We start from the raw sequence: 140,195 nt of genomic DNA, 5'->3' as shown, positions 1-140,195 counted from the left end.
GGGCCTGCCCTGTAGACACAACCTCATCCTCATCCACAAATACACTGTCTATTTATTTCTATAACTAGTACTCAAAAGATAGGAAAGCTTAGCAAGGGAAAAGAGGAATAAGAAAGGGGGAGAAGGAGTACCTGAAACTTACCAGGTACACAATGAAACTCATCTTCCCTTCACAACATCATCCTAGTCAATCAGGCTCAAAATCTCAAGTCATCTCTCACTCTTCCCTCTTCTTTATCCCTATATCCAATTAGTAGTTGTCAACAAACCTCCACCATTCCTCTCACTTCTGTCCCCTACTTTCAATTCCCATGGTCTCCACCCAGTTCATCCTTGATCTGCCTTCAGTTTCCCCACTCTAGCTTATCCTTTATACCAGTACCGAATCTTTCTAATGTACCACTCTGAACATTTTATACCACAATTCAAAAATCTCCCATGTTTTTCTATTGTCCACAAAATAAAATGAAGACTCCTAGGCCTGGCATTCAAAGCCTTCCATAATTTGTCACTAACTTCTCTCTCCAATCTTATTTCACTTTATGCTTTCCTTTACGTACTCCACCTTCCAGCCAAACTGGATTATTCTCCCATCTTGTGTTGTCATCTTGCCCTCTCCATTCTCCATGCCTTTGCTTGCATCATCTCCCAAGCCCTCTCTTCCTTTACATGACTCCTCCTTCATAAAGCCTTCCCAGTCTTCCAGATCCACTATGGTAAAGATGATATCTCCCTCCTCAAACGTCTCACAGCACGTTGTTTGAATTTCTCTTTGGGACTTGCCACATTCTGTCATTATAGGGATTTGTGCACATGTCTTTCAACCCCATTAGATTGTAAGCTCCTATAGAGGTGGGTCTGTCATAGGTATCTTTATATCTTCAGTGCCTGGCACAATGACTCATTCATAACACATACTTAACAATGATTTGATAAATTTAATTGCAGAAGAAGGAAGGAGAAAGGAAAAAAGGAAATTAAAGAAAGGAGTAGGTAGGGGAAGAGAAAGAAGGAAAGATGGGTAAAGGAGATGAAGGAAAATGAATGGGGAAAAGGGAGGAGGAAAAGAAAAAGGAGGAAGAAGAAGTAGAAGAGGAAATAAAAGTAATGTAGGAAGGAGAAGAGGAAAGGGAAGGCAAAGAAAGAAAAGAAAAGAGAAGATGGGAAAGAAGAGAGAGGAAGAAAGGAAAGAGCAAAGAGGATGGGAAGAGAAAGGAAAGGGAAGGGGAGGAAAAAGAAGTTAGATGAAATAAGGAAGAAGTTAGGTGAAAGGGAAAGAGGAAGAGAGAAAAGAAGGAAAGGGGAAGGAGAAAAGAAGGAAACCTGAAATTAAGTTGGAAGATGCAACCTTGAGCCACCAAATTCCCAGTTATACTATTGGAGCCTGTGGGAGAACAAATTTATAATTTTGGTTCATTGTCCATCATGCTGAACTCAGGCCTGAAGTTGACTTTTTAATGAATGTGGTTTGCAAATATGAAAAAACCTCAGCAGCTCCTGTCTGGAGAGCGGGCTTAGAATAAGTAAATTTAGCTAATTCAGTGCCCTGGCCATCCCCCTAAGGAACCTGTATCTAATGGGGCTTGATTGGCCTGGGGTTAAAGAGAGATGGAGCTATTATCTGAGAACAAAGTGGAGTAATTCTATCCAGATGTTACTGAGGCTAGCCCTTAGCAGGTGTGCTCTAAGGGGGATCATCACGGTCCCATCAGAGGAATTCTTTAATCTCATTAGGCTGTTTTCCGCACATCAGGAAAATAAGGTGTGTGTGTTGTACATGTGGTTTTTTTTAAGTCTATTTTCACACTCTCAAGTCCATGATCGCTTAAAAGAGATTGGCTTAACCATCCAAACAGAAAAAAAAAGACACCAGAGGTGTCCAGCAGGCCTGTTGCCCAGACGGTGACACAGAGCTAGATGGGCAGTCCATGGAGTTAGTCCATCACACACCTATTGCGGGCAGACTTTGCAAGCAGATGGATAAGCTGCATCCAGAACTGAGTGGGAATAAGGGAACTGGCCAGATCCCACCTGGGAAAATATAGAGCAGTTTCAACAGGCCCAAACTACTCCCTGACTCCAAAACCTACTAATGTTGCCCCAGTCACTCTGTGTAGTTACAAGTACTAGAACACCACCACAATCTCCAAAGAATCAAAATTGAAGTGACCCAAAAGACAATAGGGAGACACAGAGTGAGCATATAAGAAGGCGGCTGCAGATTTTCAACAAAGGCCTCCACGATGAGGAATTGCATAAGGGGAATCATCCAGGAAATGTATGATTGGAGAAGGAGGTGGGTCAGTCCAATGGCAGGAGCAGTGGATGATAGATGACCAGCTCTTGTGCTGCACTGGTATCCATTAAATATAAAAAGACTTGGAGGCAAACCCCTAGGTCTTTTGTGTTGGACTTATGGGAAGACGGCCCAGAATCATACAGAATAAGAATAAGAATAGCTAGCATTTACGTAGTACTTTGAGGTTTGCAAAATGCCTCACATATGTTTTCTTATTTGATCCTCACAATACTCCAGGGATGTAAGGTGCTATTATTATTCCCATTTTACAGAAGAGGAAACTGAACCTGAGAGAGGTTGATTGACTTGTTCATACTCACAGAGCAATTAAGTTATTTGAAGCAGGATTTGAACTCATGTCTTTCTGACTCCAAGTCCAGCTCTCTCCTCACTGAACCCCCTGTACAAATAGATTATAATATGTACCATCGGAGGGAGTATGTACATGACTGTAATCACAGATCTAGTGAAATATGAAAGTATAACACCCCTTAGTTGCTCCCAGGTTCATTATGGCTCTTTTGGGGTCATAACTGTTCAACTCATACCTGGAGTCTCCATCTAATATGCTGCTCTATTTCTAGACTGACTACTATGTCAACAAATTTACTGAACTGTGCATATTCTTTTACCCAGAGATACCTCTACTAGGACTATATATATCTAGCCTTAACCACTGAATGGGTGTTGCCTCGGTCATACTGAGACCTATTACAGACCTTAGCTTAAAAAGACCAAGGTCTCCCACCGCATCCAGGGCCATCTCCAGTCATCTAGATCTATGTCTTGCCACTGGACCCAGTTGGCTCTGATAGACAAAGTGAGGCCAGTGACTTTGCACAGCCCTCCTCACTTAAATCCAGTTCATTTGCATGTCACAGCATCGCCTCCCTGATGTCATGGTCCTCTTTGAGAACAAAGGACAGACAACAACAACAACAAGAAATCCAGTAACAAAAGCATTTAATTAAGACATGAAACAAAATAAACAATAGGCAAGGGATCAGGTAGTAAAACATCCTCTGCGCCCACACACAAAAGGGTGCAATCTGCTGCACCTCCAGGGGAGTTATCATGCCCTCTAAAACCCTCTGACCCAGCTTTTAGCACAGTGCCCAGAACACAGCAGGTGCTTGATAAATGTTTGTTGACTTGAATCCCCTGCATGTTTGGGGAGGCACAGGCACTTCAGAACAGCCCCAGTAGTGACTGCTTAAACTGTGGTGCCATCTTCACGGCATACTCTCTTTCCTAGGACTCCCTCAGGGATGCTTGAAAGTTGCTACCTACGATCCAAGGTCATTATCATCAGTTGGTTCAGAGTTCAGAGATACCGTGGCTATGCTGCTCCACATGGTCATCTTCTCTCTCCCCTCTTGTCCCACAGCTCTGTGCCTTGAGCCCTCTCCTCTCTGTGCTTCCACTCTGGTCCATGTTGTTAAACCTCCCACCTTATAGACTCCCTGCCACCCCCAACCAGAGTCCTTGCCTGCACTATGGAAGACAAATCCAAAGAATTTCTCCTAATAAATGATGCTCTCTAGGCCCCAACCACTGCGGGAAGTGAAGTGTAGTGGAACTGCTTGCCTTATAGAGAAATATGATTTTGTATTATTTCAGCCAAAATGGAACTGTAGACCTTTGTTGTATTTTTCCAAGTCAGGAATTGTGGTTTAGAGGTCCCTAAATGATAGAAAGCTCCCTCCAGTATGAAAGCTAGGGGAGAAGAGCTCTTCCAGAAGGATTTCACTGGATAACATATCAAAAGAGACAGGAAAAACAGAAACTGATCTCTCTAAGTAAAAGGTTTCTGGATTTGAGTTCAGAATGGTCTTAATTCATTCTCTCACAGAGGAGAAGGCATCCCAGCAGCCAATTGGGTATTCTCTAGGCACACCTCCCACAGAGCCTGCTAAGTATGAAAGAAGGAAGATATGGGGATATGTCTCTGGTAGTCTTACGCTACCTGAAATCCCACCATTATAGATTTGTGGTTTTAAAGCACCAGGGTTTAACTTTTTTGCGTGTCCTGGACCCCTTTAGCAGTCTGGTGAAGCCTATGATCCCCTTTTCAGAATAACATTTTAAGTGCATAAGATAAAATGCATTAGATTACAAGGGGAATAAATTCTATTGAAATAATTATCCATTTAAAAAAAAAACTCCAACCAGAACATTGTACACAGCAACAGCCACATTGTGTGATGACTAACCTTGATAGACTTGGTCCTTCTCAGCAATGCAAGGATCAAAGACATCTCTATAAGTCTCATGATGGAAAATGCTATCCATATCCAGAGAAAGAACTATGGAGTTTGCATGCAGATTGAAGCATATTATTTCTTTTTTTTTCCTGTTTTATTTTGTTTCCTCTTTCTTGTGTTTCCTTATATTGGTTCTAATTCTTCCTTACAACATGACAAATGTGAAAACATGTTTAATAGTAATATATATGTAGAGCCTGTATCAGATTGCGGGCCATCTTGGGGAGGAAGGTGGGGAGAGAGGGGGAGAAAAATTTAAGACTCAAAAGCTTATGGAAGTGATTGTTGATAAATCAAAATAAACTAACAAAAATTTAAAAAAATAAAATATGGTGCTCAGGAAAAAAATAAATAAAAATTAAAAACTACAAATTTATGAGCCCCAATTTAAGAACTCTTGCTTTAAAGGCTTTTTGGTTTTCCAAAATCTCTGGTGAGATTATGGATATGTTAAGACAAGTGATATCTTAAATTATTTACAAGGTCATTTATTCAATCAACAAACTGAAGAACTAAGTATCAGTTTTGCCAAAGGCCTTATGCTGGATGCTATGGGGAAATAAGAACTGCTACTTCTTACCCTCAAAGAATTTACAGTGTTGCAGGAGGTTAAAAGAGATCTGTAAAGGCAAAATAATAATAATAATATATATATATACATACATACATATAGATATAGATATAGATACATATAAACTTAATGAGTGTGTAAGAGATTGATAAGGTACTAAAGGGGTTGTGGCAGTCCAGAAAAATGAATGGTTTCAAGAGTCTGATCTTGCTGACAAACTGTGCCCTGACTCATAATTCCTTCCCCCTTTTCTGACATCTGCTTTCCATATCACTTTGATGATTGGCATCTCTGCCACAGTGACATCAAAGGCAGGAAGCTAATCAATGCATTTGAGTGAGACCCCATCTCTACCTAACAAAAGAGCTGGTCTTGGTCAGGAGCCTTGAGTTGCCCTTACGCATGGAATGATGATGGGAGTGGATAGAACTCAGTGTAATGTGGGCCGAGTCCAAGGGGCAGCCTCTCAAAGGACCACCCTGGACTTCCATCTTTTTCTGTCATACCCTACTTTCAATTAACATTTGATAACAATAGCTACTGTTAAATAGCACTTAAAGGTTTGCAAGGCACTTTAAAAATATCATCTCATGCAATCCTCACAAAAATCCTGGGAGGTAGGTGCTATCTTGTTGTGGTGGTAGTGGTTCAGTGTCTGACTTTTTGTGACTCTGTTTGGGGTTTTCTTAGTAAAGATACTGGAGTAGTATGCCATTTCCTTCTCTAGTTCATTTTACAGATGAAGAAATTGAGACAAACAGGGTTAAGTGACTTGCCCAGGGTCACACAGCTAGTGAGTGTCTGAGGCCACATTTGAACTCAGGTCTTCCTAACTCCAGGCCCAGTGTTCTAGCCACTGGGCCATCTAGCTACCTCAAAGGTGCTGTTATTATCTTCATTTTTATAGAAGAGGAAATTGAGACAAATAGAAGCTAAGAGACTTGCCCAGAATCACACAATAAGTAAGGCGGGATTTTAATTCAGGTCTTCCCAACTCTAAGGCCAGTACTCCACCCATCGTGGAGTAGCTGCCTGCTTGGTACAAGACACTCTACTAGGCTCCCAGCCCTTCCTTGTCAAAATGTCAGCTGCTGCCCCAGTTTAGGGAAGTGGGTACTGGGTTCTTTCCACTGCTTCACACGCCTTCCCTCTTGAGCCAGGCCAAAGAATTTCCCATCATCTCTTGGGGATACTTCATATCTAAATCTCCATATTCCTCTCCACCAATTCATACCCTTCCTGTTCCGGATAATTTGACTCTCCATCTCCTCCCAAGAAGTCTTCCTAAGCTAACCCCACTGAAGAAGATGTTATTATTACAGAAAGGAACCTTGCCCTCCCTAACACTCCCGTGCTCCCTCAGTTCTAGGTTCCCTGAAGACAGAATCTGCTACTCTCAGTAGAGGGCACACTCCTTTCCCCTACCTCCGGTACCCTGGAGAAAGAGTACACTGACCGATCTTAGCTGCCAAGCACAGGGCCTGAGCGTCTTCCTCCAGTCTCCTATTGACTAGCTTAGCAGAATGGGGACTGTCAGTAAATAAATTGATTGATAGACGTCTACATCACTCCTAGACACAAAATAAAGGCCTCTCCACAATCTCTGGACATTGGCCTGGGAAGAGGACTCAGGGAAGACTGAAAAAGGGCCATATCCTGAGGCTACAACCATGGGACCCAGTATATCCCCAACTGACCCCCTCTGTGAGCAGGGCCAGGGCAGGGTCAAAGCCAGGCTGACTTGATAATTCTTCTTCTTTCCCGAGGGGGTGGTGTGCCTGCTGTTGGTAATCCTCTAACCACTGAAATAACAACAATCCCCAGGGGGAGGACACCTATAACTTCTTTTTCACAGCTCCCCTCCTGGGCTGTTACAATTCCTGCCTTGCCCTACCCTGCCCTGCCCTACCCTACCCTGGTCAGAGTTTGCCCTCAGAAAGTAGACAGGAGACATTTTAGAAAGCACGCAACGGTCGTGTCTTTGTCATCCTCCAGGAAAGAGGAAGGTGAGGGCAGATCAGGGTAACTAGGCAGCCAGCCCCTACCCCCACCTTTCTCTTCCCTTTCCCCTTCTTGTCTTCAGCCTCTGAGCCCCCATCCCCAAACTGGGCCCCAAACCCAGCTTTCCAGCCTGCCTGCCCCCCCCAACCCCCATAGCCTGACACTAATTGGATGCAACACTCTCCCTGACAACTTACAGATGGTAATGAATGGAGCTCTCTGTTTTTCAAGGGGAAGGTTAACAGGCTCAGGAAACTGCAGACACTCCCCCAGCTGTAAGATCAAGATGGTCAGAATTCCCCACTCTGGATGGGCAGGAGGCCTCTGGGACCCGACCTTAAGCAAGGGGCCATAGTACTTAAGAGGGACTACTAGTGTGGGAGGTGAGTTAAGAACCCACTAACTGGATTTCACTGAAGGCTCATCACTGACAACAGGGCTTGGGGATGGAGGAAAAAATGGCCATAGACACCAGGTCCCTTGTGCTAGGGAAAGAGGACAGACTGTGCCATATTACTCCTCCCCCATTATCTGGATCACACAATTCCTTCCTAAACAGAAAACACAGCTGAACAGCTACCTCTGTTAATAGCATCCTGGGTACACACCCATCTTGTGTTCCCTCAGGTCTCCCTGGGTTCAAATAATTTATTGGGATTAAAGACAAACATACAAGTATACCCAGATGCATTTATTTACTGTGTACATATGTGTCCAGGCATGTGTATATAAAAGGCAAGATTATTGAGGATAAAAAATGAAGTTGCTCTTCTCATTTTGATGAGGCAGTGTGGGGTAGTAGAATTCATGCATGCATGTAGTCATTCATTCATTCAATCAACAAACATTTTTTAAGGGTCTACTGGGAAAGCTAGTTTGTAGCAGTGGAAAGAACCCTGCCTTAGGAGTCAGGAGGCCATAGATGCTAATCACGCCCCTGTCACTTACTACCTGTGGGACCTTGAGCAAGTCACTTAACCTCTATGGGCCTCAGTTTCCTCAACTGTAAAATTAAATCATTGGATGAGATGACTTATGATATCCCTAACCCTAGATCTATGACAGTAAGTACAGAGAACTATTCTAGACACTGGGAACAGGGCCTGGAGTCAGGGGCCACGGGTTTCTATCTGGACTTTGCCACTGACTCACCATGAGACCCTGGAAAGTCCTCCCTTCTCTCTGGACTTTATTCTCCTTCAACTAAAAAGAAATGATGAGAAAGTTTATACAATCCTTCCTACTCTGAAAGCCTTTATTTCTGAGACCATGGCTTGGTCCCCTCCTCATCTAGCTAAAGCTGCTGGGTGTTTTTAAATAGTCTACCCACCATAGGGCTGGGGACACACTTAGCAAATACTTTCTAGGGGTAAACAAACCCTCAAAGAACAGCCCCCCCGATTTTCTCTCATCTTAGAGCCCAGAGACTTAGCTCAGGTCTCCCTTGTCTTTCCTGTATCTTGGTGAACAGAAGCTAAGCGGTGTGCTAATGAAGATGTGGGCAGGCTCCCTCCTAGCTCTATGAACCCCAACCCAGAATAGATACTCCAGTGATGCCTCCAATAGGAAGGTCCAAAGCCCTAAGGGCATCTAGGCAAGGACAGGAGGCACTCAGAGTTCGGAAAACCTGTGTCCAAATCCCACCTTTGACCTTTAATAGATGTGTGATGACAGACAAGCCTCAGAACTTTAAAGTTGGAAAGGCCATCAGATGCCAATTAGTCCCACACCTCCCTGCACCATCTTCACCATCATTAGACTGCATTGAGTCTCAGTTTCCTCATCTATAAAATGGGAATAACACTTGAATTGTGGTTGCCCTTCTTAGTGAGATAATGTATGTAAAGCCCTTTTCAAATTTGGAAAGCACTGTGTGTCAGCTGTTATTACCCCATGCCCTGGGGGATCAAAACCAGGAAACCTATTCACTTCCCCAGACTTTGCTGAGCTCCTGGGTAACTGGAGTTCCCATTGTCCTTTTTCTGTTTTGTGTGAGACTGTTTCTCCAGCTAGACGCCCAGCTCCCCTAAGAAGGCCCCCATGCTCTTTTTAAATTAAAAAAAAATTATCCTAAACTCAACAAAAACCAAATAGAATAAGCATTTGCATATACACAGTGGAACTGAAAATGAGGATTGTACATGAAACTACATTGCATTTCCATTTTCTTTTAAAGATGCCTCAGAGACCCTCTTTTCTTTTTTTTTTCTATCCTATCCCTATCATTCCTCTCATCACTACTCCTCCACTGGAGAAAAAGAAAAAGAAAAAGCCCTTGTAATAAATATACCTAGTCAAGCAAAATTAATTCCCATGTTCATCGACCATGTCCAAAAACGAAATCTCATTCGGCACCGTGAGCCCATCACCACTCGATCAAGGGGTACCCTTATGCCAGCAGCAGAATTGCTATTTTCTGGGAGCTGTTTCTATGCTCCCTAACCTCCTGCCTGGGGCAAGACAGCTACACCCCAGGTAGAGTGAACACCCCACTACTTGACCTCACCCATCAGCTTTCAGAACTCCCAGGCCATTGGGCATAGCAGGCCCAGGCAAGAAAATGTGAATTGCTCATAGAAGTCCTGAGCCCAGACCCTAATGAGGGGAGGAGGGATAGAAGCAAGATCAGAGGCCCTTCCCCACCCTCAGCTGATTGCCCTGATTCATGTATCTATTAGCTCAGAACTTTGCTTCGCCCCTACCAAAAAGCAAAGGGCTCATGAGGCAAGTTCTCCCCACTCCACAAAGCAACGGATGCCAGGCACCTTTCTGCCTAGGACGGGGCCCTTGGTGGGCTAAGGCATGGAGCTGGGAAAGCAGAACCTCTAGCTGAAACACAATGTGAAACAAGCCTATATCTTTGGTCTCCTTCCCATCTTCCTATCCTCCTTCCACACTCCTCTCCTCCAAACTCACACCTGTCCCAGCCCCAGGAGGCATCCCTGATGTCCATGCAGACTGAGGGCCCAGGGCTGTGCGGGCTGCTGCCAGCTTCCCAGAGTAAGGGAGGCTGTGCCTCTATGGGGCAGCAGGTGTATTCTCTATGCCCCATTAGCACCAGAGAAATTCTAGCCCTTGAGCCAGAATGACATAGACAATCCCCTCTTTTCCTGCTTCACTTTTCTCCATGGAAAGTATACAAGAGCAAATCAGTAAAAAGCAAGGTTTTCAAATGACTGTCTGATGTTAAGGGGATGGTAATGTGTCTGAAATATGTCTTATGTATGCATATGTTGTTTGTATATGCCTGTATCTGAATACTCAAACCATCTGTGCTAAGTCCTGGGGGGCTAGCTGAAGCATGCAAGGGTTAAGTGACTTGCATGGGGTCCACAGCTAGTAAATGTCAGAGGCAGGATTTGAACCCATTTTCTGGTGTTAACTCTGCCTGGATCCAGGACTCTGCTTCACTTCCAGGCCATTTCCAAACCATACTGTTGAGCAGAATTCTCCCTCTTTTCCCTTCCCCTTCTCCAGCTTCCCTTCACCAGGTTGTCTCCCTCCATTAGAATGTAAGCTCCTGAGGGTAGGGAGATCCGGCAACTTAGATTTATACCCCTGCCCCTCCCTTTGCACAGTGCCTTGCACTCAGTAAGCACTTAATAAATGTTCTATTATTCATATTTGTATGCAAATATGCATCCATGTGTCTATAGAAATGTGTCTGTATGTCTGTGCATGTTTGAAGAAGGGTGTAAATGTGTTGAAATCCTGAGGCTTGCAGAAAAGTGGTCCTACACACCCAATGTACTACTGGACATTGGATTTTGCAATGAATACTCTGACAGAGCCTAGAGGTAAAAACTTTTGGGGAAGGAAATTAAATTTAGGTTTTCCCCTCCAATGGCCACATGCCTGCTGCTCTCAGAATCAGTCTTGTGGAAGTCAGCGGCCCTCGATCACCTAATCCCATGGCCAACAGGTCATTCCAGGGTCACCAGAAAGGAAACAGATGAGTTTCTAAACAATAAGGGAAATTTACCTCAGCAGTCAGCCCCTATAATCCAATTTCTGTTCTAAAAGATTTTGATTGTGTTTTTCTCTCGGAGCTGATGGGCAGCCCCTTCTGCTTAGCCAAGCAAAATGTTCTCCATTGGAAACTGTATACCCATGCCCTTAAGAGTGGAAAGGACCTTTCCAGGGGTCTCTGGGTGCCACCTCCAGTCTGAATCATACTGGGTAGGGCACTCCAGCAAGGGGAAACTGTCGCCCCGCAGAAATGTAAGGCTTTCGATCAAGATTTTCTATAGCCCAACAAAAAGGACTTAGGCATCTTGGTGGCTGGTTCCACACCCCCACATGGTAAGTCCTGATTGGTGAATATGGGAATGGCACTGCCCCCCCTCCAGTGTCACTCACCCTACAGCCTGAATACTTTCCCCAAGAAAACTGGAAGAGGAGGGGGTCCTGCAGAAATGATGGTCCCCAGTGTAAGAGTTGGAGAAATGAAGACTTCCTTCAGTCAATAAGCAGCTAGGTGGCCCAGTGGATAGAGTGCTGGGCCTGAAGTCAGGAAGACTGACCCTGGGCAACACTGTTTGCCTCAGTTTTCTCATCTGTAGAATGAGCTGGAAAAGGAAATGGCATTATCTCTGCCAAGAAAACCCTAAATAGGATCATGAAGAGTCAGACATGACTGAAAACAACTGAATAACAGTCTCTCCCCACGAGGAACTCACATTCTGGGGGAGTGGGAGGGGAGAAGCAGTTTGTAAATATACAGATTAAAACTATACTATGATTTTTGGGACACTGCATCTACAAAAGAAATGCAAAGTAATGTGTGAGTAGATGAGGCGATCAGGGAAAGCCTCGAGTAGAAGAAGGTAGCACTTGGGCTGAATTCTGAAGGAAAATAGAAATTTTAAGAGGCAAAAGGTGAGGAGGGAGTACTTTCCAGGCAAGGCAGCCCCAGGGGGTGCAAAGACACAGAGGCTGGAGATTGAGTGGCTTGTATGAGGAACAACAGGAAGATGAGTGTGGCTGGGCTATAGATCGGTGAAAGAGGGCAATGTATAATAAGGCTGGAAGGGTGGCCTGAGGCCAGATTGGGAAGAGTTTTAAATATCAGACAGAGGAGTTTATAGCTGATCCTGGAAACTTAACCCTTTGATCTGTATGCTCACAGACATTCAGTATGGTATAGTGGGGAAAAAACACTAGTCAGGAGACCTAGGTTCAAATCACTAATCGTAGAATCAAAGATTTAGACCTGGAAGTAGGGGTGTACAAAGTAAATATTTAACAACCGGCTCTCCAAAAACCATATGTAGGACATTTTTAGGTTTAATCTGCATTATTAGCATTTTCCAATCACTTTCTTAAGTCTAGATAATCAATGAAATGATAAATCAAGCCCTAATATGTAGCATTTGTCCATTTCTGAAGTATAAATGTTCACACTGAAAATTTAACTATTGGCTCTTGAGATCCAGTTTGAGCTGGCTCCAGCACACCTCTGACTAGGACCTTAAAGGAAATTGACTCCAAACACCTCATTTTATAAATGAGGAAAATGAAACTCAGAGAGGTTAAGTCACTTATCCTGGGTTACACAGTAAGTAACCAAGTCAAGAGTAAGGTCTTCCTGACTCCAAGTCCAGTAAGTGTCCTTTTTACCATATCAGGTTGCTTCTATACTCAGTGACTTGCCTCATGAACTTGAGCAAATAATTTTCCTTCACTGGGCCTCAGTCTCCCCATCTATAAGTACAGAGTTGGGTTAGATGGTCTTGAAGATTCCCCACAGCTGGATGATTTGCAAACCCATGCAGGCTGCCAAGCTGACAAGGAGCCCAAAAGAACAGGTGCCCGCTCTTTTCCCAGGCATTTTCAGCCCCACCCACACTCCTAGAGCCTCTCCTTTCCTGGCAGAAAGCTCTCAGCCCTGTGACTCCATCTCTGGTGCGGGTGGGGCTGGGAGTGCACATCTGGGCTGCCAACACCCACCAACCAGGCCCTTCACCTGATAGGTGGGACTCAGCCTTTTTCACCAGATGATGGCAGAACAAACACCCAATGCCCCATTTCAATCACACTTGTGCTCGGAGAATGGGGCCACACGTGTTCCTCAGCATTCGATGCCTGGGCCAAGCCTGCCTGCCTGGCCCGCCACATGATTAGAATGGGCAGGGCAGGAACTGCCTGGGCTCATTACTCAGCTTCAGCACCTGGTCCTGCCTCCAGCTTGCTCTTATTTGCACAAGGCTTTGTGGGCTCTAAGTGGCTGATCCATCATCAGATATGAAGCTTCTAGGTAGAATGATCACACACATTATTTAATAATGGGCTGATCCCACCCCCTCAAGAGGTCATGGCTCTGAGGGGTGTCCCATAGTAGTGGAGATGGGCTGTACTGAATTCTCCTTACACCCTAACCAGGTCCCCCCTTCAACCAATAACACACATTTGTGGCATGTTTTACCAAAGTGAGAAGTACAGTCTGTAGTCACAGACTAGAGTTGTTCTCTGAGCCGTACGGGGACCAAACCTGTAGTGCACTGCATTCTGACCACTAAGCTATCCGTCCCGATTCTGTTATACATTGCACTGCTATACTGTATTAACTAGGAGATGGCTTTGGGGACCTGCACTGCTGCTGCTGCCGCTGCTGCTGCGCCGGGGCAAAGTCAAGTTGCCAAAAGCAATATAAGAACAATAGTCCCACCCCCAGGTACACATGCAGAGATTGGCCTGGGGAGCCAGTACTTCCTTCCCTTTCCTTGAATGCCTCTTCACACCTCAGTCCATGGGGCCAACAGATCCTGCCCCTCCTCCCCAAAAGATTTCACCTCCCCCCATCCTCGAGAGACCCCTGCTGTCAACTCCACACCCAACACCCCTCTCCTCCAAATCCTGAGTCCATTCCCACTGCCTGTGTGATCTGGCCTTCCCCGCACACCTGCCTGGCATCTGCATCCTTGGCTCGATACCTGCATTCTTGTCAGCACCTTACATAAGTTTTTATTTAAAGAGTTCAGCGTGTGACTCTGTAATATGTCTTATGTTTCTTCTGAGAGGAGGGGCAGACAGAACCCCTGTCGAACCTCTCCATTTGTAAATTGCACTCAGCACCTCATCCAAATGGCACTTACTCCTCCCTTCAAAGCCCAACCCAAGGCTCACCTCCTCCGCGAAGCCTGCTTTGTGAACACCAACTTTTAGTGATCTCTCCTGTCTCTGAACTCCAACAGCACTTAGAGGTAGAATTGCAGTCCCGTGCTTAATTATATGCTAGCTTGTGCTGATCTGTAATTGCTTTGTGTGTACATCTTGTTTCACTAGCTAATGTGGGAGCTTCCCCCAGGGGCAGGGACTGGGCTTCTTAATCCTTTTTTTTTTTTTAAGTTTCCACACCACCTCACAAAAGGCTGGACACCCAGTCAATTCCTCTCCCCCCCCCAAAAATCTTTTTTGAATGAGTAAAGATGGTGCATGTGGTGCCTCCTCATCCTATCAAAATAACCTGCACCTTTCGTTCTGATTTCCCAGAAACTCTAAGATAATGGGTTAACTCTAAGATAATGGGTTACACCTTGGACCCACAGAACTGATGAGAGCAATGTTTTTTCTGCCTCAAGTTTGCAGTAACTGGTTGTCATAGAAGCACTCTGGAAAGCAAAGAGTCCTGGGGTCCTTTTCATAAATTCTTGTTCTCACTTCTATTCCCAAGCAGGTACTTATGCCTGCCTCAAACTTCCAGCCTGCCAAGCAGTCTTTCCATCATTTAAATGTGTTTCTGACAGTTGCCAAGCCCATCAATCCTACCTCCAGAATCTCTCTTGAATCAATCCTCCACCTCTCCATTCATGCTGTCACCACCCTTTGTTACCTCTTGCCTAGATTTTTGTAATAGGCTCTCCTAACTAGGTTCCTTGCTTCCAATCTCCCCCCACATGACTACATCTTCTCACTATTTCCAAATAATCTTCTTAATGTACAGATGTGAGCATATCACATGCCCCTGGCTCCAAAATTTTCAATGGCTCACTACTACCTAGAGAATAAAATACAAACTCCTTAGTGGGTTTTATTCTTGACATGAGAACCTATAGGACTCTTAAGGTGGAAACAAAATGACACAAAACTTCCCATCCCATGGGATGGGAATGCCCATCCTTTGAGGCATGCTGGGTATGTGCCTGTCCCTGGCCCCTTTTGGTGGACCACCTGTGCTCCGACTGCTTGTAAGGACAACTTAGTTGGTTCCTTTGTCCCCACAGGGGAGGAGGAGAAACAGGAAGGGGGCAGGAGTCTGAGTTGAAGACCACTGGTAACTGAAAGACTGAAGCCTAGAAGGATCATCTCCTCAGTAGGTTAGTTAAGAGAGCAAGGAGAAAGATTCTTCCTGCTGTCAAACCTCTTTAGTAAGATGGCCAACACCAGCTGTCCCTTAGAGTTCCCAGCTGGAGAGGACAGGATTTCTCTCCCCAGCAGCAGGTATGGTGGCTATAAGAACATGACAATGAAAATGTGTGTCTGCTCAAGTGAACCTGAGCCAGGATATCCAGTCCCCTGGCATACCTCTTCTACTTGGTGTTTCTTCCCTTGAGCACAAGGGATAGAAAGGTGATTCTAAAGGACCCACATGCCCATTCTCAGCAGACACCTCACAGGCTCAAGAAGTTCTGAGCTGCTGAATCATGTGCCACTGCCCAGCTGGAAGGCTCCCCTGCAATTATGCCTTTCTCAGAAGAGAAGATAATCACTCCAGGAAGATGAGATATGCTTACCTGGCTGATTATAAGACGGGAACCTTGAGTAAGCTGTTGCTTTGGACAGTTTAGATCACAAATGAATATGAAATAAAATATCTGTTCAGCAATCCCACAAAGTGCTCCAAAGTCTTCACCCATCTCTAACATAACAGAAGCAATGGATTCAAGTTTACCTTTAATATGTATGTGTTAATGTGTGCTTGTGAGTTAGATTTTAAACATTTTTTTTTGGTGGAGGAAATAAACAGCTGTCCTATTCCTGGTATCTACTACTTTGTACTTTGAGACTTTTTTAATCCCTTTTGGGAAGACCATAAACATGAGCTACACCTAAATGTTATTTAATTAAGACATACTCCCTGAGGCTCTGAAATGGGACCATAATGATCCCGAGAATAAAAATAGACTGATTCCTTCTCTAGGGTCAAGCTACCCCAGAACTGAATCTCATGCTTGAGCCTAGAGTCAAGTCCTCCTTGGCTGCAGGTGACACAATGTCATCGCCTTCATAATTGTTTCCATGAGAAGCTGTGCTTTTATTCTGAGGCCACTTTCCTTATGAGTGACACTACTGTTAGAACTCTTCAGACCTTTAGAGCTTTAAGCACATCCTGAAATGAATGTCCTCTATCCTTCATCCTTTCAGGATATATTTGATTTCTGGAAATGACCTCAAGTTATTTTGAGGCAAATTTTGTGAATTATGTGGGTGAACACTCTGGGTAAGACGGTTTGGAAGATGAAAACAAGGCGTGACTATATGTAATGAAAGCGGCTTCCTTGTGTATCTTATAAAATTGCCTTTGAAGAGAATTCTCCAAGAGGAGTCCAGACATGATCTGAGCAACAGCAGCCTTGCTGGAATAAATGTGTAGCCTCCCGAGGGAAACATTCTCATTTACATGTACAAATTCTGGTGTTTGTTTTAAAAAAACAAACACTCGACTCATTAATTTATAGTCACAACATGGGCTTAATAGCTGAGAGATCTCAACAAGACCAGTTTCCTAAACTGGGCAAAGCTGAATCTTGCATCTTCCCAGGGTACCTGTCATTAAGAAGCAGCCTGGGGCATTGGAAAAAACAAGGGCTGAGAGTCAGAAAGCCTGTCCTCCAAACAGGTAGGCTAACTTACCACATGACCTTAAATCACTTAACTTCTCTGGGCTTTCCCTAAATGCCAATTATTATCATTAATATTAAATGTCTGATAGGAATACTATTATCTGTCCCACCTGACCCACTATTATCTGTCTCAGAGCTATTATGAGAGAGACATAATTTCATATTTTTGAGAATCTGCTTTGAAAATATACATAGTTTGTACCCTCATTTTTTTAGCTCTAGTAGTAATCAGTTGACAAGCATTTATTAAGTGCCTACTACTATGTGCTACTATACAACAAATGGAGAAGTTGTGAATACTATGGATAAATTCACTTACCTTAGCAGTATACTTTCCAGAGATGTACATGTAGTTGACGAGCTTGACACATGCATTGCCAGAGCTGGCTCAGTATTTGGGAGGCTCCAAAGGAAAGTGTGGGAGAGAAGAGGTCTTAGGCTGCCTACCAAACTGAAGGTCTACAGAGCTGTTGTGCTGACCTCATTGTTGTATGCCTGTGAAAACTGAACAGTATACTAGCACCATGCCAGGAAACAGAATCACTTCCATTTGAATTGTCTTAGGAAGATTCTGAAGATCACCTGGCAAGATAAGGCACTGGACACTGAGGTCCTTTCTCAAACTGAACTACCGAGTATTCAAACCTGATTGAAGAGAGCATCACACCAATGGACTGGCCACATTCAAATGCTAAAACTACATTTGCCTAAAGGACTGTTTTACAGAGAACTCACACAAGGCAAGTACTCACACAGAGGTCAGAAGAAACAATACAAGGACACTCTCAAGGTCCCTCAAGAGCTTTGGAATCAACTATGGGACAAGGGAGACAACTGGACAGGACTGCCCAGCATGGTGTGCCCTTATCAAAGAAGATGCTGTGCTCTATAAGCAAAGCAGAATTGCAGTAGCTCAAAAGAAACATGAGATGTACAAATGCTCCACTCCAAATGTTCACGTGGATTGTTTTTGCCTGACCTGTGGTAGAGCCTTCCAAGCTCACATTGGTCTGACACACTATACCTTGACTGATGTCATCTGGGTCCTTTTGGAGCATGAAGGACAAGAATCAACCAACCATATGCTGGACACTGTGCTAAGCCCGGGTTATAGGATGAAAGGCAAAAACAAGGAGCTCACATCCTGACAGGGCAGACAACATGCCAAAAAAATTGTACCTACCACATTTATAGCTAAGTCTAAGGTAAGCTCAGCATGAGTAGAAGGTAAGCTCAGAGGGAAAGCACTTGTGGGGGGGCAGGACTGAGAAAGGTCTCCTACAAAAGGTGAGATTGGAGCTGAGTCTTGAAGGAAACCAGGGAAGCCAGGAGGGGGAGGGGAGTTGGCACCTTTCAGCCAAAGCCAACAGAAAGGCAGAGAGTAAAACTGTTCTCTTGTTTTCAGGAAGACTGACTCAGAATGTATTGCTATCAGAAACTTACTTCGAGGGAGACAATGGATGATGGTAATAATAGCTAACACACAGAGAGGTGTGAGGTTTGCACCTTACATACCTTACTGCATTTGATCCTCACAAAAACTCTTTGAGACAGGTGCTATGATTACCCCCATTTTACAGCTGAGGAAACTGAGACTCAGAAAGGTTAAGTGATTTGCTCAGGGTCACACAGCTATGGCACTTGAACCCAGGTTCTCTTGACTCCAGATCTAAGGTGCCTAGGTTCTAAGGCCAAAGTTCTGAGGCCAAAGCTCCAAGGAAAATCCCAAACTCCCTTACAAGGAGGCAAGGAAGTCAGGGCTAGGGGGAAATGTTATTGGGCCTCAATAAAAATCTAATCAAGTTTCCTTTCAGGTTTTTGGGGCCAGAGGAAGGACACCTGAGCCAGGCAGCTATGGTGAATGCCTGAGGGTGACCCTGTGTGAATATTTCCCTTGAGAGAAGCTCATTAAGGGTTTAGGTCAGAAGGGAGTCTCCTGGGCCCAGAAGGCAGGGGAGAAACTAGAGTCTTTTTGAAAGGCCTGTTCTTCTGCAGCTGAGGAAACAGCCTCCCACCATACAGATGTTACCATGTGGGAGAGCAATTCCTTGGCCCCCCCGAAAAAAATCAGGACCAAAGGGCGGCAGAGGAATGTTTAAAATGCTGCTAAAGGCTCACTGGAGGAGGTACACAGCCTCTCTATTTAATACATAAAAAGGAAAAATCCCCAGCTTTGTATAAACAATGTTAAACAAGTTAATAACCTCCAACTGTTAGACTCCCAACACCATATCATCTCCGACTTGGTGCCAACAACAGTAATGAGTTACAGATGAAGCGTAACTGGTAGCAACAACATCCACAGAGAACTTTCATACTATATAAAACTGTTAGAATATCTAAACATGGCAAGCTCTCCACAATCGGCCAGCCAGGAACGCAGCACAGTGCAAACCACGGAAATTAGAATCCCGAACAGCGAAGTCCACTCTCAATTTTCTTCTGAAATGTGCTGCTTGCTTCAGTGAACCACACTCCTGTCCTGAAGAAAATAATCCATTCATTCCACTCGGATTGTTCCTGTGCTTAGGTTTAACTGTGTCCATTTGCCATCTTGCCTCTCCCAACTGAGGTCATTTTGTGCTGGAAGTCTAGGACCATTAACAAATTCTTCTAACGGTAGAAAGAGCGAGGTATAGCGCTGGCTTCGGCCAACTCGTTGGAAATAGCAACTCTGCCCCTTAGTGTCAGCTTTAAGAACTGTAAGCCACGTTCAACATAGGCCTCAGATAACAACGTTCACATAGTTCTTTGTCTCAAAGTTCCATGTCTTCACTGTTGCAGCCTCATTCATCGCCATATGGGGGGGGGGAGATGGCAGGAGGAATACTATTATTAGCCCCATTTGACCTATCAAAGAGAGAAACGCATCAGCCAACTGAAAACACTCCCCCTTCTGTGGAGAAGATGGGAAGGTAGGTCTAGCTTGTAGCATCAAGACCCCAAACTGATTTCTGAGTTGAAACCAACATGAGACAAAGCCATCGATCTTACTGGTGGAAGCTATTATGTGATTCCAGGGATGAGATCTCAAAAATTCCTCTCCTTATGGCTTACTCTAGGTAACAACAGCCAATCTGAATGGGGAAATGCTAAGTAGACAGGCCATTTAAATGGCAGTCTCCTTGTCCAATGATGTGGAGACTGGTTTAAGGATGGGAGAAGGGAAGTGAGAGAGAGAGAGAAGAAAAAACACTCTCCCCATCTAGAAAAACTGAAATGAAAATTCCACCTGTGTAATCCTGTGGTTTAAGAATATTTTTACAGCCCATTTGATTCCAACCCAGCAGGGCCCTGGCAACAAGCCCAGGAGCACCCCTGGGATAGAATATGTCTCTGAATCCCTGGCCAAAGGCCCCAGACTTACTAAACTTGCCTTGAACATGTGTCTCCACTTCTATTATGGTGTAAGACAGCCAGGAAAATACAGTAGGGGGGCAGGGAGGAGGATGACCCTCCTCCCCAGAATACCCTGGGGCCAGGTTTATAGGTCTTCCACTCAAAGACCTTCCTTGGCCTGAGTTCCCACAGCAGGCCTAAGGCCTTGACTCCATCACAGCTCCCTCTGGATCTAAGGGGTTCAGTTCAATTCAACTTGGATTGATTTAAACTCTTCAAAGTCACAAACTGTTTCATTTTTGTCTTTGTGTCTCCAGTACACAGTAGCTTCTTGAGTGCTTCTTGATTTACTAAGTTCCTACAATATACTGAGCCCTGCCTGTACTAATTGCTGGGGTCCACAGAGGGAGGGAGACAGGAGGAGACACCGTGGTTTCTGCCTTCAGTGCAGTTTGGTGGGGGGAAATAACAAAAAAATTATGTAGAATTGAATACTAAACAGAATATATTATGCAAACATTTATGGTAACAGTCAGTCAGTAAATACTCCTAGAGAACTGGGGTTGTTTTTTGCCTTTCTTTGAATCCCCAGTGCCTGGTATGGTGCCTGGCATGGTGCCTGGCACTTGGTAGGCACTTAGTAGATGCTCATTAATTGATCAAAGGCTTCACAGAAGTAGAACAATCTTAAACCCAGAGGACTGCGGGAACAAGAATCTAGGGATGGAAGGGGAAGAGGGAAGAGGAAGAGAACAAGCATATAAGTGCCTACTATGTACCATGGGGGCAGCTAGGTACTGAATTTGATAGTGCAATGGCCCTGGAGTCAGGAGGACTTGAGTTCAAATCTGTCCTCTGGACTTAATTAGCTGTATGACCCTGGGCAGGTCTTATAACCCTGTTTGCCTCAGTTTCTCGGCTGGAGAAGGAAATGGCACATCACTTCAGTATCTCTACTAAGAACACCCCAAATGGGGTCACAGAGGGTCAGACCCGCCTGAAACAATATGTACCAGGCATTGTGCCAAGTGTTTGACAAATTTTCTCTCATTTGGTCTTCACTTGAGGAAAGGACCTCAGGGCATCTAGTTCAATCCCCTAATTTTGCAGATGAGGAAACTGAGGCCTGGAAAAGCTGTGACTTGCCTAAGGACACAGAGGTAGAAAGGCAAAGCTGGGATCTGAACCAGTCTTTTGACTCCAGGCTCCATATTCTTTCCATTTGTGCCACTATAGGCACCAAGCAAGAGAGGCTGTTTCTAGATGCCAGGGGACCTGGGCAAAGCTTTGCTCCTGAAGATGTAATGAGAAGTAGCCTGAGGCAACTGCACTCTGTCCACCCAATAGCTACCTAGCAATTAGAGAACTTGGAAGGGTCCTATTTCCCGTACTGGTACCCAGGTGGCAGCTTGCATCAAGTTCCCAGGGCCCCGAGTGAACTGGACTGACCTGGCAATGAGCTCTGGCCTCTCTTACACAATACCTTCTATTACCTAAGATTAGGAAGTTGCTGTGAGTTGCACAAATATTTCTGAAATCCAACTCATAAACACAAATGTGTTTCCTCACCAGTGGAGGTAGGGCTTTATATGGTGCTGACAGTCCCAGACAAAGTAAAGACAATTCTGGGTATGTATAGTTAGAAGGATGGAGATACTAAATTGAATTTTGAGATTGAAGTCTGGCTGTTAGTACAAACTCTTTGTTCCAAAGCAGCCTAGATAGATAGCTCCTGTCTGTTGCTGCCACAAAATTTAAGGTTTCGTCTGCAATTCTATTATAAGCCTTGTGTTGGAGAGGTTTGTGGACAGGCCAATAAAAGTCTAGTCTAGGCTGGAGACCCAAGATATAGAATCTCACGCTCAACAGGATTTTGAATATGTTTATTTAAAATATGTACATATGTGGAAATGATGAAACAAGCCTTGGAAGGGAGCAGGATTGTCAGCTGCAAGAAGGTTCAGGAGAAGGCTCAGTGGGCTCATTGAGGGGGATGGGAGTAGGAAGGCTGTGTTCTCAAAGAGCTCTTTGTTTGCTAGAGAGGAAAATGATGTAGTGGCAATGTGATTCTGATATAACCCAACAAGGACATAGGGTTTAATTTATGATTTCATCTGAAATGTTCCTACTGGAAACACGACTCCACATGCCTCCCCCTTGCCTGGAATTGCGACTGCAAAAAAAAAAAATGGACCAAGACAGAAACAAACTGATAGCCTGGCTAGAAATCAACAGGGTCCTCAATCCTTAGATTTCCAGGTGCAAAATGTTTATGAGCCCAGCAGGAAGAAACTTCACCCCTTTATCTGGAGATGACTTCTCCCAATCCTCCCTGCTCTACCACCACCAAGTTTCCTCTGCAGCTGCTACCAAACACTGTTTTCAGAAGTGGGGTACAGGGAGCACAGTTACTACATTTGCCTTTCCCTGTCTGAGATGGAGTTGGCAGGAGATCCTGAGATTCACAACCTATTAAAAAAAAAAAGGCTCGCCAACCAACATGACCTTTCCAGACGATGAATTCACTGGGTGAAGAGAGTTTCAGAAAGGATCTTCTAGACTTGCATAAGCCGATACACGCATAAGTAATACTAATACTGGCATTCCAAGGGCCTGAACACCTGGTGAATTCTCCATGCTACCAATTGGGCCGTATTAAGTATCACCTTCCCTGTTCCACAAGGTTATGTTTCAGATAGGAACCACAAAGTTACTAACATTTCATTTCCAATTAGGACAAGTTCCAGGTTATTCCCCCATCCCCACTCCCCCAGGGTCCTAGTTGACACCTGACTGATAAACCTTGGCTCAGGCTACACCACTTCCTTTTAAGCTCCCAATCAGATATCTCTAGACTCTTCTTGGAATTTCCTTTACCCACATTAAGAGAACACTTGCCATGGGGAAGGGAAAGCCTGGAGGCATTTCCCAATGGAAAAGTCTGAAGATCTTTGCTAATTAGGTAAATTTATTGGATGAAGACTTCATCCCTATACTCTGTTAATCCAAGATTTGTGGCACTCAGGGACCCTCTAGCAGGAGGAAGAGCTCAGGCCACCACCCTGAGCAAATGAGAAAAGAAAAGGCTTACATCTGAGCAGTCAGGATAAGGAGTTAATTGGGCTAACCAAGCCTTTATGACCGGCCGGCTCATCCCTTAAATTCAACCCACCCCCCCTTCACAACAGAGTTATAAAATAAACAGACAAAGGATCATGTTCCCAGACACGTCATGGACTTTAAAAACAAGCAATAATGCTTAGAGAGCATTGTCCCCCTAGGGCTTCAAGGTATCTCACAGCAAATAACTGATATCCACACAACTACCCCCCACACCATTGTTTTCAAGCTGATGGTGAAAAATGGACACAAATGGAGAGTAGGAGTAGATATCTTAAATCCCTCCAGATGTAAAAATTCTTCGATTTTGATTCTGTAGAACAAGAGAAAGTTGGGGGAGCTAGATGGCGCAGTGGATAGAGCACCAGCCCTGGAGTCAAGTCCGATCTCGGACCAGATACTTGACACTGACTAGCTGTGTGACCCTGGGCAAGTCACTTAACCCCAATTGCCTCACCAAAAAAAAAAAAAAAAAGAAAGAAAGAAAGAAAAAAGAAAGAAAGTTGGCTGGGTAGAGTCTCACCTAGCTAGGTTGGGAGAAATGGGTTTGAAACCAAATCTCAGGAGTGAAGCTACAGCTTGGTCAACTAAGGTCAGTCTGCCCTGATCGAGGTGTTTCACCCAGTAGTCCTTTGCTTAAGAAGGGGGAATGGGGAGATATTACTATTTTGTTCATATTCTCTCTTGCCTGCCCCCACCCCAGCCCGATATTTTAACAACTGCCACAGTGACCTTACCAGTCAAGTTATTAAGTCATCAAATAGACCCGACTTCATGGGGTCCTGCCATTACATAGGCAGATGAAGGAGAAATTCTTAAAGTAAAGGAGATAGTCTTAAAAGAAACCACACCAAAGGCAGAGCTGGGATCAGAGGCTTTATCTGCACTTTGAAGCTGGTGAAAAAATCTGATTAAGGAACAAAAAGTAACCAAATCAGCCCTGGAGCTAAGCTTTATTTCCAATCTGGGAAGAAGTACCATAGTATAGCTGTGGGAAGTCCATGAAGGAGGAAGTCGGAGAAGAAAGGGAAGAACATGATTAAAAGGGGAGAGGGGGGAAGGGAGAAGAAAGAAGTACTTGGTGCACATATTTTCTGTAGGTTTTTTGAAAACGCAAAAGGCACATCTCACCAAAGCAGTGGCAGAAGCCTCTAACACCTGAATTTCAACCCCTGATCTGAACAGCAGGAATAGGTGAGGATGAAAATTGGCAACAATATATCCAAGCTTATTTCACAGCTCTAAGGCTTATAATTCAGTGAACTCCCAAAGTCTGTCCAGATTCCTTCCACTTGTATAGGTCTCCATCCCTCCACACTTCAGTAGATAGCTCTTTACCACTTTAGAGGCAACTGGTGACATAGTCGATAGAGGTCAGGGTCTAGAGTCAGGAATATCTAAGTTCAAATCTAAACTCAGTAACTTACTAGCTGTGTGAAACTGGGAGAGTCGCTTAACCTCGGCTTGTCTCAGTTTCCTCAACTGTAAAATAGGGATTAAAAAAAAAAAAAGCACGGACCTCCGAAGTTGCTGTGAAGATAAAATGAGACTTTCTAAAAACCTGGCACATAGTAAGTGTTCTATAAATGCCTAGCCCCTTCTCCTCCCTGCTACTAGCTGTGCCAGTTGAATTCACCACTTAGTGGCCAACTTTCTTTGAAGAAGAGGCTGGGACTCAGATAACAGACACTCACAGGCTTTGAAGCTCAGTCAGCACAGCCTTGAGAAGCCAGGGTCACTCCACAGCATAGAAGAATTAAAAAACTTTCATAGAGGACTTTTGGAGAAGCTTGATAATTTTCAGCTGATAGATTTAGGATATCTCCACTAAAGACTCCACTAGCTGGCCCTCGAATCTCCAAGGCTATGCCAGTGAAATGCAAGCACAGGTCCCGGCCACGATAGAAAGGCTTGGAAAGAAGGCCCCTTCAGTGGATAATGATATATTATGTTATGGTTTGTAAAAAGCATGTTATAGTTTGCACAGTACCCACACCAGTGAAATCTCAGATGCTGGAGGTATCCTAAGGAAGTCCTAAGATAACTGAATTAGGAACAGGCTACAGAAATTCCCTTTATATATTTTTGCTTTCCTAATATTGCTTTAAATGTATATTAACTTTCCCTTTCCTTGGGCATCCACCATTCCCCAATCCCCTGCTACCATCACTACTGCCAACACAATCCCCATTACATAACCAAGAAACCAATAACAACCCAGGTTAAAGTTCAAACACTTTTTGTTATGGAAACACAGGAGTTCTTCAGGACAAAGCCATTACTGATTCAGCAATAACAGCCTGGCTCCATCTCCAGCTAATGCATAGAATCAGCAGCTAAATTGTACTCCCCTCCTTTTCCTTCCCTATCTCTCTGCTCTTTACAAACAGCTAATTACACCACATAGTGAGATGGGTCAGACTCCACAGATGGAGAAACAGAGATGCAGAAAGGTTAAGTGTCTTCTTGCTCAAGGTTGCACAGTGAGTCAATGAAACAGCCAAGAACTGACTCCTGATGTCTTAAGACTCTAACAGCTGCTCTAACTATGCATAAAATCAGTGCTTGAGCATAAAAAAGAGGTTATAAAAAGGAACAGGTATATGACAATTCTTCCAACATTAAATAAAGGACAAAGTAGGTTCAAAATGATGCATACTTTTATTCTACGTGATGGTTTTTTCAAACAATGACATGAATTTTTTTCGTCCAATCATTGCCACATAGACAAAGAAAAACAGAGATACTTCAAGGAGCTGTGATTTTATGGGTATGGAACTCTCACAGCAGCTGTGCTTAACTTAGCAAGATGAGGCTTAGAGAGTTGCCTGAACCTCAGAGAGGTTAAGTGAATTGCCTATAGGCACACAGCTAGTAAATGTCAGAGATGAATTTGGAACCAATCTTTCTGTGTCCAAATCAGAGACTCTTCTTTCAGGCTGCTTCTTTTTACCAGGATAACAAAATGATAAAATATCTTTGAAAGATAACACATATAGCTCAGTGTCATCTCTTTATTGCAAAAAAGTGACAAGTATACAGGAGAATCTATGAAGTACATGGGAGCCATAATGATGGATATCTTCCTTGCTGAAAATGAACCAGTCTCTAACATTTATGACAGTTCATTTCTAAGAACTTTACATTGTTTGTGTCAACAGGACTATAACATGCCATTCTTATCAGCAACGGAGGGACTTGGCATTCTTGGGTCACTAACACTGACAAGAAACACAGTATGTCTTGGGAACTATAAATTGTGAAGGGCCTTCTCTTCAATTCATCTATGGAAATTGACAAGACAAAAAAAAAATCCATGAGGCTTTTACCCTCTCTGCCAGAGAAAGGAAAATTGATCATTAAAATGAGGGTGGTACCAAGCCAAAAAAAGGACAAAATGCTTAAATGTAGTAAAGGAAGTAGCCCTTTCCACATTCAGAGGTAACTGACCAACTATGTTTCATAAGCCCAAGAAACACAAGTTGCAGTGAAATATTTAAAAATCTATCTTTAAAATCTATTGCGTGCAAATCAAGATTAAAAAAAATCTGTCCTGTTTTCTGGCCTGGTCACTAACTTTCATCACCACGGCCATCCTGGAGGGGTTTAACCACGGTAATTCATACTGTGACCCCAAACCAAAATAACAGGATAAAATTTTCAGGATTTGCATTCCTTACTAAAGCTTTGTGGAAATCTGGTTTATGCTACTTAAAGTCAATCAAATTCTCTTTCAAAACTAGACCACATGGAGTTCAGAAGATCATCATTTGGAACCTCAGGAGGGGAGAGGGCATGCTGATTAAAAATATGATGAGATTAAACAAGAAATGAATGGCTGGCTCACACTAAGAATTCTATCTCCTTATGGCCAAAAGTTTAAGAAAATCTAAGTTTTATGTATTTGGAATTTACACTCTCACTAAAGAAACAAAACAAACAACCAAATTCTAATTCAATTCTACAAACTTGATGCAATAGGTGGTTTGTTCATCACTGAGTTTTTATTTACTCTGCCCATTCTCTAAATATTGGCCCTTTTCTAGACAGAACCTACCTAAAGGAAACGAGGAAAAGCGGCCCAGAACCTTGGGAAACAGGCTGCACTTGAACTCAGAGGATCTGGGTTTAAATCCCCTCTCTATCATCACTTGTCCGGTCTTCTTCAGTTCAGTTGACTTCTCTGGCCTTCCCTTAACTCATCGGTAAGGAAGGAGTTGGACAAGATGGCACCAAAGATCCCCTCCAGCTCTCCATCTAGGATCTTCTGATCTCAAAGCCGTTGTAATTTCATCAGTGGCCTTTTGGTCCACTGGTCTGAACTTTTATGAACTCCACTTCCAATCGATGACTACAAAGTAAATTGGTGGTTGAAATGTGTCCATAACCAGTATTGGGCAGTATCTACTGCCCAATTACTTTCCCTTTGGAGCTGAAGTTTCATTGTCTGAGAAAAAGAAAAAAAGAAAAGTAACAGCTTAAATTTTGTCCATACTGAACTATGAACACATTCTGAGAAGGCCTTCCCACTAAAATGAGGTTGTTTCTATTCATCTGATATCATCTGGATTAGAAAACTCCCAGGAGTCCCCATATACACTCGAGACTCATTTACATTGACTGAGTTCTGGCTGTGACATAGACATAGATCTCACAGAGTGGGAAGCTCCCAGTCCTGTGATTAGTCAGTCAGCAGGCTCTTTTCACAAGCAGGAACCCAAGATCCCTCTAAGTCTTCATGTTTCACCTACAGAACAAAACAGGCTACAGACCTAATCAGCTCTTGGCTTTATGTGAGTAAGACCTTGTCACTCCCAACACTTAGATTGTGGTGACCCAGACTGCTGGAGTTTCTGGCTGGTTCTGATATAGACAGAGAGAGCTTGAAGGAACCTTTGAGGCCACCTGGGTCAGTCAACCTCTTCCTCATTTTACAAGAGGAAACCAGGGCCAGGAGAAGGAAAGTGACTTATCCAAATCACATATACGAAACGTCTTTCCTTTATTTAAGGATTATCAAGTCAGTAGGAACCCACCCTTGACGTCTGGATTTCTAAACCAAATAGCTCAAATATTTTGGACCATGAGCATTTAAAAGTTTTGGCAAGGTAACAGTCTCTATGATTTAAAATTTTTTACATTTGTCCAGTGATCCTCAGAAAATGAACAAGGTTTCAAATTTATACAGAGCTTTCAAATTTGCAAAGCACTTTACATATATTATATCATTCAATACTCATAACAATTCTCTAGGTAGAGGAAATTGAGGACCTGAGATGTTATGAAATATCAAGTCCTTAAAAAGATAAGTGTCTAAGACTGGAACCCAGGTCTCCTGATTCTACATGATCTACCCTAACATGATCTGTTTCAAACAGACAAAACAAATTTCTACATTCAATGCCACCTTTGGATGGGGGCATAAAAATTCACATACATACATATATACATACATTTACTTATATGTATGTATATAATTGGGGAAGGTGGTCTAGCCACCATAGAGCACAGTGAGAGAAGTAAGCAAAAAGAAAAATATACATAATACATATATACACAATGAGACACACACAACTATGTAAGATTAAAATCATTTTTGTGAAGGCAGACAGGTGTGGAGAAAGATAGCATGGTATAACAGACAGAGAGCGAACCCCGAAATCAGAGAGAAAATATATAGGAGATAATGTTTACGAATCATTTAACACAGTGGCTGGCACACAGTAGAAGCTTAAAAAATATTCATCCCAGGGTAGCTAGGAGGCAAAGTGGATAGAGCTCTGCCCTTGGAGTCAGGAGGACCTGAGTTCAAATCCAGCCTCAGACACTTGACACTTACTAGCTGTGTGACCCTGGGCAATTCACTTAACCCCAATTGCCTCACCTTTCCCTACCTCTGATCCATACTGGTTGTGTGATCCTGGACAAGTCACTTAACCTCTAAGCTCCCTGAGCAACTTTCTAAGAACATAAATTACAGAAGAGCTATTGATCTGTAATGGTAGGAATTTCCTAATTGGTAGGAAGTGCCTAAATCAATTAAATCACAGGTACAGATTAAAAAAAAGTGTATGCCTCTGATCCAGTCTCCTTAATGTGCAGCAGGGGTAAGATACTAAAGTCTGTCTTCTTTGGAACAACAGGAGAAAAAGACAAATGAGTGGCACTCAAGGCCTGGAGTGGGGTGAAAAAAGGGGACATTCAATAAAACCAAGGAGAGGCCTCTTCCCCAGGTGTTAGCACTATCTCCTTCTTGAAATGACTTTGTAAATACTTCTCTGGATACACGCTGGTTCCTGTCCAGGAGAATCCAAGCTCCTTAAAAGCAAAGATGGCTGCATTTTTGTTTATATAATCTGTGCCTTGCATATAGTACGTGCTTGATAAAGACTTGAAGTTCCAGTTATTGACACCTTCTGAAATGTTTGGTGAGACTTTAGACCTTTGGCCAAGGCAACAACAAACCACAATTCCAGAGGCCTGAAGATGACGCTTGCCACCCTCTCCTGATGGAAAGAGGTGACGGGACCTAAAATGCAGAATGAGATAGATTTACACTGGACAGGGCCAATGTGGGAAAGAATGTCTCGACTGACAAAACATCTTTGTTACAAGAGTTTTCTTTTTCCTTTCTTTTTACTAGTGGAAGGCAAAGGAAATAAATGCTTGCTAATTAGAAAAAATAAAAGAAATGGACAGTCAGAGACACCTCCTCCATCCTGCAATCATGCTTATGGCAAGTGATGTGTTTCCTAAAAGGAACCAAGGGAGGGTAAGAGAACAAATGAGGCCACAGGGCATATTTGGCAACATAATATATCCTTATGGTCAACATCTATGTCGATGGTGCCGGGCAAAGCAAGTAACAAATGTCAAGAGGGCACCACACATAAATTCTGTAAAATACACAGTAACAAAACTGCTGCCGTAGAGAGGCGAATGCCCTTTCTTGAAGGCTCACAAGCACCCTGGAGAAACAGTTTTCCCTCACAGGCACTTCTTCGGGGCGCTGGCCATTGCTCAGTCGGAAGGAACGATTCTCAATGAGAACTGGACGAAGTTAGAAGACCAGGCTCTGCAGCCAGCTCCACATACTGTGTGAGTCTTAGAGTCCCTTGCCTCACTAGGTCTTAGTTTCCCCATCTATAAAATGAAGTGGTTTGACTGGATGGTCTCTAAGGTCCTCTCCAGCTCTAATAACCTACGATTTTAATTAAATTTAGCAACGTAACATGTGATCACTCCTGAAAACCAAAAGTAAATTCACTTAGAAATTACTTTGTTAGAAAGCACCATCACACCTGAGAGAGCTCACCTTTTGGAATGAACTTCAGTGAACTACTGAATATTCAGAAGCGGGACTGGCCCTTTTTTGGTCCATCATCAATAAACTCATGACCCAGGCCATTGCCACACTTGCCACAGGATACCTGTAAGTTAAACAAAGGAAGGAACATGAGATTTCAAAAGGACATCCTAGAGCTAAAGTTGATTAAGAAAATACATGCACACATACACACACATACACACCCCCACACACACACACTCACTCCTGCTTTAATTCCCAGCCAACAAATCATGGATTATTTGTTTTTACTTCTTTTCCCAAAGCTAACTGTTCTACCTTGATTTCTGGTTGTTCTAAAGAAAAGAGTCCATAATTTACAATGACTACAAGAATCAAAATGGAAAGGACAATACAATGAAGCTATTTTGATCTCAGAGAAGAGCTGACAAAGTATACCTCACTCCCTTTACTGAACAAGTGGGGACTATGGGTATAGAATATTGCATAACTGTCAGATTACACGGATTTTGCTGATCTTTTTCTCCTTCCTTTTCCTTGGCACAAAAAAAATGGCTTAGTAGGGAAGGAGGTATTCAGAAATGAATATGATATAAAAACAAAAGGTATCTATTTCATAAAAGTTCTTTTTAGGGTTGCTTCAAATGGTAAAAAAAAAATCATTTCACATCTGAATTTTATAAGATTTACATTTCATACCAGTCTCAAACTAATCTTACATAATATCAATTCTCGGGCAAACAACTCCTAATGCCTAAGAAAGCACAATTACTGAATTTGTTAATTATCCTAATATGCTTTCCCCTTACCTTTAAGGCTTGTGGCCTGCCAAACTCTGGACGCTTCGACACACTGTCAGCATGTATTGTCTCAGTGAAGGCTGGCCACGGAGAAGAATGCTGATACTTTGATCGACTAGAAAAGAGCTCATAGCCACACTTGGCACAGATGTAGATACCTAATTGAATAAAACATAGAAACTATCAGTTTCCTAACTTTATACTTAGTAAGTTCCCTTTCACATTGGTTATAAAAGTAATCTGTGTTCAAATCCTCTAACTAGGGACTACTCTGAAGAAAGAGGGGGGAATGATTTCACTTTAACACTGATATCCAAAATGGTGTCTCAACAATAAGACAGCCAGTTTGCATTGGTTCTCAGGTCATAGGCTCATAAATTTAGAACTGGAAGGAACCTTAAAGACCATGGAGTCCAATCCCTTCACTTTACAGATGAGGAAATGGATACACAGACAGGTTAAGTGACTTGTCCAGGATAACATGGCTAGTAACTACCAGAGGTGAAATTAGAACCCAAGTCTTCCTGACTCTTATGTTGAGCACTCTGTCCACTGGGAATGAAACAACAGATAGATAATAGGAATGATTAAAGCTAAAAATGTATTGAAGAGCATTAGGGATACAGCAACTGACCCCAAAGGCCCTTCAACATCTCCTTTAAAAAAACAAAAAAGAAAGAAAGAAAGAAAGAAAGAAAGAAAAAGAAAGAAAGAAAGAAAGAAAGAAAGAAAAGAAAAGAAGGGGAAGCAGCCAGAGATGGTGGAAGAGGCACACACCGGTTCCTGTCAAACTGATCCTGTGCTATCAAGGTCAAGGGTTAGGCACCTAGTAATTTCCAGTTTTTCATTAAGAAAGTTTAAAATGCAGGAACACTAGATAGAATGGAAGGCTTTATGCAGCCCTATATGACTTTGCTACTATTAGTGTTACTATGCTTATGCACTATGAAATGCAGCATCAGGAGAGAATTGTTCGTGTTCCGTTTCACAGAGACAGTCTAATTCGGAATTCCTAATCTGTGGTTTGTTGTGCCATCCACTGGAGAAGGAAAATAGTTCAACTTGGCTACAAAGGCTTCTAATGAGAGAACTCAAACCATCCAGGTTTCACCTACTGATTTTGTTATGACTATGTTCCAGATTTTATCTTTCACTTTCTAAAGTACTTTTTATAATAGCTTTCAATTTCCTGTACCCTCTACCCTTTCCAGGAGGTACTGGCACTGATGACTGAACTCCACAAACATCTGGCCATGCTTCTAATCTCCAATAACAGCAGCTCACTGAATTAACTAGACAGTATTTTATGATCTGATTTGTTCCTCACAACTTTTCAAAGGAGGCAGAACAGTACTTCTTATCCCAGTTTGACACGTGATGATACTGAGGCCTAGAGAGATTAAGTGGTTGTGCCTGAAGTCACACAGTTAGGGTCTGAGCAAAGACTCTAAGTCAAGGCTTCCTCACTATGCCAGGCTGATTCCCTCTAAAGCAGGGAAATTTGCTATTGTCCCAACCTTTGCTCACTAGACACAAGAGAAATTAAAGGATAGCAGGGAAGGTAAACAGAAAGGAAAGGAAGATGATTTTAAGTTGATTGTCAAATGAAAAGGACAAAAGTAAACCATCAAAAAGTCTACACTCCACATATAAAAATAAGCAATATAAAATATAAACTTAATGTGAAACTTTGTCTTTTTTATTACCAAATTAAAGGCTAGACAATCTAAGTATACTTAAAATTCCAGCTAGAAAGAGATCACCGTATCTGCCTTTTGTTGGACACCTGGTAGTCCAAATCCAACCCAGCTGGATGGAAGGTATGCTAGGTGGATCCCCCAAAGGAGGGAAGGGGCACACTTATCAGGGTTACATGCCAGGATCACTCATCCTAATTCATTCCACTCAGCTCCCTTAGCTGTTGGGTTTCAGCTCCAGATTTCAATAACACCATCACACCAGCTCATTTAAGCATTAAACATCTGTCTCTCTGACCCTCCGAGTAAAGTGCTACTTTAGTATAAACGTCATACATTCCCAACTGGAAAGGACCTCAGAGCCTATCTAGTCCATACCCCTCATTTCACAAATAAAACTGTGACCTAACGAGAGTGCCTTGCCCAAGGTTATACGGGTACTAAGCAATAAGTGAAAAGGGTAGGATTTAAATTCTGGTGCTCTGACTCCAAAGAAAAAAGTCCTTTCACTATACTACACTGGAATCTGAAATTTAAAAGGTATTTACTAAGAATGAATGAACGAGCATTTGTTAAGTGCTTACTATATTCCAAGCACTGTGCTAATGATTGGAGACACAAAAGAAAGACAAAGATAGTCTCCTATTTTCAAGGAACTTACATTATAAGACATAGAGAGGAACAGTGGTGAAGGAGGACACTGAACCAGAAAGTTACTGGGATGGTGAGTGGGACTGTAGGGAAGTAGCTTTGCATCCCAACTGTCTTTTAGACATTTCCAATTAGATGTCCTTTGTAAATATTAAAACTCAATATGTCCAGAACTGAACTCATTATCTTTTCCCCAAAACCCTCCCTTCTATATACGTAACAAGGTGTTAAGGGATGAGGGGTCCACCAGGAGGTACAACTGAAATCCCAAAGGTTCATCTCCTTGTAATGTCATCAAGTTAATTATGAAATGCCCCAGTCAACCAAATACATGTGACCCTACTCTCACCTGCCCATGAATTACACCACAGCCCAAACCAAGGCTAAGTGCCCTCTCCCTTGAACAACTGACCCCTGGCATTTCCATCTTTGTGTCTTTCCTCAAACCCAGACTCCCATCTTTTGCTTTCTGAACTCCTACCCATCCTTCAAGACCCAGCTCAAACATTAAGCCCTCCACAAACTCTTTCTTGATCCCCCTTGGTCAGAAGCGAGATATCTTCCCTTTGACCTCTCAGAGCATTTTGTAATACTCACCTCCCAGGACTGCTGCTGTGTAAGCATATTAGTGCTGGACAAATGTCAATTATTACATATCTATGTCCTCCCCATAGAAATTACCTTCATTTACTTATATGCTTACATGTGTTGTTTCCTGACAATAAAATGTAAACTCCCCAGCCCCAGAAAAGAGACAAGAAAATGCACCTCCTTCCCTTTACAGAGGTGAAGGACCTACACAGATGTGAGATGTTCCAGCACCATCACACTCGATGACATGCTGGTGAGTTTTGCTGAAGTGCTTTTAAATTCTTTGTTATAAGACATGGCTGGCTGGAGAGAGGACGAAGAAGAAGTGAAGGAATATAACTGCAAATTAAAGGGATGTAAAAACAAAAGAGAGTCACTTTTAAAAAAAAATAGGAGCTCCTTGAGGTCAAGGACTTCAGTTTTGTCTTTGTATCCCCAGTATCAAGCACAGAGTAGGTACTTAATGCTTATCCAGGTCCAGCTCCTATACTAAATAATTGTATGAGCCTGGGAAATCCTTAATCTCTCTGATGTGAGATTCCATTATCTGCAAAAAGGAGGCTTATATTACCTATCTCACAGGGTTATTAAGGAAGTGTTTTTAAACCTGAAAGCACTACATAAATGCGTTATTATTGTATATGCATATTGTATAGTACTAAATATGTGTGTTATAACACAAGGTTATAAAGTTACTAAGTCTATGTAGTTTATCCTACACGAGTTATTTTAGAGTACTGAATATTTGTGTTATAAGGTTATACAGGTACTAAGTCTATGTAGTCTATCCTAAACTAGAGTTATTGTATAGTACTGAATATCTGTGTTATAACACAAATATCTGTTGCAATAGAAATATTTAGTACTATACAATAACTGTAGTGTAGGATAAACCATAATAATAAGCATATCTTTTTCGGGGGGAAGGGGAGAAGGCAATCTCATCTAACACTTGCTTTGAATATTCTAGGTGCTTAACAATGGCTGTTCAATGATCTAATCCTTTCCAATGTCCTCATAAAATCACAGATCCAGACCAAAAAAATAAAATCCTGTGAGGTAGATACTAAAGATATTATCATCTCCATTTTACAAAGATGGAAAGAGATTCAGAGGGTCAAATGACTTGACTATAAGTTATCAGTGGCTAATTTCAACATAGGTCTTTCTGACCTTAAATCTAGCCTTCTGATAACCACAGATGAAGAAACCAAGGCCCCAAAAACTAAACCCCACATGTTCAGGTGTTCCCAGAAGCGTCTGTCCAAAATGAACTTATTACAGTTTAATAATACTGGGTCTTTAAACATACAAGGAAACCACAGCCTTGGCTAACTAATTTCCCTTCTCTGAGCTTTAATTTCCTCATCTATAAAACAAAGAAAGAAGTTGGACTAAATAACTACTAAGCCCAGGACATTTTGAGAGTCTGTGATTATACGATTTAGTCCCACAAAGGGGAGGAGAGGCAAGAATATTCAGCCATAATTGCCTTCTTCTGAACCTTGAATGAAACCTCTAGTCTTGGACATGGCACGCTTGCTGAATTCAAGTGAACAGGGTGAGCTTCCCACCTGCCTAAAAATGTACTGGGGAGTGAAAACAAAGAAACCCTAACCCCACCAAAAAGGATAACAACTTAGTGCCCAGGAAGAGTTCACAAAGCTCTCCAGAAATCCATCATACAAGAGGAATAATTCAACAACAGATAATATAAAACTGACTTTATGATATAATAGGCTTCATAGGATCTCTTTATAAGACTCTTGCTAAATATTGACACTTCATGAATAAGAAAACAAGATATATTCCAATGTAAAATAAAAATGAAAGTGAACCTGGGTTTTAATACTAGATCTGCTACTTACTATCAGTGTGATCTTGGCCACATCCCCTAACCTCTCAGAGCCACAATTTCCCTATCTGTAAAAAGATACTGGGGGCAGCTAAGTGGAGCAGTGGATAGAGCACCAGCCCTGGAGTCAGGAGGACTCAAGTTCAAATCCTGCCTCAAACATTTATTAGCTGTGTATGTATGTGTATGTAACTGTGGGCAAGTCACTTAATCTCCATGGGGGAGGGGACAGAAAGCCATCGGACTTGATGGTCTTTAAGATTCTTTCCCATTCTAAGTTTATGATTGTTATGGCCTGAGATCCTTTTCAAGTCTAAATTTATAAAACTAGAGAGGGAGAAGAGGGAGGGGGGAGGGAAGTGGGGAGGGAGGGAGAGAGAGGGAAAGGGAGAAGGAGGAGGGAGAGACAGGGAGGGAGGGGGGGGGAGGGAGGGAGGGAGAGGGAGAGAGAGAGAGAGAGAGAGAGAGAGAGAGAGAGAGAGAGAGAGAGAGGAGAGAGAGAGATCGAGCCCTATGGTGCTAGCACAGAGATCGAACATTCAAGAGCATGCAAGGCTTCATTCAGGCCTTCTTTCTGTGATTATTTCCAATTTGCCCCCTATAATATATCTTGTTTGTACACTGTTATTTGCATGTCTCCCCTACTAGACTGAGCTCCTTGAGAGCAGGGGCTGGTTTTTTGCCTTTCTTTGTATCCCCAAAGTTTAACACCCTGCCTGGAACCATAAAAGTCATTTAATAAATCCTCATTGACTTGATTTGAGACCGGCCAAAATCTGGCAAGGGGCAAAGAAGCATTCAGGCTGCCCTTTTGCTATTGTTTGGTGGTTTCAAGTCACGTCCAACTCTCTGTGACCCCTTTTGGGGTTTTCTTGGCAAAGATAATGGAGTGGTTTGCCATTTCCTTCTCTGGCTCATTTTACAGATGAAGAAATTGAGGCAAACAGAGTCAAATGACTTGCCCAGAATCACACAACTGGGAAGTGTCTGGCCAGATTTGAAGGCAGGAAGGACTCCAGGCCCAGCACTCTATCCACTGCGACACCTAGCTGCCATGAATGAACATTTTCTTCAATATTTCAAGATAGCAGTGCTTAGGATGATATCAGGAAAACAAACCCAAAAGTTCTTCGGGGCAAGGAGTAAAACACTGCATAGACTCCTTGTTAATACAGACTCAAATTCATTCTACAGAGTGTCAGCCTTTCTCAATAACATATACCCTGGAGCCCTCTAACACTTCCTACAACGTTAGAAATGAAGCCTCAGGGACAGCTAGGTAGCACAGTAAATAGAGCTCTGGCCTTGGAGTCAGGAGGACCTGAGTTCAAATCTGGCCTCAGACACTTGACACTTACTAGCTGTGTGGTCTGGGCAAGTTCACTTAGATCCCAACTGCCTCACACACACATACAAAAAAAAAGAAGAAGAAAAAAAAGAAATGAAGCCTCAGTACCCCTCCATCAATAGGGAAAGCCTTTAGCGGACACATACCTTGCTTCTTTCTCATTGACAGGGATCTAGGAATTCTAGTTAAAAGCCAGTGGAAAAGCTTAAGGAGCAAAAGGATCACTATATCCTAAGCCACAGATATACCATAGGTAAAATTGCTTTAAAATGAGTAACGTTAAGTGCACTTTTCTTTCTTTCTCTTTCTTCCTTCCTTTCTTTCGCTGGACTTTGAGTCAGGAAGACCTGGGTTCAAATCTCATTTCTGAAAATTTACTAGCTCTGTAACCATGGACATACCACTTGACATCATTAGTAAAATAAGGGGGTTGAACCTCAAAAGTTTCTATGATCCTTTTTCAATTAATTAAAACAACTTCAAACAAAAAGTTAAGTTAAAAAATTTTGTTCCCAGTAAAAGAAAAGTCTTTTTTTTTAAAGAAGCTAGTATTGCTAAATAGTTCTTTTTACCTACAATGTTTTAAAACTGATTCCTGGCTGCAAACATTAAGTTTTTAAAACTTTTATTTAGAAATACTTTTAAGGTAATTGTTTCCTCTGAGTATGAAAGGGGTTTTTTTGTTTGCATTTTATGTTTCAATAAAAGCCCTTTCCAGTAGGAAAAAAAAAACCCTTGATGAGATTTCCCGTCTTTCCACACATCCTCACGTAGTAATTCCATAACAGGACTTCTATGGTTTGCAAAGAGCTTCCTCTCAACTGTCCTGAAAGTATTATTAGCTCTATTTTACAGAGGAGGAAAGTGAGGCGACCTGACCGGAGCCGCAGGGCCCGGGTCTGGGTAGGACTCCAAAGCCTATTTCCAGACTTTCAAGCTCAAAGCAAGCTGACCCTCACACACGCCCCCCCCCAGACTGATTAGACGCTCCGTCTCGCCCACCTCCCTCCCGGGGGAGGGGCTTCTCCTCGTTCCCAGCAGGCCTGGGGCCCCGAAGCCAGTTACCTGGCTCAAAGTGGTTCTGGAAAACCTCTCCGCCAAAAGAGCAGAAAGACATGGCGGCAACCCCAACAGCGCCTCGGGATCCCCAAGCGTACTCGCCGCTCGCCGCTCGCCGCTCGCCTCTCCGCTCGTCCGGGTCTCACCGCAAGCCCCGCCCCCTGCCGCGAGGAGGCCGGGAGAGAGGCGACTCAGTAAGCCCCGCCCCAGGCTGCGCTCGCGCCGTATCCCCAGAAGCTTCAGCTAGCCCTGCCCCCAAAATGCCGTCTGGCTCGCTCTGCGGGGGAGCAGCGCTCTTTAGCTTGCCACGCCTACAGCCGGCCTTCCCTCGGCTCCAGTCAGCTTCCTACCCGACCCGACACTTATTACTGGCCTTGCGTACTCCAGTGACCCTCCCCTCCCCGCTACCTCCACCCCAGCACCCACTCAAGTGTTCCTCAGTCCCGATCCCTGGGATCTGGGGGAAGGGGAGACTTCCTCCCTCGTTCTTTCCCTCCCCCCCATCCTTTAGCGAGTCAATGATAATCAGTCAGTCAGTCAGTCAGTCAGTCAATAAACGTGTATTATATTAAGCGCCTGCTGTGTGCTGGGCACTAAGCTAACTAAACGCTGAGCATATGAAAAAAGGTAAAAGACAGTCCTTGCTCTCAAAGAGTTCACAGCCTAATGGGGGAGACAAGTAGCAAGCAACTGTGGACAAACAAGATAGATACTTGGTTTGGAAATAATAGAGGGAAGGCACTAGATTTGAGAGGTCTCTGGAAAGGAATTTTGGATCAGACTTGAGGGAAGCCTGGAGGCACAGATGAGGAGGGAAAGGATCCCGGGCTCAGGGAGCAGCCGGTGAAAATGCAAGGAGTGGGGACAGTGCAGACAATGGTTTGTCCACGGGACTTCAGAAGTCAGTGTCACTGGATCAAAGGGTCCATAGGGGTGTCTAAGGTGTCAGAAGACTGGGAAGGGGCAGGTTAGCAAGGATTTTGAATGCCAGAGGATATTATCTTTGATCCTGGAGGTGACATTGCGTTGGGCTGATATGGTCAGACCTGTACTTTAGGAAGATCATTTTGACAGCTGAGTGGTGGATGGACTGGAGTGAGGAGAGATTCGAAGCAGGCAGAGCCACCAGCAGGCTATTGCAATAGTCCAGGTGTGAGGTGAGGAGGGCCTGCACCAAGATGGTGGCAGTGTCAAAGGAGAGAAAGGGGCATATCTGTGAGAAATGTTAGGGAAGTAAAATCAGTAGGAAGCGTTCAGATGAAGACAGAGTGGCTTCCAGGGCTCATGGACCTGACCAGGAATAGCTAGTGTCCCTGGATTGTAGTTTACTCCAACAGGAGTTCTGATGGACTAGGTGGGACCCTAGGTGGAAAATAGGATGGGAGGAAAGGGTCTTGAAGGCACACACTGGTAGACTTTGTCTTATTTCATCGACTGCTGAATTAGAAGAGACCTCAGAGATTATTCTGTCCAACCCTTACCCTCTCCATCAACATGAGAGATAAAGTTATTTGTCCAAGGTATCTATCTGGTAGAGTCAGAAGTAGAATCCCAACCCAGGGCTACAGCTACCCCTTCACTGCTCATCCCAAAAATCACCCCCCAGAGTGATTGTTCCTTAAATCACTAAGCATTCTTCCTCTCAATAACAAGGCCCAAGAGCTAGGAGCTTCTGGCCCTTAGGAAACATTAACTTTAGCTAATTCAGACTAAACTCCCTGGCAGATGGCCCTCTGGAAGGGAGAACTTTAGATGTAGGACACACACATGAATGAATTCATCAATGAATGAATGAAAAAGTATTTATTAATCACTTACTATGTGCTAAGAGCTCTGCTCAGAGTTGAGGATGTAAATATAAAGGCAAAGACAGTCACCACCCTCAGAAAGCTTACATTTTAATGCAGAAACAAGCACAGTGGTGACCAAGGAGGAGCGCTTTAGTCAGGAAAATTATGTGGAAGTTATATTTTAATTTCTCTAGAAATATTAAGAAATAAAATTTTCCTCTGCAGCCTTTCCAGATGCCTGGAGAAAGTCCCTTGGAAAGATAGGTGATAGGCTGAGGACAAAAAGACTGTTCATTAGGTGAATAGATTGAAATTCAACTCTGGAAATCACCACTGGATTTCTCACACTCCTCCTCCCACAGGCTTTTTCCTCTTTTTAGCTGGGTCCAGAACCTCCCTTTTAAAGACACCCAGGCCAACCATGTCTTCATTTCTCCCTTGCCTGCACTCCTGACTTTCCTGACTTTCTAAACCTTGCCCCTGAGGGATACCCTTCCTCCCCACCTATTTGCTTTTATGTATTAGGATGTAAGTCTTATATATTAGAACTCCCATTAGAATATAAGCTCCCCAAGGTCAAGGACTGTCTTTTTGTTTCCCAGGATTTAGTGGAGTAAGTATGTAAAAGCTTGTTGACTGAATCTAATAGACCCTATTGGTCTAATTATAGTCATTGCCTCCCCACCCAGGAGAAGTGATGGCTACCCCAACCTACCTCAAAGTAATGTCCTTTTTTTGCATTCAAGGTAAGATAATGATTTTAGGGAAGAAACCCTTTTCAGTATCTGAGGGAATAGTCCTGAGAGGAACATAGTGACTATTCTGGAAATGTTAACCCCAAATTGTATTTAACATATTATGATCTTTTCCTTGCTCAAGATTCCCATAAACGTTACCTAAAATTGTCTTAGGGGCAAAGAGACAAGTCAGAAGGCATAGCGTCATTCACTCCATTCTCAAAATTCCCTAAATAGGGAAACTCTTCCATTTTGGACAGTTCTGTAAATTAGAAATGATTTGGAATTAAACTGATCTTAAATAAAATTGTTTCCAGCAACCTGGTGCCAAACACAGTAGAGAGTTGATTTTTTTTTTCTTAGACAACCTCTAGGGAAGTAAATGGGGAGACATAGGGGAAAAAATTGAAACACCCCATCCAGGAACAATGGCAGAGTTGATTTATCAAGATTTATGGTTCCAAAAGGGGAAGGAGCAGAAAGATGAGAAAGAGTTCTGAAATGAGGAGATTGAAGAGATAGTAAGAGAGAAAAGGAGACAGAATATCCCTAGTGCTTTTTCCTCACCTCATCCTACTTGCCTCCTCTACAGTTTTTGACCCTGGATATTCTTTCTGGATACCTTCTCCTCTCTTGACTTCTTTTATTGTTTTGTTTTTTAGTTTTTATTGATGCTTTTTTTTTGTTCTCACATCATACTTATGTCACTTAACCCTGATCTGTAAAATGGGCTTGTTAGAAGGAAATGGCAAACCACTCCAGTATCTTTACCAAGAAAACCCCAAATAGGGTCATGAAGAGTTGGACATGACAGAAAAACAACCGAACAACTAAAAAGCCTAAATCAGTTGAGTCCGAAACTGGGCTTTATCTATTATCAAAAGAAAATTTGCAAGCTGACAGGCTATCTTCAAAGGGACTCTGGCAGGTAATTTAGGGTTGGGTGCCATCTGGTGGTAGATGCTGAGATTGCACCCTGAGTAGCATCTTGAAATAGGCCGTGTATGTACCTTTACTCTATTTAAACCCACCTGCTACGCAGCTTGTGTAGTTTGTCACCAGGATGATGGCAGTGCCAAAGAAGAGGAGGAAATATACAAGGGATGTTATGAAGATAAAATCGATAGGCCTTGGCTACAGATTGGATGTTGGGGGGGAGGGGTAGTGAGAGAGTGTAAGAGGTTCTGGTTATCTGGTTTGTCCTTCTCGAAGGAGACCCTGACATCAGGAAGAAGATGCCATGACATGCAGGCAAATTGGATTTGAGGGAGGGAGTGCTGTGCAAAGTCACCAGCCTCATTTTCTCTTCCAGAGCCATCTGGGTCCAGTGACCAGATATAGATCAGGACAGTTGGAGATGGCCCAGGATGCAGTGGGAGACCTTGGCCTTTGAAGCTAAGGTCTTTCCCAGTTCCCACTTTGACCGAAGCAAAACCCATTCAGTGATTAGGACTGTGTAAGAAGTGAGCCAAGGGATAGCCTCTTTAATAAAAAAAATCAAAGGGGAAGACCCTCAGGGTGAGAAAGAGAGGAGCTGAGAATAATTACCTAGCTTCTAAGCCTGGGTGGTTAGGCAAATGAGTGATGGTTCTCTGGATAGTAATAGGAAAGATAACAAGGGGGTAGTTTTCAGGGGGAAATATAATGAGTTCATTCTGGACATGGTGAGTTTAAGATTTCTGTAGGACATCAAATTTGAAATGCAATTGTGCCTCTGTAGACAAAACTTCCTGGGCCCCAGCATCTTTTCAGCTCTTCCTTTTTTGATTCTACCCCATTTGGTCTAAGGAGTTATTTAATTCCTAACAATAATTCATGATTTGTCCAATAGTTTTAGCCCTATTACCATAAGTGGTTAATCTTTTCCCCAATCCCACGAGTTATTCAGTCACTTGTAGATAAATGGAATCTTGACTACAATATAAAATGTAAAAGAAAATATAATTTTAGAACTTCAGTGCCTTTGTAGCTGGTCTGACAAGATCTGATATCCCAGCTACCCTCACCTAATCTTCTGTGCTTTGTTTTCAACAAGAACGACCAAAGGCCTTCATAGAAAGTTGCTCCACGTTTCCCCCACTATCAATATTGCAGGGGAAGTTAACTACCTTTAGCTATTAAAGCAGTTAGCTCTCATCTCCTAGCCATCTGCTAGCCACCAGTATCACCCGCAGGGAATGTAGTCTTTCTTCATGTCACTACTTGAGAATCCCTCAGCAAGTAAAAGTGCTCAAAGGTTATCCATTCCTTCATGTCTTCTCTCACTGGTCTCTAGTATTTCTGTCATCTTTTTTGTGAAGAATGGTGACTCTCTGTCTATCTCTGTCTATGTGTCTCTGTCTTTCTGTGTGTCTATCTCTTGGTCTCTTTGTCTCTGGCCACAAAACATTAGAATAACCTCAAGCACCTCCCGTTTATGTTACATACCCAGAGGCCATCCCAGTGTTGTATTTCCTGTTGTGTTTTTTTCTTATGTCTAAAATATCTGGCTCCATAAGTTCACAATATAAGGGAACAGACTGATGAGACACTGGGAGTGGTGAGACCTAGGTGTAGGCATGCAGGTTCCTAGAATTCCCCATTTCCTTTTCCATTGACTTTAGAGGTTACGTCCTATTGGCCATTTTGGGTACATGAAGCAGCTAAACTGGGACTCCCTGCCTGCCACTAGTAGACTTTGGGATTGGCCTCCCTCTGTTGCCAGCAGCTGCAATCCACATTGCTATGTGCTATGACTGAGACCACATTGTGGGTGACGGCAGCAATGGATTGTGGTTGCTGCTGCGGTCTGAGACAAGAACATTTCAGCCCTTGAGAAAGACTTCCTGCCAGCTATGTATGTGGGGAGCAGGGAATCACTGATGATTCCCTGGTGGATGCACAGAGGTAAAACAGACTGTGGAGGAGAAGGAAAGAACCGGTGTCTTTCCTAAGACAACGAGGTCATTGTGATACTCCATCATTCCTGAGTAGTTCATGTTTCCAACCTCTTTCTCCATAAGCCATTAAAATGTGGCAAATACATCAGAGATCCTTTGGAGCATGCACTCAAATGGGTAAAACTCCAGCTGAGACAATGAAAACTGTCTTCTCTCCGTCTTCCTCTGTTAAAGCAATCTGATAGTATCCACTGTGTACTCCAAAACTGAGAGCCATGGGCTGCCAAACAAACAATCCAGCACATCTTGAACTCTTGCATTTGTCCACCTTAGTTCTCTAGCTCAAAATCTACACATACTCATGTTTCCAAATTCTTCAGTACCACCACTCTAAGTAATACACATGGATTGCGGGACTCTCGGATGATGCCAATAACCAACAGTTCCTCACACAAGATACTCCATCTCCTGAATATGGGCGTTTTTGTGGGCTATCCCCATCCCTCCTCATCTCCACCTCTTGGCTTTCCTGGCTTCCTTCAAGTCCCAGCTAAAAGCCTGTCTTCCCCAAGAAGCTCTTCCTGATCCCCCTTAGTGCTGGTGCTTTCCCTCTGTTGATTTACTCCAATTTATCCTGTATAAATCTTGTCCATATTCGTTTGCATGTAGTCTCCCCCATTAGACTGTGAGCTGCTTAAAGGCAGGGACTGTCTTTTGCCTTTCTTTATATCCCTTACACTTAGCACAGTGTCTGGAACATAGTAAGTGCTTAATAAATGCTTATTGACTGACTGAGTTCTTCCAAGTCTTTTCTGAGGTCTTCCATTACAGGCATATATATTATATATACTTATATGTGTACATACATATGTATACACATATACAAGTCTTCCATGTGGGCAAATCCTGTATCTCACTCATGACCACCATTTTATAGATGAGAAAATTGACACAAACAGGGTTATGTGACTTGCCCAGGGTCACGTAGCTAGTAAGTGCCTGAGGCCAGATTTGCACTCAGGAAAATGAGTCTTCCTGACTCTAGGCCCAGCACTCTATCCACTTCACTACTTAGCTGTCCTTTGGCCTAGGCTACTTTGTTCAAATCTTCATCACGTAGTTGTTCCCACTCATAGTCATCCAAGAACAAATGGGGTATGGAAGATTGGTCCAATGCTACAAAGTTTATATCTATTTATAAGACCTGTTTCAGCAAGCTGGGAGAGTTTTCACCTTTCAATAATATTAAGGCATCATAGGAATGGAAGTGGGGAATAGAATAACTTGGCTATCATAAGGACCAGGTTGGATGGACCAACCTGCTATGATACTAAATTTGAATATCTTTTTGAGCCAGCATCTATCTTTTAGATGGCTAGTAAAAGAAATACACTGGTGAGGGCTTGTGAACTACATTTTTGAGTGGATGCTAATCCATGTTCACAATTTACTTTGAACCTAGAGTAGTGTTCAGCAGGCACACATGTAAAGAGTAGAACATGCATGCCATACAAAAAAATACTTATTGAATTTTTCCCAACAGCCTCTTTTATTGAGGAGAAGATTTCTCTGCTAGGGGAGGGACCATTAGGCCACGGTCCTACTCTGGATGCCTAGCTTCTTCTGCCTTATAGGTCACCTGTAGCTGCTTCTGTCTTCTCCTTCTCAAGGTGTTTCTTCTGGGGACCCTGGGGAGGAGGAAAGAGAGATACAGAGAAAGAGACAGAGACAGAGTATGTTATTCTCAGTGTCATCTGGCCTTCTCACACATGTCCTCATATGCACACACATGTGATACATTCAAGCACACAGGAAGCTATTTATACTACCCTCATCATTCATTCCTTCATTCACCCATTACAGATTTGGAGGGCTCCTCAGAGCCTCCCCATTGAAGATCCCAGGCTATAAGTACCCTGGGGAAGAAGCCAGGCTCAAACCCCTCTTCTGCCTGCCCTCCTTCCCCAGAGCTAGGCTAACACCCTCTCTTTTATTCACGAGGCAGGGACATACAAACAAAGTCTGAGTTTATGGGAGAAGCTAGACTCCTCCCACTGTCCCCTACCCTCTCTTTATCTTGCTTGCTTGCTTCCACTGACAGCTAATCTCCCTGGCCTTTAGTCAGAAGCTAACACTAGGAGAATTCAGGAGAATTCAGAAACTGAAAGGGGTCCTTAAAAGGTTTTAGGGGCTAGGGAGGGCTTTCAGGCTTTCAGGCCAATGGGAAGTTAGGGATCTAGTACTAGCAGGGTAAAGCCCTGAGATATAGCTTACCATGAAGGCTCTCTTCTCTTGGGCTGTCTGGAATCTTCCATGTCCAAACTTTGAGGTGGTATCAATGAATTTTAGCTCAATGTTTTCCAGATCCCGCCGGGTTCTGTGCACCAGGAGGGACTGAAGGAGATAGGGGTAGGAGGCACATGGGCTCAAACTAGAGCCTAAGGAAGGTTAGAGTCACAACTGGACTCTGAACTCTGATCTATAATATAAAAAATTATCCCTGTGCCCCTCCCCTGTTCCCTATCCCCATCCCCATCCCAACCCTGACCCCATCTTTAATAGTGGGTTTAGAATTCCCCTTCCCTCTGCCTAAATGTCTTTACCAGTCAAGGACCACCTCCTCCAAGAAGTCTTCTCTGACTATTCTAGTGCTCAGTTATCTCCAGTTCTGAGCCCCTAAAGCTCTGAGTCTGAGCCTCTCAATTTCACCCTCTCCTATCCTGTTCTGTTACCACTGTCTCTGTGCTCACCTCACCCCCACCCACCCCAACCACCAGCTATGAGGTTAGGGCCTGGCTATGCTTCTCCTCTGCAGCCCAAGTGTGGGGACTGAAGGGCAGCTCCTGGCCTCCTCTTCCTCTGTCTTCTTGTAAACATAGAAGCCAAATACAAAAGACCAGAACCAGAATCAGCTCCTGAGTCTTTCCTGACCTTTCGGAGAGTGATGACACGCTTCTTGGTCCCAGCAATGCAACCCTTCAGCATCACGAAGTCATTATTCACTTCACCATAGTGTGGGAAGCCCCCCTAGGACAGGTTGGGCACCAGGATCAGAGCCGGAAATAAGAAGGGGGCATGTCCAGTTCAAGGAGAGGGGAGGCCACAGCTGTTCATCTTCCTGTTTCCTACCCTCCCTCTACCTCCAGGAACACAGAGGCCACAGAGACTTGGGGGACAGGACACAAAGGTTGGGCTGAACTAAGTAGGCCTTTCAGATAACCCAAATACCTCTGCCTCCCACCTTTACCCTCCAACTGAAGGGTCAGAGAGCCAAAGACTCACTCAGACACTGCTCAATGGTCAATGCCAAGACAGAGACAAAAGCTCTCAGGCATTACATGAAGCAGTACGTGGTTCTCAGGATTTGGAGGGGTGGGGGGGGCCTTCACCCAGTCTGCCACTCACCAGGGGTGTGATGGATTTGTCCGTCACATCATAGCTGGTGGATGCATTGTTCTTAACTACTTTCCCATCCTTCACATGGATCCCATGGCCAATTCGGTAGATCTGGACATGAGAATAAGGTAGTCAGGCCCCCTCAGAAGTTAATCACTGGGCCTTGCCCCCACCACCTGCTCTCTAGGGGCTGGGAATACTGAAGTCACAAATATGCACAGTCACTGCGCAGAGGTAGACCATCAGTTCACTTTCGGAGTGTTCCTGGCTGAGCTCCCTCTTGGACTCATTCTTCCTGAGATTGGTTATTGAGTAAGTAGGAATTACAAATCCATTTAGTACCAATCTGAGCTAAAAACTCATGAAAGAATAAGTGAATAAGTGAATAAACGTGTCAGTGAATGAGGATGTGAATGAATTAATATGTGAGTACATCAACTGATAAATGAAAGAACGAATGAATGGGTGACTCAGTGAGTAGATGAATGAGTGCATGGAATAAATGAATGAGCGTATAGAGGAGAGAGGACAGCTATGGTGAATGACTAGAAGCTGTGAGTACCTTCTTATTGAGCTCTGTCCGGTGATGGTAACCTTTCTGGCCAGCTCGAGCAATGGAGTAGCCCACCCTTGCAGGGTGCCAGGCCCCAATACAGGCCACCTTACGCAGTCCCTTATGTGTTTTTCGTGGGAGTTTCTTAGCGTGCCAACGGCTGGTAACCCCTGGAAAGAGTAAGAAAAGGAATGGGTCTTTTTAGGAGCCCCTAGTGGGCCTGCTTCACTGACAGGGTTAGAGGAAGCAGAAATATTGCAACACGCACCCATCCAGTCAAGTGACTTCAAAGGAGCTAAGTTTTTTCCTCAAGGGTCAGCTCAAGTCCCTTCTCCTCTAAGACGTCTTTCCTAACCCCTTCAGTTTACACTGATGTCCCATTTTAGCCATATAATCCAACGCTCCCTGCTTTGTTCTATTTTTATTGTATGAACTTTGTCTCCTATTTCAGGTCCTTTAGTGCAAAGTCTGAGTCTCCTCCTTCTCTGTCTTCCCCCACTAACCCCATAAAGTAAGGATCAGGATCTCCTTTCCCTTATTTAACAACTTCAGGTTAAGAAAATAGAGAGGCAGGGGTAGCTAGGTGGTACAGTGGACAGAGCACCTGCCCTGGATTCAGGAGGACCTGAGTTCAAATCCGGCCTCAGACATATAACACTTACTAGCTGTGTAACCCTGGGCAAGTCACTTAACCCCATTGCCTAGCCAAGAAAAAAAGAAAAAAAGAAAACAGAGAGGCTCAAAAAATACTGATTTAGTATAAGACTAGCCTCATCTCAGAAGCCTTTCCTGTCTCTTTCATTCCACATCAACCTCATTTTCCCTCAGACCAACTGTTGAGACATCACCTTTCATGCCACGGCCTTTTGTAACCGCAATCACATCGATCACCTCACTCTGGCTGAAGACTGTGTGCACAGACACCTGCTTCTCCAGCCGGGCTCGCGCCCATTCCACCTTCTCAGCTATGGTACCACCATTCAGCTGGATCTCCATGATGTGAGCCTTCTTCTGTCGGAATGGCAGCAGCTTCATCTGTGCCAGATAGATCCCAGGTGGTGCCAACCTGATCATACAGGTACTTCCAGTTCTCTATCATCCAAGGGCACCATATACCTTGGGCATTGTAGGCAGGAGTCCCTTTATACAACCCCTTCCCTCCCCATAGCAACAGCTAGAATTGCCCCCAGAATATTTTAGAGGGTGGTTATTAGCTTTAGAGAAGGATACTTCACTTCACAGAAGGATCCTGTTAAAGGGAAGATTTAAGATTGTAGCATCCAATTTATAGGCAACTTTCCAGGAAAAACAAGACATACCCTGCAGTCAGAGCCAATGTTTGATTCCAAACTGATTTGTTCTGTCATGGCATCACACCCCTCAATGACTATCAGACTAGACTCAGAGGAGGCAAATTTATTTTAGCCTCAACCTAAGCACAACAGAATTCAGAAAGTATGTCTGTCGGATTTTTTTTTCAAAGTTACATCATGTTGTGAAGGAATACTGTTGTGCTATAAGAAATGACAAGGGGGAGGGGTGGTTACAGAAAAAACATGTCAAGACCTATATGAACTGATGCAAAGTGAAGTGAGAAGAACCAGGAGATCATTGTACATAGTAAACAGCAATGTTATAATGATGATCAACTGTGAAAGACTTGGCTTCTCTGATCAATACAATGATCCAAGATAGTTCCAAAAGACTCATGATGATAAAATGCTATCTACCTCCAAAGAGACAAACGATGAAGGGGCTACAAATTGGAGTATAATTTTCTTGCTTTCTTCAGGTTTTTTTGCCTCGTTTTTTGGAGCTATGGCTAATATGGAAATGTTTTGTGTGATTTCACGTGCATAATTGATATCATATTGTTTGCCTTCTCAGTGGGTGAGGGATGGGTGGGAGGGATGGGAAGGAATATGTAACTCAAAATTTAAAAAGAAAAAGAATGTTAAAAATAAAAAAAATAAGTTTTTAAAGAGTTGTATCATGCATATTCTAAGTCACAATGACTTCGGGATTCCTAGATTTTCCAATTGTCCCAACCAATTCTCTCCCTCCCACCCCCACTCCCCACCCCCACTCAGTCAGTGCAGAGATCTTGTGTTGCCTCTATTTCTACTCTCCTTTCCTAAGCTTTATAAACATTGTCACTTGACCCCTAAACTCCACTTCCCTCTTTCCTTTCAAGGAAGTATATATCTGTTTTAGAAGTAGGGAAACTGAGGCAAAAAGCTACGGAAAGGACTTGTCCTAGGGTACCTGCAGCTTAGCTATGGGGCAGAACATAAGAACCCTAACCCCAAGACAAAGCTTATTCCTCATCTTAACCCACAGAACTGCACAACTTGGCAACTCCCTTGAGCTGGGACTCACTCACAGGTTATTTTTAGCCTGACATTTGAAACAAGTGCTGAGCTGAGACAGGCCCCATGGGGGCTCAACACCTGCCCAGAATAGGAGCCCTCCAGAGCTGCAGCCAGACTGACCTGGGTGTGGACAATGACACGGATGACCTTGCAATACTTCTTCATGGATGCAAAGTCTTTCTGCAGCCGCTTCTTCCCATCTTCATCTCGCCATTTCTGGCAGGCCTTGGTGAATGCCTTCTTCTTGCTCTTGTACCTAAGGGCAGGAAGGGTCCCACTCACCCCATGAATCCCGTTCAGTGGTCACTTTAGTTCCCGTGGTCAACTGAGCCCCAGTGGTCATTCAAGAGTATATCCATCCTGCCTGATGGTCATTCCAACTCCCATGGTCATGCTAGTCCCCATGGTTGGGCTCAGTGGTCACTCTGGACTATGGCCACTCTGCCTGATGGTCACTCCAGTTCCCATGGTTACTCTGGCCTTTGAGGGAATTCCAGCTTCAGGATCTACTCTGATATCACTGGTCACTCCAGCCAAAATTCATTCATTGCCCCCTTTCCACAGGGTTGCACTATCCCACGGTCACTCTATCACATGGGCACATTGGTCCCTGGTCACTCTGGCTTTGGTGCTTTCACTCACCAGTTCTTGTAGAAGCGGCGCCGGCATTCATCACTAAGATGCTCTGCAAAGATAGTCTTGAAGCTCCGAAGGCCCCGAGGGGTGGCCACATAGCCTACGATTCCTACCACAATCACGGGTGGGGTCTCCACAATGGTTACGGCCTCTACCTCCTCCCTTTTGGACGCCTCTGGGAGAGAGGGACCCAGGGAAGGTCAGGTGACCTGAGTGAGCCTGTAACCGCAGCTCCTGAGGGTCACTGTGAGTAGATGAGAGGTATAGCATTGGGAGTAGAGGGGATTGTTGGCCCCAAAATGTATTCATCGCCCATAAAATGTTGGCCGTACCAGAGGATCCTTAAGCTATTCGTGTATCTATAGGACTATCACCCAATGGAAAGTTGAGCTGGACTTGTTCTGCTTAACCCTAGAAGAAAGAACTAACACTAGTAGACAAAAGTTACAGGGAGACAGGTTTCAGCTCAGCATGGAAAAGAAATCCCTAACAAGTGGAATGGGCTGCTGCAAAAAGTAGTTAGCTTCCAGTCACTGAAAGTTTTCAAACAGAAGCTAGATAACCATTTGTCAGGGATGCTATAGAGGTGGTTTCTACATCAAGCTGGAGACTATGTCAGAGAGAGGAAATATAAGGATCATTCCACCTTTCAGACTCTGAGTCTGATACGGAAATGAACAAATTCTGGGGGAACTAGAGCTACAAGACTTATGGTGTCTTCTAAATGGGACTGCAAAAGAATACAAGTATTTCTCAGAGCGAATGGAACTTTTTAAAAAATTGATCATGTATCAGGGCACAAAGCTATTATAAACAAATTTAAAAAGCAGAAATAGTAAATATATTATTTATAGATCATAATGCAATAAAAATAGTGATTAGTTCAGATTCTGAGTCTGAAAGGCAAAAGCCATAACTAGCCTTCAGTGAACAGGGTTTTGTTTGTCCCAGGGTACCAGTATCTAGGCTGGGTGTGGGGGCACATTCCCCCCTTCATTGGCCTCCATTCCTTGTATCCTGATTCATAGTCTTTGGCTGGTTATTGATATTGTAGGGTACCATCCCTTGGTCCCCATCCCTATCGTTTCATCACCATAGTATCCCTCTCCCTGAGCCTACCTTCTCCCCCTGAAGTGCCTGTAGGGATGAAACTTATACTCTAGGGGATGAGAGACTACAGTACAGTCTTCCTTCCCAGTGTTACTATACCTGCAATAAGACTGGCCTCTGTGCCCCCCAGTCACCCAGCTGTTTCTGCCCTTAGGCAGAATAATTTCCAGACAGAACATAATTCCATGTTATAGCTCTACTACAAAAGACTGACTATGTCCCAGTTAAGTAATGATCCCTTGTTCCCCTACCCAAGCTCCTGTTATTCACTCACTGAGGCCAGGCCGGTGGACTTCACGCAGAGTGTGGGTCATGCCAGCTTTGTAGCCCAGGAAGGCTGTGAGATGTACAGGTTTACTGGGGTCATCACGGGGCCAGGTCTTCACCTTCCCTCGGTGCCTCCGGCTTCTCTTTTGGGGCAGGAAGCCCAGGTGGCCATGTCGAGGGGCTGAAAACTTCCTGTGCGACTAGAGAGCCAATGAAGTAAGCAAAGGGTCATTGTAGGACCTTGGTGAGAGCAAGGCTCATTTCCTGTCCCTCTCTGTCTCTGTCTCTGTCTCTCTCTGTCTCTCTCCAAATACAAGGCACAACTAAGTGAGTAAGACACAGCTGCATCCTTTGGCAGGGAAGGGGAAGGGGAAGGGGATAGCATGGTCCAAGGATTCTGCAGCCAGAAGAGCGAGGGAGATTTTCAAGTTTAGGGGCTGGGGCAAGGACCAATTGTGTCTAGACTAGGTGTGTTTTGGAGTCCCCAGAGCTTTATAATTCCTCATGTCCTTCTCCAGCTGTGTGTCAGACAACGAGGGGAGAGATCAAATTGAAATGGAGTTTTCGCAAACAAAATCCATCACCCCCGCTATTGACAGACACGATTGCACCCAAAGGCAGAAGCATATACACAGAGACATAGAGATACCCACACCCACGCACATATACAGATACCTATACGCACAGAGGCAGTAAGATATAATAGAAAGAGACTAAACTTAGTCAGAAGTTAAATTGGGACAAGAGACATCTTTCTAGGACTCAGTTTTCTTATATGTTAAATGAGAGGATTGGAGCAGATTCTCTCTTCTGGTTCCACAATGTACAGTCCTATTATAAATATGTCCGTTGACCAGTCAGCCAATCAACAAGTATTTATTAAGCACCTATTATGTACCCGCTGCTATGCCAAGTGCCCATAAAGAAATGAGACCTATGAGTCAGAGAGACGGTCACAGTCACAGTCACACCTACCAATGTGCACAAACATTTATACACAGACACAGAGACGTGGATATTTGGCAAATATACTGTCACATGTGCATATGTATGTGTGTATGTGTGTGTGTGTGTGTGTGTGTATATAGGTACATACATACAAACACACACGAAATAATACAGTGAAATGGGGGTTCTTACTAGAAGGTTTTCACATGGAGCAGGGCCATATCTATAATGGGGTGCCCATGAAATAGGGAGGGGAAGTGGAGACTTCTTCCTATGGACATTTTCTTTCCAGCTACCACTGCATCTTCCATCAAATTCCCACTGGCCCTTCATAACGCAGTGTAACTGTCCCCCTTGCCAGGCTCCTGGATGCCACCTTTCAAGGTTCCTATCCTACTCATAGGAAGCCAATGGGTCCCAGCCAGACTTTCTGACAGACTGATCACCCCCAATCACAGCATGATTGTACTCATATGGATCAAACTGTTCTCTGTACCACCACTACCACTACCCCCACCCCCAATCCTATGGCAACATTTTTTTATATTTAATTTTTTCCCTCAATTACACGTAGACAAAAATTTTTAACATTTGTTTTTTAAAATTTTGAGTTCCAAATTCTCTCCCTTCTCCCCTCCCCTCCCCCCACCATGAGAAGGCAAGCAATTTGATATAGACTATACATGTGCAGCTATGGCAACATTTCTAGTTACAGCCCTGACATGGAGACCCTGGATAGATATTCCCATCTATATCTACATGTGTCTGCTAGGCTGTAAGCTTCATGAAGGCAGGAATGGTCTTGTTTCTTTTTTATCTCACACAGTGCCTTGCACAAACTTCAGTCTCCCAGGAGCTATAAAGTTCTCCATGTAAACCCCCTCCACCACCCCAGACTGAGACCATCCTCTGACAATAAATAGCCTTTGACAATGGGGTGGCTGAGACCTTCACCACCTTGCGACTTTTTTGAATTGCCAGGTCTATCCACTAGAGTTTTTCCAGCTCTACAACTCGTCCTCCGAGTTGATGCCTCCCTGGCGCAGTCTTTGAGAACCCAAGGTGGTCTACTTGCTATATAGGAAGGCTTCTGAGGACATCTTTAGTGGAGGGCATTGCAGAGAGCAGGCCCTTAATAAAGGCTTGTTGAATTAAATAAGCATTGGTAACACCCACACACATGCCCCTCTACCTGCTATGCCTCAAAAGACTAGGGGTTTTTATTTAAGGCCTCAGTCCCACCCAGACTACCCCTGTCCTCCCTGTTGCAGTCAGTAAAATGCCCACAAAGACCCTCAAAGTCCTAGTCTCCTGGATTCCAGTCTTTACCTGGATTAACCAGGCAAAGGATCCCCTGAGGCAGCCCAGGGGCACAAAGTCCTATAGTTCCTCTAGAGGGGCCCTGCTTTGTCACTGCCCACCCCCATCCCCGCTATATACCCCCCAGCCTAAACTCAAACTGACCATGGCCGCCTTGCAAGTTCTTGCTGGGCAGGAGGGCACCTCCCCGACTGGCTGCTGACGGCTTCAAATGCCCCAGATCAGACACAGGCACAAATTTAGCTCCTGGCTCTATTCTCAATGAATTCATGTCACCCATGATGGACAGAAGGCAGGCCAGGGGCAGAGGAGGGCGTGTGGAGTAGGGAGGGGAGGACGGTTAGAGGCAGCAGGCCGCAGCACCAGTCTTCAAGGCTTAACCCAAGGCTGGAGGGGCTGTGGAGTGAGACTTGGGGATAGAGGTTGAGGGGTACAGTGGAAGATCTAGGGATTCCTCTTCTTCCTCTAACCTCTGCTGTCTGGCTCCACCACCTGCAGATTTCTTCCAGAGGAGCTCCACCTGACAGGCTTTGGCAACACTGCCCCAAGGCTATTAATAGGCTTTATAGCTGAAAGAGGGTTTAGAGATCATCTGCTCAAATCCCTCATTTTACGTGAGGAAACAAAGTCCTGAGAGGTTAAAAGTGACTTGTGCATGGTAGTGAGAGGCAGAGCCAAGATTCAAAACTATGTCTTCCAACTCTAAAGTCAGTGGTCTTTCTTTTTTTCCCAACCAAAAAGGAAGGGACGACTGACGCAAGTGCTACACTGGGCTGCAAAGACACTGCCAGCACACTGGTGCAGGCCCTTATCACCTGGCTCCTGGATTATTGAACCACACTGCTCACAAGTCTGCCTGCCTCAAGTCTCTGCCTTTTCTGTTCTATTTCCTCCTTATCCTGTATGTAACTTGTTTTGTGTATATTTGATTTCATATTGTTTTCCCCTTTAGATTGTAAGCTCCTTGAGGGCAGGAATTATCTTTTGCCTCTTTTTGTATCCCCAGGGCTAAGCACAATGCCTGGCACATAGTAGATACTTATTAAGTGCTTATTTATTTATTTAGTCTACCAACTATGTGCTATATTGAGCCATAAAGAAACCAATTCACCTAGTAGGTTCCAGGAACTGGGCTAAGTCCTTTACCAATATTATCTCATTTCATCCTTATAACAACCAGAAGGGGTAAGAGCTGTTATTATCCCCATTTTACATGTAACCCTTGTCCCAAAGCCCATTGGCATGGGATTCTTTCTTTATGGGTAGAGATGAATGCCCTACCCTGCTTGAGGGGCTGGGCAGAATTAGAGAGAGGTGAGGGCATCAATTCTCCGGAGTCCCTCTTTGGAGATTCTCCATTTGAGAGTCTTTTGTGGAATCAGCTTCCAGCTTTGAGAGAGATGGAAGAGGCCAACCATACTTCAGGTTGCTGAAGGAAGACAGGGGAGGAGCAAGCAGTTTCTATAATGTTTCTATTTCCAGCTTGCTACTCTACAGATTTTGAGGAGCTCCCCCTTGGGTGAGATCTGGGACACTATCTTTGGTTGAGCTAAGTTATCTAGCTCCTAATGGGAGAGCTCCTTCATTCTGTATTAACTGATATATATTCCCCTATGTATACCTTCTCTGGTTTCTGTTTTGCTACAGTTTGGATAAATGGGCTTCCTTGCTCTTATCTATGTGTGTTCATTATGGAACTGGTATCCGGTGGGAAAGGAGTCCAACCTTGGAAATGGAGCTTGGGATCACCTTGGGGTTAAGTGACTTACCCAGGGTCATACAACCTGTTTAACCTAGTGCAGGAAAAAAATCAATCTGGGAGGGGAAGACCCTCAGGATTTCTGGCCAAAATCCAAAAAACAAACAAACAAACCTAGATCAAAAGATTAATGTATAAGCACAGTGAGGATCTCAGGACACTGGTGCATTTTCCAAGATGGATCCCTGAGTGCCACAGATAGCAGCTGGGCTATGAGGGTCATTCGAAGGAATAAATTTCTACTACTGTCCATGTTATTGACTGAAGTTAATCCAGTATGATACGGAGAGACCCTGTGTATACGAATTCCAAAGGAAGACATGAGAATTCATGACCTTTGAACTCAAACCTGATGTCCTCTAGGTATCTCCAACTCACATCCAAAACAAAACTTATCTTTCCTCCCAAACCCTCTCCTATTATGAACTTCACTGTTACTGTCCAGGCCATGGCCATCATTCCAGTCTCCCAGGCTCACAACCTTGGTGTCCTCCTCAGCTTATCACTCTCCCTCTTTCCACGTGTCTTATTATTTCTTTCTATAACTTTTGCATGCCCCTTTCTCTCCACTGACACAGCTACCACCCTACTTTAGATTCTCCTCACCTCTTAACTGTATTGTTGTAATAGCCTTCTCTGCCTCATGTCTTTCCCATTCCAATCCATTCTCCATTCAGCTGCCAAAGTGGCTCCTCAAATATGGTACTCCACTTCCCATCTTTGTGCCCTTGCATTGACTGGTCTCCATCTCTGGGATGCTTTCCCTCCCAACCTTAAATTTTCAGAATCTCCAACTTCCTTTAAGACACAGCACCACTTCCTCTAAGAGTCTTTCCTCATTCTCCCCCACACCCAACTTTTTGTGCTATCTCCTCTGTTACCTAACATGTATTCTGTTTTTATAATAGACATTCTGATTTATATATGTGGTATTTCTCATGTAATCTCCTGGGGGGCAGGGAAAGTTTTAGTTTTTGCTTTGCATCCCCAAAGCTGGTATGTAGTAAACACTTACTAAATTCTTGTTTGATTGACTGATTGGTACTTTGCATCTTTCATGTAATGAGCCTATCTCTGGACCAAGATTTAGCCTCAATGGGGGTTTTTTTTGTTGTTATTTTTTTGTAGGGGTGATGTACTTCCTGGCGATCAGACTCCCTGATACTCTCCCTACCCTTGATCCAATTCAATTGAATCCAACCAGAACCATAAGTAGGAAAGAACAATCCAAGCTTTGATCCCACACTTAGAGGTTGGTGATTGCACTCAAAGTCCCTTCAGCACCTTATTTAGCAAGAACAGTTAGAACAGAAAGCTTCCCCCTTCCCTGACCCATGATGTCCCCAGATTTTCTGTCTCCTACCCCCTCTCAATTGAGTACCTGCCTTGTGCCCCTTTCTCTGGAGCAGTTTGTGGTGCTTGGAAAGGCTTCCAAGACCTAGGGTCAGAGTCTCACTTCTCATCTATATATTGTGTTACTTTGAACAAATTGCTTAATCTATAGATGGTACAGTGGATAGAGTGGTGGGCCTGGAGTAAGAAAGACACTGAGTTCAAATGTGAGCTCATATATTTACTAGCTATGTGACCCTAGGCAAGTCACCTAACCTCTGTGTGCCTCAGTTTCCTCATCTGTAAAATAGGAATAATAATAGCACCTACTTCCTAGGGTTGTTGTGAGAACCAAATAAGATAATAATTGAAAAGCTCTTAGCACAGTGCCTGGCACATAGTAAGAGCTATATAATAGTTTGCTATTTGGTGGATAATTAATGATAACTGAGGAAACAATTTGAGCTATACAATGCATTAGCATAACAGGGATAATAAATAGGTCAATGGATTCCCCAGTCAGTCCAAAGACAGAGTGAGACAAATGTCTATGTACTAAAAACAATTCATCAAATAAGACCAATTAATTAAAAGAAAACAATTAACCAGAATATAAACCAGGATACAAAATTAGGTAATCTGATTTCTAATTGGAGGAAAGATTGGGGTTTTCCATGTTGGGAGGGGAAAGAGTGAGGTTCTACAGAGAGTGGGTTTTGGGGTCTTTTTCTCAGAATTGAGAGATACCAATTAATTGCATCCACCTGGATTTATGAAAGAATAGATGGCTTGTACCAGGGGTGGGGATCCTGTGGCCTTCTAGGGTGCTTGGCTTCGGCCTTTTGACTGCGTCCCAGTTTTACAGAACAAATCTTTTTATTAAGGGGATTTGTTCTGTGAAGCTTGGATTAAGTTAAAAGGCCGCACTTGAGAACCTAGAGGGCCACAGGTGGCCTCCAGGCTGCAGGCTCCCCACTCCTGGCTTATACTATCTAGTTTCCCATGGATGATTTGCAGAAAAAGAACAAAATGGAAGAGAGAATACACGTGGCAGCACAAGATGGAGTCGGTGTCCTTGAAAATAGAATCGCATTGGTTCTCTTGATCCCCGCACAAACCAGCTCCATTTTGTATTAGCCTTTGCTATCTTATCAGCCCCTCCCATCAATAGGAAGCCCATTTCATTAATCACTTATCTATAAGCCAGATCTATAAGGTTTATCATAGGCAGCTCTCAGACTCTCTTAATTCATGCTAGGGCCTTCTACCTGTGATTATCTTCAATTTATTTTGTATATATTTTGTCTGTACATAGATATTTGCATGTTGTCTTCCCCCTTACACTGTGAGCTTCTTGCGATCTTTGCATCCTCAGAGGTGACTACAGTGCCTGCTGCATAATAGGCACTTAAACGTTTGTTGATGGGAACAGACCTTGTTTGCCCAGTCATTTGCGTGTTGCTCAGCTCCTTGAGGGCAGAGGCTGTTAGTTTTTTTCGGGTTTTTTTGTTTTTGTTTTGGGGGGGTGCCTTTCTGTCCTCAGCACTTAGTACCGTGCTTGGCACACAGCAGTTTAATAAATGCTTGCTGACTTGACAATAAAGTGCTGATGGGCATTAGCAGAGGGAGTCCCTTACAGCACCGAAGAAATCATAGGCCTAATTCAGAAAAAGCAACAACAACAAAAACAAACCAAAAACCCAACCCAAACACCAAGGCTTAATTCTCTCTGGTCTAGCCTTCTTCCGGCCTTCCTAAGCCCCACCCATCAACCACTGCCAAAGCGCACAGACTACGATTCCCAGAGTGCCCTGCGCGTGGGGGGGGCCCGGGAAGGATGGCCTCCAATGCGCAGGCGGGCTCGAGGCCCCGCCCCTTGTCCGGTCCCCTCTGACCGTCCTTTGCTCTGCAGCGGCTAGGCCGCGCGCGGATCCGGCGGAGGGAGAGCTGGGGGAGGGGAAACCTGGCCTGTGTGGGCGCCCTGCAAGCTAGCGAGCGAGCTGGGAGCCGAGGCCTAGAGGACCCCGCCCCTCCCCGTCACCAAGCCCGCAGCCGCGATGTCCAAGGACTGGGACAAGGATGTGTACCCGGAGCCGCCGCGCCGCACACCGGCGCCCGACCCGATCACGTCGCTGCCCAACCCGATCACCATCCTGACGGACGCCTTCAACTTCGTCATAGACGTGCCCATCACCCGCTTCCGAGGTAGGGCGCCCTCGCGCCCCCAGCTCCGCCGTAGGCTGCCCCTCCCCCACCTCCACCCCCAGTGCCCATTCTCCAAGGGCGCGGGGGCGGGGGGAGGCGGGAAACCCTCCTCACGCACGCGCTTCCACGCGTGTACGCGCCTTGGGGGTGAGGGACGGGAGGTGCAGGGTCACGGAGAGCCAGAAACAAGGTGAACTAAAGGGCAGAATGAGGCAGGTAGTGTGGGAGCACGGGGAGGAAAGGGTCACAGGTCTGGAGCCGGAAAGAACATCCAGCCCAATGAAACCACAGGAAGAAACTGAGGCCTCCAGGGTCGGCTTGGCCAAGGTCCTTGTCAGAGGGGAGCCCTGACTCCCCAGACAGGGTTCTTTCCATTGGACCCGTGGAAGAAGCAGCATTTATATAGCCCCAGATCTCGTTTTTTGTTCCCACAATAAATCATTTTACAGATGGGGAAACTGAGGCAGGTGGCAGATAAGTGACTTGGCCAGGGGCAGTGGGTGGCCCAGGGTCACAAAATTATTCATGTCTAAATCTGGATTTGAGCTCCTTACTCCGGGTCCAGCACTCTATCCACTGAGTCTCCTAGCTGCCTCTAGCAGCCATGGAACAGAGGATACACATTGGGGACCAGAGGGAGATAAATAGTGACCATAATGGTGATGCATAATAACCAAATTCTGGAAGCTTTGACTGTCACTTCAGAGAATTTGATGTTTTTTGTGTAGCCTTTTCATTTTTACTCTCATTTGGTGGTTCTGACATCTGATGTACCTCCATGTTTCCTGTGCTGTCTCCTAACCCAGGGACTCCACAGGAACAAAAGGTGGGATTGTGTGGCAGCTGGGAGGTAGCTGCCCCGACCAATCAGTTTCCTGTGGGACTCCATTTATTCATGTACAAAGAAACCCACAGTTGCTTGGGTTTGAGTCTATTAATCTTCAAGAAGTGCTTTTTGGTGTGAAATAGAGATAACAAAATAGATTTAATATAGACCATACTCTTAAAGGAGTTTAACAGTTTGAGTGTCAAGTGGAGTCAACAAGCATTAAGTGGCTACTATTTTCCAGGAACTGTATATTTTCCAGGAGGTATAAAGAAAGGCAAAAGACAACAACAGTCTCTGCTTTCAAGGAACTCGTAGTGTAATGGGGGTGGGGGGCAGGTAGCAACAACATGCAAACAACCATGTACAGGAAAAATTGGAGATAATCAATGGAGGGAAGGCACTAGCATTGAGGGGCATCAGGAAGGGCTTCTTGTAGGTGAGAATTTAGCTGGAATTTGAAGGAAGGCAGGGAGGCCAAAAGGCGGAGATGAAGGAGGAAAGAATTCCAGGTGTGGAGTAGGGGTGGGTAACAGGTGGATGTGATAATTCATAGTAAGAGATGGTGCCAGAATTAGGAGTTTATACTTGATTTCATAGACAACGTAGAGCCACTGAAGAAGGCTTTTGAAAAAAGAGTGTCACAGTGAGAGCAGTGAATTAAGAAAATGAAGCTGCAGTGTGAATGATGGTTTGGAGAGGCAATGGACTAGTGGCAAAAAGAACATTTATTGGTGTAGTCTAGGTGAGAAGAGATATGTACACACTTTATTTTATGACGTTAATATGTCATCTTATTCTGCCTGCTGTTCACAGTGTGTCTCTGGGTATCTGAGGCTTAGCCGATGAAATGATCTTTATTTGGTAATAGAGCTTATGAAGGCTAGACCAAGACCCTGAATTCAGTTGAATAGGGAGCCCAGGAATGTTGGTTTATCCTATAATTCTTGCTACTTTGGGGAGGCTTGGATTTTGGGGGGTGGGTTGGGGCTAAAGGTGAGCAGTGTCTGAACTAAGTCCTTCACTACCGTGGTGAACTCCTGGAAGGGGAAGACCACCAGGTTTTCTAAGGAGGGGTGAATAGACCTGAGTCAGAAGAATGGTGTAGGTTAAAGCTTCCATACCTTTCTGCATTGTGATTGGAGGTGGCCATTGCATTTCCAGCCCTGGCAAGGTAGAGAAACCTGATCTCAATAAATAAATAAATACATTTTTAGAAATAAATTATATACAAAGGAAATAAAAATCTTACATAGAAATCACATTTTTATGGATTTAAAGCCGGGCAGTTACTCAAGAAATGTCCCCAGAGTAGCTTGATTTGGGCTTCACCTAGGCTCATGAGACTTAGCAGGACATGTGTAAGCCTTTTGTGAGACTGGGCCCATTAACTAGAAGGGAAAAGGATAATGGAAATCTGGCATCTTGACTTCTCCAAAAGTAGGCTTTTTCTTTTTCTTTTTTTAACCCTAAGCTTCCTTTTACAGGTTACTTTGGCTCCTCTGCTTGAACACTAGGATTTGAATATTTGATAATGCTAGGTGTGATGTTAGAAAAGGAAACTTCCTGCAAAAACAGTACAAAAAAAGAATTCATCTCTTCAACCCATTAATGGGCTGTTCTTTGGAAGTGAATTTTCCAAAGGAGTGAAGTGCACCCCTTTGAGTGTTCAGACTTTTAAATATCTTTATATAGCGTGTGCATAGAGGGTCGCACTCAGAGGCAGAAAGAGCTGGACTCATCTTTCTTCTGACATTCAGCTTGTGGTCATTGGCAAATCACTTAACCTGAGCCTCAATTTTTCATCTGCAAAATGGTGATAACAGCTACAGGTTATTCATTATAAGGCTCAGATCTATATGAAGTGCTTTGCAAACTTTAGTTATACAGAGTCTTTTTATTAAAATGCCAATTTGCTGTTTTCTTAGATATCTTTCATGGTGCCTTGCTCAATATTTTGATAATTTCACCTTTTTATTATTAGGTCATTATTATTAAATATCAGTTACTGTCTGCGCCTGTGATTTTCCTCTCTCTCCACTCCCAACTTTGGATTGGCAACTTATACTCTTAGTTGGTGGGTCACTGACAGGTTCCAAGTGTATGGTATAGAATTCAGTCATCAGCTTAAGTGCTTTTGGATCCTATAATGTGACCAAAACTACTGTACTTCTTGAGAGTGCAAATCTGTTTATTGTAATCTACCTGCTTCCTTTCACTTTCAGACTTGCAGTTGTCACATCTTGGCTTTTCTCAGCATCTGCTGTTAGCAGTCCCTTCACTTCCCTTGTATCTGTAGTTTCTGATCCACTGTAATCTGGGAGATATGTAACCAAGATAGTTAGAGAGGCCTTGTGGGACTTGACTGTGAGGAAAGTGCCCTAGATCTGTGCAATTAATGACATTCATTTTTAGTGTTCAGGTCTTTTGTGTCATCCTTGTTTTGAGTAATGAGATATTATACTGTAGTATAATATATTTCAAAGCAAATAGGAAGAAGCCTTTTGGAATGTTTGTGGGATTAGATTTATCCATTTGTTAAGATTATTGAGATTTGTCTGTACTTCTCTGGTTTGGAGAGTAAAAGAAGCTATGTGGGTTTTTTTGGTTGTGATATTCAGATCCATTAGAGTTACGGGTGGGGAAGAGGAAGAAGAGGAGTAGATGAGAAGAGTGGGCAAAAAGACTACCTGCAGGACTAACACAGGCAATCAGCTGGAATGGTGTTCCACATCTGACATACTTACTTGGTACTATTGAGATGTAAAGTAGGATATGGTGACCTTCAGCAAGTATTTTCCCCACTCAGCTTTAGTTTCTTCATCCATAAAAGGAGAAAGATGTTCATTTGAACCCCCTGTTGTGGGGGTTTCTCCAGGTACATTCTCCAATGTTAGTGTTGTACCCTCTGCTTGTTAGTTTATAGCAGTGGGGAATGAGAAAAAAAATCATATCCTCTTCTACCCACCTAAAAAAAGGCCAGAAAACTAGAAATCCGTATTGAGCTGTGGTCCAGAAGCAAATCCATTCAGCATCTGAGCTGTGCAAGGAAAATGGAAAATAGGGAACATTGGGGACAGCTCAGACAAATGCTCTAGTATTTGAGAAGAGGGAAAATACTATAAAGCTGAAAAAGGAGCAAGGAGAGCTTCAGAATAGTATGAGCTTGACAAGCAAGAAATGCAGAAGTATGGGAGATGGCCTTTGAAAAGTTAACTAGTAGTCCAATTTGCTTTGGATCATGAGTAAAATAAGATTAGCAGCTTAAACATCAAACTAAGGAGTTAATATTTTATACTACAAATATAAGAGCTAGGGTTTCTAGACCCCAGTGCTGCATGAGAGAACTTTCTGTAGATACTGATGGATTTAATGGACTTTTTCTCTTGTAGAATTTATGAAGCAGCAACATGCAAAAAACAAGACCTATTACTATCATCGGCAGTACCGCCGAGTACCAGACATAACTGAGTGCAAGCAAGGGGATATGCCATGCATGTTTGAAGCAGAAATGCAATGGAAAAGAGACTAGTATGTATGCCGGTCATTGTTTCCATGGCACCCCAGGATCACCCTTTATACCTTCATTTAATTGTCCTGATCAATCACAGCAAGCTGCTTTTGACTTAAGGGCACCCTACAAACAGTTCTGATTTGAGTGGGGAAGGGAGGAAGTTTGAATGGGAAAGGCAGTAGTTGGACCTGGAATCTCCTCACAAAAGCAATGGATGCAGCCCTTTGTTCAAAACCTATCAGGTTTCTTCCTGTCCTGGGCTAGGTTTGGAGGGGAGGAAGTATATGGGTGTATTTAACAGTTCCTTGGCTGCATAATGAGTCAAGAGTAAGCCCCCCATTCTCCCTCTTGTTCTTTCAGCAAAGTTGATCAAGAAATTGTTAGTATTGTCCAGGAAAGAATGAAGGCCTGTCAGCAGAGAGAAGGAGAAAACTATCAACAGAACTGTGCAAAAGAGCTCAAACAGTTCTATGAGGTTGCAAAAGCTTATCAGGATCGATGTGAGTGAAGGGGTCCATATACAAAGCTACTCTTCCTCTCAATGGTCTGTGGGTGGAAATAAGCCAGCAGGAAGCTTGAGGTGATACATCAAGTCTGGCACACTGCACTTGGGAGTCACTAGACTGGGTAGCTTTAAGCCCTGGGTTCTTTCTGTTTGATCTAAGTCAATGCCACGACCCACCTGTAACCTGCTTAGATTCAGAGTCCTATGGTCCAAGGTGACAAAATAAGCTTTTCTGCCTTCACAGATCATGAACTTGGAGCCAATTCATCTGCTCGGAAATGTCTTGCAAAGCAGAAACACCGGATGCTTGCTGAGCAGAAAGCTGCCGAGGAGGCTGCCGCCGCCTGACTTACCAAAAAATTGACCTCTAATCATCCCAATAAAAGTCTTTGCAGTTCTATCTGTGTAATATGTATTTTGTCAAGCCAAAAGATTGGCAAATGGGGGGGGGTCCAACCCTGCCTCCCTCTCCTCCCCAACCAATAAGGAACCACTACAAGTATCTAGCAGGCATAGTTTAATTTATTTGTTTATAAAAAACATCTATGTGGTTGCCACAGCAGCTGCCTGAGTCCTCTGGACAGACACTCGAGTGTGAGTCTTCACAAGATGGTCGGTGAATTCCTGCAATTACAAAACAAGCCTTCACTATATTGTACCAATGGGTACAAGGCACAACCTCTAACTTAAAAAGAGGCAGTTGTCAAATCCCATATGGAACAGAGAGACCACAGCAGGTCAAGCTGTTGTCAAAGGGAATTCTTGTTCTTTCTCCTGTGTACAACAGTCACACCATACTTGGCCAAGTGCAACTGAGCAGAGCTAAGGAGATTGGGAACTATTTCCCAAATCATCTCAGTTGTACCCCCCACTCCTGCAAGTTCCCATATCATACCTGATAGGGAGACTTAGTGAACACAGTCTCTTTCCACAGGTCTGGGGTTAGATAGCTGTATGTTTTGGAGATGGCATCAAAGGTAGCTTTAGCTGTTGAAGGAAGAAGTTATATGTGATTAGTTTCAGAAGATAAACTTCATATTCTAAAGGCCTCATATGCTCAGTGAATGAGCTGTTGTCAGCCCTCAGTCCACCTTCCTTTCTGCTTTGACCTTCATACTTCTATCATACCACTGTCAAATGGTCTCACTTGTGGCTTACCCAATTTATAGTCAGTGTTAACAATGGCATCCAATTCCCTCATCCCCCCCCATGCCTGCTACTCCTGCAGAGGCACTGACTCTTCCCCATGTTTATCATCTTTTCACTAACTTAGAATTTTTAGCTTTGTTCACTGTTCAGTTCAAATGCTATGATCCCCCAAATATAGCAGTCCTCCAATTATGCACATACAATAGGATGCAAGCTCCACCTTTCTTTACTACAAAGAACACTGAATTGCTCTCTCCTTAGGTTTTAATAATCTCATGTTTATCAGTGTAACTAAGTGCAGCTAAAGGTTATTTTTAAAAAGCTGAATTCCTCTACCAACCACTGGTAAAGCTCTCCTGCCAGCATGAGCGTTTTAAAAGCTCACTCACCAAAGTTGCCCAGAGTGGCAGTACAGCCTCTTGCAGAGGTGTAGCAGTCATCAATTCCAGCCATCATCAGGAGCTTCTTAGGCACAGGAGCTGAGACGATGCCAGTACCTCTAGGGGCGGGGATCAGGCGCACCAAAACCGATCCACATCGCCCAGTGACCTGAAGACCACAACAGCAATTCAGTGATGAGCCACCTTTTCCTGTCACATGGCAACAGGCTACACACCTCTTTATTACACTCCTATTCCTTACCTTGCAGGGCACTGTGTGAGGCTTGCCAATCTTGTTCCCCCAGTAGCCACGTCTCACAGGAACGATGGACAGCTTGGCCAGAATGATAGCACCACGAATAGCTGTGGCCACTTCCTTGGAGCACTTGACACCCAGGCCAACATGGCCATTGTAGTCACCGATGGCCACAAAAGCCTATAAAGAAAGTGCTTTTAAAAGAGTATCTTAAAACTCCCTACCCACGTATAAACATTAGCTGGGTGGCTAGGTGAATTGTATTAAGTTGACTATGACTGCCCAGTGAGGAAGAAACATAGCAGAAAACCTTTTAACATTTTTAAAAAGATCCCTGCCCCAGATCATTTGAAGATAGGGGTATGAACTTCATTACAAAACCACAAATGTCCTAACTTTAAGCCAATTGTGAGGGCCCCTAAAATGAAGCCTGGGTTGAATTAGCCCAGCTAGACAAGTTACCTTGAACCTGGTACGCTGTCCAGCTCTAGTTTGTTTCTGAACAGGCATTATCTTCAGAACCTCATCTTTCAATGAAGATCCCAGGAAGAAATCTATGATCTCAGACTCCTGTATATAATAAGATTAGGTTAGGTTCCTAGTTGAGACAGTTCCTATATTTTCAAGAAGCTACTTTTATGTACTTTTAGAGGGAGAACAAGATGGATGTTGGTCCCTTACAATTCTACAAGCCACATAAAATTCTCAGGAGCATTACCTTCAAACATAATTCAAATTTTAAATTGGATAAAGTGCTTGTGAACTTGAGATCCTTGTGAGCTGAATCCTACCTTCATTTTCAGGTCATGAGATTAGACCTCAAGATTCAGTGACTCAACGACTAGGAAATGAAATGGGTTCTTTAAATAACCAAGATTAAATAATTACTGATTCTGTGACAAATCCACCTTCCCCCGTTAAAATAGAAATGCCATTTATATGGTTAAAGTGAGGATAAACAACTTGCCAGACATGGCAGGGCCAGTACACCTGTACTGTGGCCCCTCCCTCCTTTATTTATAAGTGGCTTCTCTTGATGCAAAATGGATGGGGGGGATGATTTCCTGGTAAAGACCCCCGGAAGGCTGTTAGAACATGGCCCATGCCACTGCCCACCTCCCCAGTACCTTGATAGGAAGGGAGAAAAGATAGATCTCTTCCAAAGACTTGATCTTCATGTCCTTGACTAGCCGGCCCAGCTTAGTGACAGGAACCCACTAGACACACCAAGAGAACGCCCGGTTATAGGCAGGCGGTGACAATTCTCCCCTTCCTCACTCCACGGCCTCCAGACCCAGGGGCCAGAGCTACCTTTCCCCACCCGGATGAATGGAACGCCCAGCACTGCGGCGGCATAAAGAGTTTGGTGAAATAAAATAAAACCCAAGACGCGGGCGGTGAAAAATTGAAAGGGAAAAAAACCAAACGGTTCATTCACTGCACCAAAGCACAAAGACTAACCTCCTTGTCTTCGGCCTTTCCTCCCCGGGCCCCGCGGCCGCGGCCACGGCCTCGACCACGGCCCCGACCTCGACCTCGGCCCCCGCTGCCGAAGCCACCGCGGAAGCCACCTCGGCCTCCGACTCCGGGGCCCCCAGGGCCTCCCGCTCCTCCCGCAGCACCGGCGTCGTCCGCCATTTGCTGTGAGAGATGAGAGCCTGGTCACCAGATCTGAAAGCGGGCGCTTTGATATCCCCCTTCCCACCCACTCCACCCCAATCCGAGGCTCAGACTAACATCGAACGGCGCCGGGCGGCCCCCAGGGGCGCCGCAGCCCCCGAGCGCTTACGGAAACACCCGCGAGCGGCGCCCGGACAAGGGAAGCGGCGCCCAACGGCTGCCCGGCCCGAGCCTCCCCGGGGCGGCCCCGCGGTACCAAATAGGCCTGGCCCCGGCCCGCGGACCACACGGACTGACAGGCTCAAGCTGGGGCACCTCTCCCCGGGGAAGCGCGGAGTCGATGCTCGCGGATTCTCTCCCGTCCACTCGCTGATAACTCCTCAGTCCTCCACCTCTCCTCCCATCCCCCCCCCACTCTCCAAAGAATAAAGACACACTCACGTGTTCACCAGAAGTAGAAGGCCGTCCTAGGCGCAACAGACCTTTTATAGGAAGCTAGTTCTCGCGATATCTTCCGGACCGGGAACCTGAATTACTCAGATTAATGGAGAAGCTTCTATGATTGGTTAAATCAGGCCCCTCCAACTTTTCTTCCCAAGGCGTGGCCTAGAGCTACAGCCGCTGCTTTGGCTTCTGACCCGGAAGCAGATTTCTGGTACTCCGGCACCAGTAGTTGTTAGCCGCATGGGTATAAATTTGGAGGGCCCGGGTTCATTTACTTCTTTGAATCTGAAGAGTGAAGTTCCTTACGTGTCTGGAAGGCTTTGCTGTTCTAGGGAGGGCAGTTGCGGAGCCGCGGCTCCACGTGGCTCTTCTTCGGGTAAGGAATAACCCAGCTAGGTGGGGAAAGGGGGGCTGAAAGCAGCTTGTCTTCGCTGCGGGCACTTGGGCTCCGGCCATGCCCCAGGCTCGAGGCCGGGGCTCCGTGGTGCGCTTGTCGTCCGAGCCTGTCGGGAAGGGGGTTAAGCCGGCGTCGTCTGAAAATCACCCGCGGCCTGCTCCCGTGGCCCTGGGTGAGACCACGGCGCCCACAGACACCAGGGGTCTTTAAGCTTATCCCCCATAGACTTGAGTGTGGGGGATAAAACCCAGGCCCCGACAGATGCTAAGGCGTGATTGGGGGCGGGGGCCAGCGTGGGGAAGAAGGGGCAGGACTTCCACTGACTGCTGTTTTCTCCCAGGTCTTAGGAGTTCCCAGCCCCTGGAACAGCCTCTTCCAGATCGCGTTTACAAGTACTCTATGGGACCCACATTGAACAGGCCCCCTAACGAAGTTGGATTCCCCTACCATGAGACCTGGAGACCCACGTGGACTACCCTTGACAGCTGTGATCCAGTCTCCCCCACACCACATACTGGGGAATGAGGGGGTGGGGTGGGGTGGAAAAGAGATGGCTAAGATCACAAAAGGAGGCTGGCAGAATTTGGGGAAACCGACCTGTGTTTATGAAGTTATCTAGTTTATGATAGACCTTGTATGGGGGGGGGCAGTCAGACTAAAAGGAAGTAGTGCTTCTCCTCTAGGCTCTGTGAGTGAATAGGGGAATAACATAATCTGCAGAAAGTAAATAGAACTGGTGAGGCAGCTAGATGTCTCAGATAGAGTGCCAGACCTGAGTTCAAATCCAGTCTTAGACACTTAACTGTGTGACCTTGGGCAAGTAACTTAATCTGTTTCCCTAGGAAGTAGTTATGTGGCTCAGTGGATAGAGTGCTTGGTTTGGAGTGAGGAGGACCCGAGTTTAAGTTTAGCCTCATTTGCTAGCTCTGTGACCCTGAGCAGACGTCCCTTAATCCACTGAATAAAATGGAGAGCTACTCCAGTACCTGTGCCAAGAAAATTCCATGGACAGTATGGGTCCAGTAAGTCACACAACTGAACGACAAAAATAGAAATATAGGGCTGGGAAGAGCACAAACCACTGCGATCAGGAAAAACTTCTTTTAAGAACCTAACCTTAAAGGGAGCCCCAGGAATCTTAACAAGTGGTGGGAAGTGACAGAATTCCAAATGGAATGTTTTGGTGAGCCAGTCTGGCCAGAATATGGAAGTAGGCGATTAAGTTGGAGATGCCTGTGTGGTATCCATCGGAGTTGATTCTATAACCAAATGAGTATAGAAAAATTTAGTATAGAAATCCAGGGTACCTATACAGTGGGCCTGGCTTTCTACAAATGCTTTCTTTGAGACTGGAGAAAAAAAGGGAAAGGGGAGGTATAGAATCGTGGATTAAAGAGCCTGCCACAGATAACTCATGTTCTCTAAAGTTGCTTCCATGATATCTACGTGGGCAGGGGCCAATCCCTTTTGAGGATTTGGGGTACATTCTCAGTACAATACAGCTATTTGTTGAATGGATAAATTAGGTAGGGACCAGGGGATTTGGATTGAGTTGTACGGAGGAAGGTGATTGCTATATTTTTATTTTGGTTATTTTTTTAATCCAGGAGACTAATAAAGCTGAATTAACAAAATATGATTTGTTGGAGCCTTTGTGTGTATGTGGTATATTCAGTTTGAAAAGCTTCCATACTACTGGCTCTGGGTGCTTGTTATGATTTTCCATTTCCCCATTAGCAAAATGGGATTAAGAGTTGTATTAAGAGTCTCATGATGGCTCTGAGGAAATGTAAGACACTGCACGATCCTTGTTGGTTGGCCTGCGTGCCCAGAAAGTCTCTTCCTACTCCAGGCTGGAGGGTCCAGGCTTCTTTTGATCTTGAGAGTACAAATTATAATTATAGCCTGGCAGTAGGGGTAGGAGGGCCTAAAAGTCCTAAATACTAAAGCAGATTAATGGTGGGAGGGTCCATATGCTGGAAATATCCAGCAGAGGTCATTGATCCAAACCTCATTTTTGCCAATGCCTAGAGAGAGGGAAGAACTCTGCAAAAATCATAGGAAATTAGCAGACAGTACTAGAACACATTGTGTGCTATCATTCCCTGGCAGAATTTAGGTCATTTAGCAATTAATTTGGCTCTTACATATTCCTAGACTTGGAGGCCAAGTCATAAGTCTGCTGTGGGAAAAAACTCTTGAATTTTGAGGGTCTCAATTTCTTTATTTGGTAAAATTAGGGGCTACATTGTTTCTTGGAAAAAACCTGAGCTCAGTTTATCTGTAAAAAGGTGAAAACAGTCCCTGCCCTCCCTCAAAAAGAGTATAAGAATCAAGTTAAAGTATATACATGTAGAAGCAACTGAGAACAGGCCATAACTGCAGCCTGATCCTGTCCCCATTGTGGGCTTCTGGTAGGTACCTAGAGAGAAAGGACAGGAACACCCCTGATTGGGTGCTGATCAGCCTTGCTCCTGGCTGGGCACTGCCCCTAGGACTAGGCTGTGATTGGTTGATGGTAGACAATGAGGCTGTGATGTCAGCCTGAATAGAGGTGTGTGAAATGGGGTCTTGGCCTGCCTCAGCTCAGTAGTGCTGCTGCCTAAGACCACGATCATGGTGAGTTCATGCCTCCTCTCCACTTCTGTTCTCTGGGAGGGGTCACAAATTTTTTTTCAGTGTACATTACACCATAGTGAGGAAAGGCAGAAGAAGGGAGAGTTGTTGTCTAGGGGCCTGTTTCTTTGGCTGTGGAGACCCCTAAGTAGCACCTTCCCTAGGGGAGGCCACTAGAAACTTAAATAGAATGGTAGTGGGGTGTGTATGGGCCCTATTCAGCCCATTAAAAGTCCCTCCTTAGGGCAGCTAGGTGGCACAGTGCATAGAGTACCGACCCTGGAGTCAGGAGGTCCTGAGTTCAAATCTGGCCTCAGACACATAACACTCACTAGCTGTGTGACCCTGGCCAAGTCACTTAACTCCATTGCCTAACCAAAAAAAAAAGTCTCCCCAGGGGCAGCTAGGTGGCGCAGTAGATAGAACTCCAGAGGATCTGAGTTCAAATCTTGTCTCAGACACTTGAAACTTACTAGCTGTGTGACCCTAGGCAAGTCACTTAACCCTGATTGCCTCACCAAAAAAACAGTCTCCCCAGATTCTTGTCTGCCCTAATTTGTCTCACCTTTCCCCCAAAAGACATCTGGGTTCTAGGCCTGGTTCTGTCTCACAGGCAGCAAAGTGACCTCTGGTAAGTTATTTTTCTCTCTGGACTGGTTTTATTCTCTTTATTATGTTAATATATGTCCTTTCCTGCCCTTCCTCCCCTCACTGTAAAAAGGCTATAGAAAAGGGAAAAACATAATACTATAGTATTGAAAATAAATGGGATGTACACTTTAGGCAGTTAAGTAGCATTGTGGATAAAGTGCTGGGCCTGGAGTTACGGAGACCTCAGTTCAAATACAGCCTCAGTTACTAGCTGTGTGACCCTGGGCAAGTCACCTAACCTTGTTTGCCTCAGTTTCCTCATCTGTAAAATGAACTAGAGAGGAAATGGTAAACCACTCCGGAAAATCCCAGATGGGGTCACAAAAGGTTGGACACAACTGAACACTCCTTAGTGTGAGAAATGAAAGAGTTAAGTTTCCACATAAGTAGATAAGAAATCAGCACAGGCTAACTTCTCAGTGGGGAGTGATAAACAATTTTAGGCACATAATGTATGTTAGGGGTGGGGCATATAAGGAAGATTGTAACCCAGAAGGATAAGGACCAATCCTGATCCAGAAGGGAGGAGTTAGGCAATTACTAACTATAAAGCTTGCCCTAGCTTCTTTTACCGCGCATTTTCTTCCCTACCAAGATGCCCCCACTTCTCGCCAGAATCAAAATGACACACTTCATCCTCTTTAATAAAAAGTCTTTGAGACACCAGTCTTCGGAACTGAGTCTGGGGTCATCTTTACAACATTAGGAAGCCTGAATCTGGTGTTAAAGAGAACCTTTACTAGCTCAATTGATGACCACTGCTAGTCTGTGTTTGAATGAATGGAGAGGTGTATGAATGGTCTGGTCAGAGGGTACAGGATTCCAGAAACTCCAGATAGGCAATGTGACCGTGACCTCAGCACTCAATCCTGGAGCATGTGATTTGGGCTTATCCAGGCCCCCATGGTGCAGGATGACTAAAGAACAGGGCCTGGGGGTATTGGCCAGAAAATGGACACTTGCTCTGGTTTGTCCCACTTTCCTCTTAGTAAAGAGGCCAGAGTGCCTTCCTTTTAATGAATTTACTTAGCATGCCTTCAAAGATTACAGAGCACTCAAGGGCATTCCTTCTGGAAAAGGAGAGAGAAGACTCTCTTGTATTGACGTACAGTCAGCCTCCTGCTGATGCCCCTGTGGCAGGTTGGGGAGGTGAAGAGAAGAGAGGTGGGAGAGAGGATCGCATCTTCTCCTGGTCACTAAGCTTACGTCTCTATTCTGTTCTTGCTTGGGATGAACCTACAGAGTGGTGGATATGATCTCAACCTCTTTGCCAGCCCCCCCGACTGTGCCTTGCTTTGTTCGGTCTGCCATGGGGTTCTCAAGCGACCAGTGAAACTGCCATGTGGTCATATCTTCTGCAAGAAATGCATCTTAACCTGGCTGGCCAGGTAGGATGTACAGTCTTAGTCACAACTCAGTGGGAATGAGTGTAGGCATTTTTACCTATCTCAATATAGGTAAAAATAGGGTAAAGACAGGATTATAGATAAGCTCCACTTTAAGAAAACCTATTGTACAAAAATTCCTTTTTAGGAAGGTCCCAGATCATGACTAGCCCCTGGCCAATCCCAACCTATTGTCCTTCACCCTCATCTTTCCTTCCAGTACTGAGAGGAGATACTTGAAATACTTGAGACCAGGGGAAGGAATGTTCCCTCAATGCATTCTGCTTGCTAATAAGTTAACACATTGCAAAAGGTCAAGGGAACATTTGTCTGGAATACTCTGTGGAGTGGTAGGTGGGTACGGATCATTTCCTAAAGAACATGCCTGTTAAGCTGGCCTGTTGGCTCTCTATCTCTTCCCCAGACAAAAGACATGTCCTTGCTGTAGGAAAGAAGTGAAGAGGAAACTGATGGTCCAGGTGCACAAACTCAGAAAAACCATTGGCCGCCTGCAAGTCAAGGTATGGCCTTACCCGTCAAACAAACCAGGAAGCAACTTCTTCACTTTTCAAGGGGCTGGGGAGGGGAAGGAGCAATGTAACTGTTAATGGCAGTTTCTTGATCATCCACACTGGGAAAGGGCTGGGGGCACAGATCATACAAAACCACTACTTTCCATCCAGCATTTGGAGGCAGATTGGTTTGGTCCAGGCATCAAGAAAGGATATTTATCAGTAAGAAGTGGCTGAACTAGAATTTAAGCTCCCTCAGAGCTCTACTTACTAATCTTTTCCATCGTTTGTCTCTTGTCTTCTTTCTTGTCACCCTGTTTCTTTCCCCCTTCTATTTTCCTCTCTTTCCTGTCTTCTCTATTTCTCTCATCTCCCCCTCATCTCCACCTTTCTCTTCTCTGTCTTTCTTTGTGTCCCCTTGCTCTCTGTCCCTGTGTCTGTACAGTGCAAGAATTCCCAGGCTGGCTGTTGTGTCACCTGTCCGCTGTCTCAGCGTAGGATCCACCTGGACTCCTGCCCTTTTGAGCTCACTCCCTGCCCTAATGCAGGCTGCATGGCTAGGGTGCAGCGGGCAGCCTTAGCAGAACATGGCCGGAGCTGTGGACACAGGCGACAGCAGCGCTGCCCTCTTGGCTGCGGGGCCACACTCACAGCTGTTGAAAGGGAGAACCATAATTGCTACCAGGAGCTCCGAGAGGCATGGGGCCGCCGGAGAGCGCAGGGCCGGGCTTTGGTCTCCCGCCTTCGACATCGAATGAGGCGGATCCACCGGGCCACCAGCCTCATCCGAAGGCAGCTGACCCGACTAGAGACCTTCCTGGAAGAGGAGGAAGAGGAAAGCATGGATGTGTCCAACATCAACACCGAGGCACCCAGGGCTGCTATGTGATGCATGCCCAGCTGGATGGTCAGGACTCCTGCCCAGATCCCCTCCCCTGGGGGCTAACCTTTCCCAGAGAAAACTGGGGAAGACCAGGCTACTATGACTGTAAATAGAGAAGGATGAATAAAGGTGGAGCCCAAGGGGTCCTAAGCCTTGTTCTTCAGCCTTGCAATGGGCCCTATACCCCCCCATTCACACAGGGTACCCCAAGTTACATTTCCCTCCAAGGACTCCATCTCCTCTGAAAAAACTACTCCATTCTCATGTCCTGTAGTCTTGAGAAGTACCTCACTTCCCCAGGAAGCTGTCTATGCTGTCCAGAGTATACCCCAACAATATTATCTATAGCTGATATTTACTCTACTAGTTTTATTTCATTCTCACTCGATTTGCCACAGCAGCCCTGTTAAATAGACAACATTATCATCCCCATTTTACAGATTTAAAAAAAAAACTCAGAAAGAGATTAATTTGCCCTTGTTCACATTTGCTGAAGCTGAGATTTGAACCTAGGTCTCTTCTCATAGTTCAGTAGCCCCAAAACATCTTTTCCTTCCTCCATTGACCATTCTACACTGCTGAGAGAGTCCTATGTGGTTTGAAGACAATCTTTCAAGTTTCAACACTGCTCTGAGACACTCCCCTGTCTACACACTGTCCCCCAAAGCCTTCTGCAGCCTGTGTCTCTTTGAGATAATCCCCAAGCTCCATATATTACTAGGACCTCCATGGCCCAGTCTCCACTGCACCCTATTTCTGTTACTCCTTTTTTTTATTTTGGCTGGGCAATGGGGTTAAGTGACTTGCCCAGGGTCACACACCTAGTGTCAAGTGTCTGAGGTCACATTTGAACTCAGGTCCTCCTGACTCCAGGGCCAGTGCTCTATCCACTGTGCCCCCTAGCTGCCCGGATACCCCTTCTGTACAAAGGCCCCTCCCCATGTAGATTGCCCTAAAATAAGGGCAGAGTAACTGAACAGTGCAAACTACCTCCAAATTTAGGGATTAACAGAACAGTATAGTAGAAAAGGTCAAGGTCAGGGGCAGGGGTGTGTGAGGGATTCTAGTATGAGGTGACCGGGATTGAATTAATGAAGTAGAACCAGGGACTAGGCTGGATATGAAGGGGAAAAAATCTGACCTGTCAAAAAACATTTGAAGTGTTAACAGTATGTGTTAGAATTGGGCTGGGAGAGAATAGACACCACCCCTCTACACCCATCCCCAGGAGCATGGTTGGAGTTTGGAAGAGTATTAAGAGATGGAGTCTGGTCTAAGGAGTCTAAGGAGGGAGACATTAACAACCTGGAACATGTTCTGGGAAGGGTGACTAAGAAGAGGGTGAAAAGACTTGAAACTTCCCCATAATGCTGGGTGAAACCATAAAGCCAGGAGTTAACCTTTTTTTTTTCATTGATCCCTTTGGCAGTCTGGTGAAGTCTATAATCTAAATGTTTTTAAATGCATAAAATAAAATAGGACTAAAAAGGAAGCCAATTATATTGAAAATGGTTATCTAAATATTTTTAACAAGTTCATGGACACTAGGCTAAGAACTCTTGCAATAAAGGAACTTTGAAGTACTCCTCCCTCAGTGGAGATGTAGGCTTCAGTAGTCAGGGGGAGTGGATGTGCTGATCATTTTTCAGGTATTTGCATACCAATCATTGAAGAGGGATTAGATTTGTTTGATCACAAAATACAGAACTAGGACCAGTGATGGGAAGTTCTAAGAAGACATATCTGGTTTATTTAAGGAGTAACTTCTGTCCAACAATGGAATGGACCACCTTGGGAGATCGTAGTTTCTCCACCATTTCAATTAAAAAAAATTTGTAAAAAATTAGCAAGAATACACTTTTTCTCTGCTGCTACCCCTCCTTCCCCCTACCCCTACTAAAAAAGAAAAAACCCAAAACTTGTAATGTGATGAATGAAAAGTCTGACATAATTTCTGGGTAATTAATGGTCAATTTATTAATCATAGGTGGCAAATAATAAATTGAGGTCAGTAGACCTCTCCAAAACCAAAGACACCCCCTGGAGAACACTGATTGCTTAAAAGCCTTTGGAAAAGGGGTGTCTCCCTCACCTTGGAAATCAACTCTGGTTAATGATCAGTGGTGGACATATTAATGAGTAAATGGGCAAAAAGTCTTCAGCTCCTCTGGCTGAGAATTTGATCTGATTTTGAGACTTAGCTGCCTCCAACAATTTGGACAAACAAATCCATCTCTACTCAGACCGCTCTGACTGGTTTTCCCCTTCATAAACTGGATCACCCTAAATTCTAACGGAAGGTTCTAAGGACAGGGGCTTGTTTCTGAAGGGCAAGAACTCACCTAGAATGGATTCTGTTTGTAAGGTGTTTTAGTTGGGTGGGGTCCCACCCAAGATTGAAAAGCATGTATCCTAAGAATTTGGAAAATCTTGGCAATATCAGCAATGTTCTTCAGAGACTGGCTGATTGGTTTTTCAATGAGGAAATAGGAAAAGGAAACCTTAATCTTAATTTAATAACTGGCTATTAATATAAAAGTCATTTAAGTAACAAATATGCATAGTCAAGCAAAAGAAATCCTTGCATTGACCATTAAATAAAAGTTTCAGTCTACACCCTGAATCTATCACCTGTCAGGGGTGGGTAGCATGTTTCATCAAGAGTTCTCTGGAATCAGTCTTGAAGTAGAAACTGAATGACTATCACTGGTCCTACTCAGATGGGACCTGGACTTTAGAGTTGACTGTGAATTAAAGTTTATACAGGTTTATCTCATAGAGAACCTCTGGCATTAAAGTCTTGCGCAGAGACTGTGATTGCAGGCCACAGGAGGGAGACTGGGAGACCTGGGAGAGGTTGAGAGACTAGAGCAGATGAAGAAGTGAGACTAGAACAGGTGAGGACATAGCTAGCATTTCTATAGCCCTTCAAGGTTTGCAGAGCACTTCATAAGAGTTATCTTACTCCAGCCTCAAAACAACCCTGTGAGTTACTGTTGTTATCTTCGTTTTACAGAAGAGGAAACTAAAGCTCAGAGAGGTTAAGTGATTTGCCCAGGACCACACAATTAGTCGATAACTAGTCACTGAGCATTTATTTATTTTTTAAAATAATACTGAACATTTGTTAAGCGCCTACTACGTGCTTAGCAGCTAGTGTCTAAAGTTGAATGCGCAGCCAGGCCTTCCTGAGTCCAAATCCAGCGCCACCTAGCGGCGTGATGAAGAGCTGAAGGTTGTGGGCAGAGAGGGATATCCGAGTGCAGGCCCTGAGAGGGAAAAGGCGTAGTTTGGGTTTCTGGTGGGTTCGTACCCCGTCTCCACTGTCAGGAAACTACACCACCACCATCGCTTCATCTATACTGCCCTGAGGATCCTCCCACCCATCATACACACACAACTCCGTCTACACCACCTCCCTCCCCTTCTCTGTGTGAGGGAACCAGGGTCTCCAGTCTCCAGAAAGCAGTCCTTCCCACCACCACCCACGAGGCCACAAGCTTGGCCGCCTCCGATGACGTAACTCATGACGCAATCACGGCGCGCCGGAAGCAGGAGCCCTGCGATCCGCTACCCTGCCGCACGTGCCGGGGCTGGCGTTCAGTCGCCGGGCACCCGCAGCCGGGACCGGCACCGGGATGGCGGAGACGTTCGGGACCGGGCCTCGCGGTCTGCGCTTCAAGAGCAAGTGAGGCGTGGGCTGATCAGGGCCAAGCCGGGAGGAGTCGCGGACGGGGCCCGGTGAGGGGGGCGGGGAACGGTGTCCAAGGGGCCGAAGTCGGGGAGGGGGGCGGCGGGGCCCCCCGGGCCTGCCATCCCCCAGCGTGGCCTTTCCTTCCCCCGCAGCTACGCGGTGCAGCGGCGAATCGAGCCTTTCTACAAAGGAGGCAAAGTCCAAGTACGAGCTCTGGGGCGGGGGTCGGTGGGGGCCGGCATAGGTGGGAGGCGGGCGCTTTGGTGACCGAGGGGGCGGGGCTGAGGGTCACCGCTTCCCTACTCTCCCCTCCCCCGCCGCTTTCAGGCTTCGGGAGATGGACAGCTCCTGTTCTGTGTCTGCGGCTCTGGAGTGAATGTTGTGGACGCCACTTCCGGGAACCTTGTGAGGACCTTACAGCAGGTGAGAGCGAGTTCAGTTGAAGGTCCTGGTGGGGGCTGGGGGAGATGCTGCTAGGGTCGTTCCAGCCCTCACTCTCAGCCTCCCTGTCCTCATCGGTAGAATGGGGATGATAGTAGCACCTACTTCACAGGGTTGCTGTGAAGATCCGTGTAAATAGATAGCACACAAAGGCCTTTTCAGACCTGAAAGTGCAATGTTTTTTTGTTGTTCAGCCCTTTTCAGTCATGCCCCACTGGTTAGCCCCTGTATGGGGGGGAGGGGTATGTCTTGGTAAAGATACTTGGCGGGTGGTTTGCTATTTCCTTCTTCAGCTCATTTTACAGATGAGAAGACTGAGGCAGACAGGATTAAGTCACTTGCCCAGGGTCACACAGATAGTAAGCATCTGAGGCAACATTTGAACTCAGGTTTTTCCAACTCTGGCACTCTGACAGACCTGGCACTCTGTTCACTGCACCACCCAGCTGCCCAAACTTCAATACAAATGTTAGCTATTGTTATAACGTACATTCCTTTTCATTCCTACATCTCCCTTCAACTTGTGTCATAATCTTCCTGTCTCTTTTTCCCAGGAAGACCAAGAGAACATCACAGCCTTTGATCTCAGCCCCAACAATGAGGTGTGTGTGTGGTAGGGGAGAGGGTGATAGGGGAATTGTTTCCTGGACCCCTGATCCTAACCCTTATCCTTTCTTTCCAGATCTTAGTGACTGGAAGCCGTGCATTGTTACTAACTCAGTGGGCCTGGCGTGAAGGCAACATCTCACGTGTTTGGAAGGCTGTACACACGGCACCTGTGGCCTCCATGGCTTTTGACCCAACATCCACTCTGCTGGCCACAGGTAACCAGTCAACAGATATTTATCAAACATTTGCTGTGTGCTAGGTCCTGTAATGAGTGCTGGGGATACAAAGACAAAAGTCCTGTTTTCAAAGAGTTTACAGTCTAGCCAGGGAAGGCAGCATGTACAGATACGCAGAATAGATACAAGATAATTTTGGAGAGAAGACACTGGCAGCTGGAAAGATCAGGAAAGGTTTCATGTAGAGGATGGAAGCCTTGAAAGTAAGGATGAATTCATTTGGGGTCTAGGTAGCCAGTGTAAAGGCTAAGAAACAAGAGATAGAGTGTCCTGTTCAAGGAACAGCCAGAAATCTAGTTTAACTGAGTCTTAGAGTTTGCCAAGGAGAGTAATATAAGACAAAGGTGGAAAGGGAAGTTGAGGTCAGGTTCTAAAAGATCATCTAAAAAGTGACAAATGGAGGTATTTGTGTTTGGTCCTGGAAGTAATGGGGAGCAGCAGGAGTTGTTATGGAGAAGAAGTATAATATCAAATCTGTACTTAAAGAAAGTAATTTTGGAAGCTAGGTGGAAGCTAGAGGCGGGGAGAGGGAATGCAGAAAGACCTGTTAGGGGCTGTTGTCATAGTTGAGGGGAAATGTGATGATTCCCTGAACTAGGTTAGGGGCTTGCATGAGTTAAAGAAAAGAGGATGAATATCAGGTGTGTTTCAGAGGTAGAATCAACAAGCTTTAGTAATGTTGAGTGAAGGAGAATAAAGATTTGAGGTGTGCACTGAAGAGAAAGATGGTGGAATCCCTAACCAAAATAGGAAAATTCAGAAGAGGGGAGAATAGGGGATACAGAGATGATTAGTTCTCTTTTGGACTTAGTTTAAGGTACCCACTAGACAACAGTTTGAATATCTAATAGAAATTTGGTGATATGTTTCCAGCCTCAGAAGAGAGACTAGAGTTGGATATATAGATCTCAGAGTCTTCAGCAGAGAAATGATATGTACATCCGGGTGAGCCAATGAGGTCACTAAGAGAAAAAAAGATTCCAGGTCGGTCGTAAGGGAACACTCAGCATCATGAGGTGTGGTATAGATGATGAGCCAACAGAGGAGACTGAGAAGGGAACGTCAAACAGGGTGGATGGTGAGCCAAGAGAAAACAGTCTCGTGGAGCCCAGAGAAGGGGGAATACGCAAGAAGAAAAGAGGTTCATCAGCGTCCTGCTGTAGAGGTCAGAAAGGTGACGATTGAGGACAGCACTAGGGAAAGGCTTTCACGTTTGGCAATCAGAGGACCGTTGGTGACTCTGGAGAAAGCAGTTTTATTTGAGAGATGAGGTTGGAAACCAGATTTCAAAGGGATGAAAAATGCCTAAGAGGGGAGGGAGTGTAGGCAGCATTTTCCAGGAGTTTGACTGGAAAAGGAAGAGATATAGAATAATAGCTTGAGGGGATGGTAGAGTCTGGTGAGAGTTTTTAAGTTAGGAAGGATTTAGGGATGTTTTGTAGGCATCGAGGAAAGAGCCAGTAGATAAGAGATTGAAAGAGGGAAAGGTTGTGCTGAAGGAGATGGGAAGGAATGAGGTTAAAGGTATGTATTTAAACGACAAGGGGCAGCTAGGTGACACGGTGGATAGAGTACCAGCTCTGGAGTCAGAAGGACCTGAGTTCAAATCGAGCCTCAAACACATAACGCTTACTAGCTGTGTGATCCTGAGCAAGTCTCTTGACCCCATTGCCTAGCAAAAAACAAACTAAAAAGACAAGGTTGGCCTGGGAGTTGGGGTGGGGAGGAGTCCATCTTTTCATTAGAACAGAGTGGGGATTGATCTCAAAGGGTTGTGAGATGTACAGAAAGAGGGAAGTCACAGAGGAAGATGAGTTGACATCCTCAGGTGTCTGGGTTAGGGGAGGAGAGTGTAGGGGGCTTAGGGAGAGAAGAGGTTTGGAAGAGCCTAGGTAGGGAGTGGTGCAGAGAGTTAATTAGAAAGGAGGACAAGGATTACCTTACTACAGTGAAGTCCCAGTTGAGATTCGATAACAAATTTGTACTGAACCTTGTCCAGGCAGTTGTGTGATTCCGTAAGTCTGTTCACCTGAGTGAGTAAGAATAGAGGAGGAGGAGGATGGAAGTCATCCAGAGTCAGGGCTTGATAAGGCAAGAATGGCAACAAAACAAGATGTACCCCCAGGAACTTTGTGGGGAGGGACTGAGTTGCAACCCTGTATACCGCTTCTCATTTTGTCTCCCAACCCCATGTTGCTCTCTCTCTCTCTCTCTGCAGGTGGCTGTGATGGAGCAGTGCGTGTCTGGGACCTGGAACGAAGATACGGGACCCACCACCTACGTGGTTCCCCTGGAGTTGTCCAGTAAGTCCTGGGTTCAACCCATTTACAGATGGGGTCATCAGAGTTGGGAGTTGGGGGGGATTGGGGCTGGGACCCAGGGATCTGGAAGGAGCCAGAGTTAGGTGACCCCTGTCTGATCGTCCCCAGCCTTGTGGCCTTCCATCCAGAACCTGAGCAGCTCCTGCTCTTCTCTTCTGCCATGGACTGCACAATTCGTGTCTGGGGCCTTCAGGCTGGAACCTGCCTGGCCATGCTAAGCAGTCACTACAGCCCAGTCACTTCACTGGCCTTCAGCGATGATGGCCACACCATGGTCAGGTCAGTGGCTCGGGAGGTATATTTGGATCCTGGGTTTGGAAGAGGAGTTCCTTTTTCTGGACCCAAGGGGATGGGATGGGTGCTGACCGTGCTCAGGGATTGACTGGACTCACATGTTCTCCTGATAGCTCTGGCCGGGACAAGATCTGTACTGTGTGGGACTTGAAGACTCGGACATCAGTGAAGACCGTCCCTGTTTTTGAGGTGGGTCTGGGGTGGTGGGAGGGGAGAGAGACCTGGGATCAGGCCCAGAGCTCCTGGCTGACTGACCCTCCTGATCCTCTTTCTCCTAGAGTGTGGAGTCTGTGGTGCTGCTTCCAAAAGGGGAGGCTCCTGCCCTGGGCATGACCACCGCAGGGCTGCATTTACTCACAGCTGGAGATCGAGGCGAGTAGGGGGTTTCTGGTGGGGCGGGGAGAGGCTCCTGGCCATGTCCCAGGATTGGTGGTACCTGAGTTTCATCCCCAACATGCTCCAGCTGTTTCCAGTTCTCCCTCTCTGATCTGTTTCTCTTCGTGTCTGAAGTACCTCTTTTGTGGTGTGTCCGCTCTAGGAGTGCTTCGGGTATGGGAGGTTGAATCTGGGAACTGCGTGCATACCCAGAAACCTATCCTTGGTGAAGGTGGCCCTGGGCGGGAGATCACACACTGTGCCCTAGTCCCAGCTGCTGGTCTGATCTTGGCTGTCACAGCTGAGCACAACATCCTCCTTTATGAGGCCCACACCCTTCGCCTTCACAAACAGGTGTGTGCTCTCTGACCCTCATGGCCACCATCCTCGTTTTCTATATTTTAAAGGTAGGTAAGGGATAGGGGGTGGTATTCCTGGCATTAATTTGTTTCTCTCCCTACCCAGTTTGCTGGCTACAATGAGGATGTGTTGGATGTGAGATTCCTGGGTCCTGAAGATTCCCACATTGTTGTTGCCACAAATAGCCCCCGACTGAAAGTGTTTGAGCTGGAAACGTCTGATTGCCAGATCCTGTGTGGGCACACGGGTAAGCCTTGACACTCTCCCCACCCCTTCCAATTCTTGAGTTACCGTTGACTCTCTCATTTCCTCTGGATTATAATCCCTGACCCAGGACTCTAGAGTTTTCTCTAGACCTTGAAACTTTCCTGACTAAACAGTGGCAGGAGTGACCCATTGAAGTTTGAGGATACACCCTGGCAGCCTCTTAGTGATGAAAAGAACACCAAATCTGACCCGAGTTCAAATCCCAACTCTTCTGCTCACCACCTATGCAACCCTTGGGCAAGTCATTTCCCCTTTGTTAGCCTCAGTGAAGGGGTTGAGCCAGATCCCTCAGGTCCTATCTGAGTTTAAACCTCTGATTTTCAGTTCCTTTTCTCCCCACAGACATAATCATGGCTTTGGATGTTTTCCGGAAGGGTCGGCTCTTCACCAGCTGTGCCAAGGTGAGGACTGCCCTGTGGAGCTAGGGAGATGGGGAGGAAGGAGATAGACACTGTCTTTCCATATTAACCGCTCTTCACTTCTTCCACTTCCCATGTCCCAGGACCAGAGTGTGCGCGTATGGAGAATGAATGTGTCTGGGAAAGTGCATTGCATAGCCCATGGCTCTGGCCACACGCATGGTATAGGCACCATCAGCTGCTCCAGGTACTGCAGTTGAGCCCCAGGACCCACTTCCATCAGGCCCAGAGAGTGAAGCCAAGCTCATGCTGAGTGTGAACTGCCCCTGCCTTCTCTCCCTCCTCATGTTCAGGGAGTTCCCAGTCTGAAAAGAGGCTCTCCCGGGGCCTTTCCTTTGGAAGCTCATGGTTTGAGGAGACAGAAGCAGCAAGCAGACACTGCCCCTGCCCTCCAGGAGCCCACTGCCTTTAGGGAGACAGAACTTAGACACAGGAAAATGAGAAAACAGGGCAAGGTGGGCTGTGCACAAGGTCTGGGAATGTGTGACTCAGCCTTGGTACTCTCAGACTCGAGAGTAAAGCTATTGTGGCCTGGTGCAGTCAGGGAAGACTTCCCGGGAGCAGTGAGGGTAGAGAGTGCTTGGTGCTGGGTTTGGAAAGACAGCTAGATAAAGAGGGAGGGCATAAAGAAGTGTAGAGCCAGGAAAATGCAACCGTGTTCAGAAATAGTGAGTTGTCCAACTTGGCTAGAATGCAGGAATTTGAAGCAGGGCTTCAAATGAAAAGAGATGGGTTGACTAAGCACTAGATAGCTAAGCCAGGACTCTGGAAGACCTGAATTCAAATCTTGCCTCAGGCACTTAGTAACTTTGTGATCTTGATCAAGTCATTTAACCTCTATCCTACCTTAGTGCCGTCATCTGTAAAATAGGGATAAGAATAGCACCTATGTGCCAGGATTGTTGTGAGGCTAAAATGAGATAGTATTTGTAAAATACTTTCTAAATCTTAAAGCACTATGTGAAGGCTAACCATTATTGTTATCCTTTAAAGAATAGGGAACCACTCCCATCAGAGCAGTATAGGACAGCCTAAAGGCAGGCGCATGACTTAGGAGCCTGGTACAGTAGTTCTGGGGTGACAACATGTGACCTGGGTCAGGGTCCTGGCTATAGAAATGGAGAGTAGGCTACAGAGGCACAGGATGTGATGAATTCTGCATCTGTTTCTTCTGGTATCAGGCTGAAGGAGGCCTTCCTGGTGACTGGGAGCCAGGACTGTACAATAAAGCTGTGGCCCCTTCCCGAGGCAGTGACATCCAAGAAAATGACCCGAGACCCCAACTGTGACCCTGTTCCCCTCCAGGCTCAGGCCACCCAGCGGGCACATGACAAGGTAACACCAGGACAGGAGGCTGTCCTCTGGAGAGTGGGAGGAGCCACGATCACTACCCTTGCCCCAATCACAGCTTCCCTTCTCCCCTCTCTAGGACATTAACAGTGTGGCTGTATCCCCAAACGACAAGCTGTTAGCATCAGGTTCCCAGGACCGAACGGCCAAGCTGTGGTCCCTGCCTGACTTCTCCCTGCTGGGTGTCTTCTCTGGCCACCGGCGAGGTGTGTGGTGTGTTCAGTTCTCCCCCACGGACCAGGTGCTAGCCACAGCCTCAGCTGATGGCTCCCTGAAGCTCTGGGGTCTGCAGGACTTCAGTTGCCTGAAGGTAATGCTGCTTATCCCAGCTCCTCAGGCATCCAGAGTGAGTAAGGCTGGGCCTCTGCCCTTACTCTGCCCCATGTCTCACTCCCTTTTTCTCATCCCCAGACGTTTGAGGGTCATGATGCGTCGGTGCTGAGAGTGACCTTTGTGAGCCGGGGGACACAGTTGCTGTCCAGGTCAGTCAGGGCTGGGGGCCGGGGCAGGGGTCGTGGTCGGGAGGTCTGACCTGGGGCTCTGAGGCTGCTTCCTCGGTCACTGCAGTGGCTCCGACGGACTGCTCAAACTGTGGACCATCAAGAGCAATGAATGTGTGCGGACGCTGGATGGGCATGAGGACAAGGTGTGGGGGCTACACTGCAACCGGCTGGATGGCGCAGCTGTGACCGGAGCCAGCGATGCCCGGATTCTCCTCTGGAAGGTGGGTGGGCCTAGCCTCCGGGGGGGGGGGTGGCTCTTCTAGGCCTCTCCTGCCCTGGGCTGAGTGACTCTGTTTCTAGGATGTGACCGAGGAAGAGCAGGCAGAAGAGCAGGCCCAGCAGGAGGAACAAATCCTGAAGTAAGTCGCAGGGATAACACCTGCAGCACCCCTGCCCCCGCCCCAGCCCATCCCAGAGCCTTCCTGGCCTCTCGTCCCCTCAGTCCCCCACACCCTGCCCCTCACCCAGCACCCCACTGACTCTCCACCTCCCCCCAGGCAGCAGGAACTCTCTAACCTGCTCCAGGAGAAGCAGTACCTTCGGGCCCTGGGTCTGGCTATCTCCCTGGATAGGCCGCACACTGTGTTGATAGTTGTCAAAGGTCAGTGACTTCAAAGGGCCCGAAGTACCAGAAGGGAAGGGAGGGAATTGCTTGGGGAGTGATTGAGATTGAAGTGGATGTAAATCCCCCGCTTTCTTCTCTTTTGCCGGACTCACCCTCCCTGTCCCACATAGCCATCTTGAAGGATGTCGAAGGTCCTAAGAAGCTGGAGGAAAAGGTGCTAAGGCTCCGGAGGGACCAAAAAGGTCAGTGCCCAGCAGGACCTTTGGGAGGGTATGGAGGGAGGGAGCCTTTGCTGGTCCCTAACTTCTTCCCTGGCCTATTCCCAGAGGCCCTGTTGAGATTCTCAGTCACATGGAACACAAATTCCCGCCATTGCCACGAAGCCCAAGCTGTGCTGGGCGTCCTGCTACGGCATGAGAGCCCCGAAGAGCTGCTGGCCTATGAGGGAGTCCGGGCTGCCCTAGAGGCACTGCTGCCCTACACCGGTGAGTGACGCTGGACCCTGTACTAGAAAATGACCTCTGCAGGAAGGGAGGCGCTCAGTCTGGAGCCTGGCGGTGGCTGAAGTGGGGGCAGAATCTTCCCTCGTCTCTTCCTTCACCTGCCTTCCTCTCTCCTCAGAGAGACACTTCCAGAGGGTCAGCCGGATGCTGCAGGCTGCCATGTTCTTGGACTTCCTGTGGCAGACTATGAAACTGCCTGAGACCTCAGCCTCCCCAGCCCTGCAGCCTTTGTAACAACGTTCTGTATAAAAGTTTGTCAGACCTCACAGCATTTCTTTGTCTGGGACTTGACCCTCCCTTGCCTGATCAAAGGGGTCAGCTTTCACGGACCTTCCCAAGTACATCCACAGGATTCATGCCTCAGATGCCCCTGAAACATGAGCCACCCTGAGCCCAGTAGGTGGTGTGGTGGAGGAATGTGTGTCTGCTTGTTTATTTTCTTCATTTCCTGAATCCCACTCTGGACCCAAGCCATGCTTTGGCAGGGAGATAAAGGAGCAGACCTGGGCTCTGCCCCAACTGAGTTCACAGCTGGGGAGAAGAGAGTGTGACAGTGGATAGGTCATTGTATTTGGAGTCAGAGTATTTCCTGTGTGACCTTAAATGAGTAAACCTCTCTGTGCCTTTTTTTTTTTTAAACAAATGAGGAAGTTAGACCAGATGACTTCTGCATTAAATCTGTGATCCAGACCCTTCCCTCAGGGAGTGCGTACTCTGGGTGTTATATGGGACGTAAAGCCAGACTGGGAAACCTGCCTGAGTGTTCCAGGAGCTCAGGGAGAGGCATAGATCATGGCCATAAAAAACCATTTAGGGGCAGCTAGGTGGCGCAGTGGATAGAGCACCGGCCCTGAAGTCAGGAGGACCTGAGTTCAAATGCGGCCTCAGACCAAACACTTGACACTTAACTAGCTGTGTGACCCTGGGCAAGTCGCTTAACCCCAACTGCCTAAAAAAAAAAAAACCACCACATTTAATACAGGCCTCTCATTTTCTGAGAGAACTCAGGCCCAGGGAGACAAGTGACTTGATTAGAGGTTATAAGGGCAGAAGGTGGCAGAGTAGAATTTGAACTTGGGTCTTTTTTTTTTTTTTTTACAGAGGAAGTGAGTGGACCACATGTGTCATACATGGGGCAGAAACATAAGGTTGGGGCCAGGAACCTTCACTTTGGAGGTGAGGAAGGGAAAAAGCAGGCAGCTCCTGAAAAGGATCCTTTATTCATGCGAACAAAAATTTTTTTTAAGCAAAACCATTGAGGACTCAGTCCCACAGGGACGAGGCCCTCTAACACAAAGCTAGAGGGCAGGACTTCAGAACCTGGCATCCAAAGAATTTATCAGGGAGTCCAGGCCAGGCAGTTTGGAGGAATGAGGAGAAGAGGGGCAGGCTAGGAGTGGCTTGTCCGAGGGTGGGACGGGTGCAGGGATCTCTAGCCCAGAATCCGAAGTGGGCCCTGGAGACCTCCGTGTCTCTGGACGAAAAAGTGCCTTGCGGGTCACTGAGCAGCAGCTCCGCGGGATGTCCCCTCGCCTGGGCCGGGCGGGCATGACAGGTCTGGAGCCAGCGGCCGCCCTCGGACTGCCCTCCCCATTGTCGCTGCCCGAGCCCGAGTCTGACCCAGCAGCGGGCTGGGGATGCAGGGGGAGGCACCTTTCGGGCTCAGCTTCAGCTCCGCTGAAGGGTTCTGAGTCCACGGTGGCCCGGGCCGCATTCAAGAGCATGCCCAGCCCACTAGCGTTCACTGGGTCTGGGCAGAGCAGCACGGCTGGTAACAGCCCTAGGCGGCCGCGGTACCTGCGGGAACAGGGGGCTCTTTATGCGCATGTACACACGGGCTTGGGGAGGGTGGGGCGACACTCTCTCTTCTCCTTCCCATGCCCGTATGAGTCCAGCCTGCATCCCTACACACCTGCACTGCCACCAGCCGCACTCGGACTGCTTTAGCACAGTGACGCGGGCCCCCGCAGGTACAGACAGCTCGTCCTCCCGGCTGCTTTCGTAAGCTCCGGTGGTACAGAACGGCAGCCCTGGAATGGGGTGCAAAGGGGCCATTCCCGTCATCTCCCACCAGCGTGCTTGATCAAGGGTTCTATTTCTTTCTGCGGTAGCCTTGGGTCACAGGATTCCCCGTGAATATCGGGAGACTTCTGTAAGTCACTGACCGGGAGGATGTCTCATCTTCTCCTAGAACAAGCTAGGGATCCAGGGTCATAGGGTTCAGAGCTGCGAAGAGCCCTAAAAACCATCAGTTTTACAAATGGGGAAACTGAAATACTAGGGAAGTGTCTACAGCTAATAAACAGCTGAGCACAGATTCCAGCACGAGGTTGACACTCATAGCAGCAGCGTCCTCTCCTCACTCCCTTTGTTGAATCACAGAAATGATGGGGCTGGACTAAGCATACTGGGCACTTACCATTGCAGGGTATCTGGGGCATCTTCTCCCATCCCTCTTTTGGAGATGTCTCCTCAAGGTAGGGTGCAGGAAACCAAGCTATCTGCTTGTCCTCATTCTCCACCAGCCACCAGCCTGGGAAGTGGGGAAGGGACATTGTACAGGGATGTAGACAACCCCACCCCTAAAACTCAGCAAGTTAGAGGGAATAGATTTTAATGACATGGGGTAGGAAGGAAATATGGAGATAGCCGCTTATTGGTACTGACATGTATCCATGGGCACACAGGACATACCCTCCCTATCATACGAATTCCCAACATTTGGAGGATCTTGCTCCATTGTCAGGGATTAAAGAACCTGTCCTTCCCCCTTGTGTCCCCATCTAAGGGTTCCCATTCCTTCCCCAAGGCTCAGATTCATGCCCCTGGGTACTCCAGGGATAAAAATACATTTCCCATGAATGTCCCTATCCCCCCAAGCTAATACTTCCATTTACCCAGGGTTCCCATCCTCTTTCCCCCCAAAAAAGCCTAAAACTTCTATCCCTCAGTGTCCCTGTTTCCTGGGGCTAAGACCGTCATCTCTTTAGGATCTCCACCAACATAAAGTCTCCTCCTCCCCAACCTCAGGATCCAGGGCTTTCGTCTTTATGTCCGTCCCCCTACCCCAGTTCCCAAAGCCCTCCCACCTGTGGGTTCTTTAAGCAACACATCTAACTCTTCTCCAGCTCCAGCCTTAAAGGGCCTGCCCCTGGTGTCCTGAGTGCTGAAGTTATCAAGGCACCGGAAAGTCTGGGCTTCCAGGGTGTGGATGTCTGGTTCTAGAGCCAGGGGCTTCTTTGCACTCTGTGCTGGCTTCTCCCAAGGGGAAGGCACGATCACCAGGCTTTGAGGAAAGATCCGAGATAAGCAGGGTAAGACAGATGGGATGGGTTAGCTTTAACCTTCTGGAGTTGGCTTTTCTAGACCCAGTACCAGATTTTCTGCCTACCCCCAGGCTATCTCCAAGTGGATCTTCCATCTCAGCTCCTCCCTCTGTTATACTTAGCCTGGCATTTGGGCTTCCCACCTAGCATCATGTCATTTTCATTCCTCACCGTCCTCAAGTATGTCAGGTTCATTTCTACGTCCAGACCTTTGCTCAGGCTGTGGCTCCTATCTGGAATGCCTTCCTGCTACACCTCTCATTTCCCTTAGCCTGGCCCTACCCATTCCTCAGAAATTAGCCCAAGTCCACCTCCCAGTCATTCCCTACTTCCTCCCTACTACCTTTCCCCAGACTGGTGCAAATATTAGAAGAGTTGTTCAGTGGAATAGGGTAGGGAACAAGTCAGGGACTTGTGATTTCATTGACATAAAGGGGAACCCTGCTACCAATAGAAGTCAGCAGCTTATGGTGTTAGAGAGTCTTACCCAGTATCTGTCCGGGGCAGGACTTGAACCCAGGCCTTCCAAGTTTCAAAGCTAGCTCTCTATCCACTGTACCACACTGTCCCCAAGCTAGACTTGTTCTGCTTGGCCCCATATGGTAGAGCTTGGTTGGGCCAAGGTATGAGGGTGGGAGAGTCCTTACTAGGAAGTGAATTCCCACCAACTATAAGGAAGAACTTAACAGGATTGCTTAGACATGGAACAGGAGGTAATGAGTGTCCTGTCACTGGGAGCCTTGTCAAGCAGAGGCTGTACGGTTATGTACAGAATGTAGAGGGAATTCCTACACTGAGACTTAGAATTGGAACGAATTCTGAGGCCTTTCTTTTAAATCCCATCTCTTCCAAGAAACCTGATCTGCCCATACAGATCTTTCTCTCCCTTCTCTCAGCTTCCCCAGCTAATGCCCTTTTCTGCATCCTCTCTATATGAGTCTGCTTCTCCCAATCAGATTATGAGCTCCCCAACCTCCAAACCTTCACAGGGTGGGCAATGAAAGCTTGATCTGATTAGGAAGACTGAGCATATGGAGACTCCAAATACCTGTTCTGGGGCAGGACAGGCTCCAGGTCCCCAGGCTGGGGCTGGAAAAAGCCAGTGACCACTTTACTTCGAGACACTGTCTCTGTGGCCCCCAGAAGTTTCTGAGAATAAGCTTCCAGCAGCCGTAACCTGGCCAGTCCCCTCCGTGTCCTTCCACCGGGGAGAAGTACTGAGGCATCTACAGGAAGAGCAGGGATCCTTGTGAAACCCCAAGCCTGCCACTCCCCTCAGCCCTGAGCCCCAGATTCCCTTCTTCATTCCCATGCTCCCTTATCCGTGAGATCCCACACCCTGAGGTTCCAGGACTCTTTCTCAGGCTGACTCAGTGCCTAGAGGTCTGCTTGGCCCCAGAATTCCCCCACCCACCTGCCCCCTCCCTATCACCAGTCCCCTAACCTTGAAACTTGGGGAGGACACAGTCTGAACTCTTCAGCAAACCTGCCTCCAAGGGAAAAGTTTTCTTCAGCCTTTTCTGGGAAGATAGATTCAGGGTCATGCTGTGGCTTTAAATAAGGGAGTTAGGTGATGAAGGAGTAACATATGGGCTGGGAGGGAGCCCCTAGGTTCAAGGGAGTCATTAGGTAGCCCCCAGAATGCAGCCTGATTATACATCCCAGGATCAGGAGGGTGAAGGGGTTGATTTTTGAGGGTCCCACAGGGCTGTGGCTGGGATGGTGTCTCACATGGAATTGGCGGAACTCCTGGAAGGTCCTGTAGATGAGGCTGTCGCTGCCGTCGGACCAAAGCACGGAGAAGATGAACAGCTAGGGGCCAGGAGGGTGAAGGGAAGGGATTCAGTAGATTCTGGCATTACCCCGGCCCAATCTTCCTTTGTCTAGCTCAAGAAATATCCCTCCTGCCCTATAACAGGCCTGGGTACAGAGGGCTGACTCCCACCCAATTTTGCACCCACCCAAATAGCCTCATTTTCTACCACATACCCAAACATTCTATCCCTAGCCCAAACCTGGAGAGGAGAAAGAAGCCATGATAGAGAAAAGGAGGAGACAGAGTTGGGGGGCATAGATGGGGGAAGAAAAAGAGATACAGATCACGGAGGAGTCGAAGGGACTGTGGGAGACAAGGTGCTGAAGATGATGAGAAAGGAGTCAGTACAATAGGTGAAACAGAGATGGGCGTAACAAAGAGAGACAGAAGGCAGAGAGAGTGAAGGATGAGAAAAGGGGGAGATACACCTGGGGAGATACGAAGAGCCAAGCTTGGGGAGAAAGTGGAAGGGAGAGTCCAAGGAATGAGAAAAAGGATGAATATGAGAATGGATCAGAGAAGTCAGGAGACAGATGTGAAGATGAAGGGACAGGGGAGACAGGAATGAAGGGAGACCAGGATACTGAAAAACAGAAGAATGAGGAGCCCTGGTTGGGGGAGTAGAGAAGAAACAGAGGAACCGGAGAATAAACATCTAAGGGAAACGAAAACTGGTATGACAGGGATAGGTATCAGCAAACTAGCTGAGCATTACCTGAGGACGCCTGCCCAGCACAAATCCCACCCCTCGAACTGACTCTGCCTGCCGGGTACCAGTCATCCTGTTCTGTGTGATTCCCTATGCCCTCATCACCTTCTTAAACAGATGGCGAGAGAGGGTGTGGCCAGATCCAGGAGTACACCTCCTGGCAGGCTGCCAGGCAGCTTCCAATTTGATTGTCTCCTCCCTGTTACCAGGAAGATCTACCTGGGGCTGGAGGTGTAAATTCCCCAGGAGGAGTCTCAGTATACCTTCCTCCTGACCTCTCCTGTGAGGTCAGAGCCTCAGAGGCAGGGGGCTGTTTTAGGTGTGGTTTGGCTGGAGACAAGTCCCCTCTCTCAGTTTTCCGACACCAGGGCCAAGGACAGCTGTGGTAGAGTAGAAAGAATGCTGGAACATAAAGAGTTATACCATTTAAAGGTAAAAGGCAGGTAGGAAGATACTATCACTCACAACAATGAATTTTTAACCCTCTAGGACATAGAGAATGCTCTACATGGTAAAATAGACTACTTAGATGACATTAAATGTTTGCTTTTACACACACACACACACACACACACACACACACACACTTCGTTCCAGAACTTATGCCCTGAAGAACTTAATCTTTTCAGCTTCATGTGTGCCCAACCATGTCAAGCTGGCTCTGGCCATGCTATACTTTACTCTCCCACCGTCTCCTTGCTACTTCTGTACCCCACCCCTCTTTAGTCCTAGGATCAAATCAAATCTGCCATTGCTACTGGACGTTATTGTCGCTGAGTTGTTTCAGTCATATCTAACTCTCTGTGGCCCCATTTGGAGTTTTCTTGGCAAAGATACTGGAGTGTTTTGCCATTTCTTTCTCCAGCTTATTTTACAGATGAGGACACTGAGGCAGAGTTACGTGTCTTTCCCAGGGTCATGCAGCTAGTAAGCGTCTGAGGTCAGATTTGAACTCAGGTCCTACTGACTCCAGGACTAGCAACTCTATCCACCGTGCCACCCCGCTTCCCATTGCTACTGGAAAGCGTATGTTAGTCTACTGCCCTGTGGCTGCACTACGATTCCAGTTACTTTCCCAGACTAAAATAGCAACCCTGTGGCCATCTTTCCTCTGTACATGCTGCCTCCACCATTAGAATGTAAGCTCTGACTGATGCTGAGTGAAGTGAGCAGAGCCAGGAGAACATTGTACACAGTAACAGCAACACTGTGTGATGACTAACTTTGATAGACGTAGCTCTTCTCAGCAATGCAACGATCTAAGACAATTCTAGAAGAACAAAGATGGAAAATGCTATTTATATCCAGAAAAAGAACTATGTAGTCTGAATACAGATCCAAGCATACTATATTCTCTCTTTTTTTGTTTGTTTGTTTTTTCTTTCTCATGGTTTTTCCCTTTGGTTCTAATTCTTCTTTATAACATGACTAATGTGGAAATATGTTTACTATAATTGAACGTGTATAGCCTATATCAAATTATATGCTGTCTTAGAGAGGAAGGAAAGGAGGGAGGGAGGGGGAAAATTTAGAACTCAAAATCCTATAAAAGTGAGTGTTGAAAACAAAAAACAAACAAATAAATAAATAGAATGTAAGCTCCTGGATGGCAGGGACTATGTTTACTTTCACACCCCCAGTGCTTAGCTTACAGGAGATAGGGACTGTATCTGTGACATCATTGGTATAGTGAACTCCCCAGTGAGGAAGCTCTTTCTGCCAATGAAGGTCAGCACCTTTGCTGCAATTCATAGCCTTAGAGAGCTCTAGAGTACTAAGAGGTTGACTAAGGTAGTGACTTACCCAGAATCACACAGCCAGTATGTGCCAGAGATGGGTCTTGAACTCAGGTCTGCCTGGTATCTACTACAGCTCTCTATCCACTATTCTACAATGAAGTTAATAAACACTCTTCCATTTATTCAAAAAAATTTTTAAACCTTTTCACAAATTAAATAAATGCTATAGACTAAGAATAACAAGAAAAGCTAGAGAATGGTAGAAAATATTTGTGCAAAACATATCTGATTAAAAAGTCAGATACAAAATTTGAAAGGCACTGGCGAAAATATCTCTAGGGTTAGGAACTATTCCCCACACCCATCAAATTGGCAAAGATAGTAAAAGATGAAAAAATCCATGATATGGAAAAAGAGGCAAAATTAGTGTTGGTAGAGCTATGAATGGGTTGAGACCCATTTGGAGAGACAGTTTGAAATTATGCTGAGAAAAGTTTCAACATTTTTTTATACCTTTTGATCTCACTTTTGGTTTATAACTCAATGAGATTATTTGACAAAAAGGAAAAAAACTCTATATGAAAATATTCACAGCAGCACTATTTGTAATAACCACAAACAAGAAATAGGCCATTGGAGAAATGGCTGAAAAAAACGATGATAGATTAATGTGACTGAATATTACCATTGCGTAAGGGATAATGAGTGTGAAAGAAAGATGGAAAGACCTGTAAAAAGAGGTGATAGACTCCAGTGCAGATTGAGGCCTATTTGGGGGGGGGAGGGTTGGACATGGCTAATGAAGGAATTTGTTTTGTTTCCCTATACGTATTTATAACAAGGGTTTTATTTTTCTTGTTTTCTCAGTGGTGGAGGGAAGGCAAGAATGAGAGAAGGCTGATTTTGTTTGAAAGCAAAATAAAATTTAAAAACTTTTTTTTTCAAAATAAGATGAGGCAGAGTGAAAACAGAAATATCCAAAAGAATAATATGCAGAATTACTACAACTTGAAATGGCAACAAAATGTTGGACAGTGTTAGTACTAATTTATAAAACATACACCATCCTTTCTTTTAAAGAATGGCAAAGTACTGAAATATAAGCTTGCATTAACTCTCAGTTACAAGCACTCTTTTATGTTGTTTTAATTATTTAGGGATGAGGTGGGGATTGTACATTGAGGGGAATTCAACTGAGACCATGCTGGGGTGTTTCTATGATGGATTCAAGCAAAATTTATCAATAAAAATCACTTATCAATTAAAAAAAACCAAACTCAATTTGATGTCAGAGAACCTGAGTTCAATTTTCACTGAGCTGCTTACTACATATATGATCTTGAAGTTACAAGTTTTTACCCTTCTACTTGGCATAACGTGCTAAATAAATAATTTGTTCCATTCTAATAATAAATGCTTCTTGGTTTTTAATTACTTTTAGTTCCCTCTTCTGGAAGAAAAATCAGAATAGAAAAGATGACGCATCTTCCAAAGAGCCAGTTTCACAACTGCAGAATCATCCTTGACTCTTCTCTCCATATCTAATCTGTGGACAAGAATAATCAATTCTACCATCCTGTCTCAAATTCCCTCCCTCCTCCCCATCACTCCTTCCCTTCCTTCCACTTACCTGGCCACCCTTCGGCTAATGCCTTCATCCCTTTTCCTGGACTATTCCAAAACTTCCTAATCAGCTCTCTTGCTTCCAGCATCTGACCTTTCCAAACTATCCCTCCATGGGGCTGCCAAAGTCATCTTCTAACGTGGAGGTACGTCATTTGAAAATCATTCAGTGGCTCTTCAGCCTCAGCCATAAACTACAAACTCCTCAGCCTGGTATTTAAGCCTCTCTCAGCCAGGTTCCAGCCTATGTTTCCAGACTTATTTCACATTACTGCATTTCAGATGCTCGGAGGTCCGGTTGGACTGGCCCAGTTGCTGTTCTCTGAATCTCCTCCTGTCTGTGCATCTTTGCATAAGCTGTCTGCCATGCTTCTTCACCTCCATTTCTTAGACTAGGGGCGGGGAACCTGTGGCCTCGAGGCCCTCTAGGTCCTCAAGTGTGGCCCTTTGACTCCAAACACCTTTGTCTTAGACTCTTTACCTTCTTTCAAGGCTCATATCAAGTGCCATCCCTTAAGCTAAGCTTTTTCTCATCTACCTAAGTTGCTAATGAGCTCTCTCTCCTCAAATTATTTTCAATTTACTCATCTATTTACATACGGTACAACCCCTCCCCAGTAGAATTAAGCTCCTTAAAGTCAGGAACTGATTTTCCTTTTACTGTTGTTTTGGTATCTCCTGCTCCTTGCAAATAGTAGGTGCTTAATAAATGTTTATTGAATTTAATTGAATCGAATTATTCTCTAAAGTCTAAATCTATATTTCAAGGAGCCCCGCAGAAATGGTTCTGAATTATTTAGTTTAGGAAGGAAAGGGAGATCGGACTCATGGTGCCATATACATGCCTATGAGATTAGGCTATCTATCTTTCCTCCAGCCCTAACTCCTTTCTTCCCTACACTTTGGCCCATGGCCCTCACTTCTAGGGAGCCTCACCTGGCTCATTCCACTCTCATACAATCTCAGTCTTGAATACAGTCAACTCCAGAGTAGACATAGGAAGGGCCAGGGGGATCAGACACAGCGAGACCAGGGGCTTCTCCCACTAGGGACAGCAGGATTACTTTTAAATCTCTCTAACTCCATAAAGTCTGGCAGGCAACAGGCAGTCTCCAGGGATCCTACTTTATAAACAGACTTCTAGGATGGGGGTAAATAAAGGAGTCGTGATGATGGCTGGCCCACAAGAACATTAGCTCAGTCCTTGTGAATTTGTGTGAAGTAGGGCCTGCTTTCAATCCAGGAATGTTTCAATGTTTCCATATAATAACAATAATAAAAATATACAAGTTGTGGCTGTATATGTCAAGAGTTTAACTAGCATTTTGAAGTCAAAGCACAGTGGCAAGAACATAATTAGAGTAATTAACACATTTGCAATATATTAATATCCCAACATACATTTTTGAAACAAACAGTATATATGCAGTAGAATTAGTCATACAAAAACCCATTACAATATTAGTGAAACACATAATCATAGCCTATCACCAAAAGGTAGTGTAACATGGGTTTTATAGGACATATGCCCATCTTCTCTTCCTGCTTCTGGATGATCATGTGAGGCCTGCTTCTGGTCATTTGTCACCAGGGGTTTGCACTGTGATATGATGAGTAGTGCCCTAATTGGCTGCATAGACAGAAGAGCTGAATGCTCAGTACATAGACAAAAGGGACGATCTACCCCTCAGCACCTCTCTTCATTTCTGGCTATGAATTATATGTACTGTTTTGAACTATGTTTGAGAACTGAGTGGGAGAAAGGGGGCAATTGTTTCTATCTCCCATCCAGCCTCAATATTACTATGAACATGTACCTTATCTAAGCAAACATGAGCCTGGGGTTGGATTGCCCTAATTTTCTGTTTCTTTTTTTTTTTTTTTGCATAGGTGACCTTGTGAGTTTTAAGAATCTAGAAGTCTACAAGTGAAATAATTGGTTGTGATAGTGTTAGGGATGGTGTGATTGCAAGGAAAACTGCATTGGAGAGAGAGGCCACCATAAAGAAGATTGTCTCAGGCTTGGTCATTTGATTGGACAGTGCCAATTCAACAATCAATAATCATTTATTAAGGACCTGCTATGTGCCAGACTCATGGAGGATATAAAAAGAGGCAAAAGCCAGTCCCTCCCCTCAAGAAGTTTATTATCTAATAGAGGAAACAAGATGCATGCAAATATATAGAAAGCAAGCTACATACAGAATAAATAATAAACAAAGAGACCACATTAGAATTAAGAAGTGTTGGGGAAGATTTCCTGTAGGATGTGGAATTTCAGTTGGGACTTAAAGGAAGCCAGGGAGGTCAATAGTCCAAGTGGAGGAGAGAGAGAGAGATCCAGGCATGGGGGACAGCCAGAGAAAATGACCAGAGGCATGAGATGGAGTGTCTTGTTTGTAGAGCAGTCAAGAAGCCGGTGTCACTACATCAAAGAGTAAATATTGGAAGTAGGGTGTAAGATGACTGGAAAGGTAAGAGGGGTCTAGGTTATGAAGAACTTTGAATGCCAATCAGAGGATTTTGTATTTGCTTCTAGAGGCAATAGAGCCAGTAGAGTTGACTGAGTGAGGGGGTAGGGGTGAAGGTGGGGAGACGTGGTTGAACCTGAACTTTAAGAAAATCACTGTAGCTAAATGGAGGATAGATTGGAGTGGGAAGAGATTTGAGATAGGCAGACCCACCTTGCATTGCAATATTTCAGACATGAGGTGGTGAGGACCTGTACTAGAATGGCGGCAGTGTCAGAGGAGAGAAGGGGGCATATTGAGGAGATGTTGCAAAGATGAAATTGATAGGCCTTGGCAACCAATTGGATATGGGGAGTGAGAGATAGCGAGGAATCTAGGATGACCCCAAGGTTGCAAGCCTGAGAGATTGGGAGGATCTATTGCCCACTGCAGTAATAAGAAAGGTAGGAGTTGGGGAGGGTTTAGGGGGAAAGATGATGACTTCCATTTTGGACGTATTGAGTTGAAGATATCTACTGAACAAATCTGAGATATCCAAAAGGCAGTTGGAGATGCAAGACTGGAGATCAATAGTAAGTTTGGGGCACATTAGATAGACTTGAGAATCATCAGTATAAAGATGGTAATTAAATCCATGGGAGCTGATGAGATCACCAAGTGAAATAATATAGAGGAAGAAGAGAAGAGGGCCCAGGACAGAACCCTGAGGGACCTTATGGTCAGAGGGTGCAACCTAGAAGAGGATCCAGAAAAGAAAACAGAGAAGGAGGGGTTGGAAAGATTGGAGGAGAGCCAGGAAAGAGTGGTGTCCTGAAAACCTAGAGAGAAGAGAGTATCAAGGAGGAGAGAATGATCAACAATTTCAAAAACTTCAGGGAGGTGGAGGAGAATGAGGATTGAGAAAGGGCCATTGGATTTGTCAACTAAGAGATCATTGGCAACTTTGGAGAGAGTAGTTTTCGTGGAATGATAAAGTCAGAAGCCAGAGTGTACAGTAAGAACATCTTTTACTTCCACCTTCTTAGGGGACCCCTAGACTTGTGAGCCGTTATCTAATAACCATAATTAAAAATTATCCCTGGATGGCTGGTGTTGGGGGACTTAATAAGCCAATAAGTGTGAGAAGGGAGAGCCTCCTGTCACCAGAGGCTAGAATTCCCCTGGGGTAAGGGATCAATGGCTGGGCATGGCTGGGCATGGGACAAGGAGGGGTGACTGTGCCCTAGCCCCTATGAGCCCAGCCAAATGGTCTATTTTAGAGTATCTCTAGAAATATTAAAACTTCCTTGTCAAAAAGAGGAAGAGGATTGATAGAAGTTCCCAGAAAACATCACAACCAGGATCATAAATTACAGATAGACTTCTAGAACCAACGAACACCATCTTTCAGAGCAGCAGTAAATTAGGCTGATGATGAGTATGTGTCACTGGATTTACTAAATGTAACCAATACTGGTTTTATTTCTACACTGAGTGTATATAATGGCTAAGGTCCAAGAGTCTAACCAAAAACCCTTCCATGGATAATAGTCCATGTGAACTCAACTGACAATAAGTAGTTAAGGAAGCATTAAACAAATGACTGAGTCATTCAGATTTGACATCAGAAACTGAGGGCTTTATGATAGGGGTAAGAAATCAAGTTATTGCTACCCGTAATTACTGAGAAGTTATCTTCAAACAGCCTAGATTTATTATCAAGGCAGATTATGAAAGGAAACAGTAGAAATCGTTGCTTTTGCAAGTCACAAACATTTAGCACCTGTCAAGTACCTAAAACAAAAACACAATCAGGTAGCCAGAATTATATACCAGAATATTACTATCCTTCGTAAAACTAACGGAAAACAAACCCATAAACTACCAATGGAGACCCTAAGACATTTTGAGAATTGGACAAATGAATCCTACTGGACCTAGAGAGTTATAATAGACATAACCGTTGCCCACAATTACCCAGATATAACCTTGATCATAAAAATTTAAGAAAAATGTTTGTATTTGCTTTTGTTGTTGTTGGGCAATGGGGGTTAAGTGACTTGCCCAGGGTCACACAGCTAGTAAGTGTTATGTGTCTGAGGCCAGATTTGAACTCAGGTCTTCTTGAATCCAGAGCCAGTGCTCTATCCACTGCGCCACCTAGCTGCCCCTAGAACAATGTTTTTAATAGATATTGCCAAACTGAATAGTCAAAAAAACCTCCAAACTTCATGGAATGAAAAACTTTCAAAATATAGAGATCTAAGAGGAGAAATCAAATCCTTTTGGGAACAGGATGAAGTATATATCATCACTGGGGCAGCTAGGTACACAATGGATAGAGTGCTGGGCCTGGAGTCAAGAAGACCCGAGTTCAAATTCGACCTCAGACACTTCCTAGATGTGTGATTCTGGGAAAGTCATTTAACCCTGTTTGTTTCAGTTTCCTCATGTTGTAAAATGAGCTGGAGAAGGAAATGGCAAATCACTCCAGTGTCTTTGCCAAGAAAACTCCAAATGGGGTCACAAAGAGTCAGATATGACTAAAACAATTGAACAACAACTATATTGTCCCCATCATCCTGTCTGCTATGGGAATTGTGCAGAAGATACTTTCTGTAAGCAGAGAAAAAGACAAGTTTACATCCTTATAGTTTTATTCAGTTATGAAAAACAGTCATTTTAACCTGCCTATTCAATAGTCTGGAGAACATTAAAAATAAAAGAATAATTGCAGGTTAGTGACTTGTCTTAGGACCCTTTCTATCTGAACTCTATTAAAGAAGTTAAGAAGAAAATATGATGATAATAATAATTATTATAATCATCATCATCATAATTATTATTAGCTTAGTGCCTTCAGCACTTAGCTCTATTTGGCACATAGTAAGCACTTATTAAATGCTTATTAATTTTTAATAATAACACACCTTTGTATAGTTCTATAGCACTTTGTGATCTCTCCTTAGAAAACAAAACAAAACAAAACCCTGTGATCTAAGTAGTGTACTTGTTACTATCACCATTTTATAGAGTAGAAAACTGAAATCTAGAGAAGGGATATGACTTGCCTTTGTCAAGTGACTGCCTGACTCCTAGGTCTGGGCTCTTTCGTAAAGACAACTTGCTCTGCTCTATGGAGGTTACCTGGATTTTGGACCAGAAAGGGGGGCATCCAGTGCTTACGGGAAGATTGCCTCTGATAGGATCACTCCCTCACTCCACTTTTGGACAGCTCTAAGGTTAAAAAGGCTTTTGTTTTTGTTTTTGTTTTCTGAAATCTGCTTCCTTATAGCTCATAACTGGTTTAAGTTTTGCTTTCTGGGACCAAAGGGAAGAAGTTGAATCTCTATTCCACATGACAGACTTTCAGCTATTTGAAAAAAAATCTGAAAGCCATTCCCAAACTGCCCATTTCCTTTGCCTCTGTCCCCCACTCCTAGTCTTCTTTTCTCTGATTGGCAATGATAATGTCTGGGGTAAAGGACATGGGCATGCTTGCAGTACGGTAGTGGGGACCCAAACAGTGAGTGACTGGTGGCAATGAAGTTTCTCTATAACTTTCAGAAGGCTAGGAGAGCAGAATGGTCTTAAGACCTATCCCAACTACTGAAAGTCACTCTGTTGCGGAAGGGAACTCCATAGGCCAAGATTTCTACAAGTGTCCCTAGTCCATCCAGATCCTATTCCTGCTTGACCAAAGAACCCTAGGAAGGGAAGGATAGAGGTGTGTATACATGCAATTACAAAAACACTGATTGGAAGGTGTTTCTATATGTATCTAACCATGGAGTATGAGTGTCTGTGTATATCTCTAATAATAATAATTATAATAATAGATGACATTCACATAGCACTTCTATGTGCCAGACACCATGCTTGTATAATTATTATCTCATTTGATTGTCACAACAACCCTAGGAGGTAGATGCTGTTATTATCCCCATTTTATAGAGAAGTGTCAGAGGCCAGGTCTGAACTCAAGTCTTCCCTACTCCATGTCCAGTGCTCTAACCACATCACCATTTAGCTACCCTATGTTTCTCTATGTTCTTGTGTGTATCTGTGTGTGTGCTTGTACATTTGTATGTCTGTATATATCTTTCTGTGTTTGTGTGCATCTGAGTCAGTGTCTCTGGGTCAACCAAGAGTCACTAGACCTTGCTGGTCTTATGACAGAGGGCAGTTCTGGGAGGAAGAAGGCAAATGTTTAAGGAAAGCAAATGTTTAAGAGGGCTAGAGGGCAAATATTTAAGCTGTCCTGCTACTTACTTGTGTGGCAAAAGTAATGGGAATAACCCCTGGGCTACTACCTCTTCCCCGGAGAGAGTATTTTAGGAAGCTGAGCACACACATTTAAAGTTGAAAGAGGAGGCTGTCATCCTGGTATGGCTGGCCCAGGCAGGCCAGTAGCTGTGGTTAGGGTCCCTGTACAATAGGGGTGCCATCTCCCACCCTGTGCTTCCTGCTGAGATAGAGCCAAGAAGCCCTCCCCCTGTTATCTCTTCAGGCTCAAGGCTGTAGGAAGCACCTCTGTGGTATCAAGGGACCCCAGTCGTGGTCATGCAAGAAATGGGGTATGAACCGAATGTGGCCATCCTGAATCCTACTGTCATTGTGGTAGGCCAGGAGACCTGATGAGCTCAGAGAGGAAAAGGGACTTGGCCAAGGACACACAGCCAATTAGTAGCAGAGTTGAGAACCTGGGTCTCCTAACTCCCAATCCAGTACACCCTGCTGTTACTCAGCCCTTAGTCACTGAATGGGAGTGGCCTCAGATAAACTGAGACCTGAGAAAGACCTTCATTTAGAAAGGCTGAGGTCCCCCAATGCATCCTGGGCCACCGCCAGTCCTCTTGACCTTTCTCTTGCCGCTGGACTCTCCAAAGACTCTGGAGGACAGAGTGAGGCTGCTGACTTTGGCAGCTCTTGCTAATTCACGTGCAAGTCGAGACATCATGGCGGGGATGTCTTCGGTCCCCTTCGAGAACAAGAGAGGAACAGAAACAACAGTGACCACAGCTCATCCTGTGGGAGGCTGTGCTGAGTCCCATTGTCTCCCCTTTCACTAAGACGGGGTCTGGGTGTGCTCCTCCTCTGCCTCACCCAGACTGTGAGCTCCCTGAGGGCAGGGCCCTGGGTGGCTGCTCCTCTGTTTTCCCTGTGGCTGTGGCTAGAGTTTGCTCATTCTGTGGCCCAGAATCACCAGGAGCTCAGAAGTGATGGAACCAAGGGCTCACCCCATCCAGGACCCCCTCCTCCACAAACAGGGGCCAAGACAACTCCTGCTGTCTCCCCTGGCTGAGCTCCAGGAATGTGCTCCGATCTCCCCAAGCAAAGGGGCTTTGTGTGGCTTTGGGCGGCTTCCTCTGAAGTCCATCAGAGAGGCCCACCTGGCTCTGAGCCCAAACTCCAGCCCCACCCAGCCAAGCCCAGCAGGGGATTATAAGGAGCTGTTGACACAAGAGCTGAGTCAGCTCCCCCTGAATGGGAGCCTCTATTCTGTTCTTCCACGCCCTCCTGAGTAACCTGGGGTGGGGGGGAAGGTCCTTGAACATCTCCAGGAAGGAAGCAGTACAGCAGGTGTCCTGAGAGGCAGCGCAAAGTGCTAGAGCCCACTACTCGGTTTGGAGTCAGAAAGACCTGGGGATTTCCCTTGGGGAGTTGTGAAATGATCCAACCATTCTGGAGAGCAATTTGCAGCTATGCCCAGAGGGCTATAAAAATGTGCATACCCTTTGACCCAGCAAGAGCACTTCCAGGGCTGTATCCCAGACAGATCATACAGATGGGAAAAGGACCCACATGTACAAAAATATTCATAGCAGCTCTTTTTGTGGTGGCAAAGAATCGGAAATTGAGAGAATGCCCATCAATTGGGGGAATGGCTGAGCAAGTCGTGCTATATGAATGTAATGGAATACTATTGTGCTATAAGAAATGATGAGCAGGCTGACTTCACAAAAACTTGGAAAGGCTTGTATGGTCTGATGCTGAGTGAAGTGAGCAGAACCAGGAGAACGTTGTACACAGTAACAGCCATGTTGTTTGATGACTAATACTGATAGACTTAACCCTTCTCAGCAATGCAAGGATCTAAGACATCTCCCAAGGCCTCATGACGGAAAATGCTATCCGCAAAGAAGAAAGAACTATGGAGTTTGAATGCTGATAGAAGCATACTATTTGCTATTTTTTTTCTTCTGTTGTGTTTTGTTTCCTCTTTCTGGTGGTTCCTCCCATTGGTTCTAATTCTTCCTTACAACATCACTAATGTGAAAATATGTTTAATAGGAATGTATATGTGTAGCCTATATCAGATTGCACACCGTCTTGGGGAGGGAGGGGGAGAAAAATTAAAAACTCAGAAGCTTATGGAAGTGATTGTTGATAAATCAAAATAAATGAATAAAAATAAATAAAATAAATAAATGAATAAATAAATGAATGAATGAATAAATAAATAAATAAATAAACAAACAAACAAATAAATAAATAAATCTCCACCCTTGGACACTTACTAGCTGTGTGACCCTGGGCAAGTTACTTACCTTCCCTCATCTGTAAAAATGAAGTTGCCCTTCAATTACCTCTAAGTTTCTTTCTAGTTTTAAATCCTATGGTCCTTTGATCTCCATCCTCCTTTTCTTCAGGGAAGAGGGAGGCAAGAGAGAAGGAGACAACCTCTGAAACACATAGCTCTGACCCTAAAGGTTATGAACATTCAGAGCAGGTAGAGACCCTCCCCCATTCTCCCACGCCAGCTGAAGCAGTCAAGGAAGGCTTTCTGAAGAAGAGAACCTTATATATATATTTACCAGTTTTGTGACCCTGGGCATTCATTTAACCTCTGTTTCCTCAGTTGGTATCATGCTGTTGTTGTATCAACTGTTGCCTCAGTTTCCTCAACTGTAAAATGGGGATCCTCTCAGGGTTATTATGAAGATCAAACGAAATAATAATTGTAAAGCGCTTAACACACACCTTTCACATGGTAAGCAGTAAATAAATGTTTGTGTCCTTCTTTCCTTGAGCTAGGTCCTGAAGGTTTGTCAGGATCTGGCTGGGGAAGAGAAGAAGAGAAGGGAGACTGGTCCAGGTACAGGATTATTGCCAGCAGAGGCTTGTAGGAAGGACTGGAGGTGGCATGCTCTGGTCACTGAGGAAAGGATGGTGCCAATACTCTGGGACAAAGGAAAAAAAGGCCTCCCCTCAATGGTAGTAACCACAGGCTCCTGCCCTTGGTAGAGCCACTTTGTGTGGTAGGAACAGGAGCCAGTAGCTGTCCATGGCTCATATCAAGGGCGCAAACCTAAGAGACGCTAATAGAGGCAGGACCTTACCAGAAGGGCCAAAGATGGGGAGGAGACTGAGGTAGAGGAAAGTCAGTCACACCTCTTGTTCCCCCACTGCAACCTGGCTCCCTGGTTTTATTTACCTATAAGTATTTTCTCCATTTTTTTCTTTTTCTTTTTTCTCTTTCTTTTTTCTTTTTTGCCAAGAAAACCTCATGAATAGTATTGCTATGGTCCATGGGGTCACAAACAACTGAATGACCACCATCATCTCCCTCCCTTCCCTTCAGGAGCAAAGGTCATGGCTATGACTGTTCAGCAGGGATATCCCAGATTTCTTCTTTCTTCCTGTAAGTTAGACCTCTATATCAATTAATGTAATCACAAAAGGCTTGGAATGTAATCAGCATAAGTGAGTTTCTCTCTCCACTTTAATTGATATAGTCACAGAATCACTCCATCAATCAACAGCTCCAGCATAATGCAATCACAAAGTAAATAAAGTAGGTATTGGGGAATTTTTCTATAACTCCACCACAAGTCTTTAAGCAATTTGAGAGCCTAAACCTTGGGCTATTGAATAAAGGCACATTAATGCCACACTGGAAACATCTTGTGATTGAGAGAACTAGTCACACTCCTTGGGCCTAAATATCAAAATAGCCAGCCATTCAGATGTTCACTAGACCTGTCACAGAAGGGACCAAGTATAGGAATTTGCCAGTTCAGGAAATGGACCCGGAAGTGGAGGAAAAACAAGATTTGAAAAGGAATTGCTCTTGTGGGGAGAGGAGGGGACTTCCTTCCATTGATTCATATGCTTAAGACTGCAAAGAGGCCAGATGGGAGATCAGGCTTCCTCTCCCACCAGATTCTCAAGACCAGCTCAAAATAGTTCACATGCTTCACAGGCAGAAAGAAAGAGAATTGAAGAATTGCTTGCATTAGTATATAATAATAATAATAATAAGAAGAAGAAGAAGAATTTTTATATTACCTTAGGGTTTATAAAACACTTCACAAATAACTATTTCAGCATATTATCACAACAACCCAGGGAGGTAGGTGCTATTATCCCCATTTTACAGATGAGGGAACTGAGGCAAACAGAGCTTAAGCGACTTGGGCACAGCTATTAAGTATCTGAGGCTGGATTTGAACTCAAGTCTTCATGATGCCAGGTTCAGTACTCTATCCACTCTACCCACCTAGCTGCTATATCCCCCTGAGTTATCAGTTTTGGCCCGGTAACCAACAAAGGGAGTCTTCATTATCACATACTACAGGTCTCCACACATGGTAGGATGTAGCACCTCCCACCCCTTCCCAGTCCCTAGTTCCATTAAAGGACTGGAAACAAGCAGAGAGTATCTGCCCATTTTGTAAAGAATAGTCCCTATAAGCCGGCTGAATCACTTTACACACTGTAAATAAGGTGAATTTTAGTTCGTGTAAAGAGGGTTTTATTATTCCTTTTTAGATAATAGTTCCAGACTCCTGGATAATATTTCCCATGAATTATGGCTGAAAACATCTCCACCACACTTGCTCAGTGAGATATAGGGATGACATAAGTGATATTTACTACGCTTGCACTGAATGATGATATTGCTAAAGTTAACCTGTGAGGCTATTGTTGGCAATATGCCTTCTTTGTCTGTTGCCCGACAAAGAAAGTGGGCACTGGTCAGTGAGTGGGGAACTCATTTTGGGATCTGGGTAATGCAAAGAGGAATGCATGTATCTGCCTTGATTGGCTCCCATCAAGGAAGGCTTGGGGGGAATCTATGTTTGCCTCAACCAGCCCATTGAGGATTAGGGAACCCTTAGGAGTCATAGCTCCTATCATTCTCTCCTGCCCCTGCGAGAAGGGTTGTTATGGAATGCTGTAGGAGTTGGAGCTCCCATTATCAGCAATTTCTTTTGAGAAGACTAGACCAGAATAAAGTAAGCTTATTTAATCCCTCTGAAGCTGTCTTCCTGTCTGACCAGATCAAAAGCAAACCTGTGCTAGAACACCTGTTAGTGTTAGGAGCCCTCCTGTGTTCTCCTGCCCAACAAATGGTGTTACCTGTGAGTTTACCTGGCAAACACACACTAAATTATAATCAAGGCTCCAGCAGCCAAGGGGCTAGGCCACAGGCAAACCCACAGAGGGTGGGGGGTATCCCCTAATCTAAGCCCCCACAGTGTCCTATAGCAGTGGAGTTGGGGGTAGTGCAGGGACCCTGGAGTTCTTTACTCGGGGCAAACAATCAACTTTCATGGATTTAATTATCATCTCTATGCTGATGACTCTCAGATCTAAATATCCAGTCCCAATCTCTCTCCTTTAGGTTTTAATCCTGCTTTTTATTGTTCAATGGTTTTTCAGTTGTGGGGAGACCCCATTTGGAGTTTTCTTAGCAAAGATACTGGAATGATTTTGCCATTTCCAGTTCATTTTATAGGTGAGAAAACGGAGGCAAACAGGGTTAAGTGATTTGTCCAGGGTCACATAGGAAGTATCTGAGGCTGCATTTGAACTCAGGTCCTCCTGATTCCAGGCCCTGTGCTCTATCAATTGGGCCACCTAGCTGCCCACTGGTGCTCCTTTACCAGTTGTTTATTAAACATTTCAAATTGGTTTTCTGGGAGACATAGCCCACTCAACATAGCCAAAACAGAGCTCATGATCTTTCCTCTCCAACACAACCACTTCCAAGCTTGCCTATTTCTGTCGCAGGCACACTGTTCTTGAGGTCTCCCAGGTTCATAACCTTGGTTGTCACCCTTACTATTCAATTAATTGCAGTGGCTCCTTATTGCCTTTGTAATCAAATATAAATTTCTCTGGTTAGTTTTTAAAGCCCTTCATGGCCTTGCCCCAACCTATCTTTTTTGCTTCCCCCAACACACACACACACACACACACACACATTCTATCTCCCATCTTCACCTAGGCTTCACAGAAAACCTTTCAAGGGATTCAAGACACAATTAAAGCATCCCCCCCTTTTTTTTTTCACATGAAGTCTTTCATGATTCCTCTTCCCCCAGATGTTACTGCTCTCCTCCCCAAACTACCTTGTAATTAACTACTTTGCATTTATTTGTATTTATTCTGTATATCCTTGTACAATGTCCCCAAAGTCTTAGTTCAGCTTAAAGCTTTAAAAACTTTCAGAAGTATAAATGCTACAAACTGACCCCAAAAATCATTTGAAAGTTTATTCAAATTTTTCTTATGCCTATTTAGTTTTGTGAATTTTAAATAATAATTTTTAAATTTTATTTAACAGGAAAGGGCACCCTGTTATTTTATGCTGAATATGTGACATTTCTGGATGCCACTTGTCCAGACCTCTCAATACGTTGAGGAGGCTCTCTTATTTGGCCACCTTGGTCACCTGATCTATCTCCATTAGACTTTTTTTTGGGGGGGGGTCACATGAAAACTGTCTGATAAGCATCAAAGCCTCATTTTCTGGATGATCTTAAGGCTGGGGCTAAAAATGCAATCCTTACAGTCACCAAGCAGCGACTGATGCAAGTTTTTTTAATGTTCAAAAATCAAGTACAGCAGTGGTTATATCGAATTTTTATTTAAAAAAAAGTACTGATATTTTAAAAATGTGAATAATTAGCCTTCCAAATTCCATTTTTTGCAAGCACATAGCATTTATGCTTATGAAGTCATTAAAGCTTAAAACTGCACTGAGATTTTTGGGACACCCCATACTTAGCTGTCTCTCTCATCATAATGTAAGTTCTTTGTGGGTAGGGATTGTTTCATTTATGTATCCCCAGTGCCTGGCATAGTGGCTTGGCACATGGTAAGGGTTTAATAAATACTTGCTTGTTGATAGATGTTATTACTATATCCCGGAATAGGCTTTCATTGACCTCCTTCCCACTGGTCCCTTCTCCCGATTCCTGCTCTGTGATCAGAGAGATGGAATGACCTTACCAGAAGACAATGTAGGAAAGACACAGAGAACACATGGCCTCTTCTGCCTCTGGTGGCATGGTATAGTTTAGTGAAAAGAGCACTTTTTTTTTCTGTGTTGGAGACTCTGTGTTCAAATCTCAGCTCCGTTACTTGCAACTTGTGTGCCAGCCGGGGCAATTTGCTTCCTCTCCTTACATCTCAATTTCTCTATCTGTAAAATAAGGGCATTAGATCAGACAATCTCTAAACTCTTCCAGGTCCAAATTCTAAGATGTACCCCAATCTCTACCTATATCCAGTATTCACATTGAATTATATCCAATATCCACATCACATCATATGTGATTTCCCTTCAAGCACCTGGTCACCTAGTTTATTAATATCTTCAAATCCCATAGCTACTCACAGGGATGGTCAGTCATTCTCTAGCATCTAACCATCACTCAAAAAATTTCCACCTCTGGGATCTTGAATTCTGAAATTCCCTCTTCTTATCACAATGTTTTATTTTTCCATCTCTTCTTCTGATTCATTACTTCTAAACCTATTCTTCACCTTTACTATGAACTCCAGTTTCTCCACCCCTCCTTCTGCTACCAACCTATCACCCCTGCTCTGGCCTCATTTTACCCCTTTCATAATCTTAACCCTATATAAACTCGAGAATTCATCAATATACCATTTCTCACCCTTGAATCCCTGTTCCTTTATCTCATTGCATTTCATGACTTCTCTGCAGTCCATGCTTCCAACATTCATCTTGCCTTCTCTGCTCTTGCTTTTGCCGCTGTCAGAAATGTTAAAATTCAAAATGAGTTGAGGTTACTGATACTTTCTTCAAGAATGACAAAATGGTGGGGCAGCTAGGTGGTGCAGTGGATAGAGCACCGGCCTTGGAGTCAGGAGGACCTGAGTTCAAATCAGGCCTCAGACACATAACACTTACTACCTGTGTAGCTATGTTGGGAGAAAAAAGAAAGGTCACAGAAAGGATAGGGCCTTTGCTTGGAGTTTCTGGGACCATGATAACTGGCAACAGAGAGAAAGCAGAGTCACTCTATCATTATTTGCTTCTGCTTTTTCTGCCAAAGAGGATGATCTTTGTCCTGAAGATGACAGAACAAAATTACTAATAGGGAATTGATACCTAAGATAAGTAAAGAAATGGTAAAAGAGCACTTAGTTTCCTTTGATGAATCCAAGTTACCTGGCCCAGAAAAATTATATCCTCAGATACTGAAAAAAACTAGCCAGTATGATTACTAAGCCACCATCAGTGACATCTGAAAGATCATGGAAAATGGGAGAAGTATACAAGATTGGAGAAGGAACAATGCTGTCCATATTTTCAAAAAAGTGAGGAGGACAGTCTGCAAACCATAGGCCAATGAACTTGCTTTCAATACCTGGTAAAATTCTAGATCATTAAAGAGATAGTTAGCAAACATCTAGAAAGGAAGTTGTGATAACAAAGATCCATCATGGCTTCATCAAGAACAGCTCATGGCAGACTAACCACATTTTCTTTTTTGACAGGTTTAGTAGGTAATGGAGAATGCTAGAACAGTTGACCTGGGTTTTAGTAAACTTTTTGACAAAGTATTATATACTGTTCTTGTAGAAAGGATGAGGAGACATGGATTAAATGAGAAAAAAAGTTAGATTAAGAATTGAGTAGTTGTCAATGATTTAGTGTTAACCTAATGTGGACTGGAGTGTCTAGGGGAATACCCCAGGGATCTGTGTTGGGCCTTGCACTGTTTTACATTTTTATCAATGACTTGGATAAATGTGTACGTATCATGCCTATCATATTACGTTTGACACAAATCTGGAAGGGAGAGCTATCAAACTGGATGACGGAATCAGGATCCAAAAAGATCTTTAAGGGCTAAAGCATTGGGCTGATTCTAATGAGGTAAAATTCATTAGGGGTAATGTGATGGCTTATTTACACTTGGAGAAAAAAAGCAAATTCAGAAGTACAAGATGTAGGAGGTAGAATCATACAGCAATGTTCTGAAAAATATCAGAGGGTTTTTATGTATTATTATAAGCTCAATATGAGTCAGCAGCATGAAGTGGCATCCAAATAAGCTAATGTAATTAGCTGCATTAAGAGGAGCAGAGCTTCCAGGAATATGGAAGTAACAGTCTTACTGTACTCTGACCTCATTAGATCTCATCTGGCATTCTGTCTTCATTTATGGGTGCCACAGTTTAAGATGGATATTGATAATCTGGAGAATGTACAGAGGAGGGCAATGAGCCTGGTAAAGGACTTTTGGTCTATGGCATATGATGCTAAGCTGAAGGAACTGGGGATTTTTAGCCTGGAGAAGAGAAAACTCAAGGGAGAAAATGATAGCTGTCTTCAAGTATTAGAAGGGCTGTCAAGTGAATGAAGGATTAGATTTGCTTTGTTTGGCCTCAGAGGGCAGAACTAGCAGCAATCAGTGGAAGTGTAAAGAGACCAATTGGGGCTTACTGCCAAGAAGAAGATCCTAATAATTTGAGTTATCATAAAATGAAATGGGCTTCCTAGAGAGGTGATGGGTTCACCCTCCTTGGAGGTCTCCAAACAGAGTCTGGCTGACCTTTTGTCAGGTATAGTATAGTGGGGATTCCTTTCATGTATAGGTTGAACTGGATAGCCACTAAGTGCCTTTCCAACTGTCAAATTCTATGATACCATGAAAGGTATTCAATGTACAATATAAATCAAGTATGGGACAGGTACTTATTTCATAAAGTTGCCAAGGTACAAAAAACTCACAAGTTCACAGTGACAGAAACACATTTAAAATGGGACTCAGAAACTTATAACTACTATTACAATATCTGTTGGAAGGCTAAATCATACACATCAGAACAGTAAGCATTTCGTAGGGCTACTGAATAGCCATTCCACAGTTCACCTCAATTCTGCCAAAAGGGGCAGAAAAAAAAACCCTTGTGCAAGGAAAACTGACAAAATTAACTCATAAAGAAACACAGTTTCTCAGATAAAATACTGAGGAGAGACGACTATTTTTTCTAAGGACTAGAAAGAGAACTGCACCTCAGATGAATGTACTGAACGAATTTGAAGGCAGAACAATAACTGAGGTCATAGTGTCTACAAGGCTTTGTGATCCATCAGGTCGTTTGAATGTGACTGTTTTTTAGATTTTTGAAATTTGTATCTGACAGATAAAATTGTAAATCAAATAAATGTTTGAGAACTCCGGGAAAATTATATTAGCATTGTTGGGTTCATGTCTGAGAGAAAGATGTGTTTCTTGAGTTTTACCTCACAAGATAAAGATGAGTCACTGACTACTAAGATGCTCTGATTTGAGACATGGGAAATCTGGCCTCATATCAGAAGCCAAAGGAGTTTTGAGAAGAAGCTGTAGGAAGAAGTAAATAAAAGAAGGAAAGTAAGTTGAATACAAGAGGAATCATAAGAATCCAGAGACAGAAGGCACAGATTTTCAACAAAGATAACTGACCCCAGCTGCTTCACTAGGAACTTGCTAATTGGAAGAGAGACATTGCTTTGCTGATCACCTGAAAAAGCTGCTGGAAGCAGCTCCTTCAGTATCCATAGTTCAGACACTATTTATGTTGTGACCACATAACTTTAATAACACAATTAAAATACTAAAGGCAACTTAAACTCACCCTGCCCTCTCCCATATCTTTGGTCTAGATAAGGATTTTCCTTTCTTTCCCTCCTTCTCTTTTAAATGTTTTATTGATGCTTTTTTCTTTCAACCACTTTCCAATGATTCCTCTGAATAGAATCTTCCCTTGTAACAAATAGTCAGGCAAAGCAAACAGATAGATCCTGTTTTTTATTTTCTTTAGTGCTAGGCACAGTGCCTAGAACATAGCAAGATGTTAATACATTTATTGATTGACTGACCTTGACCCTGTCTGAAAATGTATGCCTCATTCCACACCTACATTCTACTACTTCTCTTCTGAAAAGTCAAAGGCACAGTTTTGCAAGGGACAACACTATTTCCTAAGAACACATTCTTACTGCTTGTAATGGAAAGGAAGGGCAGGGAAGGGCAGGTTTGTAATGTAGTAAAGGAGTTGGTTAGTAAAGGAGTTAACACTTCTCCAGTGTTGTGACAGTCTTTGGCCAAATATTTGGTCACTGAATTGCAAGTGTCCCCCAAATTCCATCAAGGAAACTCCTCCACACCTCCTAAAGGGATAATGAAGTGAAAACTCTTTTTTCTTCCCATTTCTTGTTTTTGTTATCTGAATGGAGGGTGGGGAGGGGGAATCAATTGACACTGCTCTTTTGATCAATTTCTCCATTCCAACCCCCCCAAGACATGCTACTTTTATATGGGAAAAGTTTAGAAAGCATGATGACTTCAGCTAAGCCATTTTCTCACCTGAGAATGATCTGAGGCATCAGCCAGTACCGACCCCTGTTGCAATGGTGATTGGTCTTCAAGAGACCCTTGATCTCTAGTTGTGGATTCTCTATGGTCAATATCTAGTAGGTCAGTGTCTAGCAATGCAACAATCTCTAAACAGATGAGAAATGGTGGTCCCTTCCCCGCTTTGTTCTGATTGGCTGAGTGCTTGGAGCAATAGGCTTTATTAATACTGAGTAACATGACATGTACATCAGCTATGTGACAGAATTGAACAGAACCCAACAGACTAGTCTAGCTATATCATATCATATAGGAGGGCCATATCATGGTAGATATTGTGGTGAGTAAAATGCAACAAAGTTAAACTGAAGTAGTTGTCTGAGCAAAATCGATTTGCTAACAGTGCTGTGTATAAGTGTCAACAAAGCGGGTCAGATTATATATAATTTTTAACTAAACAGGTCAGACTAGCAACCTCAGTAAAGCCAGCAATCCCCATGAGAAGGAAAAGACCCTTTTTATTGACATGAAGGAGAGGAGGGGATGGTGGTAATTGGGGAGACAAAATTGGCTACAATGGAAGAAAGTGGGTTGGCATTCAAGTGTGGCGATTGACAATTTAAAAAAGTTAATTGCTGTATGGGATTCAACAGCCTCTTGTAATCTTGGCTAGAAAATCAGAAGCATCCAGTTAGTCTAGTTGACCTTTTGGGGAAGATCATTGTTGTTGTCCCTTTTTTTTTTTTCAAAGAGGACCAATGACATCACAAGGTAGTGTCTTGACTTGTGGATAAATTGGATTTAAGTGAGGCAGAGTTGCACAGTTGTCAGCCTCACTCTCTCTTCCAGAGTCATCGAAGTCCAGTGGGCAGGACAAAAGTCAGGATGACTGGCAATGGCCTAGGATGCAGTGGATTAGTAGATGACCCCATCGTCATCTTCAACATCTGACCAAGCTCTAAGTGGTCTACATCATCTGCCCCAGCCACCTTCATGGCCGTTGGAACAAATTGTTCCCATCTGCCCATTCCACTGGGGGAAGTCTTCACTTCCTTGGGGTAGACATCCCCCTAACTCACCAATGGGTTTGAGGCCTGTCTCCTCAACTTGGTTTAGCCTATCGGCTGAGACAATTTACCAGGGTATGGCTACTGCACATGATACAGGCAGGAGTTGGGTTAATCAGGCAGACACTAAAAGTGGATAAATGGCCCTGAAAAGGGCTTGGCAAACCCTCACACCAGAGGCCCTGGTCCTCCTTGAATACCTGGTCCATCCCAGGAGGAAGATCAAACCATTCCTACTTGCAGAAGGACAGGCAAAGAGTTGTCTTAAGTCAGTGTTTACAGATAACAAATCAGATGTCCCAGGTTAAACTGGTTTGAGCTATACAGACAACAAACAGATGTCTCAGGGGTTAGCTGCTTGAACTATAGCAACATTCCCTTTCAACCACTCCTTTTAGCCAATTTGGACTCGGACAGACCAAATTTTGGGGCAAGGTGAATTCAGGCAGATACTGACAATTATTAAAATCAATATAGTAGAAATCAGAGGTAATATCAATTTTTATCTTTTTACAATATCAGGACTTAGGGGGAAATATGCCAGCCATTATTTAAATAAGAATTTGTAGAACAATTCTCAGCTAAGCATGGTGCCAATAAGTCTGTCTCTAGACTAGGGACATGATTAAATTTGCTGAGATAGTCCTTAAACCTTGTTGCAAATTAATAAGTGAATGAATAAAGAATGAATAAATGAAAAATCATTAATTAAATACTTTGTGCAAAGCATTGTATTAAGTGCTGGAGATATAAATAGAAAAGCAAGACAGGCCCTACTCTCAAGGAACTCACATTCTAATGGGGCAGAGAATATGTATAGAAGCTTTCAGCTACAAGTCAAATGGAATGGCCCCATCATCTTCAGGGTATAGCAGCAAAGCAAATGGGAATACAACCATCTCTGTTTTTGTTAATGAGCCATTTGACAGTGTCTGCGACTTGGGTGCCGAGAACTTTCTTTTCTGTATCTTCAGTAGCTGTGGCTGCTAAGGAGATGAGAGCACCTACAAAGGAAGTTACTCCATTGAATATCTACAAGGATTACTTTCCTTGACACGGCTATGAAAGCCAGGCTGGAAGCAAGACCTTCCCCTGGAAGGTGCAAAACTGGAATCAGGGCTGTTGATCTGAGGAATACTGCTATTCTGGGGACTCTTAGGTACATGGGGAGAGCTACCAGACACCAGGCTCCTTATTACCTTGTGTGTTCTATTTCCTTTTCTGAGCAAAGGTCAAATACTGGAGAGTTCCCTATGGACTTGCCCAACCCAAGACACAGACACAGTATCTGGGCAGCAAGAATGCATCAAAAGTTCCTGGCCAGCCAACAAGGGGGTGGGGTGGGGGGTGGGGGATTGGAGAGAGAAAAGGAGAACTGTAACTTTCTTGGAGCTATCTCTACTAGAATTGGACCTTGGGCTGGATAAATAGAGAAACTGGGGGCAAGTATGGCTCCGAATTGGAGGAATTCACTGGGCAAACTGGAAATAGGTATTTCCTTTTTCCTCTCCTTTCTCTTTAGTCCTTCTCCCTCACTTTCCTTAATTTCCTTTTTCCTACTTCCCTCTTTTTCCTCTTTTCTCCTTTGCTTCTTCATATCTTCCAATTCAGTTTTTTTAATTTTTTATTTTTTGGTGAGGCATTTGGGGTTAAGCTACTTGCCCAAGGTCACACAACTAGTAAATGTTATGTGTCTGAGGCTGGATTTGAACTTAGGTCCTCCTGAATCCAGGGCCGGTGCTCTATTCACTGCACCACCTAGCTGTTCCCCCAATTCAGTTTTAATAACAGATCCGTGCCTGTCTTCCCATAACAATCCAACATCAATGATTTCCATCTTTTGTCATATTTACCAATTTGCTGGGTGTAAGGCAAAAGTTCAGGGTTGTTTTGATGTGCTTTTCTCTTATTAATGATTAAAATTTTTTTTCTTCTCAACTTAAAGTTTTCCATATACACAGTGGCTCTCTTCCTGCTTGTCTAATTTCTCCTCAGTCTCTTTTCGTGGATGTCTCCCTCAGTCAAACTGAGACCTGTTAAAGACCTTAGTTTGAAAAGGCCAAGGTCCCCCACTGCATCCTGGGCCATCTCCAGTTGTCCTGATCCATATCTGGCCACTGGACCCAGATGGCTTTGGAGGAGAAAGTGAGGCTAGTAACTTTGCACATCCCTCCCTCACTTAAACCCTATTCACCTGCATGTCATGGTATCACCTCCCTGATGTCAGGGTCTTCTTTGAGAATGAAGGACAAACAGCAGTAGCAATCCAGGTCATGCCCACTAACTGTTGATGTCTCTTGGGGTGTGCTAGAATCAGATCAAACCAGTTTGTGATCATTTGTTAAACCTTATTACAAATGACAGTGAGAGCATTTATACCCTGGAAATGAGCAAATACTACAAATCAGGGCATGATTTATTGCTTTGTTGATTGTCTAGATTTAAAGATGCAATGGGGATAATGTTAATAATGCAGGTTAACTTAAATTTAAAAGCAAGTTCTGCTTTTTCAGAGAGTTCGCTGCTAAACATTTACCATAGCACTTCTGGTGACTTACTGACAATCTGTCTTTGTCCCTCTTCTTTCCCCCCTCTACTATATAGCTTGGTGATTTCATCAGCTCCCATAGGATTCAATTATCACCTCTATGCTGATGATTCTCAGATCATTTATCCAGCCCTAATCTCTTTCTTGACCTCTAGTCTCAAATCTCTGACTATTAGACACATCTAGAACAGAATATACAATCTTAAACTCAACATGTTCCAAATGAACTCATTCTCTTTCCCCCAATCTCCTCCCACTTCTAACTTCCCTATTACTGTTGAGGGTACCACTGTCCTCGCAATCACTCAGGTTTACCACCTAACCTAGATGTCCCTCACTATTCTCACTCTCTCACCACCCCACACCCCCATATCCAATCTGTTGCCAAGTCTTATTGATTCTACCTTCTACCTTCCCAAAATCTCACCCTCTTCTCTCCTCTGACCCTGCCACCACCCTGATGTAGGTCTTTATCATCTCATTCCTGGAGTATTGCAATGGTCTTCTAGTTGGTCTGCCCGTCTCAAAGCATTCCTTACTCCAGTTCCTTTTCCGCTTTGCTGTCAAATTGATCTTCCTAAATCTAAGGACTGATCATATCATAGCCCATAACAAACTGCAGTGGCTCCCTATTACCTCCAAGATCAAATATGAAAATCATCTGTTTGCCTTTTAAAGTCCTTCATAACCTGGCCCCTTCCTACCTTTCCAGTTTTTTTATACTTACTCCCGCTAATACTCTTTTATCTAGTGGTACTGGCCTCCTTATTGCTTGTCATACAAGACTCGCATCTCCCAGCTCAGGCCTTTTTCACTAGTTATCCCCCTTACCTGAAATTCTTTCCTTCCTAATCTCCATCTCTTGTCTTCCCTTCAGATCCCAGCTAAAATCCCACCTTCTATAAGAAGTCTTTCCTAATCCCCCTTAATGCTAGTGTCTTCCCTCTTTCGATCATTTCCAATTTATTCTGAATATGTCTTGTTTGCTTGCTGTGAGCTCCTTGAGATCAGGCACTGCTTTTTTTTTTTTTGCCTTTCTTCGAATCTCCAGTGCCCGACACATAGTACGCACTTAATAAATGGTTTCTGTCCTGTTGACTACATAGTGGGACTCACAAAAAAGATTTTATATGAAACTGTAAATCTCTGTTTCATACCTTTTGCTTTAAAAAAAGAATATAGTTAATTCAATGCATTATTTTCAGTTGTTTTTGATAACAATTATTTTTTCTTTTTTAATCTTTTGATTTTGTTAGACTATTTCATGCTGACTCATGGAGTTACTGATTTCTCTTTGGTCTATTCTAACTTTCAGGGAGTGTGTGTCTATTACTTCAGTAAGTTTATGACTTCTTCCCCTCCCAGTTTGATTTTTCTTTTCTTTTCTTTCTTTCTTTCCTTCTTTCTTTTTTATATTAAAGGGGCCATCCCTTGGCTCACTTCTTAAAGAGACCTATTCACTGAATGGTTGTTGCCTCACTCAAAGTGAGAACCTGAAAAGGCCTCACCTTAAAAGGGTCAAGGTCTCCTATTGCATCTTGGGCCCTCTCCAGTCATCTTGATCAATATCAGGTCACTGGACCCAGATGGCTCTGGAGGAGAAGGTAAGGCTGATTGACTTTACACAGCCTTCCCTCACTCAAATCAAAGTCAACTGTAAGTCACATCATCTCTCTGATGTCATGGTCTTCTTCAAGAACAAAGGACAAACCACACACAATCTAAATTATTTATTCTCCATCCACGTCTTTGCTCCAGAGCTCTGATTTCATTTTTTTGTTTCTTAGTCCATTTCTTCTAGATATCTATGGGTAAATGGAAAAATTGAAAAGTCCATTTGTTCTTCTAAGTGTCTGGCTTGCAATCACTAGCATCACTGTCTCCTTCTGGTTGAATCTATTACTATTCTTTACAGTGGTCATATCTTGTGTTTATTCATCTCTCTTGCCTCAGTTCCTGAATTGGGGCTTTGTTCCAAGGAAAGGCTCTGTACCCTGCTGTGCTTTGGGGTTGGCCCTGCTTGGTCTCATTGGGTCATGTGGGTTCACCTCCAAATCCATAGGTGAAAAGGCCCTCAGATCTTTAAGATACAGAGGGCTGAACCTTCAGGGCCCACAATGGCTTCTCAGGTTGTAATATTAAGTACCTGAAAGTAGGGTGTGGTGGTCTCAGTGCTAACACATGTGGACAAATTGCTGAGTTCAAATCCAGTCTCTAACGCTTACCACCTGTGTGGCCTTGTGCAAATCACCTGACCTCCCTGGCCATCGGTTTCCTCATCTGTTTGAAATGAGGTGTTTGGACTAGGTGGGCTCTGAGATTGATGAACATGATTGATTGATGATACTATGATGTTAGGGATCTATAAAGATGTAGAGGGCCACAGGCTGTTCAAGAGGTCTCACTGACAGACGGTGGAAGGCCCATCTCAGGTGCTGATCTTTGAGCAAAGGTCGCCTGGTTCGGTGCTCCGTTGTATGGATCTGTAACAATCTTTAACTCCCCAAGTTATTGTATGGTCATTGGCAGTTTATCTGTGATTGGAGTCAGATATGTGCACAGGATGTGCATGCACTGTCCTTAGCACAGCATGAGCTCTATGTCATTGTAACTCGATAAGAAGTTCCTGTTACTTTACTACTTAAGTGAATGCTTTGCAAAAATTAAACGGAGTTGCTTCCATCTTGTCTTCCGCCTCATCAATGCACATTTGAGATAAAAGGTTAAGCTGGCCTTATCCCTTCAAAGTTAGTATAGGATCCTTGCTCTTGTGGTGAGCTGAATTAGTTGTGCACAACACTAGGATTCTAATTGGAGAAGGAATGTTTCCCAGGTAGGTAATGCTTCTACAATGTACACAGTGATGGAGTGCTTTTCACAGCTCTGTGTCATAACAACTGGTTAAGCCCTCTGCTCTGAAACTTTTAGAGCCCCTCACAACCTGACCTCAACCAAGACCCTCTGCTCTACAGCTGATTTGTCCTTTCTGGGCTCCCCTGCTGAGTTATTTGCTGTCATATGCTACTTTTCCACTAGCCTCCTGTATGCCGTTATTACGTGCCAAAGTGGATAGAGTGCTAGATCTGGAATCAGGAAGACTCCAGTTCAAATCTGGCCTCAGACACTTTCTAGCTGTGTGATCCTGGGCAAGTCACTTAACTCTATCTGCCTCAGTTTCCACAACTGTTATAATTAGGATGATAATAATAGCACCTATTTCCTGGGGCTATTGTAAGGATAAAATAATATTTGTAAAATGCTATATAAAGGCTAGCTATCACTATTAACAATAAGCTAATAATAAGAAGGAACTACTACACTTCTATTTCAAAATTTAGATCAAGAGAAGCTCTGGGTTGGCATTTAATAAGGCCTGAGAAATGGAAAGATCATTTGAGGAAGAAACTCACCTTAAGGACTGGTACATCCTTCAAGCATTAGTGGGATGGGGGTTGTGCCCATGGAGCAAGAGAATCCTCCTTGGTGATAAATGGTCACAGGACATTGCCTGCTTGGAGATGGAAACCCTCAGAAAACATCTCAAGGAACTGTTAGTCAATGGGGTCATCATGGAATCCCACAATGCCTCACCCATGGTGGAGTATGAAAGAAGACTAGGAAGATCTGGTTATATTTTGACTTCTGCCCATGTAACAAAAGGGCTATGAATACATCATGCCATGAGCTCAGGATGCTTTTGATTGTTTCCAAGTTAGCAGTTTTTAGCATTAGACCTGCAAAGGGGATATTATCAGATTTCCATGGTAGAGGAAAAATATGAAAGATAGACTTAATCTGACAAGCTGAATGCTATCAGTATGAATGTATGCCTCCAGAGTATTTTGATGGTTACTGTCGCTTTTCAATGACTTATGCGGAAGAATACATGAACTATCTACTTGTGTATCTGGAAGACTTTATTGTTCTGGAGATGTTGGAAGACCTTGAGAAAAAGACTGGTGAAAATGAAAATTGGTTAGAAAACGTTGGTCTGAAGCTCTTAATTGCAAGTGACAGTTTAATAAAGCTTCTACCAAGGTCACAAAATGTCTCTGCTAAGAGTGTGGACTCCATACTATTGTATGCAACTGTTTTACAATGTTACCTGTTATATATATTGCATAAGATTTGTGCCTTTGGTCTAATACATCTAATCTTGTCATATATATATTTGTTATTATATGTAGCTACGTTATTATGTTTTTCCACTTGTATTGCATGCTCACAGCATGCAAATATAATTCAAATGCCATGTGTCACACACAATGAACTGCAGGGGACCCCAGTTCTGGACTCCAGAAAACTGGGTTCAGTCTATGGAAGAAAAAAACTCTCGTACTGTGAATTTATTTAGACAATGACTGTGAGAGAAAATTTATTAGATATTTACAAGCACTGCTACTTGGAAGGAGACCAAATCAGCAAGGTTTCCCATGCTAATTAGAATTCTCCTTGCCCTAAGCAAAGTTACATTTTATATTACTACATTTTATAGTGTTCAAGAAACAAAAGACAAAAATTTCTTCAGCAAGATAAAACAAAGGTACAGAGTTTAAATTCAGGGCTTTTGATTTGCCTAAACGGAACAATAACAATGTTCATAATAGTGTGCCCTGAAAGAAATATTTTCCTCAAACCAATTACTACCTCTTTAACCATTCTCTCTAAGGCTTCCCCTTCCATTCTGGTCAAGGTAAACTTAAGAGATACTGCTTAAATTTTATTAAACAAAAATATACTCACTCTCAGACTGCTTACTACCTAATCTTAAATTTGGGGAATCAGGATTTTTTCCTGAACTTAATTGATCTTTCTACTATAAGAAATGATAGGGGGTTTGTTTGGAATTTGTTATGGTTTCTATTCAAGGAAGAGATTCATAATATTTTCCATTCAGGAGAGGCCAAACTCTTCAGACATCATCATAATATTGTTTCTTAATGTTTCCTAGAAGAAAAAGATGCCTTCTTATGGTCTTCTAAAGTGCTTCTAAAGTCCTAGGGGAACTTGGTCTGTAATGAGAATGGTCAGACTCTTTCTCATTGTCCCCACCTCATATGCCCCCATCTTGGGACTCCAGGAAAAATCCCTTAAAACTTAGGCACGGCTCATGTCTAGGGTCTCCCCAAATGGCACCACAAATATATTCAATGTACAACATGTACATCATGTATAAAGCTTAATTTCCTCCACATGAAAGTAGTGTTTTAAACACAAAAGACTTATGATGATGCATTCCCAAAGACTTAAATTATGAAATTGTAAATCATGACTCCTATTATATTTTCCTGAAGGTTTATATTTAAACAAAACGTGAAACAATTTCTTTAAGGTTCAAATCTTCCCGTAAGCCAGGGCTGACGGCCAATTTCTCTGAGAAGGGTATAGTTGCAGAAACTTCCCCCTGCTGTCAGAATGAGGAACTATCTGAGGCTTGATAAACGTCTGTCTCTCACTATTACTCTTCCGTTACTTATAGGAAAGAAACAGGACTAATAGGGGTAGCCAGTGGCCCACGGTCTAGGTCCAGATTCCCCTAGGCAATAGATGTGCCTGCTGATATGTGTGAACAGCCATCCAAGCTGCTGGCAGGGAAAGGGGCCCCTTCCTCCTCCCTCCTCCCTCCAAACAGAAGTCCAAGAGAGAGACTCCTTGAGTCTCACACAATGAGCAGACAGGAAGTAAGGGTCCTAAAGGCCTGAGTTACTACCCTTAAGGTCTCAGTGGGCTGCTCTTCTCAGCTCAGCCTCCAGCCCTCTTTAAGGTAGCTTCCACTGTTACCATCACTGGGCCTCAGGAACCAAGAAGGGGATTCTTCTTCATCACAAAGCTCCTCAGCACTGAGCCACATGTGTCACCAGAACTGGCCAGGGAAACTCAACTCAACTCTATGCATGCTCTATGGCATGGCCTCCACACACCTATCCCCACGCCTGTTACTCCAGTCTCATCTCCTTCTCAGTTAGATACCTGAGTATACACTGTACTGTGTGACTGAAGTCACTATATGTGACTGCATTACATAACAGTTAAAGATGCTTACATGTGTATTTGCAGATATTTAAGTACAATTTCAGGAGCCTGGGACTCCTTCACTGGGAGCAGGATATAAAAGGAGTTATATCTTGCCCCCAGGACACAGACTCATTGTACTAGTTTGCATCTCCAGATGTTGTTGTTGTTGAGTTGTTTCAGTCATTTGGGGTTTTCTTGGCAAAGATACTGGAGTGGTTTGCCATTTCCTTCTCCAGCTCATTTTACAGATAGGGAAACCGAGGCAGAGTTAAGTGACTTGCCCAGGGTCACACAGTACGTATCTGAGGCCTGATTTGAACTCAGGTCCTCCTGACCCCAGGCCTGGTACTCCATCCACTGTGCCACCTAACATTTCTAGTTACATTTCATTTAAAGTGTTGGGAGATGGAGGGTGGTAACATCAAAGGCAGGATGACACGCTTTGAAGTGAAGAGAGAAGGGACTTAATAGAGCCCTAGAACACGGCAATTCTCTAGTCTCTGTGGATGCTAGTTTGAGGCCTGTTGGGTCAAGCCATGTGAGTACAGGACCAATATTTGATCTACACCTCATTTCAGTCTTCAGGGTGGGGATTACAGGGACAGATCAAGATCCAGCAAAACTATTTTTTTTTGCAAGGCAATTGGGGTTAAGTGACTTGCCCAGGGTCACACAGCTATTAAGTGTCAAGTGTCTGAGGTCAAATTTGTGACAAAAAGAAATATAAATTATGGTAATACAGGATAGAATGTACTGTGATCAAAAGAAGGATACAAAATACACTCTCTAGGAAAACTTGAGAAGAGGTCAGTTTCAGTGGAGGAATTCAGTACAGAATTTTGTACAGTGGTGCTTCCTAAGTTTTCCTTTGCCTTGTAAGACTTCATGGAGGAGATGACACCTGAGTGATACTCTAAAGGAAGAGAATGTTAGACATGAGGAGTGCTATTCAGGCATGGGGAATGGCCTTTGCAAATACACAAAGAGAGGGAGTTACATGATATGATCAGGGACCAAAACTAGTTGTCCATTATAACTGGAACACAATTTGTGAAATGGAACAATATGCAATAAGGACAGAAAGATGTCAGACTGCAGAGGATCTTAAAATGTCAGAGAAAGGAGTATGCATTATATCTTACAAGTTAAACCAAAAATTGTACAGAAGAATGAGATGATTAGAGTGCTGCTCTGGCTGGGATACTTTCCCTTCTTACCTGTTTTCCTTTAAAACTGAGTTCAAGCACCACCTTCAGCCTTTCTGAGTCCTCCCAGCTGCTGGTGCCCTTCCTCAAAATGACCTCATTTTGTTTATGCTCCATACATACTTTATTATGTGCATGTCATCTCTGGTTAAAATGCAAGTTCTGTCAGGGCAGGCACTGTTTGACTTTTGCCATTGTATCTCTAGCAATTAGGACAGTGCAGGCATACAGTAGGTTCTTAATAGGCTTATTTTATTATTTTTTTCTTACCTAGCCTTAATCACTGATTGGGTGTTGCCTCAGTCAAACTGAGTCCTGTTAAAGACCTTAGCTTAAAAAGGCCAAGGCCTTCCAATGTATCCAGGGCCATCTCCAGTCATCCTGATCTATATCTTGCCACTGGACCCAGATGGCTCTGGAGGAGAAAGTGAGGCTGGTGACTTTGCACAGCCCTCCCTCACTTAAATCCAATCCACCTGCATGTCATGGCATCACCTCCCTAATGTCATGGTCCTCTTTGAGAATAAAGGACAAACAACAATAGGTTTGTTGATTAAGATTACTCTGACAGATGTTTGTGAAGGATAGGAGAGATGAGATATGGGAACATATTAGGAAACTTACAATAAGCCAGGGATTGAATTAGGGAGGTGGCAATGGATGGAAGACAAGAAACATAAGAGGTATTAAGGAAGAAAACTGGACAGGACTTTGCATTTGAGAAGATGTGGATGATAAAGGAGAGGGAAAAGTCAAAGATGGTGCCAAAGTTTTGAGCATGGATGACTGGAAGGATGGTAGTCTCAACAAAGAAATAGAGTAGCTGAAAGGAAGATCAGGTTTAGAGGGGAATATGGTGAGTTCAGCTTGGGATATTAGAGTTTGAGGTGTCAATAGGGCATTCACGTGGAGATGTCCAGCATACCGGAGATACGTGGGTCTGGAGCTCAGGGGAGAGATCAGAGTTGAATACATAAATAAGGGAAGCAACTAAATAGAGGTGATAATGAAAGCCATGTACTGGGAGAAGAAACCCAAGGATACAGCTTTGGTAACCAGCCACACTTAGGGGGAAGGAGAAGACCATGAACCAGCAAAGGAGAAATGACTGCCTCTTCAGAGATTTGATTAGGAAAGTAAGCTCCTAGAATGTAGGGGCTCTATCAATGTTCATCTTTATAATGTTGCCCCAGTGCCTCAACTATAGTAATAATACTAGCTAATGAAATCTAATACTTTATGGTTTGCAAAGTACTTAAAGATATTTTCTCATTTGATACTAGACCATGATAAATGTTTACTGAGTTGTGCCATACAATCAATCAATCAATCAATCAATCAATCAGCGAACACTCATTCAGCTATTTATTCAATATTCAAGGGCATATTATTCAAAATGCCCTTGCACCGTGCTGGGCCTAGGAGATACAAAGACAAAAAATGACAGGCCCTGCCCTCAGGTAGTTTACATTCTTTCAGGGCCGGCAACATGAAAACATATGAAGAAATAAAAAGTAATTTTGGGGGTAGGTACCATTGGCCCAATCCCTGCCCTCCAAGAGTCGACAATAGTTGTGGGTGGACGACAAATAGTAAGATCGTGGAATTTTGAATTGGAAAGGCCCTTAGAGATCAAATTTAGTCCAACCGTCCCTACGTTACAGGTCAGGAAACTGAGGCCCTAGATGGGAATAATGACACAGTCACACGGCTATGAAACGGCAGGGATAGATTTTCGCTCAATGTTAACCGGCCCCTCTAGGAGTCCCAGGACTCGTAACAGGTTGCAAACGTCTGCGAGGGAGAGAGCTTTCGGAAAGAAGTAACATCCACGAGAAGCGCGTGTCCGAGCCCCGCCCCGGTCGCTCTGACGTCACAGCCCCGCCCTAGCGTCACGGCGGCCGTTGCCGGGCGCCTTGGACTGCCAGGACCGAGGGCGTGAGGGGCTCAGTGCCCTGGTAGTACGATCGCTCGGCCTCCGGCCTCTCGGGTCCCTAGGGCGGGACCGACCATGTCGGGGCTGGTTTCTGGAGGAAGGAGGGGCTGAAGGAGGGAAAAGGGGAAGGTGGGCCGAGGTGCCCTAGGGATGAAGGCGACTCGGCCGCCGACGGCAGAGGGCGGGTCTCGACCCTCCAAGTCCCGGCGCTCCAAGTCCCAAGACAGGTGCCAAGTCAAGGAGCGGCCTAAGGCCCCGCCCAAAACCCGAGCCCCAGCGCGCCACAGAGGCAGGATTAGCCACCGTTCCACGCTGCTCTTCTACTGGAGAAAGCAGAAGAAGGATCCTGCGTCGGGCCAGCTGGAGAATGGGGCGCCCGGGGCCTGCTCGGAGAATACCGAGGCGGGGGCGGGGCTGTGCCCGGAGGCCGGGGCGGTCTCGAAGGCGGGGCTGGGGCTGAAGCTGGGGCTGGGGCTGGGGCTAGCGGGGAAGCTGAGGGAGGCCGCCCGTCCCAGCATTCCTTGGGTGACTAAGATGGCGGCGCCCGGCGAAGGTCGGCGTTTCTCGCCCTCCAGCTTCTTCTCCTTCCTGCCGGGCGGCGCGCGGTCACACGAGGCCAAGGAGGAGGCGTCGACGGAGACGGCTAGCACTGCCGGGGAAGCCGCCGCCCGAAAGCGGCCCTGTCGGGCCTGCGTCGACTTCAAGACGTGGATGAAGACGCAGCAGGCACGGGAGAATTCGGAAAGCGAGACCCAGGTTGCGGTGAGGCCCTGCCGCCTGCGGGGGGGGGGGGGCGGAGCACTGCAGAAGGGGAAGGGAAAAGCCCTCCCCTAGGCCACGAGTCTGCTGGCTCTTCCGCCCCCACATCTAGGGGACCCCCCTTTTCCCCTTCCCAGGAGTGCTCACCAGGCTCACATGTCAAAGCTACATTTGCCCACTTGCCTACCTCCCCTCCCCACACCCCCCCCGGGCCAAACTGCTCCTGTCACTCCTCCCCCTCCCCTGGACACTCATGTCCCCCGTCTCTGGACCCCTCCTCCCCAGCCCCCAGCTCCTAGCTCAATGTCTCTTCCCAGATGTGGGTATCCCCATTCCCTCTTCTAGGGTCAGGCTTCTCCCTCCCTGCCGCACCTCCTCTTCCTAATGAAATAAACCCCACATCTGGCTCACCTAGAGGGAACCTTTTCAGCCTTATTCTTTAGAAAAGTTTTGAGGCTCCTAGCCTCCTAGTTTCCTACCCTCCCTCAGATCCCCCCACTATCAGCCCAGAAAACCCAGATTTTCTTTTAGATTCTCATTGGCCTGGTTCCCCATAGAATCCTAACCTAAGCAGGACATGGGAGCTGATAGAATGAATAAAATTATCTTTTTTTTTTAGCCCAGCCCCCTCCCCCACCCTTTTGTCCGAAGTAGACAAAAAGAAAATAGGATTTGTAGCTTGAAGGGTCCTTAGACATTGAAGCAGGTAGGTGTCTGGCTCAGTGCATAGAGCACTGGGCCTGGAGTCAGGAAGACCTGGATTCAAATCCAGACAGAAGACATTTAGTTACTGTGTGGCTCTGAGCAAGTCACTTAACTTCTGTCTGCCTTATTTTCCTCAACTGTACCTCAAAGGATTGTTGTGAGAATTAAATAAGGTGGTATTAATAAAGGTGTTAGCACAGTGTCTGGTACACTATAGGTGCTGTATGCATGCTTATTCCATTCCCCTTCTCCTTCCCCTTCCTCTTATAGACAAAGCAGTGTGGTGTAATGAAACTCGTTGGGCCTTGGAGTCAGGAGACCAACAACTGACTGGATAATTCGAATACTTTCAGAGCCTCAGTTTCCTGTTCTGTAAAATGAGAATAATGATATTACCCCTGTATCCTTCAAATTATTATTACAGGAGGAAAATTGAGTTCTGGAGAGATTAAGTGACTTGCCCCCAGGGGTTAGTGTAGTTTGGTGGGAAGAATGCTGCTGTACTTAGAGCCTAAAGAAGCCCAAGTTCAAATCATGCCTCTCCACTCCAAGATAGGCCAGGACCTTGGAGACCCCAAGGCCTTGCTGCCTCCCTTCCCATTATCCCTCTCAAAACAGCAAAACACTGCTAGTGGTGCTTTGAGACAAATGCCCTTAGAGTATATTTTTGGCAGTCTACTGTCTTGTTCTTTTGCTGTGCCCAAGAGTGCGTTTGCCTCAAATAAAGTAGAATCCTATTGGCTGAGATTTTCAAAGCTTTCTGCTGATTGCACAAAGTGGGTTGTTGTTAAAATATTGGGCCTATGGGAATTAGCCAGAAATCTCATTTTTAAGCCTTCATCTTCCTTCTTTCCCAGATGGAAAACAAGTTGCCAGCTGATTGCCCTCTGGATCGAGAGGAGCTGGGGCGAAACAGTTGGGCTTTCTTACACACAATGGCTGCATATTATCCAGACTGCCCTACCCTAGACCAGCAGGAAGAAATGGCCCAGTTTATACATCTATTTTCCAAGTTTTTCCCATGTGATGAATGTGCTGAAGATATAAGGAGAAGGCAAGTTGTGTATGAATGTGCCACCAGACTGATTTCCCATGTTTTGTAGGCTGGAGTTGGGGAGAAGGTTTGGGAGGTTTGGGAAATGGAAGGGTTAGTTACTTATGAAATACTTCAGCTAGTTAGTGATGTCACACAGAGACAACATTTTAAACCTTAACTGTAGGGGCCCTGTGAATCTTATACAAGGTCTTAGTGCTATATCTGAAGGGTCCCTACTTGGACCCTAGTATAAGACAGCCCTAGCCTAAGAAAGAGTGGAAGTTTATGAGGCCCAGAATGATCACCAGTGGTAGAATTTAGGTTATCTATCTTCCTCAGGCTCTCTTTTCAAGCTTGTGTACTACCTAGGAACTGGAGGTGGGCTGAGGGTAGGTAGAGGTGGTGGACTTTTTAGATCATGTTTATCAAGGTTTGGCTTCTTCAACCCTGGGGTTTGGTTGCCCCCTGACTCTTTAATTAAAAAAACAGTGCAGAAGGAAAACTTCCCAACAGTTAGACCTGTCCAAAAGTGAAATGGGCTGCTCTGGAAAAGTAGTGAGTTCCTCCCTCATTGAAGATCTTCAGACAGGCTAGCCACCCACTTGTCAACAATGCTATAGGAGGAGTTCTTGATCCAGGTCCAAGTTGAAATAGATGACTGTTACAGTCCTTTCTAATTCTAAGATTCTGTGTTTCTGTAACCCTGTCTTCATCCTCATAACTGGTAACTATCCCAGAAAATTTCCCAGAGAGGATTTCCCTTTTCATGTCCACTTTGAAAAACAATGAGATTAGGGGACCATTTAAGAAGTTAGGAGATTAAGTATTAACCTGTTTCATGGTTTTAGCCAAGCCTGAAGCTGTTTCCCTTAGTCTACCTATTTCCTCACTTGGATATGATTCAAATACCTGGCAGTAGAAGCCAGGAGGTGACTTTTGCTCAGTTCTTGTGGTCCTAAAGTGTTAGAGGCCTCACTGGCAGGGATGATCAGACTTTCAAAAAGCTCAGCTGTTAGTAGTGATCTGCCACTGCTACTTATGCTTTTTGTAAAAGAGATTGTAGTTGGCATTGATGTGCTGGGGCAGAAGAGAGCTCACCGAGGTTCAGAAAATAGACCTTTGTTGCCTGAGTGTTATGTTAACTTGCCCCACCCCTTCTACTCTCTGCCTAAAGCCCCAGGGAAGAGTTTAAGTACCTTCCTGGGGTTGGGAGCTTGTAAAGTTCTATAATATGGGCTAATGACCTGCCTGAGGCTTCATGGTACTCTTTCCACGGATTTTATAAGATACATACTAGATATGCTTACAGTATGAAGGTATTAGGAGAAAATACAGGTTTCCTAAGAGCACTCTGTTTTTAAAGGCCGGTGGGGATATTGAATAGTGTTTTCCCAATAAATCTGCCAGATTCTTTTTGCTTTGATCTATGTCTGAGGCACCTTTCCACACATTGCTTTTGTTAAAGTGCCTTCAGGGGAATTGAACCTAATGGTGCAGGGTTCCCCTGTGGTGTCCTAGGACTTCTTCTGCAGGGGTGGCAGAAGAATCCATGAATAGCAGGATCGATCATTGATCCAGGGAGAGTTTATCCCTTCAGAGTCCCAGAGGGTCCGGACCTAGTGTTTTTGGGCTGATCTTGCCCTCTTAGGTGAAAGGTGCTATTCCATACCTAGAATAGCAAAGCTTCAGTAATATGGTAAGGGCAAAAAGTGAACTATTGCTATCAGCCAGAGCATTTCAGTCTGTCATCTCTGTTTGTCCCCAAGTGGAGAAAGGGCAAATACTGAAGCTCTAGGTACTGTTTAGGCTCCATTTTCCATTTGGAAAGCTGGATCCCAAGAAAAATTGATCTCTTCAGTGTTGTATGGGGACTGAGAATTAGGGCTTTCTTAGAGAATCAGATGGTCTAGATCATACAGAGTCCAGTGTCTCCTGCGCGGGGAGGGGTTCATGTCCAAACTGTGTCTGGGATAGCGTTGGTGGGATCCAGGCTTCTCTCATACCCATTCTTTCTTGATCCTCCCTATGCTGCCCCATTCTCCTGCAGGTTGAGCAGAAACCAGCCAGATACCAGCAGTCGGAACAGGTTCACCCAGTGGCTCTGCCGCCTACACAACGAGGTGAACTTGAAGCTAGGGAAGCCTGCATTTGACTGTGCTCGTGTGGATGAGCGATGGCGGGATGGCTGGAAGGACGGCTCTTGTGATTAGAGGGGCAGGCCCCCAGGGGGAGGAAGGCATAAACCAGACTGTAGCGTCCTCCCTCAGGACTTGCTCAGTGTGAGATTATTAAAGGGCAACTCAGCGAGTGTTACTGTCAGTGCCTTGGCTGCTGATGTCTGTGAGCTTCAGCGGGCTGACAGGTTTCTGAGGAACCTCATTCCCCAAGTTACTTCCTCCTGAACCAGTCCTTTGTTTCCCCGTCTCTACTGAGTCTGGTCTTTTGCTGCCAATGGTCAGTGGCAGCCGAAAACCAGGGGCCTGGCTGGGATTTGTGATAACTTTCTAATAAGCAGAGCCTCTTTCCTCAAAGCCCAGCCCTGTCATGTCCACCTCAGGTAGGGGACACTACAGATATCTGACCTTTTTGTCCTTGTCTCCCTTTCCATGTCCACAGTGGGGCTCTGAGGGGTGGGGGAGGGGCTCTGAGTCAGAATGGCCAGGATCCTCATCAAAGCCCTCAGCTGCCAGCCTCTGTAAGTGAATTCCCTGGCTGAGCTTACACACAGCCTTCCTCAGTCTTTGTGTACCCACAACACAGGATGATCTTAGGAGGGGCATAGAGCCTGACCTGAGATACAGTGTCTTGTAGTTTGCTTCTTTTTTTTTTTTTGGAGAGAAACCTCAAGTGAAAATGTCTCCATTCTGGGGTTTTTTTTCCTCCTTATACCATTTCAAGTTTTTCATGTCATGATTCTCCTAATGTGGTTCTCATTGCCTGCAGAGAGTCTGGCTGTCATGGAGCTGAACATGATTTATTTTCTGTAACATGATTTAGGTCTTTGTGGTTTGTATAAGGCTGGTGGGTGCCAGGCTCAATTCGGATGTGCCCCATGGGCAGTCTCTCTGTGGTAGAGTTAAGAATAAAATCAAAAGTTGCTCTGATTGAGGCTTCTGAAGCTACTGAAGGGATATGACAGCCTGGATCAAGAGCTTTTTGCAAGGGGGCACACATCAAGTTCCTTCCTGGTCTGCAGACATATCTCTCTGTATATGGGGGGAATATAGATTTTAGATCAGTCTGGTGATAGGGTCCTGGTTAATAGGAGTTACCCTGAACGATTGTTCCCCAGGAATTGTCTGTTCCCTTAAGACTGCTGCTGTCATTCGTCACAGAAACTTTAGTATGCCATGCCTGAGATCTGAGAAGTTAGCGGGATATTATCTCAAGCCCCTCAATCTGCTGCCATCTCTGTTGACTAAAGAATAAATCAAATGCTTTATTCTCTTTAGTTCAGCCTGAATGATGTTGGAATTTTTCGTAAAGCTTGGAGGAAGAGGGCCCTTCCAGGAAACAGGGACTGGTGACCAATGGCTGTGAAAGAGAGGGTGTGTGTGTGTGTGTGAGAGTGTGTGTGAGAGATTGATCAATTGATCCATCGATCAGTTGGGTTGCTTGTGCTACCCTCCCCCGACCTGAGGTGGTGGTGGTTGATTTTTTTTTTCTTAAACCGAACTTGGCTAGAAAATCACAGGAATATCAAAAAATCTAAAAGCCTGGAAATGGCCAGAGTCTAAGACAGAGAATCTTGATCCTGGGATAGCTGCAGATTGGTCACAGATGGATTTAGCTGGAGCAGCTTATTATGGCTTCTTCTTCCATCCGCAAAGACCCTCCCAGCTAGCTTGAGGATGTCCAAGGTGGGGAACTTGTCACCTTCATCCCTCCTGTGAGTGCCTGCTTCCATGCCCTGCATCTACATCCTCCCCTGTCAGCTTCCTAATCACAGAATCACAGACAGTCCAAGTTAGAAGAGACCTTAGAAAATATCTAATCATAATGTCACATTTAGCTAGCTCTCTGAGGTTTACAGAACTCTTTCCTTGCCACACTGTAAGATGGGGTTGAATTTGTTAGGGCAAGGAGGAGAGTCTGAGCTGTGGTTTCAGTGGTGTTGGGGGCCCAGTACAAGTCAGAGGTAGGTCTACTAGCACTGCGTTTTGTGAGGTGGGTAGTGAGAATTACCCCTAGCCCAAGCTTACCCAGCAAGTTAAAGCTTGGCTGCTTCGCCTTCAGACCTAAGAGAAGCAGAAGCTGTGTGGTGGCAGTTCGAATCGATAAGTAGATCCATTTCCCTTTCCTTATATTTCTGTAAGGCTCAGAAACAGACTATTGTCTTCAACTTTCAAAGCCCAGTCCACTGTATTTCTTTTCGGTGTCAGGGTGCCTTGAGCTCTCAGATGATTTTCAGAAAGGAGATAATAGAGACTTTGAACCCAGTAGTAGCTCAGACCTATCCCAGTTCAGGTTTTCTCTTAACTCACTCTGGCATAGGCCCTTTTCCCTGAGCTCCCACCACCACATGCAGAGTCCTCTCACCGAAGAGTACACTAGATTTGAAGGTAGAAGACTTGGGTTTGAATCTCTGCCAATTAGTACTTGTTTTTGACCTTGAGATAGTTACTTTATTAATTTCTTCCTCATGCTTAAAATTAGGAATTTAGATTAGGTGATCTTTAACTCACTTCCATCTTTCATATCTAATGATTTGATGAAAAACATTTTTATACATAAGGTAATAAAGGAAAATTTCCACCTACAGAGAGTGGTCATTAGGAGGTGATAGTGGGATTGTCCTTTAAGGAAGAGACAGTGTCGTATGTCAGAGAGAACAGTAGCAAGAGTCTAGAGGTCTTAGTTCTCGTCCAGGCTTTCCTACTGCCAGCAATTCACTTTATCTCTCTTTTGTTTAAATAAGTTTTTATCGATATTTTCTGTTTCTTACATCACTGCAGTATCCTGTGTATTTCTCCCCCTCCACCTTCCAGAGAGCCATTCCATTTGACAAACAGTACTTTTTTTTGGGGGGGGGGATTAGTATGATTGATACATTGAAAAAGACTGAGAATGTGCAATGTGTAACACCTGTGGACCTTCTACTTCCACAAAAGAGTGGGTTGGGTGTGTTTTCTAATATCTCTTCATTTAAGACCTGCTTGATCTTTATAATTTTGTTACATTTGGTTTTGATGTTTTGGTGTATCATTATTCTTTCCATTTACACTGTTTAGTTACTGTGTATGTTATTTTCTTTCTTCTGTTTCACTCTGCATCAGTTCATATGGATATTTTCCATGCTTTTCTGTATTCACACACCATTTCTTACAGCATAGTAATATATTCTATTACATTCATGTGCCACTATTTGTTTCCCCATTCTCCAGTTGATAGGCGTCTACTTTGTTTCCAGGTTTTTGCTTTTTTTTTTTTTAGTTCTCAACATTCACTTCCATAATATTTTTTGAGTTTTAAATTTTCTTCCCCTCTCACTCCCTCCCCCCCTCCGGATGGCATACAATCCAACATAGACTCTACATATACATTCATGTGAAGCATATTTTCCCATTAGTCATGATGTAAAGAATAATTAGAACTAATGGGAGGAACCACGAGAATGAAGCAATAAAACAACAAAGGAAAAGGAGAGCTATGGTATGCTTCTATCTGCATTCAGACTCCTTTTTTCTTTCTCTGCAGTTTTTAGCTATCACAAAAATTGCTGCCATGGATATTTTGGAGTATGAAGGGACTTTTTTCTTATCAATGGCTTCCTTGTTGTATGAGCCCAGTAATGGAGTCTCTAGTTCAAAGGATATGGACATTTTAGTCACTCACTTTCTCTTTTTAGGTCTCAGTTTCCTTCTTTATAAAATGAAGTTGGAGTAAGTAACCTAAGGACTTTTTCAACTTTGACATTCTATGATTATCTAGGTTGATCTCCATCCCTATTCTGAGGGCTGAAAAAGGAACTTGGCCTTCATCTACATACTCCTGATGGAACAGTGTGGGAAGACTGGCCCTATGTGACCCATATGTGCATCTGATTTTGCATCATGCAACTAACTGGGGCTAGGTTTGTGCCCTACAGAAAACATTGGGAGATCTTTTTCCTATAGGTGGAGGAAGAAAGGAAAATTACCTCCACCCAGTTGAATGCCAAGTCCCTGTGGAGTCCTGGACATGAGCAGTGTGATATACAGAAAAACATACAACCTAGGAGTCAGGAAGGACCTGAGTGTTGATCCCATCCCTGATATCTAGCTTGAATAAGTATTTTTACGTTTGAGCTTGCATTCTTACAGGAAAGTTGGATTTATAATCTTATCCTACCTCTCTCAAGGGGCTGTTATAAAAATCAAATGAGATAATGAATAGAAAAATCACTTTGTAAATTGGAGCCCTGTGTTCAAAGTAGGCTTCAACCTCTGGCTGATCTGGGAAAATCTAAGGTTAAGAGCCTCATACTTTTTTAGTATGAAGGGGAGCCTCCACTCTGGCTAGGAGTGGAGGAAACATTTCAACTGCCAGTTGGGGTTGGAAAACATTCTTTTGAATTCATCTTTCTTCCTCAACCTTCCCTTTACTAAATTTACCTGTTCGTGTTAAGGTCACCACCATGCTCTCAGTCCTCCAGGCTTTCCCAATGAAATCCTTGACGCCTCACTATCTCTCACACTTCATATCCAAGCTGTTGCCAATGCCTTTGAATTTCACCTTTGCAAAATCTCTCAAATAATGCCCCCTTCTCTCCTAACGCTGCTACCACCTTGGTACAGGCCTTCATCACTTCATGTCTGTACCACTGCAGTAACTTGCTGGTGGATCTGCCTGCTTCAAGGCTCTCCTCATTCCAATCTAAATTCAGCTACCAAAGTGATTTTCCTAAAGCATAGGTCTGACTATGTCAGTCCTGTATTCAGTAAACTCCAGTGACTCCCTGTCACCTCCAAGATCAAATATAAAAGCCTTTTTGACATTCAGATCACTCCATAATCTAGGTAACCTTTCATCCCACCTTTCTAGTCCTGTTAACACCTTGTACACTTACATGTGTATCTTATCTGGTCACACTGGCCATCTTGTGCCTTGCACAAGAGACTCCATGTCCTGACAGGAATTTTTACTGGTCATCTCTCATACCTGGATTGTTCACCCTCTTCATATCTGCCTCCTGACTTCTATTAGTTCTCACCTAAAAATCTGCCTTCCAATTTATCTGCATATAGCTTGTTTGTATTTGTTTGCATGTTGTCTCCCCCATTAGACTGTGAGCTCCTTGAGGGCAGGGACTGTCTTTTTTGTCTTTCTTTGTATCTCCAGCATTTAGTACAATGCCTGGTGCATAATATAGTTGCTTAATAAATGTTTGTTGACTGACTCTTGGCAACAGCCCTGTCTAAATTCAAATTCGTAGAGGTAATAGACTTTCAGTTTTGTGTTAAGGACAGAGTAAAGCATAATATTTGATAACAGGCAACATTTATATCGTGCTTTAGGGTTTGCAGAGCAACTTTACATATTTCATTTGATGAAAGGCCTGTTTTGGATAATAGGGAATGGGGACTTTGGTCGCCTTGATTCAGTATCCATCCCTTTCCCTACAGTGCCTAGATCAGCCCACCAGACAGTTGTCCTGCTGTTCACATCTTAAGCCTGTGTTTGACTCTGCCTCACAGTCTGGAGTCTAGTTTCTGGAGTACATAAAGTACCAGATTTTTAATCAGTTTAACAAAGGTTAAGTGCTTATCACATGAAAAGCTTGGGGATACAAAGCAAAAAGGAAATGTTCCCTGCCCTCTAGGAGCTTATATTGATGGGGAGTAGGGAGAAGAGGTAGGAGACAACTTGATCACAGATAAGTAAATGTAAGATAATTTGAGGGAGAAAATACTATCGCTGTAAGAGCATTGAGTAGCACCTGAGCCATCTTGGAGAAAGCTAGGGGTTCTTTGAGATGGTGGCACTGGGGCTGTGCATCCAGGCATGAGATGTGCAGCAGCATTTGGAAATGTTTAGGAAATAGCAGGCAGGTCAGTTTGGCTGAAATGTCCACAGGAGAAGACTAGTACATGAAATGTCTGCAAAAGTTCACGGGAGTTATGATTGTAGTTCATATTTTATTCTAGAGAGACTAGGGAGCCACTGAAGAATTCTGAACAAGGAAGTAACATGGTCTGACTCGTCTTGGAAATACTCATTTGGCAGCTGTGTGGAGACGATTGGAAAAGGCAGAGAGACGAAGTAGGGAGATACATTATGAGGGTATTGCAATAATCCAGGCAAGAGTCGATGCAATCCTGAATTTAGGGTAGCGTAGCCTTGGGATTGGAGGGAAAAGGGCGTGGATGCAAGACAGGGTGAAAGGAGAACTGACATCTGATTGGATAAAGGGTGAGCAGGGAAGGGAAAATGGGCAACAAATTTGCCATCTCTCCAGAAAGCCCTTTGTAAACCTTAAAGCAGTGTGGAAATGTGAACTCTTAATAGGATCAGGGGGAGAACAGAGGTATAGTGACCTGCCCAGGTTACATGGGGAGTAAAAAGAGCTGTAAATCTGAATTTATAAATCCAGCGCTCTTTCCACTCTATCACAGTTATTAAGGACAGAGTCTGCCCTTTTGCAGCAACTCCCAAAGGCAACCTCCCGCCACTGCAACTACTCAGATCACTAGCTTCACTAGTTTCTTTTCCATCCAGAAAAGAATCGAGGGTTGGCACATCCCAGAACAGCCAGCTCAGGGACAATTAAGAGGAATCAAAAGTAGCATAAGATGTTCCCAGTGGGAACTCATTGGCTGAGGTCAGAGAATGAGACTTCGAGAACAGGTCAAAATGTCATTGGATTAGCTCCAGCCTCATTGCTAGCATGGAGGAATAAAGGCACTGGTAAGATGGTGCTTGACTTCAAGTGGCAGAAGGATTTCATGCCATGGCATAGTGGGCACAGTACCAGCAGGTCCCTGTCCTGTGAAGTGTGCCGTAGAATTCAGGAGCCAGAGGATGGCTTCCCTTGGCCAGGATCAGTGCAGGTCATACTGATTCCTTCCATGGTCCCCAAAATGCTGACTCTGGTTTTCTTCTGCCAAACCCTTTCCCCTCCCTCCCAGTGTAGCCTCAGGCTACAAGGACTCAGGTAAGCTCTGGAAAAACAAGGGCTAAAAGTAGTAAAAGGTGCCAAATGACCAGTCAGCTTGTGGAGTGATTGCAGCCCTAAGGCTCTAGATCCCTGAAATCCCCCCCCTAACTTCCCTGCCTCTCAGATTTCAGGATGCCTGCTGTCTTCCAGGGTGTCCATTCATCGTCTGTTCTGTTTGATCTCATCCACTTATCCTAACTCAGATCTACTCCCAAAGCATCTTTTATAGAACTGGCATAGGGATTATCCATGGCCCTTCTACATATGTATGCATATATATCTATGGGGGGGGGCAACCACATGTGTATGCTTTAGCCCAGCCATCCTGCATCATTTGAATTTGTTCCTATTGCTCAGAGATGTGCAAAGTGAAAGAAGAACTGAGAAAAAACTTGGAAACCACAACTCAAATCTATGTCATCCCTGAAGCTCTGGTCTCCTTTCTATTCCCCTACATCCTCTCCCCTGGGGAGAGAGCTAGTTTCACATACCTATTTTATTGGGTTGTAACTGAACTGGAAGAGGATACCTCCTGGCCTCAGCCAAGCAGAAGATGTCACCCAGACCATCTAAGGAGGCTAGCTTTACTTGGGATTGGAATCCCAACACACTCCCAGGGCCCACCAGAAATTGCCTCAAAGGTCCAAAAAAGTCACCATCCTGGAAAGTGAGATACTGGAATCTATAAGTCCCTTAGCCATAGTGGAAACTCCCTCTCCCAACAAGGCTGAGACTTGTTATCCCAGGCACAATTGGATACCTTCCCTGCACACTCAGGACACGTTCCCCACAGATCCACACCTTGTCAGATGCCATTTCTCCCTTGCCATTCATCCACCGAGATCTCCTTTGGCACTGTCTGAAAAGTGAGGCTAGGAAGAGAGGATGGGGATTACCCAGGACCATCTTCTGTGTAATAAGAGAGACCAAAATTGTCTTCTCTGGATCCCTGCAAACCACTTAGATGAGTCAGTTATGGAACCTCAGAGCTTCTAAGAAATCAGCCCAAACCCCGCATTTGCAGAAGAGGAAAGTAGGACTTAAGAAGTGACGTTCAATCGAGGTTAGAAGTTAAGCTGCCCAGCTCCTAGCTGCATGTAGTGAGACAAAGTTCTTGGCTGTGTTGGGAATACATGTAGACTTCCAGATTTGGGAGGAGGGGCTCCAGAAGTAGAGATTGGTCATCTGACTCCAGATAGAGACCAAGGGGTAGGGTGCCGCTTTGGAGAATGCCCAAGTAGTTAGGGGTCTGATCTCGGGCCTTGCCTTGGCTCCTACAGGACCTAGGCAAGTGTCTCTTTCCGTGTGAAATGAATGGGACATGGGCTCCCATCATTTCCGATGTCCCTCTTCCCTCATTGCAGACTTCTGCTTTCCTGTTTCCCACCTCAC

The 140,195-nt window shown here is 44.6% G+C and overlaps 8 protein-coding genes and 2 non-coding genes across 14 annotated transcripts; 5 read left to right on the top strand and 5 right to left on the bottom strand.

The window, feature by feature from the left end:
* Positions 1 to 26,078: 26,078 nt before the first annotated feature.
* On the bottom strand, positions 26,079 to 38,927 carry MSRB1 (methionine sulfoxide reductase B1). The gene is made up of 4 exons (XM_021006875.2): positions 38,750 to 38,927; positions 31,552 to 31,700; positions 30,752 to 30,866; positions 26,079 to 27,883 (listed from the first exon to the last, which is right to left on the bottom strand). The coding sequence occupies exons 1-4, from the start codon at positions 38,799 to 38,801 to the stop codon at positions 27,852 to 27,854; spliced, it is 348 nt and encodes a 115-aa protein (XP_020862534.1). The 5' UTR covers positions 38,802 to 38,927; the 3' UTR covers positions 26,079 to 27,851.
* A 6,739-nt stretch (positions 38,928 to 45,666) lies between these two features.
* RPL3L (ribosomal protein L3 like) lies at positions 45,667 to 54,997 on the bottom strand. 2 transcript variants are annotated; one of them, XM_021006795.2, is made up of 10 exons: positions 54,896 to 54,997; positions 52,491 to 52,683; positions 51,113 to 51,281; positions 50,591 to 50,726; positions 48,947 to 49,190; positions 48,108 to 48,268; positions 47,555 to 47,656; positions 47,081 to 47,176; positions 46,424 to 46,543; positions 45,667 to 45,837 (listed from the first exon to the last, which is right to left on the bottom strand). In XM_021006795.2, the coding sequence occupies exons 1-10, from the start codon at positions 54,896 to 54,898 to the stop codon at positions 45,778 to 45,780; spliced, it is 1,284 nt and encodes a 427-aa protein (XP_020862454.1). In that variant the 5' UTR covers positions 54,899 to 54,997; the 3' UTR covers positions 45,667 to 45,777. The 2 variants fall into 2 exon arrangements, with proteins under 2 accessions (XP_020862454.1, XP_020862455.1); XM_021006796.2 differs by having other exon boundaries at positions 45,668 to 45,837; positions 48,947 to 49,133.
* A 4,711-nt stretch (positions 54,998 to 59,708) lies between these two features.
* NDUFB10 (NADH:ubiquinone oxidoreductase subunit B10) lies at positions 59,709 to 65,290 on the top strand. Its single transcript, XM_021006876.1, has 4 exons — positions 59,709 to 60,047; positions 64,266 to 64,404; positions 64,748 to 64,887; positions 65,137 to 65,290. Exons 1-4 carry the CDS (start codon positions 59,900 to 59,902, stop codon positions 65,238 to 65,240), a joined length of 531 nt encoding a protein of 176 aa, XP_020862535.1. The 5' UTR covers positions 59,709 to 59,899; the 3' UTR covers positions 65,241 to 65,290.
* Positions 65,291 to 65,396: 106 nt separating this feature from the next.
* RPS2 (ribosomal protein S2) lies at positions 65,397 to 68,341 on the bottom strand. The gene is made up of 7 exons (XM_021006874.2): positions 68,139 to 68,341; positions 67,805 to 67,894; positions 67,140 to 67,247; positions 66,684 to 66,857; positions 66,431 to 66,590; positions 65,788 to 65,879; positions 65,397 to 65,516 (listed from the first exon to the last, which is right to left on the bottom strand). Exons 1-7 carry the CDS (start codon positions 68,313 to 68,315, stop codon positions 65,436 to 65,438), a joined length of 882 nt encoding a protein of 293 aa, XP_020862533.1. The 5' UTR covers positions 68,316 to 68,341; the 3' UTR covers positions 65,397 to 65,435.
* Positions 65,591 to 65,724, bottom strand: LOC144457311 (small nucleolar RNA SNORA64/SNORA10 family). The gene has a single exon (XR_013486624.1). It is a non-coding gene; the product is annotated as a small nucleolar RNA SNORA64/SNORA10 family (small nucleolar RNA).
* Positions 68,342 to 69,269: 928 nt separating the features above from the next.
* Positions 69,270 to 69,401, top strand: LOC144457362 (small nucleolar RNA ACA64). The gene has a single exon (XR_013486668.1). It is a non-coding gene; the product is annotated as a small nucleolar RNA ACA64 (small nucleolar RNA).
* Positions 69,402 to 71,585: 2,184 nt separating this feature from the next.
* On the top strand, positions 71,586 to 75,353 carry RNF151 (ring finger protein 151). The gene is made up of 4 exons (XM_021006915.2): positions 71,586 to 71,757; positions 73,648 to 73,793; positions 74,215 to 74,311; positions 74,748 to 75,353. Exons 1-4 carry the CDS (start codon positions 71,755 to 71,757, stop codon positions 75,189 to 75,191), a joined length of 690 nt encoding a protein of 229 aa, XP_020862574.1. The 5' UTR covers positions 71,586 to 71,754; the 3' UTR covers positions 75,192 to 75,353.
* Positions 75,354 to 78,696: 3,343 nt separating this feature from the next.
* On the top strand, positions 78,697 to 87,388 carry TBL3 (transducin beta like 3). 2 transcript variants are annotated; one of them, XM_078152565.1, is made up of 22 exons: positions 78,697 to 78,926; positions 79,032 to 79,083; positions 79,207 to 79,302; positions 79,875 to 79,922; positions 80,003 to 80,144; positions 82,384 to 82,468; positions 82,595 to 82,765; positions 82,894 to 82,969; positions 83,059 to 83,152; positions 83,319 to 83,509; positions 83,621 to 83,762; positions 84,125 to 84,183; positions 84,285 to 84,388; positions 85,383 to 85,536; positions 85,631 to 85,861; positions 85,963 to 86,033; positions 86,119 to 86,275; positions 86,355 to 86,413; positions 86,552 to 86,655; positions 86,790 to 86,861; positions 86,946 to 87,104; positions 87,241 to 87,388. In XM_078152565.1, exons 1-22 carry the CDS (start codon positions 78,712 to 78,714, stop codon positions 87,354 to 87,356), a joined length of 2,598 nt encoding a protein of 865 aa, XP_078008691.1. In that variant the 5' UTR covers positions 78,697 to 78,711; the 3' UTR covers positions 87,357 to 87,388. The 2 variants fall into 2 exon arrangements, with proteins under 2 accessions (XP_078008691.1, XP_020862520.1); XM_021006861.2 differs by having other exon boundaries at positions 78,731 to 78,873.
* A 1,047-nt stretch (positions 87,389 to 88,435) lies between these two features.
* Positions 88,436 to 127,244, bottom strand: NOXO1 (NADPH oxidase organizer 1). The gene is made up of 11 exons (XM_078151703.1): positions 127,197 to 127,244; positions 104,026 to 104,238; positions 103,647 to 103,766; positions 92,980 to 93,063; positions 92,180 to 92,260; positions 91,893 to 91,968; positions 91,497 to 91,674; positions 90,212 to 90,408; positions 89,542 to 89,655; positions 89,035 to 89,152; positions 88,436 to 88,919 (listed from the first exon to the last, which is right to left on the bottom strand). The coding sequence occupies exons 1-11, from the start codon at positions 127,242 to 127,244 to the stop codon at positions 88,436 to 88,438; spliced, it is 1,713 nt and encodes a 570-aa protein (XP_078007829.1).
* On the top strand, positions 127,114 to 137,045 carry GFER (growth factor, augmenter of liver regeneration). 3 transcript variants are annotated; one of them, XM_021006756.2, is made up of 4 exons: positions 127,114 to 127,929; positions 129,489 to 129,685; positions 131,715 to 131,787; positions 135,599 to 137,045. In XM_021006756.2, exons 1-4 carry the CDS (start codon positions 127,318 to 127,320, stop codon positions 135,626 to 135,628), a joined length of 912 nt encoding a protein of 303 aa, XP_020862415.1. In that variant the 5' UTR covers positions 127,114 to 127,317; the 3' UTR covers positions 135,629 to 137,045. The 3 variants fall into 3 exon arrangements, with proteins under 3 accessions (XP_020862415.1, XP_020862416.1, XP_020862413.1); XM_021006757.2 differs by lacking the exon at positions 131,715 to 131,787; XM_021006754.2 differs by lacking the exon at positions 135,599 to 137,045 and having other exon boundaries at positions 131,715 to 133,118.
* Positions 137,046 to 140,195: the final 3,150 nt, after the last annotated feature.

The sequence above is a fragment of the Phascolarctos cinereus genome, unplaced genomic scaffold (genome assembly GCF_003287225.1).
Source record: "Phascolarctos cinereus isolate Bilbo 61053 unplaced genomic scaffold, phaCin_HiC Scaffold_4;HRSCAF=312, whole genome shotgun sequence".
Classification (NCBI taxonomy): Eukaryota; Metazoa; Chordata; class Mammalia; order Diprotodontia; family Phascolarctidae; genus Phascolarctos; species Phascolarctos cinereus.
Note: the sequence above shows the minus strand (reverse complement) of the source record. Positions and strands in the feature narration are given on the sequence as shown.

What these genes read in the sequence shown, in the direction of transcription:
- NDUFB10 (XM_021006876.1), top strand. Translation starts at nt 59,900, where the DNA reads ATGTCCAAGGACTGGGACAAGGATGTGTACCCGGAGCCGCCGCGCCGC. An exon ending in ATGCAATGGAAAAGAGACTA is followed by an intron (nt 64,405 to 64,747) that starts GTATGTATGCCG and finishes TTGTTCTTTCAG; the next exon opens with CAAAGTTGATCAAGAAATTG. An exon ending in AAAAGCTTATCAGGATCGAT is followed by an intron (nt 64,888 to 65,136) that starts GTGAGTGAAGGG and finishes CTGCCTTCACAG; the next exon opens with ATCATGAACTTGGAGCCAAT.
- RPL3L (XM_021006795.2), bottom strand. An exon ending in AGTCCACCGGCCTGGCCTCA is followed by an intron (nt 51,282 to 52,490) that starts GTGAGTGAATAA and finishes CCTCTCTCCCAG; the next exon opens with AGGCGTCCAAAAGGGAGGAG. An exon ending in ACAAATCCATCACACCCCTG is followed by an intron (nt 47,177 to 47,554) that starts GTGAGTGGCAGA and finishes AACCTGTCCTAG; the next exon opens with GGGGGCTTCCCACACTATGG.
- RPS2 (XM_021006874.2), bottom strand. Translation starts at nt 68,315, where the DNA reads ATGGCGGACGACGCCGGTGCTGCGGGAGGAGCGGGAGGCCCTGGGGGC. An exon ending in CTCACACAGTGCCCTGCAAG is followed by an intron (nt 66,591 to 66,683) that starts GTAAGGAATAGG and finishes TGTGGTCTTCAG; the next exon opens with GTCACTGGGCGATGTGGATC. An exon ending in TCACTAAGTCTCCCTATCAG is followed by an intron (nt 65,517 to 65,787) that starts GTATGATATGGG and finishes TTGTAATTGCAG; the next exon opens with GAATTCACCGACCATCTTGT.
- RNF151 (XM_021006915.2), top strand. An exon ending in ATCTTAACCTGGCTGGCCAG is followed by an intron (nt 73,794 to 74,214) that starts GTAGGATGTACA and finishes TCTCTTCCCCAG; the next exon opens with ACAAAAGACATGTCCTTGCT. An exon ending in TTGGCCGCCTGCAAGTCAAG is followed by an intron (nt 74,312 to 74,747) that starts GTATGGCCTTAC and finishes GTGTCTGTACAG; the next exon opens with TGCAAGAATTCCCAGGCTGG.
- TBL3 (XM_078152565.1), top strand. Translation starts at nt 78,712, where the DNA reads ATGACGCAATCACGGCGCGCCGGAAGCAGGAGCCCTGCGATCCGCTAC. An exon ending in GATGGCCACACCATGGTCAG is followed by an intron (nt 82,766 to 82,893) that starts GTCAGTGGCTCG and finishes TTCTCCTGATAG; the next exon opens with CTCTGGCCGGGACAAGATCT. An exon ending in CCCGGATTCTCCTCTGGAAG is followed by an intron (nt 86,276 to 86,354) that starts GTGGGTGGGCCT and finishes CTCTGTTTCTAG; the next exon opens with GATGTGACCGAGGAAGAGCA.
- GFER (XM_021006754.2), top strand. Translation starts at nt 127,318, where the DNA reads ATGAAGGCGACTCGGCCGCCGACGGCAGAGGGCGGGTCTCGACCCTCC. An exon ending in AAAGCGAGACCCAGGTTGCG is followed by an intron (nt 127,930 to 129,488) that starts GTGAGGCCCTGC and finishes CTTCTTTCCCAG; the next exon opens with ATGGAAAACAAGTTGCCAGC. An exon ending in GCTGAAGATATAAGGAGAAG is followed by an intron (nt 129,686 to 131,714) that starts GCAAGTTGTGTA and finishes ATTCTCCTGCAG; the next exon opens with GTTGAGCAGAAACCAGCCAG.
- NOXO1 (XM_078151703.1), bottom strand. Translation starts at nt 127,244, where the DNA reads ATGGTCGGTCCCGCCCTAGGGACCCGAGAGGCCGGAGGCCGAGCGATC. An exon ending in AGGAGGGGGTCCTGGATGGG is followed by an intron (nt 103,767 to 104,025) that starts GTGAGCCCTTGG and finishes TTGTTCTCGAAG; the next exon opens with GGGACCGAAGACATCCCCGC. An exon ending in TGCGGCTGGTGGCAGTGCAG is followed by an intron (nt 88,920 to 89,034) that starts GTGTGTAGGGAT and finishes CTGTTCCCGCAG; the next exon opens with GTACCGCGGCCGCCTAGGGC.